The sequence below is a fragment of the Schistocerca gregaria genome, chromosome 2 (assembly GCF_023897955.1).
Source record: "Schistocerca gregaria isolate iqSchGreg1 chromosome 2, iqSchGreg1.2, whole genome shotgun sequence".
Classification (NCBI taxonomy): domain Eukaryota; kingdom Metazoa; phylum Arthropoda; class Insecta; order Orthoptera; family Acrididae; genus Schistocerca; species Schistocerca gregaria.
In genome coordinates, this window is record NC_064921.1 from 114,630,929 (window position 1) to 114,752,824 (window position 121,896).

At 42.6% G+C, this 121,896-nt stretch overlaps 1 protein-coding gene across 1 annotated transcript; it reads right to left on the minus strand.

Moving 5' to 3' along the window:
- Positions 1–35,511: 35,511 nt before the first annotated feature.
- LOC126336464 (uncharacterized) lies at positions 35,512–118,910 on the minus strand. The gene is made up of 2 exons (XM_050000203.1): positions 118,866–118,910; positions 35,512–36,273 (listed from the first exon to the last, which is right to left on the minus strand). The coding sequence occupies exons 1-2, from the start codon at positions 118,875–118,877 to the stop codon at positions 35,605–35,607; spliced, it is 681 nt and encodes a 226-aa protein (XP_049856160.1). The 5' UTR covers positions 118,878–118,910; the 3' UTR covers positions 35,512–35,604.
- Between the last annotated feature and the right edge of the window lie 2,986 nt (positions 118,911–121,896).

A 121,896-nucleotide genomic window follows, 5' to 3' on the forward strand; every position in this document is an offset into this window, starting at 1 on the left:
ATCTTACAACTAGCGTTGCACAAACATGCCTTCAGTAGTCTTGAGTTTCTCAAAAAAATAATTCAATAATATTAGTTCCTCTTATGATAATAGTTAGCTGATGTCTCTGTACATCCGTTTATAATCTCTTGTAAATCATAGCTGGTGGCTGGCCCTTTTTAAAATTATATCAATGTGCGGTCTATCCTGCCAACAATACTTTGCTGCAGACATTCCCTGCTACCACAATTGTTTCCAACATGATAAATATAAATTATTCCTACTTAATCCAATTAATAAAATATAAACATCTTTCATAAACTGTGGTTTGACAATAGACAATAGAAATATACACGTCTTACAAAGGTACTTTCCAAATCAGACAATTAACAACGCCACAAGTTAAAGCAGAAGAGATTGAAAAGCGTGAAGTGAGAAATTACGCACATATAATCAGCCAACTTACCAATACGAAACACATGACTTTCTAAGTAGGCAAGAAGTAAATCATTGGCCAAAGGGAAGGCGGAACCAAACCAAATTCCACTGGATGCAAATGCTCAAGAAGGCGCTATGACAACACTACGATGAGCCTGGGCACATAACACTACAGCCAAACAAATGCCAAATCCAACAGGCCGGCCGTACGGAGAAACCGTCTGTTTCACTACCCCGCATCCACTTTCTCACTCGTCGCCCATACTCGCAACACTCCTGCCGCCACCGCGCTCCACCTAGCCGACTCGAACCGCCGGAAGCCAAAGAGCGCGAGTCCTATCGAAAACAAAGACGATAGGAGCCCCCACGCGTCCGCGGTTTCACCATAATCGATGCGAGCCCCCACGGCTCCGCGGTTTCACCATAATCGATACGAACCCCCACGGCTCCGCGGTTTCACCATAATTGATATGAGCCCCCACGGTTCAGTGGAGCTGACCACTAGGTGTCACGAGTGGAGCAGCCTGTGTAAAAGGAGGCGCGGAGTATTGTGTCATCATCAGAAAAGCGTTAACAGCTCAGTGAGTTCGGATATGGACTAGTCATTGGGTATCACCTGAATAACATACCCATCAAAGACATTTAAACCCTTCGAAATCCAATAGTTGATTGTTATTGATGTGATTGTGCAGTGCAAGCACGGAGGAACTACCATAGCTAAGCAGAGACCATGAAGACTACACTTCCTGACAGGCAGGGGCCGTCGAGCGGAGGATGACTGTAAAGAATGCATAAAATTAGCGGAAGGAATCTACTCTTCATGTCCGAGGTACTGCCAAAAATCCAGGATTGCACAACGACTGTGTATGGGGTGTTAAAAAGAACGGTGCACAATGGTCGAACAGCTGCTCACAAGGCACGCATTTCTGTAGACAGAGCTAAGGGATACTTGAGGCGGTGTAAAGAGCGACGCCACTGCACAGTGCACGACGGGAAACGAGGGATTTGAGGTGGTAATTTTAAACTGTGCCCTACGAGAATCCAGTGAAACAACTTGGAGTTGATAAATGCCTGGAAATTAATGCCTGCCATTTAGTGTTCTTCTAACATTGAAGTGCGGGGTACATTGTGTTATGGTATGAGAATGTTCTTCATGATTAGGGTGTTGGCTCGTTATTGCGCCTAAGGAAACGCTAAATGTGAAAGAATATGAATACATTTTATAGCACTGTTTACTTTGTACAGCACAGGAACGACTAGGATACGAAAATTGCTTGTATTACTATGCCAATGCAGTCTGCCATAAAACAGCATATTTGAGCTCATGTTTTGTGGATAATATTCTTGAAATGGAATGCGCTGTCTAGAGTCCCAACATTAACATAATGGAACACCTTTGGGATGAGTCAGAAAGTCGACTCCGCTCAATACCCTGGCATCAACATTACTATCTCCTCTGGTTTGTGTTCTCGATGAAAATGGGTTGTAGTTCCTCCACAGACGTTCAGAAAACTTGTTGAAAGTGTTACCAGCAGAGTTAAAGACTCTCTAAAACAGAAGAGTTTATACATCCCATATTAATCTCTACTAATAGATATTTGGATAGTTTCGAGCAGATAGTGTACGTTAATTTTAACTGCTGAAATAGAAGATGAATATGAAACTTCCTAGCAGATTAAAACTGTGTGCCCGACCGAGACTCGAACTCGGGACCTTTGCCTTTCCGTGGAAGTGCTCTACCATCTTTTTTTTTTTTTAACTTCATTTTGTTCGATTTCGTTCGTTCCATATGCTCGGGGCGGACGTCGTAAGACATCTGTTTAAGTTCGTTGTTGATCGATTAGCTCAGTTTTTTTTTTTTTTTTTTATTACAGAGGGGTGGTAACCCTCTGACCGAACACGCTGAGCTACCGTGCCAGCTCCATCTGAGCTACCGAGGCATGACTCACGCCCGTCCCTCACAGCTTTACTTCTGCCGGTATCTCGTCTCCTACCTTCCAAACTTTACAGAAGCTCTCCTGCGAACCTTGCAGAACTAGCACTCCTGAAAGAAAGGACACTGCAGAGACACGGCTTAGCCACAGCCTGTGGGATATTTCCAGAATGAGATTTTCACTCTGTAGCGGAGTGTGCGCTGATATGAAACTTTCTAGCAGATTAAAACTGTGTACCCGACCGAGACTCGAACTCGGGACCTTTGCCTTTCGGGGGCAAGTGCTCTACCATCTGAGCTACCGAAGCACGACTCACGCCCGGTACTCACAGCTTTACTTCTGCCAGTATCTCGTGTCCTACCTTCCAAACTTTACAGAAGCTCTCAGGAGGAAGTAAAGCTGTGAGTACCGGGCGTGAGTCGTGCTTCGGTGGCTCAGATGGTAGGGCACTTGCCCGCGAAAGGCAAAGGTACCGAGTTCGAGTCTCAGTCGGGCACACAGTTTTAATCTGCCAGGAAGTTTCATTTCCGCGCACACTCCACAGGAGAGTGAAAATCTCATCTATAAGATGAATGATTGGCAGAACGACTGGACCAACAGTGACACGGGCAGAAGAATTCACAGACTTTTCCCGTACATTCACAAGTACCTAGTCCTTGGTCATATTTGCCCCAGCCACACCATAGTATATTAGTTAATAAGAGACGGCCCATAGCCACTGTATCAATCCTTTCGACTATTTACATTCTCCCATAAAAATTGTTCCCTTAAACATGAGTAGATATCGAATTTGTTTTCTTATGCTAAAATTCAGAACATGGTTCCACTTACAACACTCGCAGGCAATCCTAATCTGTGATGTGCAAAGTAGGGCCCTGAGCACCGTAGACCAATGTACATGTCCAGTAACATTACGTGAGCACCTCTGACATTCGATGTCAACGTGCAATAACCCACCACAGTCCGCAGGTGGCAGCACTAGCAGTGGAGGCAATATGACAGCATGCCAGGGGACATAGATAACAGTGCAGTCATTGTAATGTGGAGACGGAGCCATTTCTCTGACGTCCAAACGGACAAGATCATTGGCTTTCGGGCGTAGGGCTGAACCTTTCTGAAACGGCAAAGTTTGTAAACTGTTCGCTTGTTGCCATGGTTAAAGCATACCATGCATGACAAAATGGCGCTATCCAAAACCGGCCAGAGGTAACTGGTGGTGCACCATCGGCCATAGGTGACAGGGGCGAACGACAGCTGCGGAGATCTATACAACTGAACAGGTGTTGAGCAGTTAACCTCTCAGATGAATCAAGGGGCTACCAACAGTGTCTCCTCAACGACAACTCACCCACATTGTTGCACAATGGTGGCCGCAGCAGCTCGTGGCTCATGCACCCATGCTGACTGCTGTTCATCGGTGACGTAGGATGAATTTAGCACACTAGTACCGCAGCTGGAAATCCATTGAGTGGGCGATATGTGGGTTTTTCAGATGAATCACTTTCACGCTCCACCAGACAGATCGTATATGCCAAATGAAACCCTGCGACAATCGTCAGAAGTGTCCAGGCTGGAGGGGGGAGGGTTGTGATCTGAGGAATGCTTTCGTGGCATTCCCTGAGTGATTTCGGCATTCTAGAAGGCAGAATGGATCAAAAGAAGTCTCCATCTGTCATTGGGGATCATGTTCACCCCTTTTAGCTGAGTGATCAGCGCGACGCAGTGTCATACCTAACGGCCCGGGTTCGATTCCCGGCTGGGTCGGAGATTTTCTCCGCTTATGGACTGGGTGTTGTCTTGTCCTTATCATCATCATTTCGTCCCCATCGACACGTAGGTCACCGAAGTGGCGTCAACTCGAAAGACTTGCACCAGATGAAAGGTCTACCCTCCGGGAGGCCCTAGCCACACGGCATTTTCATTGGGGATCATGTCCAAACTTGTGTGCGGTTTGTTTTTCCTTGGCATGGTTTTCATCTACCAGCAGGACAATGCAACATGTTACACAGCTCGCAGTTTGAGGTATACGGCTTTCTGGAATAATGTCGTTGCACGTCATGAGACATGGATCGAAGAAGAAAGAGTGGACGACATTTATACTGTACAAGGATCGTATTGGTCCTGAGCACTGGCAGAGTGAACATGAGTAATCCACCCGCCAACATCATAAGATAAGAACCGTCATTTATTTAGATTATATATTGTAATAAGTGAAGGCAAGTGTTTTTAAATAGTTTATCTCAATACAGGGTGTTTGCACTGACTGCAAAACCACGTTCGTGATGAACACTAACCTGTTGATGCTACGTACTGATGTGCTTGATGCTAGTACTGTAGAGCAATGAGTCGCATGTCAACACAAGCACCGAAGTCAACATTACCTTCGTTGAATTCTGCCAACTGGCGGTAAATCGAGGAAGTACAGTACATACTGACGAAACTAAAATGAGCTCTAAGATGGAAATTAAGCGTTTCCGGGCACATGTCCACATAACATCTTTTCTTTATTTGTGTGTGAGGAATGTTTCCTGAAAGTTTGGCCGTACCTTTTTGTAACATCCTGTATATCTCGTTAAATGTATCACCGTGATTCACTGACTTAGAACGGCCATGAATCCAGTTATTTACTGTATATCATGTTATGCGTGGATGATCTTCCTTGAGACACATGCTAAATTCACAGGAATTCTAAAGACACAATTATCAGTACTGCTTCACAGCTTTGATGTTTTGAGAGTAATGGTGAAATAGCAACTTTCATAAAATTTATTGTCAACCTGTGATTTTTAAGGTCTAGAGCTATGAATTGCTGTTACTGCATATTTAGAGTTACGTACAACTAATGACTCAGTTTCGATGAAGGGGAGAGATTGTACCCAGAGGGCAGTGTAACTAGGAAAACATGATGTTTTCGGTCGGTACTTCAGTCGAGTGGCTATTTTTAGAATCATATGAAGGAATTCGCACTAAAGATTGGCATTAGCAATTTCTGCCATTTTCTAATTTTTAATTGTCATTAGATAGAAGTTGTGTTCTGTGCAGCATTTTTAAATGTTTCTCGTTCTGCGCATTTAAGTGATGTATAAGACTATTTATATCGACGACAAAGCTTTCAAACCTCAGTGGAATATTTGTACCTGGGTAGATGACCATACTGTAGCTTGAAACCACATTTGGAGGAAATAAATTTTCGAGCTTGATTTTCACAATTTGAAAAAAGACTGAAGCATATATAAGGTAAATGCCATCAATTAAAAATGTAATTGGAAACTATATTAAACTTCTATTACAGGGCAGGATAGAGACTGAAGTCATAGTGCACCAAGGTACCCCCCTCTTCCCTGTACCGTTACCTTAATACAGCAACTACGTATCTTAAGATAACTGTTATTGAAAGAAACGAGTTGAAATTTTTTTCGTAATTTTAAAGCTTCACTATATGCAACATGTTTGAAATAATTCTGATGTGATGTGCTTATTTAGTTTGAAAAAGTCAGCACTTTTTTGTTTTGATTTCTTTGGGTTAATAAAGTGGTTTCTACTTGTTAGACTGGTTCAGATGGCGAGTTACCTACTAGTAATTTCCCGAATAAACCAACTATTAACAATCATAAGCATATTTATTTGCAAAGAAATACGCAATAAGTTGAAATATGCAAGAATTATTTTCATCATACGCTACCATGGTGAATTTTCAGAAATGGACTGTTATTAATGCACTTCTTCACTTTCAAAAATACTGCAAAATTTCAGAAACAATAGTCACTATCAGAAGTTATTCACTGCATCCTCAGATGATAATTTATATCTTTCTGAATGTCCTTGATGTGGTAGGTTTTCGTAAATTGGCCGATATCCCGATTCTAATCGGAGAAGCACTTACTTGACTAGGGACCCAAATCACTGTATTTTTTCTTTGTTATAAACAGCATGGATATGTACAAAGATTTGATGTCTGATAAAGAGATCTGGTTGATTCAGCTTGCTTTCTTGTTAGAGTCTAAAGACTCCAAACTTCTCATCAAAGTGTTTTTCAAGATGCATACAATTGGACGCTGTTTTGTGCAGTTCAGCGAGTACATCCTGTGCTATGAAGTTGCCTTTTCATTCACATCTTCTTTCCTAATTGTCACCTGGAGATTCAAAGGATAATTCCAGTCGATAACCTTCTCATGGGTTATTTCATGAACAACATAAGTTGTGTCAGCCTTTCTTCTTGCACTTCTGGCAGTAAACTTCCAGTCAGCGGGCCAGTTCATTTATCCTATTCTTTTTTTTGGCAGTGATTGCGATTACATTGAGTCACATTCTATTTCACTATCACCAACGACCTTGAATTTTAAATCAACGGCCGCCCGCGATTAGCCGAGCGGTCTAGTGCGCTGCAGCCATGGACTGTGCGGCTGGTCCCGGCGGAGGTGCGAGTCCTCCCTCGGGCATGGGTGTGTGTCTTTGTCCTTAGGATAATTTAGGTTACTTAATGTGTGAGCTTAGGGAATGATGACCTTAGCAGTTATGTCTCATAAGCACATTGGAGCAACAAATTTGTTTAGAACTCCACAACGATAGCTAAAACCATTACAGAGAGAGATTTTAAACATTCACGCAAACAATTTACTGCCTCACAATTTCCTCTTTTTCCCTGTAGCTGACACCAGAGACAGTTTTCACGGCTACTGCAAAGAGACTTTTAGTAGCGCTCTGATTATGCTGAAATTCTTATTGTATGACCAGGTATCTACAGTAAGTAATCCGATGATGCTATGTGTTATAGAGATCAGAATAATTTACGGTTGGAACGGAAATTGCCAATAAAATGAAAACTGCAACTCACCACATTTATTTTACTTTTTTTATTGTCGAACTGTTGTGACCAACTTGGGAAATACGAACATATTTACTTATTTGTAGTGCTTCTTGCCGTAAACCCTTTTCAGAGGCGTTTGCTCAACCCGAAACTGTTGCAGCAGTGTTCCAGAAAATTTTATGTCTGTAACAATACGATTTGTCATTGTTCTTGTTAATAAACTTAAGTTCAGAGCATTTACTTAGCCGACGCACAAAACTGTAACACTCTCTCTTACGAAGCTGAAGTCTCTTGCTCTCTCTGTCTCTCTATCAAGTAGGTGCGCCAAATGGATCTAACACTGCTGCGCTGTTTTTCATCCTCTGCTGACTATTCTTTTTCTATGCAGTCACTTCATGTTTCAGTTACAAACTTTATGGATTTATAAATCAATAGATTCTTGTAACAAATTACTATATCAGCTACAAGTAAACGCGAGGAAAAGCTGTTACGTGGAGTATAAGCTGAAGCAAAGCACGAAATCTTTGGTACTCATGTATGTTAGCATTCCAGAGCAGCATGAATCTATAAAGAAGAGCAGTGAAACAAGACAAGTGTGGAAATTAACTATGAAATACTTGTAAAGCAATTTTGGATCTAATGTTACGCAAGAACGCCTCTACTTGACAAAGTAAAACACAGAATTTTTTAGAAGAATTGTCTCGTAAGAAGTAGATTATTTCTTAAAGCGCTCTGCAGAATCCTGGGAGTAATGATGCTGGGATAAAGTAAGACTTACCTCCAGTATATCGGTTGTGTAAGACGACATAGACAGATGAATGTTATTTAGCCTCAGGTGTGTCTTCATTTTAAATTTAATAACATCCAGCTCACTGGACGTTTTTGTCCTTTAGGAGGGTAAAGTTTCTTGTCACAATATACTGTCAGTCCCTAATGAAATACGCTTTGAAATGGATTTTCGTGAAAGTTTAATAATGTTTGCTGATGCAGATGATTAAGACATTTATAAAGGCACGCATAGAGCCGCGTAAATAATCATTCGTCTGACGCTGCACGTGTGACTGGAACGGAAAACATCCGAATATATGTGGGACTATAAAAAGTATATGCACATTACTGTGACTCGCAGGCTTCTGATATACGAGGCACTACACGTAGATTAGGGTTCAAGTTGATGTGTGGCACGCACTTTCCATTATCTCTAGGGCTTTGAATTTTCTCCGAGAAAAGGTTACAATATGTTATTTCTATGAAATTATCAGTTTATATCACTGATAAATTCTTAAGAAACAGAAAGGTTTACGCCAGTATGATCATGGCGGCATGATAGCTCCAAAGCCTTTTTGTGTTTAGATTAAGGATAAAAGACGTCAGATATCAAACGTTTCATTTATGCAAACGGTACGACTTTGACTAAGAGTGATTAGGGTATGAGGTCGGTGGAGTGCATACTAAAGGCATATTTGCAGGTGGGGACATTCGGCCACCAAATAATTGTTAAAATTCATGACGATACCTTCAGCTGTCATTTGCGAATGTAGCCCAGAATGTAATGCACCGTATTTTTTTCTTCGACAACTCTTTATTGAACGTAATGAAAATAAAACACGCGAAATAATGGTGTTTTATCTACACACCCTATCTTTCCTAGTAATCTCCATCCCTTTCTATGGCCTTCCTCCAGCGCGAATCAAGGGCGAGTATGCCCTGTCGGTACCAATCCTCGTCTTGCTGGCTGTGTGAATCACCTCCTCATCGTCCTCAAAATGTCTCCCACGAATGCGTTTGTTGTCGCGAATGACATCAGCTCTCTGCAACATGTCAGGTATGACAACCTTGTCATGGACTATGCGGCTGATCCCGGCGGAGGTTCGAGTCCTCCCTCGGGCATGGGTGTGTGTGTTTGTCCTTAGGATAATTTAGGTTAAGTAGTGTGTAAGCTTAGGGACTGATGACTTTAGCAGTTAATTCGTATAAGATTTCACGTACATTTGAACATTTTTTGTGACAGCCGTGGATGGTCTCTCCTACCGCTGCAAATAGTGGAGCTCCGCCGAACCGCCTTCTGATGACCTCACTCTCCGTGCCCAGTGACTAACTGTACTTATGTGCACAGCAGATGCTCCACAGACTTGGTTTGTGAATATTCCCCACAGTTTCTTTCACTGCAGTCAGAAATTCAATGACGGCACGTTGCATGTAACGTACATCACCTACAGACGCCATTTAGAAACTCCTGCAGCTACGGTATCTGTCGGAAATGACGTAAACTTGGCGTGCTCTCTCAGGAGACTTCAAATAGTACATATTATACGTAACGTTTCGCGTTCTTAGCATTGTTTTCGGCCGAGAAAAAAAATGCTGTGTCTTACTTTTTTGGGGAACCTCCGTATTTTGCGCAATTCACTACTAGTTTCGGTCAATGACCATTATCAAATTTCCTGGCACAAACAACAGGAAAGTTAAAACATGATTGAACAAAAATAATTTGCTCTTTGAAGCCCACCACAGTACGTAAAAAATTTCTCACAATAATAACTGTGTACGATAAGTTTCGTCAAGAAGCAAGTCCGCAATGAGAGCTAATAACACACTGACCCAGTGTGTTACTATGAAAGCTGAAAGTTTCACCATGAAATTTAACATTATTAAAAGTGTTGTCCTCTCGCTCGTCTCATCAGTGTTTTTGCAATAACTGGCAGGGATCGTGATCTCCATTCTCATTTCGCTTTGGGTTTCTGAATTAAATATCTTAAGGTTCTAGGTTGTAGCTGGTAAAAAAAACTTCTAGTCGCCATTACAATTTGGGTTTCTTGTCAGTGATATGATCTTTTTCTAGGCATGACGGAAATTGGTGTGCGCGCTCACTGGTTTTGTATTAAGGCGCTGTAATACGCCGTTCTAATTACTATGCGACAAAGTTTAATATCAAGCAAAGTAAGTGCATGTGATGTATAAATATTCACCATTCTTGCAGTTCTAATCATTGGGAGGAAATAATTACAAACAAAATACATTCCGCTGATCTTTATGTCTTACTTCGTGCAAGCTGCTTAAGATCATGTTTGTTATAGGATGATGGAAACATATTTCTTCGCTTTTTTCATCATTTATTAACATCAGATCGGCTGTCCACGACGCAACAGACAAGAGACAAGTGATAAACATCTTCAGATGAGAGGCATAGCAACTTTCAAATAGTAAGTTATTTATGTATGACTGGTATACTAACGGTTTCAGTCCTTAAGGATCATCTTCAGACTCAAAAATAACATAGTACAGATGGAGGGATTCTTACAGTAACGTATATACACTGAAATAAGATTGCAAGCTACATTCCTCCAGAACGGCAGGTGGACTTCTGTGGAGCGGGCTGCTCCGATCCACGACGCTCAACTGACTGGTAAATGGATAGGCAGGGAGTGGTCTTAAATAGCACTAGTCCCACCCAACGTCCTGTGTATGACATCAGTCTTAACCAATCAGAAGTACAGAGTGTACTTTTAGCATAAAATGTATTCCAATAGTCTATATTACTAAGATTTGAAGAAGAGTTATAGGTAAAATAGCTCGTAAAATTGCTATGTAACAGTTACTCGTCAAAAAATATAAACTGTAGTAAATAATTAGCTTCAAATAAAGTAGTCTAGGCTCCCCTCTGTTATCCGTTCCGTAACATAGTGCTGTTGGCAAACATATATGGAACAGCTGTCAAAGGTTGCTATAACGATAGAGAGAAGCTACTAGCAAAGATAATCTATATGGACGTTGAGGGTTGCCTTAAAAACGGCGTCCAATATTGATGCGACATTCTGAAAAGCTCCCACAGAGTGCTGTAACGACAGCAACGACGATCTGTGTAAACGTTAAGGATTGGCGTAAAGACGGCGTCCTCCATCGATGTGACACTTCAAAATAAATAGAAAATATAGTAGCGGATATAGCGCTCGTTAAAGATTATTCATAGTGTAACATGGAGCGATAGTTAGCAAGCAATCTTGCTCAGTATGAAGGAAGGAAACATAGACCAAAGGGCAGCATAAGGTTTTAGATATACAGAGCTCCATTACATCTCGTGTTAGACACGAAATGGTTATAAATTCATATAATAGATAATATTGTGTAAAGTAATGGTGATGCGGAAATAACGGATACAAAATCCATTAAAAGAGACTGTTAGTGAAAAATAAATTTTGTGCAGAGAAAGAGGGGGGGGGGGGGAGGAGGATTGAGAATAGAGCATTAAGAAATATTAAAAAAGGTAGGAAGATTTTTCTGTTTAGCAAAAGTGACAAAAAGCCGATTACAGAGTACCTGACGGCTCAACACAAAAGTTTTGTCTCAAGTACAGATAGTGTTGAGGATCAGTGGACAAAGTTCAAACCCATCGTACAGTATGCGTTAGATGAGTATGTACCAAGCAAGATCGTAAGAGATGGGAAAGAGCCACCGTGGTACAACAACCGAGTTAGAAAACTGCTGCGGAAGCGAAGGGAACTTCACAGCAAACATAAACATAGCCAAAGCCTTGCAGACAAACAAAAATTACGCGAAGCGAAATGCAGTGTGAGGAGGGCTATGCGAGAGGCTTTCAATGAATTCGAAAGTAAAGTTCTATGTACTGACTTGGCAGAAAATCCTAAGAAATTTTGGTCCTATGTCAAAGCGGTAGGTGGATCAAAACAAAATGTCCAGACACTCTGTGACCAAAATGGTTCTGAAACAGAGGATGACAGACTAAAGGCCGAAATACTAAATGTCTTCTTCCAAAGCTGTTTCACAGAGGAAGACTGCACTGTGCTTCCTTCTCTAGATTGTCGCACAGTTGACAAAATGGTAGATATCGAAATAGACGACAGAGGGATAGAGAAACAATTAAAATCGCTCAAAAGAGGAAAGGCCGCTGGTCCTGATGGGATACCAGTACACGAAGGAACTTGCCCCCCTTCTTGCAGCGGTGTACCGTAGGTCTCTAGAAGAGCGAAGCGTTCCAAAGGATTTGAAAAGGGCACAGGTCATCCCCGTTTTCAAGAAGGGACGTCGAACAGATGTGCAGAACTATAGACTTATATCTCTAACGTCGATCAGTTGTAGAATTTTCGAACACGTATTATGTTCGAGTATAATGTCTTTTCTGGAGACTAGAAATCTACTCTGTAGGAATCAGTATGGGTTTCGAAAAAGACGGTCGTGTGAAACCCAGCTCGCGAAATTCGTCCACGAGACTCAGAGGGCCTTAGACACGGGTTCACAGGTAGATGCCGTGTTTCTTGACTTCCGCAAGGCGTTTGACACAGTTCCCCACAGTCGTTTAATGAACAAAGTAAGAGCATATGGACTATCAGATCAATTGTGTGATTGGATTGAGGAGTTCCTAGATAACAGAACGCAGCATGTCATTCTCAATGGAGAGAAGTCTTCCGAAGTAAGAGTGATTTCAGGTGTGCCGCAGGGGAGTGTCATAGGACCGTTGCTATTCACAATATACATAAATGACCTGGTGGATGACATCGGAAGTTCACTGAGGCTTTTTGCAGATGATGCTGTGGTGTATCGAGAGGTTGCAACAATGGTAAATTGTACTGAAATGCAGGAGGATCTGCAGCGAATTGACGCATGGTGCACGGAATGGCAATTGAATCTCGATGTAGACAAGTGTAATGTGATGCGAATACATAGAAAGATAGGTCCCTTATCATTTAGCTACAAAATAGCAGGTCAGCAACTGGAAGCAGTTAATTCCATAAATTATCTGGGAGTACGCATTAGGAGTGATTTAAAATGGAATGATCATATAAAGTTGATCGTCGGTAAAGCAGATGCCAGACTGAGATTCATTGGAAGAATCCTAAGGAAATGCAATCCGACTACAAAGGGAGTAGGTTACAGTACGCTTGTTCGCCCACTGCTTGAACACTGCTCAGCAGTGTGGGATCCGCACCAGATAGGGTTGATAGAAGAGATAGAGAAGATCCAACGGAGAGCAGCGCGCTTCGTTACAGGATCATTTAGTAATCGCGAAAGCGTTACGGAGATGATAGATAAACTCCAGTGGAAGACTGCAGGAGAGACGCTCAGTAGCTCGGTACGGGCTTTTGTTAAAGTTTCGAGAACATACCTTCACCGAAGAGTCAAGCAGTATATTGCTCCCTCCTACGTATATCTCGCGAAGAGACCATGAGGATAAAATCAGAGAGATTAGAGCCCACACAGAAGCATACCGACAATCCTTCTTTCGACGTACAATACGAGACTGGAATAGAAGGGAGAACCGATAGAGGTACTCAGTGTACCTTCCGCCACACACCGTCAGGTGGCTTGCGGAGTATAGATGTAGATGTAGATGTAGAAGAATACTAACATAACAGTAGTTTTAAATATAAAAACACTATAAGTCATTAATCATAGAATAATGTTAATGACAAAATTACGAGTTGGCATTATTTGTATAGAAAGAAGGTAAACTGAATAGATTGGAGAAAAACCGAAAGAGCAGTCAAAAGTATAACAAGTCTCCAAAAAGATCAAAGAAATATTTTCTCTTAAAATCAAGCTGCTCGATCATTAAAGCTAGAGGTTCGTTTTTATGATGTGCGTAAATTTCTATTTCTTCTAGTGAATTTAATAAAGGTCCTTTAAGGGCAGTGTGGAGAATTTTTATGTTATTTTTGATTGACCCTTCAGAGTGATCACAGTCTTCTAAATGTTGGCCCAATAAAGATTTACCTCGACTACAAGAGCTCACTAGTCTGCTCTTCGAATACTAGTGAATCGGCAATGTTATTAAGACGCTATGTGATGTGTACTTATAGAGTCTAATTGTTTTTTTAAGAAGACTTATCAACGATATTTTTCGTTATTACTGCCTTCTTTTTTATAAAGCTTTATTATTGCAACTGTTGTCTGGGAATGTGGTGTTTACTCAGTTTTTTAATAAATGTTCACTGTTTCCAATAAGTGTAGTTGTGGCAGTGGTGTTGCATATTCTACTGATTTGTTAAATCGAGCTTAACGATTTGTAATCAGTTTCGAGACAACCTACACCAGCCATCACCTGAAATGACGAGCAACTATCATTCCAAATAACGGTAATTCAAGCGAGGGTAAAAAATCTCCAAAACTTGTTACTTTACACTACCCATTTAGCGAAAACAAGTTAGTCAGTTTCGGAGTGTACACGGCCCAATTAGCTAGGGATCTAACAATGCGATGTCATTATTATGTTATTCAGATAACATTTCAAAGTCAAAAGCATAACGCTTATTGTTGCTTAAATTAATAGACTAAAATTTTATTAAACTTTACCTTCACATATTGTATAGGATTAACATAATACATTTAAAGACATGTGAGTGGACAGTGCTGTAGCTTTGAGAGATAAAATAGTGACGGCAGTAGAGTATCAAACACGCTGACAGATAAAGCAAACAACACACGAATTACTAATTTCGTTGACCGAAGGAGAAAATATAAAAATGCAGCAGTTTAAGCGGGGAAAGGGGAATACAGATGACTAAAAAATGAGAATGACAGAAAGTTCTAAATGTTTAAGCGGGAGTGTCTAGAAGACAAATGAAAGGGTTTAGAAGCACTCATGACAAGTGTAAAGGTAGGTGCCATATGTAGGAAAATTGAAGAGACTTATGGACCAAATAGAAGCATCTGTATTCGTATCGACTGCTCAGATGGCGAGTTAATACTAAGCGGAGGAGGGAAAGGTGAAAGCAGAAGGACTGTATAGAAGGGATATAGAAAGGAAATGAACTGAAAATTATAAAAAACGACGAGAAAGACGAAATGAGACGTATGATATTGCGAGGAGAATTTTATGGAGCACTGAAGACCTAAGTCGAAATAAGGCACTTGGAGTAGATGACATTCTATCAGAATTATTGAGATCCTTGGGGAAACTATTCCATGCGGCGTGCAAGGCATATGAGACGGGTAAATACCGTGAGCGTTCAAGAAGAATGCAATAGTTTCAGTTACAATCGTGGCAGGTGCTGACAGGTGTGAGTTTATCAAACTTTCAATTTAATAAATTATGGTCAAGATGATACACTAATTATTTTCAGAAAAATGGAAAAACTGGTGGAAGCCGACCACAGGTACGATAGATCTGGATTCCGGAGATATGTAGGACCACTCAAAGCAGTACTGACACTACGACTTACAGTAGAATTTAGGCCAAAACGTGGCAAACATGTTTACCTTGCTTTTGGAAAGCTTTTGACAGTGTTAACTGAAATACAGTTTTTGAAATTGTGAAGATTGCAAGAATAAAATGAAGGTAGCGAAGGGATATCTACACTTTGTACAAAAACCAAACTGTAGTTGTAGCACTCGAAGAACAAAAATGGGATGTGGTAGTTGAGAAGGAGGAGAGACTAGATCTCGATATGTTCATTCAATAAACTCAGAAGGAAACCCCGGAGAAATTTGGTAATGAATTAAAATTCAGGGAGAAGAATTAAAAATTGGGAGTTTCGTAGATGGCATTCAAATTCTGTCAGACATGGAACAACATTTGGAATAGCAGTTGAACAGAATGTATTGTGTTTTGAAAAGCGATTTTACATCAACAAAAGCAAAACAAGGGTAATGGAAGGTAGTTCAATTAAAACGGGCGATGCTGAGGGAAGTAGGCAAGGAAATGAGACACTAAAAATAGTAAATTAGTTTTGCTAGTTGAGCAGCAAAACAATTGATGAAGGCCAAGATATAAAAAATGCAGACTGCTATTAGCAAGAAAAATGTTTAAAAAAAAAGAAAAATTTGTTAACATCCAATATAAATAAAAGTGGAAGGTATTTGTGTGGAAAGCAGTCATGTACAGAAATAAATATAGATGATAAATAATTCCGACAAGAAAAGAGTAGAAGCTTTAGAATTTTTGTGCAACAGAAGAATACTGACGATTAGATGGCTTGGTCAGACCATGAATGGAGAGGTACTGATTCGTACTCAGAAGAAATGAAATGTGTGGCACAAGCGAACTAAAAGAAGCGTTCGGTTGGTAGGACAACTCACACATACACACGCACACGCACTCCCCTGCACACACACATTACTGAATGGCATGCCACCTCGGAAAAAAGACGATTGTGGTTTAAAGGTTTGTTATTGTTTATTGCAGTTAAATGCTCCATATTTTAAACGGGGGACATGGCTATATGGAAATGTGATTGGAATGCTGTCTCAAGTACAAGCAGTTCTACGCCGAAAGTTTGCGCAATTACAAAGCAGTATAATGTGCCACATAGTATAAGACTCCACAGCTTTGTACTACTGTGTAGAAGCGAACTAAAAGTGTTATATCATAAACTCTGTGTTCATATGCGTTGTAGAAGAGATTGGAGATCCAGTTTCGGAATCAGTATTTCAAAGAGCTTTGGAGGACTTAAGATCAAATAGGGCAGAGGAGAAAGATAACATTGCATAAGGATTTCTAAAATCACTAGGAAAATAGCAACAAAACGACTATTCACGTTGGTGTGTAGAATGTATGAGTCTGTCGACATACTATCTCGCTTCCGGAAAAATATCATCCACACAATTCCGAAGACTGCGAGAGGTGACAAGTGCTGAATTATTGAGGATGTGCTAGATGACGATCAGTTTGGTTTTAGGAGAGGTAAAGGCACGAGAGAGGCAATTCTGACGTTGAGGTTGATAATGGAAGCAAGAATAAAGAAAAGTCAAGACACATTCATAGAATTTGTCGAACAGGAAAAAGCGTTCGACAGCATAAAATGGTGCAAGATGTTAGAAATTCTGAGTAAAATAGGTGTGACCTATAGAGAGAGACGGGTAATATACAATATGTACAAGAATTAAGAGAGAATAATAAGAGTGGACGACCAAGAAAGAAATGCTAGGATTAAAAATTGTGTAAGGCACGAATGTGGTCTTTTGCCCCTACTCTTCAATCTGTACATCGAAGATGCAATGATAGAAATAAAAGAAAGATTCAGGAGTGGAATTAAAATTCAAGGAGAAAGGATATCAATGATACAATTCCCTGATGACATTCCTATCCTGCGTGAAAGTGAACTGCTGAGAGGAATGGACAGCGTAATGGGTACAGAATATGGACTGAGAGTAAATGGAAGAAAGACGAAAGTAATGAGACGCAGCAGCAACGTGAACAGCAAGAAACTTAACATCTCGACTGATAGTCACGAGGTAGATGAAATTAAGGAAGTCCTTTACCTAGGCAGTAAAATAGCCAATAAAGGACGGAGTAAGGAGGGCATCCAAAGCAAACGTGGAATGGCAAAAAGGGCATTACTGGCCAAGAGAAGTCTACTAGTATTAAACGTAGGCCTTAACTTGAGGAAGACATTTTTGAGAATGTACGTCTGGAGTACAGCATTTTATGGTGAAACATGGACTGTGGGTAAACCGGAACAGAAGAGATTCGAGGCATTTTAGACATGATGCTACAGACGAATGTTGAAAATTAGGTGGACTGATAAGGTAAGGAATGAGGACGTTCTGCCCAGTATCGGAGAGGAAATGAACATGTGGAAAACACTGATAATGAGAAGGGACGGGATGATAGGACATCTGTTAAGGCATGAGGGAATGACTTCCATGTTACTAGAGGGACCTGTAGAGGGCAAAAACTGCAGAGGACGACAGAGATTGGAATACATCCAGCAAATAATGAGCGACGGAGGTGCAAGCGCTACTCTGAGATGGAGAGGTTAGCACAGGAGAGAAATTCGTGGCGGGACACATCAAACCAGTCAGTAGACTGATGACTTGAAAACAAAAAAAGAAACAAAACCATGAGGGAGGAGCTGATTGTATATTCGTTCTTTATGGAAGACAGGCTTGACCACTATAAATGGTTTGCTGTGAGGTCTTGGACTGCGTTTTTTGCACTGACTTGTATTAGGATTGGTACAGCCTGCACTAATTATATTGGGTTTGAATGGCTTGCGAATACAAACTTTTTGGTCATCATTCCTCAACCACACAATTTTTCCGGTTCATTTTGACAATGAAGTTTCTGCGTTACGTGAAAGCACATTATCAAATTTTCTCGTAGTAACTTTTGACCGTCGTAGCATTTGCTGTTTATTATTAATCGCTATCCGCCACAGTGAATGTTTTATGGAATGAAGAGTCTAATGAGTATAGAATGTGGAATGAGAAGCAACCGAGGAAAAACGAAAGTAACGAGAAGTAGCAGAAATGGGAATACTGAGAAACTTAGTACCAATATGATCACAAAGTAACGGAATTCTGTTCTCTTGGAAACAAAATAGCCCATGACGGAAGAAGTATGGCGGACATGAAAAGCAGATTTGCACAGAGAAAGAGGGCTTGACTGGCCTAGAGATGTCTCCTGGCACTAAAAATAGCCCTTGATTTGAGAAAGAAATTTCTGGAAATGTACTTTTGGAGCACAGCATTGTGTGACAGTGAATCATCGACAGTGGAAAAACTGTAACAGAAGAGAATCGAAGCGTTTCAGATGTGGTGCTACACAAAAATGTCCAAAATGTGGTACACTGATAAGATAAGGAATGAGGAGGTTCTCCGTAGAATCGGCAAAGAAAGGAAGCAATAGAATGCGCTAAGAAGAAGAAGGGACAGAACAACACGACATGTGCGTCAGGAAATGGCCTGCATGGTACTAGAGGGAAGGGTAGAGGGTAAAAGCTATTGGCGAAGACAGAGATTGTATACTTAAGTGTATAGGCGTAGGAAAATTTCCTCCAGTAAAGATTACCTGTAGCCAGACACAAACTTTTTTAAGGTCGCTAGCTTAGGCGGAGGATCTACGTTGATGGCCAATCATGAAAGATCTACCCGTCATTTAAAAAATCATATCAGGAAGATCAGTTTGGATTCTGTAGAAAAGTTGGAACACTGGAGGCAATACTGATTCTACGACTTATCTTAGAAGATAGATTAAGGAAAGGCAAACCTACGTTACTACCATTTGTAGACTAAGAGAGAGCTTTTGACAATATTGACTGGAATGCTCTCTTTCAAATTTTGAAGGTGGCAGGGGTCAAAACAGGGATCGAAAGGCTATTTACCATTTGTACAGAAACTAGATGGCAGTTATAAGAGTCAAGGGGCATGAAAGGGAAGCAGTGGTTGGGAAGGGAGTGAGACAAGGTTGTAGCCTTTCCCCGATGTTATTCGATCTGTGTATCGAGCAAGCAGTAAAGGAAAATAAAAAGAATTCGGAGTAGGAATTAAAATTCATGGAGAAGAAATAAAAACTTTGAGTTTCGCCGATGACATTGTAATTCTGTCAGAGACAGCAAAGGACTTGGAAGAGCAGTTGAACTATCTTGAAAGGAGGTTATGGGATGAACATCAACAAAAACAAAATGAGGATAATGGAATGTAGTCGAAATAAATCAGGTGATGCTGAGGGAATTAGATTAGGAAATGAGACGCTTAAAGTAGTAAATGAGTTTTGCTATTTGGGGAGCAAAATCACTGATGATGGTCGAAGTAGAGAGGATATAAAATGTACGCTGGCAATGGCAAGGAAAGCGTTTCTGAAGAATAGAAATTTGTTAACATCGAGTATAGATTTAAGTGTCAGGAAGTCGTTTCTGAAAGTATTTGTATGGAGTGTAGCCATGTATGCAAGTGAAACGTGGACGATAAATACTTTAGAGAAGAAGAGAATAGAAGCTTTCAAAAGGTGGTGCTACAGAAGAATGCTGAAGATTAGATGGGTAGATCACATAACTAATGAGGAGGTATTGAACAGAACTGGGGAGAAGAGAAATTTGTGGTACAACTTGATTAGAAGAATGGATCGGTTGGTAGGACATGTTCTGAGTCATCAACGAATCACCAATTTAGCATTGGAATGCAGCGTGAAGGGTGAAAATTGTAGAGTGAGACGAAGAGATGAATACACTAAGCAGATTCAGAAGGATGTAGATTGCAGTAGGTACTGGAAGATGAAGAAGCTTGCACAGGATAGAGTAGCATGGAGAGATGCATCAAACCAGTCTCTGGACTGAAGACCACAACAACAACATCAGGATGATACAAGCTCTTGGTTTCTGTGGTTTCGTCCAGTGAACAAAATCATAAATCTTGAACTACTAACAAACCAGTGAAGTTACATTATTTTATGCTGCTATAGTGCAAATTGGTGATATAATGCGAACCCTAATGTAACGGTGTACTGTAAGCCGAGCGACTTAGTTCTTCAATTGTCATATATTAATAGATCAACTGTTGCAGTATTTTCTATTTTAGCTGAGATCAGCATTCTTGTGCACTTTTACTTTGCGACCTTCCATACTACCTACATTCATGATGATTTACTGTATGGCGATCTATAGTACCATGTTAGGGATACTGTGGTCCAGTGAACATATGTGAACTCAATATTCCAGAAACAGAAGTAACTAATTAGCAAAGTGCGAACCACACGAAATTATAGTAACTCGGTTTGATCCACGCAGCTGTTGAATACATCAAATGGAGATGGTTAGTAACAGTACAAAACTCCTTTTGTGAAGTTTAACGCCTCTTAATAATCAGTTAATTTGGTTTTCAACTAACAAAAGCATTTTTATGTGTATTCAGATCCACCACAAAGCTACTAATTTCTACGGTACGTTGTGTTTGGACTGCGCCACGTGATGCCATTCTCTAGGTCCGCCAGAAGGTGTGATGCTCTCGGTACTAGTTGTAGAACAATACAGATGTTAGCAGGTTTTTGGTGGTCGCACACAAAAATGTCTCTTACGACAGCTGTGGGATAAACGCATATCTCATCCGTTCTGAAGTGTTAACATAGGCGTTTCAAGACTCGTTCTGTGCAGTACATTATTTTTATCAAAAATTATTGCTTTTTGACAGAGCGTTATAGCTCGCGTCATGTTCGAAGGCGGCCCTATTTTCAGCCCTCATGCGTACCCCCTACCATTAACTGCTAGTAGCCAATAAGATTCATTCTCTTCCCGAGCGGCTAGCCGGGAGTTACAAACTGGAGAGAAACTCTCTCCAAGGGTTCTGCGCTGTTGCCGTATTTTGCGACACTGCACTTTCATTCACGGAGCGGCCGAATTATTCATTCAGATGTCGATGCTATTTTCTTGTAGCAGTGTAGCTGTGACTGTGTATCTGTAAACGCTTTAGTGTGATTTTCAAATGAAAATGTCATGTGACGGCATTAAATGCGAAGTTCCTCACATGCAACTTTAATTATGTTACTCTCCTACAGAATTAGTCATAGCGAGAACGTGCTCTTGTAGGTGAAAGGCAAACGTTGTCGGAGACATTTAGCTACAATGAGTAATTTCTCAGCTAAGAATCCCTTTTGAGTTATAAGCTATTCTCTTTTATCTGTATTTTATCGCAAAATGGATGGAGGGGGTTCTGTTTCAGGAACACGGGCGAAAGACTTTTTTTTTCTTATGTCACTCTTTTAAGAGGGAGGCAAAAAAGAAAACTTTCTAATCTCTCGACATCAAACGAAGGAGGTCACACCCTTTCGTCGAGTCGATAGAACGAGCTGTTCTCCACTGTTCATCCGCGGACCACGGTTCCACCTAGACGCTCACCCCTTCTCGCGGCTTCCCAGCTCACAGATTTCTTTTTTCCTCCCAGTTTTCGTTTCTACTTTTCTCTCCTCTCAGCCTTCTTCACGAGCCCGGCCGGCTCCGAACTACGTCATTTCCGCGATCTTTTTTTTTTCCGCTTCCTCCCTCGCGCCTCCGATTCGGCCGCAACGCCCATCTGTTCGTCGCCCCGGCTGCCTCCTTCACCCCCCCCCTCCTCCCCCACACCACCATAGCTCGCGTAAAGGGCCCCTAATGAAACAACGTGCGGAGACGTCGCATTGTCGCTGGCCCACCGGCGGAATTAGATTGGGTGTCGTAATGAGCCGTCGGGCGGATCAACAGCCCAGGCTGTCTGCCGATTCCGTTCCGAGGCTCGGAATCGCCGATTGCAAGAGGGGGGGGGGGGGGGGCTCTTCTGTTTTCAGTAAGGACGTTCTAACGTTCCAACAGTGACAAAACAAATGCAACAATTCGCCGTTCAGTGAGAAGGGAAATGGGGTTAGAATGTAAAATCTCACGGCGATACGATTTAGCAGAGATATTTCTGAGTAGATGCAGCTCCACAGGTTTCCGCCTCAATGTTCCCCGCCCATTGACAAGCAATTACACAGACTGCTGTCGTCGTACTTTGTTTCGACACGGATGGCTGAAAGTGGGCTCATTTTCGCTTAACATCCCTATGTGGACTGTGCGCTTTCATCATTTAGCTCTTTTGACACATCATGGAGCTGAAATTAAGTTCGTAGTACATCTACATCTACATCGATACTCTGCAAAACACATTTAAGTGCCTGGCAAAGGCTTCATCGAACCACCTTCACAATTCTCTATTATTCCGATCTCCCCTATTTTATCTTGGTGATCGTTCCTCCCTATGTAAGTCAGTGTCAACATAATGTTTTGGCATTCGCAGGAGAAAGTTGGTGATTGGAATTTCGCGAGGAGATTCCGTCGAAACGAAAAACGCCTTTCTTTTAATGATGTTCGTCCCAAATCCTGTATCATTTATGTGACACTCTCCCTCATATTTCGCGATAACGCAAAACGTGATGCCTTTCTCTGAACTTTTTCGATGTACTCAGTCCTATCTGGTAAGGATCCCACACCGTGCAACAGTATTCTAAAGGCGGACGGACAAGAGTAGTGTAGGCAGTCTCCTTAGTAGGTCTGTTACATTTTCTAAGTGTCCTGCCAAAAAATACGCACTCGTTGGTTAGCCTTCCCCGCAACATTTTCTGTGTGTTCCTTCCAACTTAAATTGCTCGTAATTGTAATACCTAGGTATTTAGTTGAATTTACGGCTTTTAGATTAGACTGATTTATCGTGTAACCGAAGTTTAACGAGTTCCTTTTAGCACTCTTATGGATGACTTCACACTATCCGTTATTTAAGGTCAACTGCCACTTTTCGCATCATTCCGATATTTCTTCTAAATCGTTTTGCAGTTTGTTTTGATCTTCTGATGACTTTATTAGTCGATAAACGACAGCGTCATCTGCAAACACCCGAAGACTGCTGCATAGATTGTTTCCCAAATCGTTTGTATAGATAAGGAACAGCAAAGGGCCTAAACATTACCTTGGGGAACGCCAGAAATCACTTCTGTTTTACTTGATGACTTTCCGTCATGTTACAACGAATTGTGACCTCTCTGACAGGAAATCACAGATCCAGTCACATAACTGAGACGATATTCCATAAGCACGCAATTTCACCACGAGCCGCTTTTGTGGTACCGTGTCAAAAGCCTCCTGGAAATCCAAAAATACGGAATAGATATGAAATCGCTTGTCAATAGTACTCAACACTTCATGTGAATAAAGAGTTAGTTGTGTTTCATAGGTACGGTGTTTTCTAAACCCATGTTGACTGTGTGTCAATAGATCGTTTTCTTTGTGGTAAATCACAATGTTCGAACACAATATATGTTCTAAAATCCTGCTGCATATCGACGTTAACGATATGGGCCTGTAATTTAGTGGATTATTCCTAGTACCTTTCTTGAATATTGGTGTGATCTGTGCAACTTTTCAGTCTTTGGGTACGGATCTTCCGTCGAGCGAACGGTTGTATATGATTGATATGATGTAGCAATAACGGTTGTTCATGTTCTGCCTCGTAATTCAAAATGATTGTGTCTAGGGTCATAACTTTATAAAGGCTTACTTAATATCATTTTGATTCACCTTCAAAACCCAAAGCAGCTGAGGTTATGTGCGACGAAGTGACTATAAGTCCTTGATAGCTTTCCAGAGTTATGTGACGGCAGATGTCTACGGACAGGCCACTCATCTGCAAGTTACCTGATGGTGTCTGACGGAAGGTACTTTTGGAACCACTAACTGAGCCCCCCTTCCCTGCTCCACTTGTGAATGGCGCGTGGGGAAAATGATTGCCTTTTAACCTCTCTCTCAGACTCAATCTGTTTTTTTTTGTTTTTTTTCCGAGGCATCAGTCATATGACAGGTTTGATGCGGCCCGCCACGAATTCCGCTGCTGTGCTATCCACTTCATCTCAGAGCAGCGATTTCAACCTACGTCCTTAATTATTTTCTAGGTGTATACCAATCTCTGTCTTCCTTTACAGGTTTTGTCCTCAACAGTTTCCTCTAGTACCGTGGTAGTCATTACCTAATGTCTTAACAGATGTCCTATCATCCTGTCCCTTCTCTTTGTCAGTGTTTTCCACATTTTCCTTTCCTCTCCGATTCAGAGCAGAACCACCTCATTCCTTAATTTGTCAGTAGATCAAATTTCCAACATTCACCTATAGCAACACATCTCAAATGCTTTCGTTTTTTGCTTTACCGGTTTTCCCACAGCCCATGTTTCACTATCATACAATGCTGTGCTTCAGAAGTATATTCTCAGAAATTTCTTCCTCAAATTAAGGTCTGTGTTTGATACTAGTAGACTTCTCTTTGCTAGAAATGCCTTTTTGCCAGGGCTAGTCTGCTTTTGATGTCCTCCATGCTCCATCTGTCACTGGTTATTTTGCTGCCCAGGATGCAGAATTCCATAACTTCATCTACTTTGTGACCATCAATCCTGATGCAAAGTTTTTCGCTGTCTCATTTATGCTACTTCTAATTACTTTCGTGTTTCTTCGATTTACTCTCAATCGATATTCTGTACTCATTAGGCTATTCATTCCATTATAAGCAGATTCTATAATTCTTCTTCACCTGCACTGAGGATAGCTATGTCATCAGCGAATCGTATCATTGATATTCTTTCACCATGAATTTAATTTCCATTCTTGAACCTTTGTTTTGTTTCCGCCATTATTTTGTCAACCTATAGACTGAACATTAGAGGAAAAGGACTTCATGACTGTCTTACATTCTTTTTAATCCGTGCTCTTCGTTCTTGAGGTTCCTTTCTTATTCTTCTCTGTTTGTTATTGAACATATTGTGTTACCCATCTTTATGTATAGCTTACCCCTATTCTTCTACGGATTTTGGACATCTTCGACAGTTTTACATTGTCGAACTCTTTTTTCAGGTCGACAAATCATATGAACGTGTTTTAATTTTTCTTGCTTCCATTATCAACCGCGACGTCATAACTGGCTCTCTGGTGCCTTTCCATTTCCTAAAGCCAAACTGATCTTCATCTGACAGATCCTCAATTTTCTTTTCCATTCTTTTGTATTACATTCTGTCAGCAACTTGGATGCATGAACAGATAAGCCGATGGTGTGATAATTCTCACACTTGTCGGCTCTTGCTATCTTGGGAAATGCGTGGATGGTGTTTTTCCAAAAATCTGATAGTTATGTTATGTTCACCAGGAACCAGAAACGACGGAGAGGCTCCGTCTCCACCACAGCCGCAGTGGTCCACAAACCCACGACGACTACCGCAGACCACTTCAACCCTCCGCCGCCCCACACCGAACCCAGGGTTATTGTGCAGATCGGCCCCCGGTGGACCTCCCTCCCCCCTCCCAGGGAACGTGTCGCACCAGACGAGTGTAACCCCTATGTTTGCGTGATAGAGTAATGATGGTGCACGCGTACGTGGAGAACTTAATTGCGCAGCAATCGCCGACATAGTGTAGCTGGGGCGGAATAAGGGGAATCAGACCGCATTTGCCGAGAAAGAAAATCTGATAGTACATCGCCAATCTCTTTCATTCTACTCACCATTATGAATAGTCGTTTTGTTGCCACTTCAACCAATGATTTTTGTAATTCTGATGGAATGTTATCTATACCTTCTGCTGTATTTGATTTTAAGTCTTCCAGAGCACTTTCAAATCCCGGTCCTAATACTGGATCCCACATCTATTGTGCATCGATTCCTGTTTCTTCTTCTGTCGCGTCATCAGCTAAGTCCTCCCCCTCATAGGCGCCCTCGATAAACTATTCCCACCTGACTGCTCTCTCCTGTGTATACAACAGTGAAATTCCCATTGCAATCTTTATGTTACCATTCTTGCTTTTTATTTCGCCGAAGTTTGTTTTGACTTTTCTATACCCCGGGCGAGTCCTTGTGACACACAATTTAAAATAATTGTATCTGGCTCCAAAACATAATAACCACATACTTAATAGCGTGTTGCTTCTTCTCTCCAACGCAATGCAAAAGCGATTATAAGGGGCACGGTTTCGATAAATTCTTGATAGGTTTACTGGAGGTAAGTGACACGGGATGTCTACGGACAGGTCGCGCATCTACGTACATTTACATCTGCATCAGCACCCTGGAAGTCACCTGACGATGTGTGATGGAGTGTACTTTTTCTGCCACTAATTTCCCCCCCCCCCCCGCCCCCTTCCTTGCCCTATTAGAGATTCACGCTTGAGAAGAATGACTCTCCGTAAGCCCTTGCGTTACCTCTAATTTGTCGAATTTTCCCGTCATGGTCATTTGGCAGGATGCATGTGGGAGAAAGTAATATGTTGTTCGAGTAAACCTCTCCGTGATGCACAACCCATCTCTTAAAGCTCCTGCCACTGGAGTTTGTTGAGCATATCTGTAACGCCCTCGCAACGACTAAACTATCCCAAAGGCGAATCACGCCGCTCTTCGTTCGATCACTATCGTTTCTATCAGTCCTATCTGGTGCAGGTCCCGGACTGATGAATAATACTCAAGAATCGGAAGAACAAGCGTCTTGTAAGCCACTTCTTTCCTGCGTGAGTTGCATATCGTTGAGATTCTTCCTAAGAATCTCGGTCTGGCATCTTCTGTTTATTTTATGTGGTCGTTGCAGTTAAGGTCACTCTGGATGGTTACTCCTAGTTATTTTACAGTAGATTCTGTTTCCAGCAATAGTCATAAATAGTGTAGTTGTACAGTAGTGGATTTCTTTTCCTATGCGTTTGCATTATGTTACATTAATTATGGTCAAGGTCATCTGTCAGAGCCTGAGTATTTCTCTCCTGGTCATTCTGCAAATCGGTACTGTCTTCTGACGTTGGACAACGATGTTATCGATGAACGGTCTTAAAAATTTTTCGAAGCGTTCTATTAGATCATTTATATACCCGTACATTGCGAACAGTAGAGGTTCTACTACTCTTCCTTGGAGTACTCCGGAAATATCCTTTACATCTGTCGATGTTGTTCCGTTACGAGCGATGTGTTGAGTTCAGTCTACAAGGAAATCTTGGATTAACTCGCAACTATTGTACGATTATCGGTAGGCTCGTGTATTTTACACTAAACAGCAATGCGGGACGATGTCAAATGCCTTCCTGAAGTCAAGGAATAAGGCATCAAACTGAGAGCCGTTGTTTACAGCGCCACTGATCTCATGGAGGAATAGATCGAGCTTCGGTTCGCATGATACCTGTTTGCGGAATCCATGTTGATTTCTATAGAGCAAATTTTCGTTCTCCAAAAGCGTCGTAATTCTTTTGCGTAAAACGTATCGTAATTCTACAACAGTTTGACGTCAACGACTTAGCCCGTATATTATGTGCCACTGGTTTGTTAGCGCGGAGCCGGAACGCGGTAGTGTCCCAGATGTGCCCCTTCGGGTTCAGATCGGGTGTCTTTGTGACTTTGGTGGCCAAGATTCAGCATGAACTCATTATCATGCTTCTCAAACCACTGTTGCACCATTCTTGCTTTTTGACACAACCAGGTATCTTGCCATCGTTCTAAGGACAAATATCTACACCTAAATCCACATGGGTACTATGAAATCACACTTGAATACCTGGCGAAGGGTTAATCGAATCTCCTTCACAATAATTCCCTATTTTATGAATTTTATCCATAGTGGATGCTGATGAACTCCGTGACTGTTCCTTTATAGCGAGTAGAAAAATTTCTGCTGTCAGTCACAATAAAAGGTTATTTATTTGTCACACGACCGGCTTCGAGCTTACACCCATCTTCAGGTGTTTATACAGTCATGTACATGTTTATATGTTGGAGATCGATAAAGCTGAAGCATCACACGTTCATCACAGAGTAACTATAATAATGATGCTTCAGCTCTATTTGTCTCCAGCATATAAACATGTACATGAATGTATAAACACCTGAAGATGGGCGCAAGCCCGAAACCGGTCGTGTGACAAATAAATAACCTTTTATTGTGGCTGGTAGTGGAAATTTTTCTATACCCTATTCTCTATTAAACCGCTCTCGAACAACGTGCGGAAAAAACGAACACCTGTATTTTTCATGCGAACTATGCTTTCCCTTTCTTTATCGTTTCTCCCTAAGTTCGTTTGTTGTCAAGAAAATATTTTTGCATTCGGGGGAGAAAGGTGGTGATTGAAATTTCGTGAGAGGATGCCGCCCCAATGAGAAACGCCGTTGTTTTAATTATATCTACCCCAAATCCTGTATCATTTCCGTAACACTCTCTCCCCTATTCCTCGCTAATACAAAACGTGTTGTTCTTCTTTGAACTTTCTCGATGTACGCCGTTAATCCTATTTGGCAAGGATCGCACACCTCGTAGCCATACTCTAAATGAGGACGGACAAGAACAATGTTTAGTAGATCTGTTGCGTATTTTAAGTGTTCTGTCAGTAAAACGCAGTCTTTGATTCGCCTTCCTCACAACATTTTCTGTGTGTTATTTCCAATTTAGGTTTTTCGTAATTATTATTCCTAGGTATTTAGTTGAATTTACAGTGCTTGAATTTGATTGATTTTATCGTATAACTGAGGTTTAGAGGGTTTCTTTTAGCTCTCATGTTGATGAGCTAACACTTTTCATTATTTAGGGTCAATAGCCAATTTTCGCACACTTTAGGTATCTTTTCTAAATCGTATTGTAATTTGTTTTGATATTCTGATGACTTTACTAGAAGATGAACGACAGCGACATCTGCAAACTACCTAAGACTGCTGTTCATCTTATCTCCTCAATCGTTTATATACACTCATGCTCATAAATTAAGGATAATGGCAGAATGTTATGCCACACAACGTGGCACTACACAAAACTGTCGCTAATAGCATAGGCACATAAGGAACACACACGACACAGATCTGTAAGTTCACGGTATTGGTGATAAGTTGAGAAAACCGTCCCGAAACACATGTGCTACAAAACGCCACTGTTTCCTGCGCTTGTACCCCGACATCAATATGGGATATGATCACCATGCATACATACACCGGCCGCACAACGGGTTGGCATACTCTGGATCAGGTGGTCGAGCAGCTGCTGTGGTGTAGCCTTCCATTCTTGCAGCAGTCCCTGTCGAAGCTCCTGAAGTGTCGTAGGGGTTTCAAGACGTGAAGCGATACGTCGACCGAGAGCGTCCCAGACGTACTCGATGGGGTTTTGGCCTGGAGGACAGGCAGGCCACTCCATTCGCCTAATATCTTCTGTTTCAAGTTACTCCTCCACGATAGCGGCTCGGTAGGGCCGTGCGTTATCATCCATGAGGTGGAAGGTGGGACCCACAGCACCTCTGGAAAGGCGGACATACTGGTGCAAAATGATGTCCCGATACACCTGACCTGTTACAGTTTCTCTGGCAAAGACATGCAGGGGTGTGTGTGCACCAATCATAATCCCACTCCACACCATCAGACCATGACCTCCATACAGGTCCCTTTCAAGGGTTCACGCCAGATGTAAACCTGGCCTGAATTGACCATGTACTGTGCCCTTGACACCAGGCTTTACGGGCTCTCCGTTGACAAGGGGTCAGTGGAATGGACCTTGCACGTCTCCGGGCTAATAAACCATGTCTGTTCAGTCGTCTGTAGACTGTGTGTCTGGAGACAACTGTTCCAGTGATTGCGCTAAGGTCTCGAGCAAGTCTTCCTGCAGTATTCCGTGGCCGTTTGCGGGCACTGATGGTGAGATATCGGTCTTCTTGTGGTGTTGTACACTATGGACGTCCTGTACTGTGGCGCCTGGACACGTTTCCTGTCTGCTGGAATCATTGCCATAATCTTGGGATGACACTTCGTGGCACACGGTGGGCCCGTGCTCCAACCAGCTGTGTTTGACCAGCCTCCAGTCGCCCTTGTATTCTATCCCTCATAACGTCATCAATATATGTTCTTTGGGCCATTTTTAACTACAATCACCATTAGCACGTCTGCACACTTACTTGCTGCACCGTACTCTGACATGCACCAACACACCTTTGTGTATGTGGACTGCTGCCCGCGTCACTGTGCTACGACCGCTGGTCAAATGCACCGCATGGTCATACCCTGAGGTTATTTAAACCCGCAAACCGCCCACCAGAGCGTTGTTTCACCATGTATCAGCATTATCCTTATGAGTATGAGTGTATTTTCCGTATGTTCGCCAGCCTTGCAGGGGTTACAGCAGAATCGGCTTAGGGATGGTTGCGGCAGAGGGCCTGTAGCAATACCTTGTGGAACAGCAGAATTCACGCCTGTTTTACTCGATGACTTTCTGTCAGTCACTACGAACTGCCACCTCGCTGACAGGAAATCAAGAATACACCACGTACTGAGACGATATACCATAAGCACTCTGACAAGAAATCAAGAACACAGTCTCGTAACTAGGACGATATTCCATTAGCACTGTATTTGATAACAAGCAGCTTGTGAGGTGTATGACGTATGAAAGGATGCAGGTGGTACGCAATAATGTCTATCATAACTGTCATGGTGCCTTCTACTACTGCCACACGCCCCATGGAAGCCCATGTGAATGTCCTCCATAACATAATATTTCCTCACTGGCCTACATCGTTGGCTCGGAGCATGATTCGAGCAGCCGCTCGCCTGTACGATGGCGTATTCGAACACGACCATCGGCCTGTTGCATCAAGAAACTAGGTTCCTCTGACCAGGTGACACGTTTTCACTGAACTTGGGTCCAGTCTCGATTGTCCTGTTCCCATTGCAGTCGTAACCGGCTGTGTCGCTGTATCGTCTCCTGTGATGTCCCTTGAGCGCTGATCGGTGTGCTCCGTAATACTTGTGCTCTGTCGTCAGGCCTGTCATACATTGCGAGCTATCCTGCTGTACAGAGCGAGAAAGCGCCCGAATTCCACATGTTGTGAGGAAGCATGGACGCCTACCATGTAGATATCCAGCTAGAAATGATTTTAGGGGTACCACATGCTCTCAGCCAAAATGACAAAAATCAGCGAGCGGCCATATGTGCACTCTGCTTGCTCGTCATCAGTTGCCGGCATATGTGGCCGAGTGGTTCTAGGCGCTACAGTCTGGAAGCGCGCGACAGCTACGGTCGCAGGTTCGAATCCTGCCTCGGGTATGGATGTGTGTGATGTCCTTAGTTAGCTTAAGTAGTTGTAAGTTCTAGGGGACTGATGACCTCAGCAGTTAAGTCCCATAGTGCTCAGAGCCATTTTTTTTTCGTCATCAGTTGGCTCGTGAACAACGCCGGCCATTCCTATTCTGTATCATTGTTAGTGACTTGAGGTGGCGTCCTCATGCTAACATAAGGAAAAGAAAGAAACAGTTGAGCCCAAATAAAGCAGCGTCTCCCCGTACAAAGACCTGCGCGCATCCACAATAGTTAATGTTACGCACTTCGTGGAACAGCGACGGTGTGGTATAAAAGAATGTCGTGTGACTACGGCTTCCCGTCGGGTAGACCGTTCGCCTGGTGCAAGTCTTTCGAGTTGACGGCACTTCGGCGACTTGCGCGTCGATGGGGATGAAATGATGATGATTAGGACAACACAACACCCAGTCCAAGAGCGGAGAAAATCTCTGACCCAGCAGGGAATCGAGCCCGGGCCCTTAGTATTATACAAGGAGTTGCTTCCTTGAGGTGTAACCACCATTTCTGACATTTATTGTCAACAAATTAGAAGACGTGCGGACACAGTCCAAGAACAACGTCCAGGAAGACTGCATGAAGGCATGCTACTCCACGATAACGCCTGCCCGCATTCTGCTACAGTAACAAAAACACTACACTGGAGTTGGGTTGGGAAGTCATTCCACACCCACGTTGTTCGCCTGGTCTTGTACCTGAGATTTTCATATTCTCCGCCCTCTATCGAACAATCTTCAAGGAACTTACTTACCAGATGCAAATGCTCTACTATTGTAAATAGTGAAGGAGAATGTACTCGTGTTACTGATGTCTGAAGTCTCTGTTATGTGTATCTCTTCTGTTTATTAAACTTACTGAGAAACATTACGAACTTTTGCACCAAACCAATACTTTTTTTAACAAAATTTTATTTAATGAACTATATTCACACAATTACAGCACCTTAATAGGAAACAAAACTCAATTTATAATTAGCTGAGAAGGTTGTAACACATTCACACTTTATAGTGGAAACTGTTGAGGTACTCTAGCAATTATTATGCTACTTGTTTGAGTTTGAACTAAGGGCTTTAGGCATTTCTAGGAGACAATCTACAGCTTTATTTCTCGGCACCTTGTTTTATAACCTCATTACAAATAACGTCCAGGTGTATTTTGAATTTGATTTTGCAGTTTCACTATTGTCAACATAGTATTTTAAGTTTCTCTTTGATATACGTCGGGAAGTGTGTGTCGATTATTCTTTTTATTTTCTCCTTTTTTGGTGCTAAAATGTTCCAAATATGGTTTTTGCAAGTTTAGTACATTAGTTTTGGGCTAGGTTGAAATCTGCCTACGAGTTTGAACAGCGCCTTATTTATGCATGTTGGGTGGGTTTGTTCACTGCATTATCCATGACTTACTTTGAGTGCATAAACACTAACTTGTGAGCTAGGCTATCTGCCAAGTTACAATTTTAGTATTGTTTACTGGGTGTCAGCAGTATTTTGTTTAGCCTTAGCTTTGTTACTGTTATCTTGTTGATAACTTCCTACTAGGAGGTTTTCACACCATTGGTGAGGAATTTTAGGTGTTGATTATTCCAGATGATATCCTATTGAAGATTCGGACTCGTTTTGGTCTTACTCCCTTTATTAGGTGACTGTAAATCTTTTTTTTTCTTTTTGCTTAGTATCTCGAAATTTTTTATTGTAAACGTAACTTACCCCTTGAGTGAAAGCTTAAATGTAGTTTAGTGAAAGTCGTATAACATAATTGGTGCCTAGATATTTGATAGTAACGAGACTCGCAGAAGTTTGTTCAGGCTACTTGGGAAGTCCTCTTTTAATTTTCGTATCTTATTTGTTTACACTGCGTTTGCTTTATGTATTAAGTTAATTAAATCTTGCCTTCCTCTTTCTATGAGTAAATACTGCGGCTTGCTTTTACTCTGATTACGTACCTTTTCTGGAAAAACCACCTGAAAACTGCAATGGTAATTTTAGTTGTGGATTCTATTACTGGAAATATCTGAGTAATGTATCAAACTGTTGAAAGAGTGGAAGGCTCTGTAAGTTACGTTTTTCGACGGTAATTAATAGTGCACCAACCGGTTGATGTTGTTTGCGGGAAAGAATGATAACATTCAGTTCTCAATATCGTTATCATTTCTGCTCACTGGATGGTAGGTAGATCCGCGTACTATGCAAGCAACTGTTGTCTACAAATGTCCAAACATGTTACAGCACCTTTGTGCCATCCTAAGAATGTACTTTTATTCACATCCGTAAAATGCAAACATGTCTTATGTTATAATAAGAAGCACCTTTGAGCTATTATCATAGGGTACTCTCATTCATGTTCGTAAAATAAAAACATGTTTTAAGTAATAATTATACTTAAGAAATTCGGCCTAATACAGTTTATGTTTGTTACGGTTATTACCTTAATTTTTCTACACTGTTAGGTTCTGTAGGACTCTTTACGTCGCTATATGCTGGTATTTCGTCATCTGTAGCTGTATGATGTTACTGGAAGTTCGTTTGCGACTGTATATTGCGATTAGGTTGAGTTAGTTTCGCAATGTTCGTTGGCATCTGCATTCTCATCTGTCGTGAAAATGCAGACACAAACACGAACCTGTTTTTAAGGAAGTCTACTTGCAAGCTACACTTCTTCACGTCAGAGAACGCTGTTAATGCTAGTGCTGTGTGTCCAGTCCTGTTGATGTTCACTTTTTTCATATCATTTTGCTGCCAAATCCGAACTTTGTTTACTTTCTCTGCTCCTCTGCATCGCACGGTCGTCTCTCTCTCTCTGTCTCTCTTTTGTGTGTGCTCGTGTAATTTTATCTGTTTGTGTTATCTTTCCTCTGCAGTTCCTTTGGTATGTCAAATAGTACGCCATTGTATAGTGCAATGTAATAGTTTATAATCCTTTTCTTTCCGCTAGTGCCTTATGTATTTCGATGTTTTCTTCTATTATAAATTTATGGTACAGGCTGTCGTTGGATTTCAGTATTTTGAAATATGTTTTACTTCAGTTGGCTGACTGTTGTGGGCTATAAAATGATCAGTAAATGTGCTATGGAAACTGTTTCGTTTTAGGACTCTAAAGTGTTCTGAATATGTTGTTTTAAAGTTCCTGCATGTTTGCCCTTCGTATCTTGACTGAAAAAGTTGCATTATGTCTGTAGATGCCTGATCTATTGAAAATGTCTCTGGGTCTTTCCTGTATTCTGTGTTTCTTTTTGTGTTTTGTTGTTTGCTCTATATCCTATTTCAAGTCCTTGTTTCTTTAAAATGTTGCTTCTCCTTTAAACTATTTTAATACTGTAGCTGATTATAAGCCGTTTTGTTTTGTGCACGGTATCCGACTCTGTTGTCTCCTGTGTGAGGTCATTGTGTTGAGTGTTCTGTGTTGTTGTGCAAGGTCTTGTGTGCGGATAGCTTGTTCATTCCCCTTCTTTTTGAATATTTTTTGGTTTCATTTCTCTGTCATATGGGTATCATAACCATTGTCCACTCCTGTGGAGATTTACAGTAAACGTTTGGGCTGATATAGCCAATGATCGGTTAATAGACGTGTTACCTGCTTCCTACCCACTTAATTGCACTGGTGTATACTTCCTGAGAGAGATACTCTCCATGTTAGTCAAAAGTGTACCAGCTGAGCTGTTTGCATGTTTTTGGATCCAAAACTATGTAGCTGCGATTCACTTTACACATATTGGTTGTCAACATTTCCGCTGGATGTTCCTTGCGACAAAGAAAGAAAGAAAAACTTTCTCGTCACTATTACAGAAGAATGGGTTCTTAATGTCATTACTTATTAAAAACTCTCACACTCACCGTCTTAATTTTCAACTCAGCCGTTTTCTGGAACAAGATTCTCCGACCTCAAATTGCCACATTAACTCTTCTTCACTATCCCTGAAAGTCTATATCATCATCGTCAAAACCTCTTGTATGGTGATTATTGTAGGCAGGTTTCAGATGAATATAATGTTAGAAGTAGTTCGACAGAAAGAGGGACTTGCTCGGAAGAATGACATCTTCTGTGGGTAGGTCATAAATGATAACCGTGAGAACTCTGATGCATCAGTTTTTATTTATAATTTTTTGTATATATAATACGAATCTGATGGCATGTACAGGTCAAGATATTATAACTAAGGCGGATTTCTAGTGGCCATATTTCCCGTAGCCACCGAGTCCTCCAAAGCCACCGCCGTATCCACCACCGAAGCCGCCGCCGTAGCCTCCGCCGAACTTTCCTCCGAAGCCCCCTCCGAGGCCTCCTCCGAGACCACCGCCCAGGCCTCCTCCGAGACCACCGCCGAGTCCTCCTCCGAGACCACCGTGGCCAGCGCTGACGACGTAGGGCACTGGACGCTTAACGACGTAGGGCTGAGGTACTGGGACGGACACTGGGGTGGGGACCTTGACGGGGACGGGCACAGGGTTGTCCACAGGGACAGGGTACGGCTGCGGTACGTGGACGGGAACAGGCCGCTCCACGGGGACTGTCACTGGAACCCTCACTGGAACTGGGACGGTATTCTCCACAGGCACTGGGACAGGGACGGGGACTCTGTTGACAGTCACCTGAGGGGCCCCGCCACCGATGCCAGCTCCAATGCCGCCTCCAAGTCCGCCCCCGAGTCCACCAGCATAGCCGCCTCCATAGCCACCTCCGTAGCCGCCTCCAAAGCCACCACCGTAGCCGCCTCCGTAGCCGCCACCGAAGCCACCTCCGTAGCCTCCCAGGGAGCCGGTGAGTCCTCGCTTCTCCTTCACCTGCTGCTCCTCAGCCAGGACTGACAGGGCCAGACCGCACAGGTACATGCACACCTTATGGCCAGATGCAAATCAGATTACAACAGTGCAGATATAGCTCTACAGACTTTCCTCTAAACTGCAACTAAATTTAAGGTAGCAGAATGTGTATTAGGTCGCTAAAACATTTTGTATAAAATTCTCATGACAGCTGTATGACTCAAGAAGATAGTGGAATAACTATAAAAATGTGATGGCCACACATTTAAAGTAATTCAAATCAAGATGCACAAGAAGTTTGACTTAAATGAGTCACTAATCGTATTGCTGGCTACTGTTCACTTTTCATCATGTATGTCTTTACTATCAAAAACAGCCTTGATCAGAATTTATTTACTACGGTGACTGGTTTCAACCACTACTGTGGTGATCTTCAGACCAAGGAGTAAGAACCTCCTTCTGCTGGAGAGTAGTCATTCTCCAGGAGACGGAAATTTTTATTGATTGGTCTGAAGATGACCACAGTAGTGGTTGAAACCGGTCACTGTAATAAATAAATTGTGATCAAGACTGTTTTTGACAGTAAATATTTGTAACACATTGAAAACTGTCACACCCATAGTGTATTCAAAAGTAATCTATGTCTTTATTTTAGAAATGATACATTATGTTCTCTTTTTATTAGAACTGTGCGCACAGTCAACTTTCACATTTCTAAGAGCAAACTGAAAAAACCTGTTTGAGAAATGATAGAAAGACTAAATCTTCATCGCAAGCCTATTAGAACAAAACACGGTTTTTTGAGTGAGTTGTTTGTACTCTGAAGATTACTGTCAAGTCAGAGTGATCAAAGAAGAACTGACAAAGTAATTCTGTGAATAAGAATGTAGTCTGTTTGGGCCGTTTCAGTACAGTTCTTCAGGGTGTGTGACTGCATCACGAAGTGATAAAAATAACATCATTTTGGCTGCTATTGGATGCTTCCTTCATTAGGGTTACTGTGGAATTTGTGATTCGCGTGATAGACACTTCGAGAATATTGAGACTAAGTAATATTCTGTGTGAGATGACACTAAAAGTATGCTTTTCTCACAGAAATTATTTCGATAATACATAAATCTTCGACGAACCAAGAATGGGTGCATACATATCATACAAGGGTCTTACAGAAGAGAAAAGCTAGATCACATTTCCACTCTGACTGACAACTGCAGTTAGTCTTTTTTCACTGGTATAGTAAGCGAAGGAACATCACTAATTCTCGAGTATTTGCTAGTCAGTGAAATTTGGAGTGTAAATCTGCAAGTACTTAATATATTGTATAACAGCGTTGCTCCAGCAACATACTGAAATTGATTTACACAGTGTAAAATTTTTAAATAGCACTGTCGAAAGTATTTACAGAGTAAACGGCGTGGTGTGTTGCGCCTCTGGAGCAAACCTCTGTGGTGACACGCAGAACAAGGCTAAGAGACAAGGGGGGCAATAACGTGCCTGTAGATCTGTATAGAATCTATCCGCGACAACAGCATTAGTTTGCCAAAGGAAGTACGCTGTTCTTTGATCCTGCCGTCACCAGAGAGACGTAGTCAATCAAAAGCACGCACATTAACATAAGAAATCCTGAAATAAATCTATAGGTAATACTTAATTTGACCTCTGGGAATGTCTATAATGAAACAAATAATGTAAGACCGCAGACACTAAATTACTTCTGTTATTAAATTAGTTCGAATGAAAAACTACAAAACTCACTCTCTACAAGGGGTAATAATGTTAGTCTGTTGAATGAGAAGGGTTTCGACCGCTGAAGACATTACAGTTGTATTCACCGCCAGGTTTTTCTTTGTTTCAGAATAATTGAAACGATCGTGTTCCTTCGGGAAACCAAATACATGAAAGTTAAATAAAGTGAAATCAGCGTTACCGTTAGATGCTGAGGTCGTAAATCCAGACGTGCGGCGTTTGCAGTATTCTGAGTCTCTGACATTGGTGCAGGTCACATTTTGGAATTAATAGGGGGTAAGTGCTACAAAAGAAACGCTTACAAAGAGCTACCAGTGTAGAGCTTCTTTTTGCAATCTGGTGGAAGATTTTCGTGGAAGCTGTTCCATAACCGTCGAGTGTGTGTTACTATCTTAAGTAATCACACGATAATTTATATTACTCAACGGTTGTCCCGATTCATGGCTAATGGTTCAGAAATCTCCGTTGCGGGTTGTCTACCTAAAGGCTTCCAGGGGCAATATAAATTAGATTTTCAGTATTTCGCGTAACTGTTGACCGAATTAAAAAATTTAAAATGCTAACGTAATCTACTCATTAAGAGCTATAATCTTATGTTAAAGGATAACACAATAAAGTTACAATTAGAAACTGTGGATTTGTTTTGGGGCAGCCTAACCCAGAGCCCACAAACAACTAGACTCAATTTTCCCAATATTTAAGAATGAGAGCACTTAGTGACTTGTAGAAAACTTTACTCATAATTTCAAATCTTTACGAGAATTTTTGTCGCTGACGATCCCACAAAGTAATGAAAAGAAAAAATCGCTGACAACATTTTCAGTGTTCATGCTGTAAAACTGACACATCATGACGATTTAATTTATAACTTCTTTACTAATACCTCCATTCACAACTCATCCACATATAACACTGAATAAAAGTTTGTAATTGTACGACACATATTTTACGAAATATGACGTCATTAACATTAAGATGCGTGAAAAATTACCTTTTCCTTAAAACGAAGCGCAAATTACCCAGAATATAGTCATCCAGTGTTTGATAATTTGAGCAATTTGGGGCTTCCAACAAACTTTAATCATAATTTCAAACATTTTCTAACGTCCAGAATGAGATTTTCACTCTGCAGCGGAGTGTGCGCTGATTGAAACTTCCTGGAAGATTAAAACTGTGTGCCCGACCGAGACTCGAACTCGGGACCTTTGCCTTTCGCGGGCAAGTGCTCTACCATCTGAGCTACCGAAGCACGACTCACGGCCGGAACTCACAGCTTTACTTCTGCCAGTATCCGTCTCCTACCTTCCAAACTTTACAGAAGCTCTCCTGCGGAAGGCAAAGGTCCCGAGTTCGAGTCTCGGTCGGGCACACAGTTTTAATCTGCCAGGAAGTTTCATTTTCTAACCTACCTTTCGTTTACTAGTTTAACTTCAAGTATTTAACCCACTAAGTCATTTGTAAAGTAAGCAGCGGTTTGAAGGTGGTTTATACATGGGAATTCCATTCTTTGAGGGAGGCCCAACACTGAAACTTAAATTTTTTTAAAAACGGTTTTAGAACTATTTCAGGTCTTTGGATTGTTTACTGCTATATCTCAAAACGATACGGCTTTATTTGAATTACTGGATGCCTAAGAAATAGTTGAAATATGGACTATAATAACTACCAAAGTGGTTAAGATATACCAGTCTATCAGACACTTTCGTCTGATGCACAGCTGGCAAGGTGCATAAACGGCAAAACACAAACCCCAGGCATGTTGCCTGCGGTTGTGGAATGATCTCACTTTCCTTGTGACATGAAAGCCAGCTCTTCTAGACTTCGAATACGATGCAGTTTAACTTCGAATGCGAATAAAGCTGCTACTTTGCATATCCTCTACATAAAATGCATTACCAGACGTAAGCCTGTCTTGAAGTGTCAAGAAAATCCCTAGATTGTCCCACGATGGAATCACGACGCTATAGACTTGTAGCACGATACATATTACCGACATCACCAAACTATATTCTGTAAAATATAGTTACTGAAGTGACTGAAACCTTGTCTGCTGAGGAAGTAGCTAAGTAGATACATGGAAAAGCATTTCGCTTTCAAATGTGCGAGAAAGCTTAAGGCATTTCTCCCGAGCACGAAAGAAAGTTTGAGTACAATATGCCTACGGCACAAAAGATTTCTGGGTATCGTACCGCGTCATAATGTAACAAAACTGTACTGGAGAAACAAACGTTTCGCCCACGGCTACAGTGGTCTCTTCTGAGTCTATGTTCAGGGCTTAGACACAGAAGAATGCCATTGCAACACCGCGGTCGAAATATTGGTTGCTCCAGTGTAGATTTTTAATCTAATTTTTTTTAATTTTATGACGTGGTACGTTACTTAGAAAACTTTTATGTCAACTGACTCTGGCCACGGAACGCGACACAGTTGTAATACATATATGAATTTATTACACACGAACAACGTCTAGTTACGGTACATAAAGTAGCAAATGATTTGTGGCTGTCCTTACCAGGATCCTCATTGCTGCTGCTGCGGTGTTCTGCTGTAAGCAAGCAATGACTGATGCCTTCCCTGCCACTTCGGGCGGCTTATATACCATTCTGCGTAGGCCCCCACCTTGCACTGCGTCCATTAGCCGCTGCTTCTGCTGCGTCCACTCCTCGGAGCGTAACCGTCTGGCTTCCTGAACACGGCCAGCAGTTGCAGCACGCGCCAGACAATTGTCTCACGTAATACACCTTCACTTCACACCGCTTTTAATCCAAATGCTTACTTGTGCTGTATTTACACGGTAAGAAATGGCTTGCTGCGTACTATCAGTTTCTGCTCAAAAATTTCGCTAGAACTGACATTTTAGCAGGAAGATGCGGCGTTGCTACTTAACATATGGAAAGCGCACTCAGCCTTATTTTTCGTCTGACTAATTCAAATTCTTTCGGAAGTGGTGTGTGTTATGAAGGGGTGTATTATATTTTCATTTTAGTGTTAGTTCCCGAAACGAGTTTACAAGACGACATACTAATAGCTTATATAAATGCATTTCTGAATGGCTTACCAGATTTTCAACATGCTGGAAATTTTTCAGTTTTAGGACTGAAGAAAATACATAATGTGACGAGATCTTTTCTACTTCATACTGGAATTCCTCAGATAATTTTAATACGAAATGTTTTGAATTAAATATGTCACACAATGCTGCACTTTCTCTTGCATTAATTGGGTGGATGCGTTTTCTATTTAATTTCATCACTAGGTATATAAGTAATCTTTTATCACGTTTCCTAATCTACCTCCTTATTTTTAACGCAGCGGAAATTAAACTAAAGTTTATTTTGTCTGTGTACGGAAACGGACGAATTATGTCTTATTTATATTATAAACTGTACGTATCTTATAGGAACTGCGAACCCAGTCTTATAAAGGATGTACAAAGCGCCTGTTTGAAAACGCTGTACAAAGAGAACCACTGCTCAGAATGTCAAATTTTAACTCCATACTATTGACACAAGGGGAAACGTCATAAAAAATAGATTGCGCTGTAAGCGTCAGAATACGCACACAAACAGACGTGCGACACACTGCTGTTCCGCAGTTTACATCCGAGACGCTCAGCATGACCGTCTCCTTGAAAGATAGGGCGCTACTGGTGAAACTCTTTTATGAGAAAGCTGACCGTGCGCCGGCAGGCCTGCAGAAGTTCTGGACACTCAAGGGTATGATAAAAAGACACTGGTCCGATGCCTGCTAAGGGTCTGAAGAAAATGATTACAAAATTATAAAAGACAGGTTCTTTTGAAGTCCAGTGTGGAAGAGAGAGGAAAGTAGCTGAACCGACGTCTGTCAGAGATGCAGCCACAACATTGCAGGAGGGGTCGGACGGTGGTGTGCAAACACACAGTGCACGGGGAACTGCCTGAACGTTGGACATGCCTGCGAGAACGATGCATAAGACCCAGCGAAACATCCTGCATCGTTATACATACAGAATCACATATGTTCAGCAGCTCATTCTTGCTGACAGGTCAGCAAGACAAACGGTCGCTCTGTAATTTCTTGCTCGCATGGAAATGGACAATGAATGGCCATGCAATGTTCTGTGGGAAGAGGAAGCCCATTTCCATTTCCAAGGACATGTCAGTGCACAGAACTGCACAATATGGTAACGGAAAATCCATAATCACGTCAACCAGTACCATTTCATACTGCAAAGATGACTGTGAAATGCGGGGTGGCGGCCCCCTTGTCGTAGGGCCGTATTTTTTCGAAGAGATAAGTACTGCGACTCCGGTTACCTGTACCATCACTGCTAAACAATATGAGAGGCTTTTGCACTGTTCAGATTTGGCGTCATTCTAAGCAGTCGTTCTCTTTCTACAGCGCTTTTGAACTACATTTTTAATTATGGTCTCCTCTGTATACATGGTGTTTATAAATGAATATTCGGTTTTAAAAATTAATAATCAATAGATTTAGTACTTTATACGGGCAAACCTTACAGCGCTGTCCTCCCCTAAAGTTTTTGTCAACCGTCTACGCTTCTTCCTACTACCGTTGAAGTTGTACCCTGATAGTTACTTACTTATAATAGCCACACAAACCGCAGCCGGTCCTTAGCGTCTCTTATTTCAGCCTTCCACACCTTTCTGCATTTTCATCTCCCAGACCCAGTATCTGCATGCCTCCCATGATATTATCCTTCCATCTCGTTCTCGACGGTCCTAGTGGTCTCTTTCCCTTGGATACTCCATCCATCACTGTCTTCATTATAGTGTATTCCCCTCTCGTGCTCACATGTCCGTAACACCTGAGTCTTTCAGTTTCCACACTCGCTATTATGTCAGATACTGCATATAACTGTCAGAGTCTCTGTTTTTCCTTATTCTCCACTGTTCTTTTTCTGACATTGGTCGATATATTTTTCTCAGTACTTTACTATCAAAAGTGACGAGTTAGTTTTTTGACCCGCCAGGTTAGCCGAGGGCGCTAACGCCATGCTTCATGGACTCGGGTAGGCGGGCAGGCGCCGTCCCTGGATCGAATTCGCCAGGCGGACTAACAACGGGGGCCGGTACGCTGGCCAACATGGATATGGTTTTTAGGCGATTTTCCACATCCCCATAGGTGAATACCGGGCTGGTCCCCATGTCCCGCCTCAGTTACACGATTCGCAGACATAAGCAACACGTTCGCACTATTTCATGGACTGCACTTGACGTAGACAGTTGGAGTACACTAATTCCGTCGTGGGGGGTACGGTGTGGCGACAGGAAGAGCATCCGGCCACCCTTTGACACTAACATTGACAAATCCATAGTAACGGACCGACACCGCGTTGAAAGTGGGACAAAGGCCCCAGGAAATGATGATGAGTTACTTTTCTCTGTTTTTTCTTTTATGTAAGGGTCCATGTGTCGCTTGCCTAGCACACTATTGGTTTGATGATGGTCTGATATATTCTTACTTTGGCTGCCTGGAAAATAACTTAGATCTTATGACTCCTAGACTTCTTGTTGCGGCTTGAATTCTCGTTACGATGTCTTGTTCTATAACGTTTTGTTGGTTGATGTTGACACCGAGGTACGTGAATGTGTCCTGATTGTTAGATGGTTTGGTGCTAACTGAACTCTTCTTCCTATCACCATGAACTTCGTTTTATTTTCACTCAGACATACTTCCTTAGCTTCTTCCACCAGTACAGTTCCCATTTTCTTCAGATATTCCATACTCTTCCCTATCACCACAATATCATCTGCGAAAGCCAGAGAATTTATCTTTTTTCCTATGGTAACTCCTGCACATTTTTGTGTTTCTCTCCTCAGGCTCTAGGCGCTTCAGTCCGGAACCGCACTGCTGCTACGGTCGCAGGTTCAAATCCTGCCTCGGGCTTGGATGTGTGTGATGTCCTTGGATTAGTTAAGTTTAAGTAGCTCTAAGTCTAAGGGACTGATGACCTCAGATGTTAAGTCCCATAGTACAGAGAGCCATTTGAACCATTTGAATCTCCTTGAACGGGAGTTGATGACGTGATATCTCCCTATCTCACTCTTCATCTTAACGTTTTTCACACTTTCCTCTCGTCGCCCATTCTGCAGAGAATCTCCTCATTTGTTATCTTATCAGCCTACCTAATTTTCAGCATCCTTCATCTCAAACAGGCCGAGTCTCCCCTTCCGGTTTACTCACAATCCATTTAGCGCACTGCTCGAAACGTACATTCTGATAAACTGATTCCTCAAATTAAGGCCTGTGTTCGATACAAATACACTCTGGTCAAAAGTACCGGAATACCCTATGAAATTTATGAACTGCCCACGACATATCACGAGAGACGGACCCGCTAATATAAAATGAGGCGAGGCGAGGAGTCTCGTGTTGTCAGCAGAGAAGCGGCAACAGAAGAATGCGTCCGTAAGGAGAACTCAGTAATGTCAAACGTGGATTAGTCAGTGAATGCCACCTGAGTAACATATCCATCAGGGACATTTCAGTCCGTCTAAAGCTACCGAAATCGGCTGTTGGTGATACGTCTATGAAGTGAAAACGCGAAGGAACAACTACAGTTAAGCAAAGATCAGGCAGGCCCTGTGAAGTGATAGGGAACGTCGAGCTTTGTGGAGGATGATGGTAAAAAATCGCATGCAATCAGCGGAAGGAGTCACTTGTGAGGTGCAAAGTGCTGCCAGCAGTCCATGTAGCACCAAGCCGGTACTTGAAGTTTAAAAGAGTAGGTTGGAATGGTCTGCCGGCCAGGGTGGCCGAGCAGTTCTAGTCGCTACAGTCTGGAACCACGCGACCGATACGGTCGCAGGTTCGAATCCTGCCTCGGGCATGGATGTGTGTGATGTCCTTAGGTTAGTTAGGTTTAAGTAGTTCTAAGTTCTAGGGGCCTGATGACCTCAGAAGTAAGTCCCATAGTGCTCAGAGCAATTTGAACCATAGAATGGTGTAGCAGATCCTCGTTAGCCACACATTTATGGATGGTGCAAATAGCGACGCAACTGGACAGTGAATGAATGGAAACAAATAATGTGGAGTGATGAATCACTCAATACCCTGTGGCAATACGATGGAAGGGTATGGGTTTGACGAGTGCCTTCATGTGTGGGACCAACAGTGGAGTATAGGGTAGGTGGTACTTTCGGTGGGGGGGGGGGGGGGGTGGTCACTTTATTGTGCTTTCGAAAACGATAAATGCTGAAGGATATGAACGTGTTTTGCAGCATTGTGTATTGCATACGGTGCTGTAACAGTTCGGAGGCAGTGACTGTGTGAGCATGAAATAGCACCCTGTTGTAAAGCTCCGTGTGTGAGGCAATGTTTTTTGGACAATAACATTGCTGAAAGTGATTGGCTGCCGAAAATGGCGACCCGAACTCAACAGAACACCTTTGGGATGAGTTACAGCATTGAATTCGCACTAGGGCCCGACGTCCGACATCACTACCTTCCTTGGTTTCGGTTCTTGAGGGGGAACGTGCTGATATTACTCCGCATTCAGACACGTGATGGAAAGTGTCCCTTTCAGATTTCAAGCCGTTGTAGTGGTGAAGGGTAAATAATCTCATATTGACGTCCACTAAAAGGTGTCTCGGTACTTTCGATCAGATAGTGTAGGTCCACCGTAAGTAGTGTATTTTCAGCTTCGCTTTGCTTAAAAAGCGATGTCAGGAGATTGCAGTCAATGGTTGTAGTTAAGGCTGTTAGTAAATTTGGATAAGTATCTTTGAAAAAACTTTCAAAATACCAAAATGTGAAGCATTTGTGGCGCTACGTGGACGAAATGACTTTGGAGAAATGATATTTTGACAATGGCGTGTTATACAGTAGCAGGCCAAGCCAAAGGCTTCTTCTCGTAGGCTGGGGTATCTCCCTCGATTAATTCGTAACTATCTTTCTTGTTTCTTTCTGAACCGCGGGACTGCTACGGTCGCAGGTTCGAATGCTGCCTCGGGCATGGATGTGTGTGATGTCCTTAGGTTAGTGAGGTTTAAGTAGTTCCCATAGTGCTCAGAGCCATTTGAACTATTTTTTGTTTCTTTCTGATCAGTATTTGCGCCCCCTCTGAGCTGCTACTCTGGAGGGGTCTTATCTCGTCATGTCCTCCGTACGGTCCCAATTCTAACTTAAATTTGAAAAGAATGTTATTGATCCCTTCCCGAGCTGCTCAGTGTCAATGCATTTTTTTCTCGAACGTACAATGAATTCCAGATCAACATTAAACTGCAGTTTCTCCTTCAACTGTCTGGGTAACCATAGTGGTTTGCCTACTGGACGGTGAAAAATATCCCTCTATTACGTTCCCATTGCCGTACAGTTCTCGTTGTGAAGTAATTTTCAAATGTATGCTTCAATACGACTCATGGGAAGGGTCATTCTTAGGTCAGAATTCATCTATTCACACGCGTGATAGCATAATCGCAAGAAGCTGGCTTCATTACCAGACTTGACAGTCAAGGACCTGGCAACGACATAGTGTCTAGTACAGCAGTTGTTCGGCGTACCATGTAGAAACCTCTCAGGGAGAGGTAGAGAAGTTTTCTCCTTGTTAAAAGGTATCTTGCATCAGCTAAGCATGCAGTTTTTGGGCGCCTCCGCCAGCGGCAACGCTCTGTTTCTACTGGAGACGATGGCGTCTCCAGATCTTGACTTCAAGATGTGGACGTTCTGCCTTTCCTGTAAACCTAAAGATTACGTGTGCGTAAATTCGTGCTTAGTGAAGGTTGCCTTCGCAAACCGGGTGGCATGACGCCCTGTAAAATACAAGCAGAATTCGAACTCCACTGATAAAAATTCGGCGGCTGTTGACATTTTTCCCTACTATTCTGCTCTTCGGTGGCTCCTTCTAGAGTAATTTCATTTCGTTTGGCTTCTTATACCATTTATGTTTGTATGAAATTGCAGTTATTCCGAATCACAATGCGCAGTACCTTCAGAAGTACGTGTAAGTTCAAAGGAACGGACACTTCGGCTACTACACCCGTTATGAAATAAATGAAATGTATTCGCAGTTGCGAATATGGAAAACCGTCGGCTGTGTAGTGGAACGACGACAGTGAAAATCTGTGTCGTACTGACACTCGAACCCGAGCGGTCGCCTTACCCTATAGCTATCCTAGCACGACCCACAGCCGCACTCAAAACTTCCGCTTGTCGTCAACCATCTGTCTACAACCTGGATTCGTGCATCCATTATGTATATTCCGATACAGGGGAGACATTTCACTTGAAAGTCGCTTGCCCTGTGTCGGTAAATAAATACGATGTTCCAGTGCTGTGATATCCGAATTACGATGCAACGGCACTGGACAAGCGACTTTCAAGTAAAATGTCTCCCCTGTATGGGCATACACATAACGGACGTACGAGTACGGGTTGTAGATACATGATTGACGACAGATGGAAGGTGCGGCTGGTAGCGAGTCGTACTTCAATAGCTAAATTGTAACTCGGCTTTGGGAAGGCTAGCGGCACGGACGTCTTGTTTACGTCCTCGTCGAGCAGCTCGCTCGCGGAGTTGTTTACGTGATACTGCCGCCTTAGCGCGCATTAATTCCATTGAAAGAAAATGGTTTATGCCCACAGAGAATCGACACTCAAGATTAGCTTTTCACCGGAATGTGCCCGACCAAAAGCATTGAAATAGAATATCGTATCAGAGGTGAAGTCAAGATTGATTGCAACGATCTTGTGGGCACCCACCTGTCTATAGTGAGCAGTGAGGTAGAAGTGAAAATTTTTAACGAAGACATATGTGACACAATTCTAAGTGCAATTCGAAGTGGTCTTAAGTTCCATCACTCTGATGGAAACATCGGTGACGTAACTGAGGAACATGCGGGACTTGGAGTGCAGACGATCCGTGTATTTGAATTCCCTTTCAAGGTGCGTCAGAGGTAGTGGTATCTGCATTCCGCCCATATAAAGATGATTAGTCATACAGCTGAAAAGTGGGTCCGATTAACTACATACCCGGTTCTCGAAGGAGTGCGACAGATCTGCGTAGAGTTAGCTAACAAACATGTGCTGTCATACTTATATACTGGTCGCTGCCATGCTATTATAATTTATGATTGCCGGTTCTAGGCGCGTCAGTCTGGAACCGCGTGACCGCTACTGTCGCAGGTTCGAATCCTGCCTCGGGCATGGATGTGTGTGATGTTTAAGTAGTTCTAAGTTCTAGGGGACTGATGACCTCAGAAGTTAAGTCCCATAGTGCTCAGAGTCATTTGAGCCGTAATTTATGATTGCCAGTTGAATACATGCTTGGAGTCTGGCAAAGAAGGACACCTCCGTTCCAGCTGTCGCAGAATCGCACAGTTACCACCTGGGGTCCTGCAGACCACGACTGCTCCGACGATGTTCCCGCTGACGTCTGTCGAAGTTCTTCATAACGACCCCCAACCGCGATTGCCACTGGTTCCGACTACTGACTCATTGTCGATTCCGGTAATACCTCAGGCTGTTGCGGACTGACCGACGCCCTTGCCTCCTCCTCCCGTCACATGCTGTGGTGAGCAGTCTCTAGTGCAGGGGATGGCCCTTGACTCCATGGTTGCACCTACAGATGGTTTTGTGCCCGACCATCGGGATCCCCAGGCGCCTTCGGACACTGAAAATCACGTGAGCAAGCAACGGTCGCCGAAGAGACGTCGGAAACGGCGGATCGCCCTGTCTGACACCTGCAAGATGCAATCTCAAGACGATGAAGATCACAACTCCCAAGATGTTCCCCCGATGGACGATTGCGTGGTGGAAGCACCAGCCTGCCCCCCCGTCAGAGGTACAACCAACTATGGACGTTGAACAGCAGCTGAGCCAGCACCACTCTTCCACCGCCGACGTGACGCCGCCTTCGGACTCCACTGGTACTCCACTGGACGCACACCATCCACGCACCTTTGCTTGGTCTCACGATGTAGATGACTAAACATCCACCGCTGTGACAGCAGCGAATGATGCTGTTCCAAGCCACCACTGCCAATCGACAAGTTACTGGATGGGGACGTGCAGCCTGGTGGGACAACGTTCCTGTTCGGTGCTGCTCTTCGTGCCTCCATGAGCGTCCCAGTAGCCCCAATTCCGTGAAAAGCTTGAGGAAATGGCTCCATTAGTGTCAACTCCATTGGCACCCCAGTCAAACGACAATTGCTCCGTGACATGTCGAGGGTGTCGGACCTCGTTGTTGCCCTTCTGCCGGAAGTTCGCCTAGTGACGTTTCCTAGTATCTATGGCTATATTTCTTACTTCAGGGGCAGCGGGACGGCTATTCTTTTAACCGTGCAGTAGGTGCATGCTGTATCGTTACAGGGTTGGGAGCGTGGGGGTCTCCTGTCCCCCATTTGTGTTTCTTAATTACTCATTGAAATTATCACATGATCTTTAGTTGCTTTTTGTATGTTTGTATATGTATAGCGATGGAAATAAAACACAAATTTCCAAAAAGATATTTCAATAATTTATTTCAGAGATGAAATAAGCCAAACACATCCACCTTTTACATTTATGACAGCATTTTTTAGCTGACTTGTCTTTCTGCCTTCCACACTCGCAGAAATATCCTTTGGAACCTTCTCTGGGACTGTCTTGTGGTGTAACTGTTGAATTTATGCCCAACAGGAAACATGAAAGCCGCCGTAATTCAATGGGAATTTGAAGGACAGCAGATCGGCACCGAATTTGAGGTTTTATCATTTCCACAGGCCAATCTCTGCAGAAACTCTGTTCTTTTCAATGATTTAGGTTTTCTAGACTTTGCTCGGTATATGTACAGTGCGTTCATGGCAGAAACATTAAGTAAGTTATAGAAAACAACCATAGGCCACCTATGAGTGCTTCGCAACACATGATTTTTTAAAAATTAGTTGATCAAGCAAATCAAGTCCAATCTTTGACATATTGTAAAAAGTTACAGTTTCTGGATTCAGTGAATCTCTTGATCTTTATCAATGGTATCATCATGATGTAATGTAGATATCAAGAGAACAGCTTAAGGACAGTATGAAACTAGCGTACAATTCTCTTGGAAGCCAAACAAAGAAGAGTATTGAGGTCTTTGCTTATTAATTAAAAACTCCTTGGGGATTGCCTTCTTGTTTTCCCTTGTGTTCCAACGTATTACAGTCCCTTTTCTTCTAGTAGCTTTTTAGCCGGTGGTATACTGCTTAACCAGTAGTGTTACGGTGAGTCCTCTAGAGTTATCCCAGAGCATGATAGTGTTTTTTCTAGAACTTTTTAGGGTTCCTGTCAAGTAGAGTATGCTGGAAAGTGCTCTTATTTCAGTATCATCAGTGAGTCTAGCATCTCTATATCTCTGAAATTTGTTACATAAATATTTGTGCAGTTCTTACTATCGTATTCATGTGCAGATTGTTCAGTTTCAGTATCATGATCACTTTCCATTAGTTGATCATTTTCATTTGTATCACATTCTTCAGAATCAAATACTCATTTTCATGACTCTCTGCATCTTCTTCGAGCCACCTCACTCACACTTCAGGGTTCGAAGACAAATCCACTCATCTTTTCTTCGGATCTGACAACACTAAAATAAAAATATCTTTATGAGTATCAGTTTCTGTAAATTATACTACATGTTGAAGACTGGATAAGCATTTACTTTTGTTAACATAGTTATTTTACTCAGATTAATAAAAAATTTAAAATTGTGCTTACAACGAATTTAGTATGAAAAATGTTTAAACAAAAGGAAACATCTATCTTAAGAAATTGTTACGTAGATAGGTGCGTGGTGGACAGTTCTATCCCAACTCACTTCTATGTCCTGCTGCTCTCTGTTTAGCACTCCAACTGACTTTAGCTGTAAACGGATCTTCAACAATCGACCCATTTGAAAGGTACTGAGCGTGGGAAGGCTGCAACTTTAAACGTAACGGAAATAATTACAATGTAAAACCGCTGGGTGACAGGTGTACCCCACGCTCTCACTCCAGAGATAAAGGAAGGCATTACCTATAACCGGCTAGGGGTCTTGCTGTGACTTTCCATGGTGTCCGAATCATCAGTGTTTACGTTCCCTTGGGCATGGCCAAGCGACGGGAACGGTCGCGATTCTATTTAGAACAGGTCGCTCCTGTGTTTGTGGGCCGCTACGACCATGTTGTTCTTGGCGGCGACTTCAATTGTGTGTTATCCCATAAGGACCCACATCCACATTTCACCACGTGCCAGCAACTCAAGCTGCTCGTGCATGAACTGAATCTCACCGACCCTTAGGACCGAGTGCATGGTGATCGACCTGGATATACGTACGTCGCCAGCCATTCAGCAAGTCCTCATGACCATGCCTACATTTCCTAAGGAATTGTATCTGCTACGCTTGACGCTTTATGGTCTACCAACCATATCGCCTACATTTGCACTGTTACAGTCCAGAGGGAGCTGAATGTCGTCCATCTCAAGGATCCGGAATGAAGGCAGGTCGTAGGGACGACGTAGTAAAACGCAGAGTGTTGAACTCGGGTGGTGGCTTGACTGCACCAAGCCTGCTTTACGTCGTTCGATGATGAATCACGGTTTCGACAAAATGCTGTGGCAACGACAATTCTCCACGAATTCTCAAACAATGCCCCCTCTCTTCAACAATAGTTTGAAATTCAACGTATTAAGTCGATGGTAATTTCTCTTATGCGTCACCCCCTTGAAGGTACGATAGTACGCGCAAAATGTCATGACTGTATTTGGAAAATCCCCGACCATGCATCATATTATTCGAGAGAAGCAGCGGTGTTGGAGAAAGCTAGACAACGCCCTCGACATGCCAGATGGTCGCCAACTGACGTCCCAGAATGATATCGTAAACGCCTTTGTGGATCACTACAAACAGCTCTATGCACCACTGAACGAGAACATTACGAAAACGACTGATGTCCTCCATTCCTTGACGCGAAACCTTTCACAGCGGCAATTACTGCTGATGACGTCGCTGATGCTATTCATAAGGGTGCAGCGAACAAAGCCTCAGGTTCCGACGGGTTTCCGCTAGAGTCTTACCGCACATTCCCCGACATCATGGGCTCACGCTGGACTGCGAAGTATGAAGAACTGATGAACCTTGACCTTCCCCAATCACCCGAATTCGTAGAAGGCTTGCTTATCCCGGTCCTTAAGCCATCAGGGGCTCGGGGAGTTGGACGTTATTGGCCGCTGACCAAGTTAAATTGTGACCAAGATTTTTACCCGGATTCCTGCCTCTCGCCTTCGGCGCGTCATTCCTCATGTCATTTCTTCTGGATAAAACGTGCTTCGGTGGTGAGAGTAACATTCAGACGGGACCCAGCGATTACCGTGGCATCATAGCATTGGTCACAATCTGCCGCAGTCGCGGTGCGACAGTGGACTTCGACCACGCCTTTGATAGAGTGAGTCATGACTTTCTAGAAGACGTACTCCGACGGATAGCCTTCCCCCGTAGATTTATACATTTCGTTTTGCGGCTCCTCCGAGGTGCTACGTCACGAGCGCTGGTCAATGGCCGTGTGGCGGGCCCATGCTGTCGGTCCGTCAAAGATGTCCGCCGTAGAAGCTCCTTTTCGCCTTCACCCTTGAGCCACTGTTACACGGTTTGGGGAGCCGGTTGACAGGGATAACAATGAGGGGGCATGCTTTCATTTGCCGCGCCTGTGCATATGACATGGCGTTCTTGGTTATTTCGGAGGATGAAGTGCGAGAGACACTGGCATCGATCAACCAGTACGGGATTGCTGCGGGCAGCCGTGTGAACCTGACGAAATCTAGTGTTATGTTCGTCGGTAGAGTTCTTGTATCAGAGAGTGTGGCTCCATTTCCATTAATGGACAAACTCAGACGCTTGGGGATCACCTCCAAGCGTGATATACAGCGCACGGTCACATTAAACTATAAACGTCTACTTCAAACTATCAGCACGAACGTTCCTGAGAGCACTGGACATGTTACAAAGAGTGGGTTTTGTGAACAGTCATCTAGTGTCGCCACTACCTCATTTGGTACAGATTTTACCAGTGCCAAAGGCAATGGTACACAGACTGCAGGCTGCGTTCGGCTACTTTGTAAGCGTGGGTCTTATCTTCAAAGTCCGTTGTGAGACGCTGGCACTTCCTCCTCGAGATGGCGGTCTCGGCCTCGTCAACTTCCATGCGAGAGCAGCTGCCCATTCTGTAAGTGCGATGGTTGAATTGTGGGCCCGCCGTCGAACCGGATTATCGGGAAGCCTGATTGACCAACTGGCCCCTCCCTGTCAAGTGGCTCCCGTTGGAGTAGCCCATATTTCTTCCTCTCTCTCACATGTCATGACCTTTTTCATCGAATACAGTTATGTCCATGTCGGTTTGCCTAGTAACAGGAACCCTACAGCACGTGATATTTACCGCATAATGATGAGAAATCGTACCCGGAATGTTTTGGAAAACCGATATCAAAAATGGCTCGTAGCACAATGGGTCTTAACATTTGAGGTCATCAGTCCCCTAGAAATAACAACTACTTAAACCTAACTAACCTAAGGACATCACACACATCCATGCCGGAGGCAGGATTCGAACCTGCGACCTTAGCGGTCGCGCGGTTCCAGACTGTAGCTCCTAGAACCGCTCGGCCACATTGGCCGGCAAACCGATATCCTACAATCTCATGGCCCGTGGTTTGGCGTTCTGTGCACCATGCCCTCCTCGACACGAGCGCTCGTGCGACCTGGTATGCGGTCGTTAACGGAAAATACTTGACACAACTTCGTCTACATGCCATAAAAATGACAGATTCGCCGCTGTTCCCTCGTTGTCACATGCTTGATACAGACCAACGTCGACTGATGTGCTGATCTTCTGCAGAGTTGTGGCAGCTGATTCAGAAGATGCTTGCCTTGCTACGTACGGCTCCGCATGCCATTACACCGAAATCACTTCTGTTCCCGCATACGAAGACCAACGCTGTGATCTGGGTATAAGGATTCCCTATTTCTTATTTGTTCCACGAAGGCGAGATGAGTATTCTTTATTTTGGTCGTTCCTGCAAGATCGCTTTACTTTTCTTTTGCACCATCCAAGATACCGTCAGTACTATGTCAACTTTTGGGTAGTGCCTTCTTCGATCCCCTCTCGCAGTTGGGGTGTCCCAGTTGTGAGAAGGTGATTTCAGTGTGCTTGTGTAATACCAGGAGTTGGTCCAGTGTACCGGCAAAACGGAATATTCTTCGCGAAGCCGTGCCTGGAACATACTTGACTGTCTTGGAATTCAGAGTGCGTCTACTCACAAGTTGGCAGGACTCGGATGCCATTTTGTTTGTTCTTTCAGAAGGGCATTTTCTTTAATTACCTTTATGTTTAGTTTGTTGGTTTGTTGGTTGGTTTGTTTGGGGAAGGAGACCAGACAGCGAGGTCATCGGTCTCATTGGTTTAGGGAAGGACGGGGAAGTAAGTCGGCCGTGCCCTTTCAAAGGAACCATCCCGGCATTTGCCTGGAGCGATTTAGGGAAATCACGGAAAACCTAAATCAGGATGGCCGGACCGGGATGGAACCGTCGTCCTCCGGAATGCGAGTCCAGTTTAGTTTGTTATTGATGGTAATTACACATCATTATTTTTCGCCTGGAGGGCGTCCTATGTGATATAAACAAATATCAAAAAAACTGTAAGGCGTTAATCGGGATGTTCGGGTTCGAATCTAGGTCCGGCAAAAATTTTTGTTGTTATAATTCCATTATACATTTCATGCATTTATCTTTGTATCTGTGTGACACATAAAATATCTGCCCTATAGAGCAAATATCGACAGTATGCTCTGTGTATCTTGCTTGGATATAAACTTGTTCCATGCACTCACTGTTTTCCAGTGATAGTATCTACTCTCCTCTTCGCCCTCAAGTTTGTATTAAGTACTGCTCTGATCTGTTTGTTTTGTCGGCAGATTTAGTTGTACGTTAACTGTGGTACGCAGCAGTATGGATAGATTTAAGATTAACAAATTAGTGGATATGCACATCGTGAACGAATTTATTGACTGCAATGCAACAGCGACGCAACGAGACTGTTCTGAGCTGTTCCCACAGCAACGGCAACCACATCACAGTACTTTTGCATCAACTGAGGGTTGTTGCATTACCCTGTATTTTCGAATGTACGTGGTACGCTTCCTGCGGTTTTTCGATTGCCCAAGGGCGGAAGGACTGGACCCAAATGAAAAAAAAAAGTTCAAATGTGTGTGAATTCCTAAGGGACCAAACTGCTGAGGTCATCGGTCCCTATACTTAGTCACTACTTAAAGTAACTTATGCTAAGAACAACACACTTACCCATGCCCGAGGGAGGATTCGAACCTCCGACGGGAGGGGCCGCGCTATCCGTGACATGGTGCCTGAAACCGCGGACCCAAATGCAGGTTAAGCACCATTCGTAAAAGACATAAGACAATTTATTTAAAACTGCATAACAGGATTGAAATACTGTCTTCAGAGAACATTTCAGTTCCCGGAGTGTTTCTTCTTCTAATAATATTCGCCGGTGCAGCCAGATCCCGTCGAAATTCTGCCACGATATTTCGGCCCAGAGACGTCCGGCCATCTTAAGGTGAGCGGATAACTACTGAACCTTGTATGTAAATTGAAGGAGGATCACTGCTGTCAGCTGCAGCGGGACATTACGCTGAATCAGCGGCGACGGGGGAAAATGTTTACCGGGATTCGAACACAGGATCTCGTGCTTACTAAACAGGTCCGTCAACGACTGCGCATCCGGGACACAGGATTATCGTAACTGCACAGACTATCTAGGCAAGCCTCACGGCCGACTCACATTCCCCCGAGCGCTATCCATTCGCAGTAGTTAACGCACCTGCCTAGTAAGCAGAAGATACCGGGTTCGAATCCCGGTCCGGTACACATTTTCGCTCGTCGTCACTCATCGTAATGTCCCGCTGCAGCTGAAAGCAGTTATCCCCTTCGATTTACATATACTGTTTCACAGCTGCGCTTGCGAAATGTGCTGGCGTCTGTCGGCGCCGAGTTATGTGTGATGCCTTCGGTGGTGGAAGTGAGAGATGCTCATTGAGTATTGAATGACCCAGTCTGTTCCGCTGTGAACGAGGGCAGCTCACACAAATCGACGCGTCCCTCGCATTTCGTCACCTGAGGCATGCACCGAAAGATGCCAGCACATTTCGCACGCGCGAGATTCGGCATAAATATCGTGAATGCGCGTGGGCCCTTCAGTGGTTGTCTACTCGCCTGAAGGTGGCTGGACGTGTCTACTCCGAAATATCGTGGTAGAATGTTGACGCAATGTGGCTGCACACCCCAAAATTGTTAGAAGGATTTTAGTATAAATAATTTTTCGGTTAACACATAACAAGAGCCTTTGGGCTTCGTTAGAGTTTTAAATAACAGTTGTGAAATTATTCTGAAGCGCCAATGACTAAACTACGCCCAAACTGAATGTGTTTTAACAAGGTTTATTAATCAGTTTTCAGACTTTACTGGAGTGATAATTAACTTCACTAAAGGGGAAGATCAAGAGCTCCAAGAGCTGTACCAAAGTTCAAATAAAATTTTACCAGCATTTCCAGTTACAGAATAACAGCGGTATGATAAATACAGCAGCATCAGAATTAGTGCGTATCGCCTTTGCCGCCCAGGTGGGAATATACAATCACGTCTGGTGCAGACTGGTCAACCGATTCGCCGCACTGGACTTTGGGCTAAGCACAGGAGCAGAACGTCTCTGCAACACACAAAATACTATCTTAGAGAGACACATAACAATTAAACACCAATTCAGAGATATGACCGCGTTGTCTGTTCTGACTCCAGCTTAGGTGGATGAAGCAAAATCTTCAGGAGAGCGAGCTAAGAACGCAATGAATAATTAGTGTAAAGATGTTATCTGCCTCTCCTTCCCCAGGAGTAATAAACGACTCGCGAGGAGCTCCAGAAGGAGGTCAGGTTAGACTAATGACGAAATTTAACACGGGAGAAGAGAGCATACAAAAGTAGCAGAAAGAGAAAGAAAATTTAAATAGGCCCGCTCACAACGCTTTTAAAATTGAACAAGCACACTCCAGGACGAATGTGTTACTATTCCACCGGGTAATAGGTACTTTAATCTACCCGCGAAAAGGAAGCAAGTTACACGATAGAGCGATTCCTAGTCAAGTACGCCCGCTCGGTTTCGCAGTTTAATATTCACAAATACAACAGTAAAATCAATATCCACAGCACTAAGGACTTACACAGAAAATAAGTAGGAACATTAATGCGACCATAACCCGCAGGTTAACGGCTAGGTAAGCACGGGCATTATAATCTACACTCCTGGAAATTGAAATAAGAACACCGTGAATTCATTGTCCCAGGAAGGGGAAACTTTATTGACACATTCCTGGGGTCAGATACATCACATGATCACACTGACAGAACCACAGGCACATAGACACAGGCAACAGAGCATGCACAATGTCGGCACTAGTACAGTGTATATCCACCTTTCGCAGCAATTCAGGCTGCTATTCTCCCATGGAGACAATCGTAGAAATGCTGGATGTAGTCCTGTGGAACAGCTTGCCATGCCATTTCCACCTGGCGCCTCAGTTGGACCAGCGTTCGTACTGGACGTGCAGACCGCGTGAGACGACGCTTCATCCAGTCCAAAACATGCTCAATGGGGGACACATCCGGAGATCTTGCTGGCCAGGGTAGTTGACTTACACCTTCTAGAGCACGTTGGGTGGCACGGGATACATGCGGACGTGCATTGTCCTTTTGGAACAGCAAGTTCCCTTGCCGGTCTAGGAATGGTAGAACGATGGGTTCGATGACGGTTTGGATGTACCGTGCACTATTCAGTGTCGCCTCGACGATCACCAGAGGTGTACGGCCAGTTTAGGAGATCGCTCCCCACACCATGATGCCAGGTGTTGGCCCTGTGTGCCTCGGTCGTATGCAGTCCTGATTGTGGCGCTCACCTGCACGGCGCCAAACACGCATATGACCATCATTGGCACCAAGGCAGAAGCGTCTCTCATCGCTGAAGACGACACGTCTCCATTCGTCCCTCCATTCACGCCTGTCGCGACACCACTGGAGGCGGGCTGCACGATGTTGGGGCGTGAGCGGAAGACGGCCTAATGGTGTGCGGGACCGTAGCCCAGCTTCATGGAGACGGTTGCGAATGGTCCTCGCCGATACCCCAGGAGCAACAGTGTCCCTAATTTGCTGGGAAGTGGCGGTGCGGTCCCCTACGGCACTGCGTAGGATCCTACGGTCTTGGCGTGCATCCGTGCGTCGCTGCGGTCCGGTCCCAGGTCGACGGGCACGTGCACCTTCCGCCGACCACTGGCGACAACATCGATGTACTGTGGAGACCTCACGCCCCACGTGTTGAGCAATTCGGCGGTACGTCCACCCGGCCTCCCGCATGCCCACTATACGCCCTCGCTCAAAGTCCGTCAACTGCACATACGGTTCACGTCCACGCTGTCGCGGCATGCTACCAGTGTTAAAGACTGCGATGGAGCTCCGTATGCCACGGCAAACTGGCTGACACTGACGGGGGCTGTGCACAAATGCTGCGCAGCTAGCGCCATTCGACGGCCAACACCGCGGTTCCTGGTGTGTCCGCTGTGCCGTGCGTGTGATCATTGCTTGTACAGCCCTCTCGCAGTGTCCGGAGGAAGTATGGTGGGTCTGACACACCGGTGTCAATGTGTTCTTTTTTCCATTTCCAGGAGTGTATCATACGTAGAATACCTCAGAGTGGACACAACTACCGCTAATTCGTGAGCATTGTATACAGCGTGGTCAAATATCGGCTACCGACAGTACAACTAGCGGCCATGAGCTAGCTGTCAAATTAACCAGCATCGACCACCAATTACAGGTAGCACAGAAACGGATCGGTAATTTGAGAAAGTCCACGCCAGTTATGTCCTCACCGTATTTTTAGCTGGCGTTGAAGACAACTGATACAGGTGACGCTCCAGCAGGAAGGTCATCGGACGTAATTCCAACAGGTCACTCCTCCAACAGCCGACCCTACTGCAGACAGACCAGACCTGTCGGACCGCTCTGCTTCGTTCCAACCAGACATCGCAAACAGCGTCACCCTCTCCACACCCTGCGTCTTGTGTCGACCCAGGAACCTTGCAAGCCACGGTCTAACAGCGCACTGCTCCAGTCAGCAACCGACTCTTAACTCCCAACGCTTCGCCTCGTGCCATATTGTCAAGATCCTCCTTCACCAGTACACGCGCGCCCTTTTGCTGACCCGTTCCATGCACCAGGATCCCTGCCTGAAAGATTTGCTGTGATTTTTCGATAGGTCGTGACACGGCTCTGTACGTTTTGTTGATTACGTATCAGGGGATTTTTCACTGCTGTTCAGATATTTTCACAGAAAGCAAGGTAATTTGGGTAACAAACCGAATAAATCATAATTGCGTTTTCTAGTCTTTAGCTGACCATTGGAGTCCTCAGATCCAGTATCCATAAATTCTCAGAAAGTATGACTGAAGAGCTTCCCCATCTTTGTCGGTAAATTGTAGTTCATCTGGTAGTTTACGTTTCTGTCCAGCGTAGTAAGTGCAGCTCCTACGACTGTTCACGACAGTACTGAAAAATTTTCATCAAGGTATGAGGCATGTCAAAAGGCCAAAAGAGTGATGAATTGGTTCGAGATACACAGTGGCGAATTCCGGTCGGTGTGCTGACGCCCGAGCTCGCCAGATCTAAAACCGATCGAACACATCTGGATTGTGATTAAAGATAGCGTCAGAGCTCATCGCCTCCCTGCCCGGAATTTACGGGGATAAGGTGACTTGTGTGTGCAGATGTGGTGCCAACTCCCTCCAGCGGCCTATCAAGGCCTCACTGTTTCGATGTCAGGATGCATCGCCACTGTCACTCATGTCAAAGGTGGACATTCCGGTTATTAGGTAGATGTTCATGATGAATTTCCAAATTGGTTACTGTCAGTGTACTTGGTACTAACCAATTTGGAAATTCTGTTACAAGTGTTACGTAACGGAGAAGGGCAAATAATAATAATGAATATTAAAAATTCATCTTAATACGGTACGGAAATACTGATAGCATTTTGACTTTGCTTAAACCCAACAACCACCATATTTCCAGTTTAATCTTATACGAGTATCTTGTTTTGTTTCACTACTACCGAAATAGGTGAAGGCCCAACCATTAACGGGCAAGGTATAGCTCGCACAAGACTACTTGCCTTTGCACAGAAGAAACGCGTTCTCGATTTCAGCACTGGGTAAGTCTACCCCTCTGCTCCGATGGGGCGGCCGGCTTAGTTTGATGTCACCTACTGAGCTGTTAGCTTCGTCTCTTACCAACAAAACACTCTCACCCAGCCTCGGCTACACTGTGGAGCTGGAGGTGAGTGCAACTCAGCTGCACTGCCATATTTTCCAAATGATTTTAAATAAACTGTTCAGTAAACAAATTTATTCTCTCTCACATCTCATATCCTCATTCATCAGCTACATGATGAACTGCCTATCATTTCGTTTATGGTCATTGTTGTTGTGAGATTTCTATGTTAAGTAAGGACTGATCGAAATTCGAGTAGTTTGCAATGGAAAAATAGCGGTCGGTATGATAGTACATTTGGTGGAAATTAGGTCACATACATTGCTGCACACAAAATATAGATAACATATTGAGACGAGATCTCAAGAAAATGGGTTATATGAAGTACAAACACTTCCGATTCGTGCGCAAATATTAGAGTAAAAATGAAATATTCATGATATTCTTAGTACCTCATAAAGGTAAATGATATTGAAATGAGGTTTTGGCAAATACGAGCACGTAAAACGAAGAGTATTTTTCCATATAGTTAACTTGCGAAACTTTCTCATCTGCTCTGATATAAATACAGATTTTCTTCAATGAAAATATGTTGTTAAGTACCATCGATACCTGGTGAATTGACTGTTAATCTGGGTTTGCAATAACAATAGTGAAGGAGCCACACATATATTTTTTATGCTGAGCATGAGCTTTTCTTAAGCTGTTGATCTGATTTTTCCTCAACTGTTTGTTTAATAAGATTATGTTTCAGCATTCTTTTGAAGCTGCAACTGCATTAGAATATTACAGAGGCTAAAGAAGCTAGTTTTAACATGGCAACAAGAGAAAGAAGAAAAAGTTTACAGGTCGGGCGAAAATAAATCGTTTCTCCTTTTGAGATTTCAGCGTAATCTTGTAACCCATTAAGTTTTTTAATAATAACCGTTTGACTTGTTGAATTACTGTTCGTCCTGGCATAAACTGTCAATACAATTATTCATAGACTCGCTAGATGTACCTTATAAATCTTGTAAGGTAAGCATTTGTTTGGAGGCATAAGATACAGAACTATACCTCCCCCCCACCACGCTCTCGAACCATTATCGTGTCCCCTGTCCTACCACGCCATCCACGAAGATACGGGCCATGGAATACGCACTCTACCAATGTGTCATCTACCGCAGGATATTTTCTTAATAGCTCCTATATGTAGACTTCTTGTCTTTCCAAAAGAGTATTGTTAGACCTAGGGATTGGTAGATTTTATATTATTATATTATGAACTAGTTTTTGTTGAATTCCTAGTGGTTAGTAACCAGAAGGAAGCTACTTAACGCTGTTCCACTCACTGTAGGATGTTTCTCGAAATTCAAGACAATACAGATAACTTCGGAAGTCACCACATTATACCTTCATTCTTAATTAGTTTGAGATACAAGGGACATTGAAAAAAATTTCCGTTTGGGAGCATCGCTGCAACGAGTATGCAATGTAGCGCGACTCCGATGCGGCTATACAAACACCGACATGTTGGCAATGGATTAGTATGGCATTCGTGTCTTTCCGATGGGAGTGTGGTAAATGCGGAAGTATGGATTATGACGATGTTATTTCCAAATGCGTCCAAATAGGTCCAGTATGCTTTTATTCTCTTTCTAGCTACCGAAGGACGAACACGGTGGATATACAACGCAGAATGAAGAATGTGTATGGGGCAGAAAGACTGTAGAAAACCACCTTTGTGGAATGGTGCAGCAAGGGCTGCTGCTGCTTCGTGATAACGCACGTGGCCACATCGAAAATGTCGTGACACAGAAGTTACGCCACCTTAATGGGACTCATTCGAGCGCCAGCCCTGGACACGGGTATCTTCAACCAGAAGCGAGCGTGCGATGATTGCCTCGGTGCCTACGGTGATTTACCCAGATTGCCATACTGATTCTGGACAGTACGGCCTTCGAACGAATACTTTTTGATCGCCCCTAACAGCTTTTCTATTGTTTTTGTTGAAACTAGTTTAAAAAGAAAAACATTCAGTTTCATTGAAGTCATTCCGTGGAAACGGGTGTACTGACGGTGGTCTACGTCTACGTCTTCCCATCACAATATTTCGACGTAGTAACTAAGTGTTCCCGCGAGTAGTAACTTAGTATCTGCGTTATAAGTGTCTTGAAATGTTCCAAGCGTCTTCCCGAAGCCAATTAATATGAAGAAATTATCTTCAAGTAATTTTATATTTCAAAATTCCTCAAATTAATACTGTATCCTTCCCAAGAACATCCGTATCTTCATTGGCCCTGAATCCACAAAATGCTTTAATGAAAATCATTCAGTGTAACAGATGGAAAACACGCACAAATGAGTTCCGTCCTTTTACTAGCATATTTTTCTGCCATTTTCAGTATACACACAGAAAGATTATCAACATTTTAATTTGGGGCTTATAATAATTTTTTACTAATTATTTTGCATATCAGAAAACACTTTGAAGGCTGTTAGTCATTCGTCATGTATTTACTTTTTCTTCCAATGCAAGGGCTTATTACTTCCATCGACTCGTACAGAGGTGAAAGTTGCGCAATAGTGAGTCTTATTGATCGACTAGTGGTTGTAATAATTGTCGTTCAAATAATTAGTAGTCACGAATGAATGAAAATCTTCACCGAAGTTTCTGGAGGCTCTACTACTTTTCCCTACATCACGTAAACATTTGCATAACCTGATGCATTGCCAATGGTAACTACTAATCGAGATGAACACCAAAGATAAATTTTGTATTATCTCACCATAAAGGATAACGACCATTTACTAATCTCTTGCAGTGCTTAATCGTACAGTTATGGATTACATATTAATAAAATTGCGTACTTTCTGTCTCCAGTGCAAGTTCACATCTTCAGAGAACGACCTACAATCTTTGGGTTCAAGACGAATGCGTTCCAAGGATAGTAAATAAGTTTGTTCATACATTACATCTTCCTCTTCCTCAGTTATAATCCGGACAACAGAGTGGAGTCAGAGGTTACAATGCTCGGCTGGCAAATAATACCTCGACCTCAACACAATAACTAACTACTCTGGAATACAAGTACGTAATCTGTGTATGATATACTGTAGGCTACGATATTAGCGCACATCAGTGATTCTAAAATAATTCCGCATCTAGCTATTAGAAACGGAAGTCCTCTTTTCTCTGCCGGCCTGGGTGGCAGAGCGGTTGTAGGCGCTACAGTCTGGAACTGCGCGACCGCTACGGTCGCAGATTCGAATCCTGCCTTGGGCGTGGATGTGTGTGATGTCCTTAGGTTATTTGGGTTTAAGTAGTTCTACGTTCTAGGGGACTGATGACCTCAGTAGTTTACCATAGCGCTCAGAGCCATTTTGAGCCTGTTTTCTCTGTTGACTGTAGGCAATGAATGACATATCTCACATAGTCGTTGAGAATCGTGTGGAGCCGTCAGTGCAGATTAAATAAGAGAATGTTCGTGTTGTTGTTGTTGTCTTCAGTCCAGAGACTGGTTTGATGCAGCTCTCCATGCTACTCTATCCTGTGCAAGCTTCTTCATCTCCCAGTACCTACTGCAACCTACCTCCTTCTGAATCTGTTTAGTGTATTCATGTCTTGGTCGCCCTCTACGATTTCTACCTCCACGCTGCCCTCGGATACTAAATTGGTGATCCCTTGATGTCTCAGAATATGTCCCACCAACCGATCCCTTCTTCTAGTCAAGTTGTGCCACAAATTTCTCTTCTCTCCAATTCTATTTAACACCTCCTCATTAGTTATGTGATCTACCCATCTAATCTTAATATTGAGAAGTAAATCTAATTATATGAATGTTTATACTAGTTCACGGGTTTAATTCCTTGTGTAGTGTTGTTACATAAATTGGTTAATGTTTCTTGTGTATTGTATTTGCCTCATTGAAAGATCGGTGATTTAAGAATTAGATCTCACGAAGCTACGTGTTTCGTTTGAAATGGTAGACAATAACTGACAGCAACGTGAAGTCAATGTACACTTGACAGCAAAAAAAGTGGGTCACTGCTGAATACAACCAACATAACGTAGCTGTGTTGCAGGTCCTCTAAACACCAAAACCCTGTGGGGTTTGACTACACACAATGGGTACCGCAAGAGACTACTAAGAGACCAAAGGTCTTTATGGCAGTCAGTCTAAGCGTCAACTAATATCGTCATACAAAACATATGAAACATATTAGAAAACGCGTTCTTAGCGATGAGACACCCCGTAACACTAATAAACTAACCTTACAACAAGTGACTTCCAAAAGTTCTGAGAAAAGGGATTATTTTACATATATCGTACGGTAATCCTTAGTCAAAATTAAATACTTGAGACAATATATGGAGTTACAAAGCTGTATGGCAATTGGAAAAAAGTTTTTTGCTCTCTAAAAGGTTTTCCATCCATGTGCTGAAGGTCGCTCAACGGCGAGTGGCTCTGGAAACTGGATATTGGACGAACCAGTAGAAAAACGCGATTAACGGCAACAAGCGCTCTAAGGAAATCTCAACATTAACAGCCAATCACCAGTAATATCATTGTTCTCGTAACACATCAACAGCTACATGTACACAAATTTGAACTTTAATTGACATGACCAACGTCGTCGTTCTGGACCTGGATTCAAACCCAGCGCCTATAGCCATTGCTACCTAAGCTAAGCTTTGTTTGTGGCTTATTGAGACCAGATTACTACGCATAAAGAGACGTGAAGTATAGACGTCTGCACCAGTATCAGTTATCAATTCATATACTGAAAATAAATGATGAAAATGTTTATACTGAACTGGGAATCCTGTCATAACAGTTACTGTCCTGGGAAATACCCCCAGCGACGTTTAATATAGTGTCATTCACAAGGAACAAGGTATGCTTATGTTTAAAATTGAATTGCCATCATATAAAGCTTGTGACAGGGATGCGAACCCAGCAACTAACCGGATTGTTAACGAAGTACAGTCATGCTCAAAAGTATCCGAACGACCTGGATTGCATTTCTCCTGATTCCCATGTAATCCACATAACGCAGCTGTCTAGCAGGTCCTCTAATCGCTCCTTGACACAATCGGTTGACTATTGAAAATGGTTCCAACAAGTCACCACTAGAAAACACTGTTCTGTATCACAATATCTCACGATGTAAAGTAATACCACGATACTAAAAATATCAAGGAACACATCATCACAGATAAGACTATCCTTAAGGCTTGTAAGCACGTATTTATTGCAATAACTGACATACATGAAATATTAGCACTCTCATTATTACGTCAGCTACGTAATGGACGTAGAAAATTCGTCGTATTCATGATTTCCTCTTGAAAGTAACATACCATACTTGTTATTTAACACAAAATGCCATTAGAAATTTACGATATTCACGAGCAGCTAGTTGAGAATATGTATGAACTTCAAATAACACGACTAATCGACTCGTTTTGCATATGGATTCCAACCCAGGTCATAAAAACTAAGATTTCGTGACTGACGGAAATTAACAGTCATTCCTGACTAGACATAAAGAGAGTGATATAACTCGATTTTAGACAGTATCAGTTGACAAATATCAACTTTAAATTACATAACTTAAAAATTTTTAACGATCGCGATTTCCTACCCAGCATCTATTGTCCCTGTTAACGAACTACGAAAGATGTTAATAACTGCTTCTTCACAAGTAACTTACTTGAAATGGAGTGAGGTAAAGCTTTGTGTTGGACAGGGATTCGAACCCAGAACCTAATCGGATTGTTATCGAAGCACAATCAACTTTGACTATCGGATTTTCTCGGCAGTAGCTAGATGTATTAACTGAAAAGACGAGACGAAACATTAATTTTTCCTTCCCAGGACTCCAACCCGGCACATATCGCTGTTATATTCTAGAGAAAACGAACGTTAAGTATGGTTTTGTTACACCAGCAGCCATATGTGAGCATGTTTGAACTAGACATAATATGACGAAGTGTTCAGTGCTCCACCAGCAGCTTGGAATAACATCCTTGAACAAACAGTGATCTCGCAAATAGTTCTATGACTCACTGGGAGTCAATAACGTCAGATATCGTTAGTGCTGACAACGAATGAAAATGCATTAAAAATAATATTATCCACCAGCAGATAGGTCTTCTCTTGCTAGAGCTTGATAATACATAGTGAGAAGTATAGTGCTGGGCAAGGATTCCAACCCATTCATGCGCAATATGTGGAGATGTTGAGGAATCTGCGGTTTTGAACAAACAACAAGTTGTAGTCTAGCTGTATTGTCACGAAGGGATGAAATTCCGCATTAAGGGCGGTCTGAGTTGCATTCCCAGTTCAGAACCAATTTTATCAAGATACAGAAGCTCAAGTAAAAGATGGAATAAGTGTCCTGTGACATACACAGGGTTCGTTTCGTCACTACAAATAAATAACTAGTATAAGAAAGGTTACTGGGGATAGAGTTTCTACATGTCGCCACTCCTTACTTTATTGTGGTTCCATCATACGTCTACTTAGTAGAGAAGGAATATCATGTTTAATGTGATTTTCAGACCACAATGTCATTATACCTTCTTCACTTGGCGTAGCCAGAAGGGAATAGAATCTGCCTCACTATATCAAAAAACATCAGCAGAAGTTGGAATCGAACAGACACCAACATCATATGAAACTATCATCAGTCGAACAGACCACCAAACTCTCTTCTCTACAACTCATTTCTCTATCAGAACACCGTTGCGGCACACAAGATTAGAATTCTGACACACAGGCTCCCTGTAGTGGTTTGCAGGATGTTCAGTACATTCATTTACTTGGTTGACCGAACCGCCATGAACTAGCTGCCTTGGCTTCCGAGTGCATACATTCGACTCTATTTTGTAATCACCGAAATAAAATAACGTAACTGCCACCTACACAGAACTGCCAACAGTGTAGGATACAGAAATTTAAATAGGAAGTGTTCCTTTCCATTTGAGCTACTCTATTGCGCTATCTGTTTGTTGAAACCATCGTGCAGTGCAAAAGAAATGCTGTAACTGTCTCGATCCGACCATATGCATTACCTCACAGCACTGTGGAATGCCGAAGTTCTGGAGGAACTCTTGTTCACTTCCGGAGGTGCTGTAGCTATGTCACAGTTAGTAGCGTAACGGTAAGCGTCGCGCACTGTTGATAAGACGTCGCGTGTTCTATTACATTTGCTACTACATTTTTTTAAAACGCAATTCTGCTGAAGTTAACAATTTAATGGAACTTTGAACATAATTCTCTTCAATTCTCAAACCAAAATAGTCACATGTGGAAAAAAGGCTAACTTCTGCGTCCTTTTTTTTTCAGGTTTAATAGACGGCCAGGCAGCAGATGCGTCTCGAAGCTTTTGTATTATGTATGGGGAGAGTGCATCGTGCCAAAATAGTCCGAAAAGTATTTTCTACATTAGCTGTCGTCTGGTAGTGGCATTTTATTCTTCTTCAAACCTTGTTTGACAGCTTTAACTCAGTACAAGTTTTTTACATGCATGTAATCAATAAACTGCATGTGCATTGTCAGACTGTTATAGATAACATCAGAGAATTCGCATATATCATTGATGATTAATTTCTCTCACATGTTTAGTATTGTTTTAACAACACTAAAAGAAACCTTACGAAAACTGTGCACTGTATTGTAAGAAATGAAATAAAACTACCCGCGATAACCTTACGACGAAAGAAGTCTGTTTTAACACAACTGAGTATCTGTACACAAACGTGCCTCTGTCTGCACGAATTGGTAAAATACTACGCACTTAGATTTCGATTGCGTCAGTGTGTAAATGGTATGCTGTGTCATACTCAACAGGTCAGCTGCTTGTCAGCAGCGGTAAGAGGCGTTACCTATTGTGCAGCATTGTAAGTTTTCATTATTGCGCTATGAGCTGAAAGTATTTTCTTACGATCTGCTTGTCGATGTTTGATCTGACTGCTTGCAGCTCTTACACAGAAGGGATAAAAACTCTTCATTCAGCGAGGCTAGAACCGCGAACCATAACAGTCGCGTTTCCACAGGTCAGCACGTCAACACAGAGCTAGCGGATAGATACGGTTTGCGCCTTCCTCTTACGAGGCCAATGGCGGCTAGAACTCGTAAACCGCTATTTACAGTAAGAGCTTAGTTGCGAGTGCCACGTTCAATGACTTTGCTGGGCTGACAACCGTAAATTTGCAATCTTCTGTTACACCTAGGTAATTCAATGGAAATGTCACGAGAAATCAAGTGATATTCGAGGCTTAATCCGTGCATACCAGGAAGTAACTCGTAGATCACAGAGTTGCCAAACATACCTTGCGTTGTTGCCAAATCTCAGTTACATTACCAGAAGGAAGAAGACGTAGCCATGTGATCCTACAGCGGGCTGGGAAGTGGTGCCTCAAAGACGCGGCTGCTACGGCCTGGAATACGTAATGCGTCTGATACGCATTTCTGTAACTAGATTTAGGGACTGGAGCTTAATTGCTAAAAATACTCAGAACTGACTGCTACTAAGCATCATAAATCAGTAACTCTCATAGTTGTTTTTATATTTCTTTCGTAACTGTACTCAAAACTAAGAAACTCATTCACGGACGTTTTCGTGCCTCGCCGATAGTCGAGCACCACAAACAAATAAAAATAAAAAGGGAATGTGTGTGTGTGTGTGTGTGTGTGTGTGTGTGAGAGAGAGAGAGAGAGAGAGAGAGAGAGAGAGAGAGGGTAAAAAATGTTGTAAAGAAATCGAAAACTGGTATGTAAAGAAATCTTTCATTGAAATGACTCGTTTCACATCGTTACGAAATGTCGTATTCATGATCTATGGGACAAGTATTAATCTAATCTAATCTAATCATATAAAATTTCTGACTATCGATGAAGAGTCGTGAAGTACCGAGATTTTTGCCTATATCAGTAACGAAATCTAAACTTGAAAATAAAAGACGACAGTTTTTGTAATAATCCGGGATTCCTATCAAGACCCTTTCATCCCTGTTAACTAACCATGAAAGATGTCTGATATACCTCAGTTCAGAAGTAACGAAGTGCGTATGAATCTAAAGATGAAGTGCATGATGTTAAGTTCTGCGACGGAGATACGAACCCAAGACGTAATCGGATTGTTACCTAAGTAAAATCAAATGTTACGTATCGGTTTTTCTTGCCAGGATCTAGGTGTTAAATCTAAAATAAGGACACAAATTTTTGTGTTGAGCGACAATCGAACCGCACTCCTATCGTTCTTCTTTATTGTCCACGAATATTGCTTATGTATCAATTGCTTACTCACCAAATAAGATGTGTGCGTGTTTGTTCAGAAATTGTTGACAAAATGAACAGACATTAAAAATGCACGTTAATTTTCACTAGCAGGCCGGTGTGCACGTGATAGGCCTTGAAATGAAATTATGAATATTTTTGTACCGGACCAGGATTCGGACCCACATATTTACCTTTGGAGGAGACTCAGAGAAGACTGCAGTCTTGGGAAAAGGAATGAAATGATTGAACTATAATGTTCCGAGAGATTCAGATCCTCCAAAGAGGAGATACGTATTCGAATCACAGTCCAACACCATATTTTTCAACGTCTCTAGTTAAATCAAGTACAAGTAAAATATAAGCCCTGTTCCTTTAGACGGCTATCAGTTCATCAAATAAAATAAAATTTTCTAATGTAGGTAAGTTCACTGGTGACAGTATTTCTCTTTACCGTGAACTCCACCTATGTCATTTTCCAACGTAAACCGGCACTGCCCAGTTTGGAATGAAGGAACGTGATGTTTAATGCGGATTCTGGATTATAACAGCTTTCGCTTGAGGTTACCAGAGGTAAAGGAAATCTGTTTGTGCCTCTTAAAAGTAAATGCATGAACCTACGTATTGCACTAGTGATAGTTCGTTCCACCAGACCATTATGGCCACATTTCCCAGCCCCAGGAGTGTGCTGTAATGGATGATGTGCTTAGCTTACTAGATTAATCACGGTGGAAAAAACGCGAGTCTATTAAATGGTTAAGTAGAAGCAAGCTTCTGACGTGGAGATTATGCTATTCTCATGTCAGCAGGATGTAAAGACTCTTCTAGGCGTCATAGCCTCGATTTGAAGCCATTTTGAAATTTTCACTAATTCAGGAAATTTCTTAGTTCCAGAAAATCCACACTGAAGTGCTAAGTTGCTAAGTTGCCGGATAATTCGATTATCACCGTCATTATTACTATCATTTTCTTCATACCGCTGCTGGAACACATGTGCTTAAAGATCATTTAAGTCATTTTGGTCATTATAGAAGTAGTTACGTAGTTGCCCAAGAAAAATTTCTTTCCCTGTCTAAGGAATCCTTTTCATGTTGATATCAAACATCAGCAATTATTCGTAGATCATATTAAAACTAAAGTAATTGATGAAGACGTTACTTGATAACGAAAACGCGCGGTCTTTCTTCATTTACTTGCGCCTAGAAATGGCTTCCGAATACTGCCAAACCAAAAGCCAAGGGATCTTACTGCCTTCCAGTATACGTAGCTGTCGGTTTCTTCCATATGATTTGGTCGACGTGACCTGTTTCAAGTTGTGTATGACACAGAATGTTTTAGAAAATCAGTTATTTTCCTTTTAAATAAACAGAAAGATTTTTATTCTAAGCTATCCAAGTCCAAAATGTTCGCAGTATTAGTTCAAATTTAATATTCACTTCCATAATGCAAGGAAATTATTTCACAGTTGCAAAACCCACATCCGACTCACTGTACTTACACTTAGTCGCTGGCCATAAATTCTAGCTCAAAGTGACGCCAGTTTTAGTAACCTACTGTAGCGAAGACTGTTTGCCAGTGCTCTTTCTCACCGGAATATATGCAATTTACTCATTGGGCTCCATAAGCACACTGTAACAGTAATTTCTGTGTGTATGCAATGCACACGGATTGTAGTATTTAGTGGTGCTCTCTCTACCACTTCTGTGTACAATATGCCTGACCTAAGCGGGCCCTTTATCATTACAGGCTCTGGGCGGTGCAACATCATATTGATAACAGTAATGTGCCTATACTGCAACCTCATTGTTCGTTTTACCCGATTTTGTAATCATTTAAGTAAAACAACATGACCTTCGAGTGGGAGATATTTCGTCTCCCTTTTCCTTCTGTGAAATTTGTCAGTAAGCTTTTTGCCTTCGAACCAGCGAAATGAGGCAGAGTAGGGCTGGTAAACGATTTACAGACCACGATTTAGTGCCGTTAACATGATTTCTTTAAACATTGGCGTAGCTGAAGGAATTTCGTTTCTTCTTAAATCGTCTTAAGCACGCAACGTTCACAGATATCTCAAATAGGAAAAGCTCTTTATGCAGGTACGAAGGTTGTAAAACAAATTTCCCACAGTTTGTGTCAGGTTGATCTTTTCGTCTGATTCTGATAGCCCTGCGTAGGTATTTTGTGTCAGAGGTATTAAAGTAGTGTTCCTGTAGCTGTGGCAATCATTGGTAGAAAACGAGTTTCACACCAATGGGTACAGTACTGATAAATATTCAAAATGATTATCAGTCTAAGTCTGCGTTCATCCACAAACAGAGACGTATTTATAATATTGAAGCTAGACTAGGTATCCTTGTCTTCTTTGAGTGGGCATTGGAAAGCGTTTACACACAGGTATACGAGGGTAATCCTAAAGGTAAGGTCTCCTAAGTGCCACGCAAGTGCCAACGCAGGCACAAACGAGAGATCCTTAATTTTAATGGCAAGCAGAAACCACAGTGTTGGCTGCATGATGGCAAGGTGATAAAGAGCAAGACTATGGATATGAAGGTCTCAGGTTCGATCCCTCACTACCTCCACGATTTGTATGTGCCGTTTTACACATATTTCCCCTGGGGCAGTGTGTGTTGATGTGAAAAATGCCAAGTTGCACTGTGGTCCGAAAGCCACGTAAAACTGTAGGTTCCCCTACTAACTGGCTAGGTAAGTCAACTCAAAGGTCGGATGAAAGCAACAGCATACCACCTCCAGAAAGTCCGTGCCTATTAAAGCACTGTGGTGTTCAAACCACTCTTGCGGCTGATGACTGCTTTAATTTCTATGGGTTCCAAAACTAATGATCTTCGGGTTATTAACATTTTTGTGTTTTCATGCTGTAGCTTTGATACCAGTAAACGTAAGTAACCGGCCGAGCACTGTCACCGTTCTAGTTGTCAAGGTGGTAGACGACGTTGCTGTCGATCCCAGTTACAATTTTGGTCATGGCTATGTTTCAGTCGAATACCTCTATGGGCCTTTGTGCGTATTTCAGGATATACTTTTGTACGCTTGGTACGCTTCCAAAATGATATCTGATAGAGTTGTATTTAGCAACATGAATCAGATATGTTTTCCGTGCAATATATCGGACAACACGTTAGTGCTGCGAGATTTCATTTATGTGTTGCGCATGGTGCAAGAAATATTTGTGTTTTGCTTGCTTCATAGGTTTCACCCCACTGAATGCGAGCAAGCTCACGAATAGACTGTCAATAACTGGAATTACGCAATAACACACTTAAAAGTTGTATTTTTTAATTATGTATCCCGATGTAAATAACTGTAAACAGGTTATATGCCTAATTGCTTATTATCGCGCTTCTCGATGCTATCCTCAAAAAATAAAAATAAAAATAAAAGGAGAGAGAGAGAGAGAGAGAGAGAGAGAGAGAGAAAGAGAGAGAGAGAGACAGACAGACAGAGAGAGAAAACAGAAATGTGTTTCAAATCTCATCTCACTGACGCCATGTTCGTGATGTAAAGCAAGGATAGGTGAAAGGTAATATCTCGTTGTACTAGCGATATGTATGGCTACAGGGTTCTTTGTTTTCTCTCTGCAAACAACTAGAACAGAATTCAGTAACGAAGTGGTAAGAACATCTACTCGGTGCGCCAATTAAATACTCAGCCATTCTTGGTTATTTTGTTAATCGTCTGTAATGCAGTAATCATCCTTGATTATTGATTTGTAATTACTAGAATTGTTGTTGTTATTCGTCATCCCACAACAGCTTTCCTATCGCTCATTGCTGCCGATGCACGTAACGAATGGATCAGGATGGATGGAATGTGGGATGTTTCGTCACGGAGAATATACACATTTATCTCGGCGTCTTGTATCAGAGTAATATGCAGATCTCAATAAGAAAAGACGGCAATAACACCCAAATATTTCTGTCCACGTAACATCATGACGACAGACAAATTGGCGTCTCACTGTATTTTGATTATAATTCGTTAGCATTTTTGCGACCTCATTTTAATACCTTGTTGGAGCACGCATAATATTTTGCTTTTTGAACACCAAACAATAACACACAAAGAAAGTACACTCCTGGAAACTGAAATAAGAACACCGTGAATTCATATGTCCCAGAGGGGAAACTTTATTGACACATTCCTGGGGTCAGATACATCACATGATCACACTGACAGAACCACAGGCACATAGACACAGGCAACAGAGCATGCACAATGTCGGCACTAGTACAGTGTACATCCACCTTTCGCAGCAATGCTGGCTGCTATTCTCCAATGGAGACGATCGTAGAGATGCTGGATGTAGTCCTGTGGAACGGCTTGCGATGCCATTTCCACCTGGCGCCTCAGTTGGACCAGCGTTCGTGCTGGACGTGCAGACCGCGTGAGACGACGCTTCATCCAGTCCCAAACATGCTCAATGGGGGACAGATCCGGAGATCTTGCTGGCCAGGGTAGTTGACTTACACCTTCTAGAGCACGTTGGGTGGCACGGGATACATGCGGACGTGCATTGTCCTGTTGGAACAGCAAGTTCCCTTGCCGGTCTGGGAATGGTAGAACGATGGGTTCGATGACGGTTTGGATGAACCGTGTACTATTCAGTGTCCCCTCGACGATCACCAGAGGTGTACGGCCAGTTTAGGAGATCGCTCCCCACACCATGATGCCGGGTGTTGGCCCTGTGTGCCTCGGTCGTATGCAGTCCTGATTGTGGCGCTCACCTGCACGGCGCCAAACACGCATACGACCATCATAGGCACCAAGGCAGAAGCGACTCTCATCGCTGAAGACGACACGTCTCCATTCGTCCCTCCATTCACGCCTGTCGCGACACCACTGGAGGCGGGCTGCACGATGTTGGGGCGTGAGCGGAAGACGGCCTAACGGTGTGCGGGACTGTAGCCCGGCTTCATGGAGACGGTTGCGAATGGTCCTCGCCGATACCCCAGGAGCAACAGTGTCCCTAATTTTGCTGGGAAGTGGCGGTACGGTCCCCTACGGCACTGCGTAGGATCCTACGGTCTTGGCGTGCATCCGTGTGTCGCTGCGGTCCGGTCTCAGGTCGACGGGCACGTGCACCTTCCGCCGGCCACTGGCGACAACATCGATGTACTGTGGAGACCTCACGCCCCACGTGTTGAGCAATTCGGCGGTACGTCCACCCGGCCTCCCACATGGCCACTATACACCCTCGCTTAAAGTCCGTCAACTGCACATGCGGTTCACGTCCACGCTGTCGCGGCATGCTACCGGTGTTAAAGACAGCGATGGAGCTCCGTATGCCACGGCAAACTGGCTGACACTGACGGCGGCGGTGCACAAATGCTGCGCAGCTAGCGCCATTCGACGGCCAACACCGCGGTTCCTGGTGTGTCCGCTGTGCCGTGCGTGTGATCATTGCTTGTACAGCCCTCTCGCAGTGTCCGGAGCAAGTATGGTGGGTCAGACACACCGGTGTCAATGTGTTTTTCTTTCCATTTCCAGGAGTGTAGATGAAAGGATATAAAGAAAAAATCAGTTTCATGGGTGTGGATCTAGTTCATCATAAGAAGAATATACAAGAGGGAAACATTACGAAAGCAATGAATACGCTGGTTAGTATACATTATTTGCATAGATCTGATGATGAAAAAGCGCAGATCTGCACAGTGCGCGCATCTGCACTTTAGTTTCTGTCTTAATGGGTGTAATTATGTTCGAGTATAATGTCTTTTCTGGAGACTAGAAATCTACTCTGTAGGAATCAGCATGGGTTTCGAAAAAGACGGTAGTGTGAAACCCAGCTCGCGCTATTCGTCCACGAGACTCAGAGGGCCTTAGACACGGGTTCACAGGTAGATGCCGTGTTTCTTGACGTCCGCAAGGCGTTTGACACAGTTCCCCACAGTCGTTTAATGAACAAAGTAAGGGCATATGGACTATCAGATCAATTGTGTGATTGGATTGAGGAGTTCCTAGATAACAGAACGCAGCATGTCATTCTCAATGGAGAGAAGTCTTCCGAAGTAAGAGTGATTTCAGGTGTGCCGCAGGGGAGTGTCATAGGACCATTGCTATTCACAATATACATAAATGGCCTGGTGGATGACATCGGAAGTTCACTGAGGCTTTTTGCAGATGATGCTGTGGTGTATCGAGAGGTTGCAACAATGGATAGTTGTACTGAAATGCAGGAGGACCTGCAGCGAATTGACGCATGGTGCACGGAATGGCAATTGAATCTCAATGTAGACAAGTGTAATGTGATGCGAATACATAGAAAGATAGGTCCCTTATCATTTAGCTACGAAATAGCAGCTCAGCAACTGGAAGCAGTTAATTCCATAAATTATCTGGGAGTACGCATTAGGAGTGATTTAAAATGGAATGATCATATAAAGTTGATCGTCGGTAAAGCAGATGCCAGACTGAGATTCATTGGAAGAATCCTAAGAAAATGCAATCCGACAACAAAGGAAGTAGGTTACAGTACGCTTGTTCGCCCACTGCTTGAATACTGCTCAGCAGTGTGGGATCCGCACCAGATAGGGTTGATAGAAGAGATAGAGAAGATCCAACTGAGAGCAGCTCGCTTCGTTACAGGATCATTTAGTAATCGCGAAAGCGTTACGGAGATGATAGATAAACTCCGGTGGAAGACTCTGCAGGAGAGACGCTCAGTAGCCCGGTACAGGCTTTTGTTAAAGTTTCGAGAACATACCTTCACCGAAGAGTGAAGCAGTATATTGCTCCTTCCTACGTATATCTCGCGAGGAGACCATGAGGATAAAATCAGAGAGATTAGAGCCCACACAAAAGCATACCGACAATCCTTCTTTCCACGTACAATACGAGACTGGAATAGAAGGGAGAACCGATAGAGGTACTCAGGGTACCCTCCGCCACACACAGTCAGGTGGCTTGCGGAGTATGGATGTAAATGTAGATGTAGAATTTTTGGTTTCTTCTCTTCTGAATTATCAAATGGATTGATTATTACGTGGTACAGAATAATTAGGTAACTGTGTTTCTTACAGCTTCCATTTGCACTAACTTTTTTCTACTTTCTCGCGCAATTCATGAAATTCTACTTGTATGATCACAAGAGTTCACATAGATGCAATCGATTTCGAGGTGCAAAGTGTTTGTTATCTTACGTTTCGTGACAGGTTGGCAAAGTTGATTTCCAAAGACTTTTTATTGTACTGAAATAATCTTTTGTAACAAAGCAACAAGGTAAATGTTTTATTCGTATATATTTTGTGTGGTTTGATGGTCTGTTCGACTGATGATGTTGGTGTCGGTTCGATTCCAACTTCTGCTGATGTTTTTTGATAGGGTGAGGCAGATTCTATTCCCTTCTGGCTACGCCAAGTGAAGAAGGTATAATGGCATTGTTGTCTGAAAATCGCATTAAACATGATATTCCTTCTCTACCAAGTAGACGTATGATGGAACCACAATATAGTAAGGAGTGGCGTCATGTAGAAACTCTGTCACCAGTATCGTTTCTTATACTAGTTATTTATTTCTAGTGACGAAACGAACCCTGTGTATGTCACAGGACACTTATTCCATCTTTTACTTGAGTTTCTGTATGTTGATAAAATTCGTTCTGAACTGCGAATGCAACTTAGATCGCCCTGACGCCCTGAATGCGGAATTTGGGATCCCTTCATGACAATACAGCTAGACTACAACTTGGTGTTTGTTCAAAACCGCAGATTCCTCAACATATTGCGCATGAATGGGTTGGAATCCTTGCCCAGTACTATAGTTTTTACTATGTATTATCAAGCTCTAGCATGAGAAGACCTGTCTGCCGGTGGATAATAATTATAATTTTTAATGCATTCTCATTCGTTGTCAACACTAACGATATCTGACGTTATTGACTCCCAGTGAGACATACAACTATTTTCGAGATCACTGTAAGTTCAGGGATGTTATTCCAAGCTGCTGGTGGAGAAAATCGGTAAGTGTCGTCTCTTTGTGTGTAGTCAACAACGATATGTTTGGGGTTCTATTCTCAGTCAGCACTGAACACTTCGTCATATTATTTCTAGTTCAAACATGCTCACATATGGCTGCTCGTGTAACATAACCATACTTAACGTTCGTTTTCTCTAGAATATAACAGCGGTATGTGCCGGGTTGGAGTCCTGGGAAGGAAAAATTAATGTTTCGTCTCGTCTTTTCAGTTAATACATCTAGCTACTGCTTAGAAAATCTGATATGTCAAAGTTGATTGTGCTTCGATAACAATACGATTAGGTTCTGGGTTCGAATCCCTGTCCAGCACAAAGCTTTACCTTACTCCATTTCAAGTATGTTACTTGTGAAGTAGGAACATTTAATATCACTCGCAGTTCGTTAACAGGGCAATAGATTCTGGGTAGGAATTAGAGTCCGTTAAAAATGTTACATTATGTAATTTAAAGTTGATATTTGCTAACTGATACTGTCCAAAAACGAGGTATATCACTCTCTTTATGCCTACTCAGGAATGACTGCTAATTTCCGCCAACCACGAAATCTTAGCCTGCATGATTGGTTCAACTGGCTCTGAGCACTATGGAACTCAACATCTGAGGTCATCAGTCCCCTAGAACCTAGAACTACTTAAACCTAACTAACCTAGGGAGATCATACACATCCATGCCCGAGGCATGATTCGAACCTGCGACTCTAGCAGTCACGCGGTTCCGGACTGAAGAGCCTAGAACTGCGCGGCCACGACGGCCTAGCTTGCATGACCTGGGTTTGATTCTATATGCTGAACGAGGCGGGTCGTCGTGTCATTTGAAGTTCATCCATATCCTCAATCTCCTTCTCGTGAATAACGTAAATTTTTAATGACATTTTGTGTTAAATAACAAGTATGTTATGTTACTTTCAAGAGGAAATCATGAACACGACGAACTTACTACGTGCATTACGTATCTGACGTAATAATGAGAGTGCTAACATTTCACATATGTCATTTATTGCAATAAATGTGAGCTTACAAGCCTTAAGGACAGTCTTATATGTGATGAGGTCTTCCCTGATATTGTTAGTATCGTGGTATTGATTTACATCTTGAGTTATTGCGATACATAGCAGTGTTTTCTAGTGGTGATTTGTTGGAACCATTTTCAGTACTCAAACGACTGTACCAAGGAGCGACTAGAGGACCTACTAGACAGCTGCGTTATGTAGGGCGCATGGGAATCAGGTGAAATGCAGTTAAGGTCGTTCGGATACTTTTGAGCACGACTGTACGTAAAATCTGAAGTTAAATATCATATGTTTTCACCAATAGCGAAATGCTGGAACTTTAATTGACTATAGAATTGTTTTGGCCTGACTGGGATTCGAACCCAGCATCTAACACCGTCGTTTTCTAGCCAGGAACAGACGATAAATAGCTACTGTTGTTTCACCAGTAGTGAGATGGGCGCATGTTTAGCTAGACATCAGACGACGAAAAGTTATGTGCTGAATGGAATTCAAACCCCTCACACGTGGTCAAGAAGAAACTTTAACTATCAAATTCTTTTCCATTATCAGCTAGGAATGGCATCTTTGGGACTTTCAGTGATGTGATGGAAAATAAATACTCTTCTGATTAGAAGTTGAATCCACAACAAGTCGTCGTTAGTGATCACAACGAACACAACGTCAAACTCAAATCTGTTTTCACCAGTGGGATGGACAGGAAAGTTTGAACTTGAAAAGATGTAAGGAAACGTTTGATTTTATAATGTTGTGATAAAAAGCTCATCATGTGGCTGTGGGTTGAAACGAACACGTTACAGCTGACAACCAATGAAGTGACTTTGACAATGCAACTACTTTTCGCCAGTAGTTCGGAGTGCTCACGCTAGGGCTTGAAATGAAATAATGAATATCTTCTGCTGATCAGGATTCGAAACCAGAAAGGTGTCTTTCGAGGACGCCTAGAAGAGTTAGCAATCTTCGGGAACACAGTGAAATCGAATTCTAATCCCAGTCCAGCCCCACAATTTTCAACGTCACATTTTCAAAAAATGTGAAGTTACATGGCCATTGGTTCATTAAATGAAATACGTTTTCTAGTTTACGACAGCTTGCTGGTGACATAGTCTCTGCCTTACGGGGTTTCTCCAGCTGTCACAGCTCAAACGAATGCCCAGTCGGCAGCGAAGGGATGTTATCTTTACTGCGGATATTGAACTACGGAGCTTACTGGCGTTCTGCACTTGCGGTTACTAGGGGTGAAGGAGAGTTACTTGTGCGTGTTAAAAATCTACGACTGACGTGAGATGTGAACCTACACGTTTTACAAATCAATACAAGATTAATCCACCAGACCACAGAACCCCCTGTCAATCACATAATTATGAATTGCATTGTATTCATTTAGATGTAGATGCAGATGTCAAGGGACGCGTAACAGGAAGGAGGGCGGGATCTGGGAATGGATAGAAGTGCAGAAGTGCAAAATATAAGCGTGAAATGCTTGCAAAGTATTGCTTACTTAGATGTGTGTCACAGTTTGTTTTATCTTAGGACAGAGAGATAAGGAAGCACTGTTCTTAGAACGAAGAATGGGTTATAGGAAAGGGTAGATCAAATAATACGGTTTCATAGGTGGTGAGAGGAATGATAGAGAGTAAAGACAGCAGCAATTGAAAGAGAAAAATGTTGCGTTATTGGAAACCGCTAGATGTGTTTACAAAGTTTTGGGAGAGTGTAATAGATGGGCACTTGCGGCGATAGTGCCAGAGAGAGAGAGAGAGAGAGAGAGGTGGAATAGAAGAGATATTAACAACGAGTAAACATAAATGTTCAAATGTGTGTGAAATATTATGGGACTTAACTGCTAAGGTCATACAGTCCCTAATCTTACACACTACTTAACCTAAATTATTCTAAGGACAAACATACACACCCATGCCCGAGGGAGGTCTCGAACTTCCGCCGAGACCAGCCTCACAGTCCATGACTGCAGCGCCCTTGGCCGCTCGGCTAATCCCGCGCGGCGAGTAAACATAATATGAAATCGTTGGCTTATTGTGTGGAGGACGGAGGGTGTATTCATGGATGGAGGGGAAGAGAGAGACGTATTTGAAATAACAAAAACTACTGTGACAGAGTCCATCTACGCTGATTAGTTTGTAAGTGTGTAGACAGGGTACAAATGAAATCACAATACTTAACAAACTGTATATTTAAAAGAAACCTACTTAAATTAAAAGGGCAACTCAAAGGAAAGCTAACCCACATTGTATTTTTTCTTTTGCCACGCGATCTTCCACTAGCTCCCAATGCGGAAAAATGACGAAAAAGAAGACATAATAAAACATTTTAAGAACTCTAACATTTTATCCAGAATCCTTCACTATTTGGTACTTGTATCACGCGTCTTGGCATAGAATGTATAAGCCGTCGGACGTAACAGCCTGAAGAAGCAACTTACTCCCGGGTTTCCAGGACGCAGTCTCAAAGAGCGTCCGCAGTAGTTGGTTGGTTTCGTGACCAGTTCTCTGTTAACGTTCTGGCGAACTCAGCCCACATGTTTTCCATGGAGTTCATATCAGTCGCCCGTGGCGGCCAGTCCATGACGTTGACGCCAATCCTGGACAGCCGCTGCTGAACAAATGCAGACTTGTGAATGGGAGAATGGTCCTCTTCCAATGTGACGCCCCATTCTGCGTACAGAATTCGCACTGACGGAAGCATCACATTTTCCAATATGTGGGCATACTGCGCGCTGTCCAGACTTCCTTCTATCCTGTGAAGAATTCCCGTCCCTCTCGTATAATTCCAACCCCAGCAGGTAACAGATAGTCGCCACTTCTTCTCTTCGTGGTTACATATTCGCGTTGATGGCGAGTCCCTTGCGGCCTGTAAACGATTCGTGGACCGTCGTTACTGGTGGAAAACACCTTCTCATCAGTGAAAATGACGTTGTACCACGACGCCCTCAGATGGAGCTCCGCAAATGCTAGCCGGTATGAAACGTTGTCTTCGCTGAGTTCTTGTTTCAAGGCGGATCGTCGTGCATGCAGTCCAGCATCCCTCAGCCTTCGGCGAATCGTGTCACTGGAGCCGGGGAAGTTGGTCTCCCGCTGCAACTGCTTCGCATTCAAAAAGGGATTTTCTCTGCTCCTAGACACTAGGTCCCTGTCTTCCTGCTGTGAGATCACTGTCTTCCTGCCTGAGCCAGGAGCCCTGTTGGTGGTGCCTCTTTCAAGGCAGATCCCCCACCATCTCTTTGCAGTGGTATGTGGTACGCCATACCGTCTGCTTCTCTGATGGAACATCCTCCTTCCTCAATGAGAGTGTCGACTCTACCTCGGCCGGCCAGAGTGGCCGAGCGGTTCTAGGCGCTTCAGTCTGGAACCGCGCGACCGTTACGGTTGTAGGTTAGAATCCTGCCTCGGGCATGGATGTGTGTGATGTCCTTAGGTTAGCTAGGTTTAAGTAGTTCTAAGTTCTAGGGGACTGATGACCTCAGATGTTAAGTCCCTTAGTGCTCAGAGCCATTTGAACCATTTTTTGACTCTACCTCGAATAGACCTCTCCCAGTGAGCCATTACGGCAGACAGCCTTATGTGTATTTCTGCTTGCCGCTCTTATACTGATTCCAGGAGATGATGTAAACATATTTACGTCAAACGGAGCGACAGAGACAGAGGCATGCGGTGCAGCCGTGCTGGCTCGTCCCGGGCTGTTGTCCCACCAACGCCACCGCCAGCTCGCTCACTTGCGTCTCGCCTCGGCCAGCCTGGCTGGCCCTTTGGCTCGCGAGCCGCGGCTAGTACAGACTCACAAGATCACCCCTTGAAGAATCAAAAGTTACACCTAACCTACCCAAGTCTGTAGTACAAATTAACGCAGCTGCAGCTATTATGCTGTAACATGTGCAGGCACACCTACAGTTGACGATTGATTCAAATATTTGACGAACAATACTTTCAAAAATACATTCATTTTAAACATAGCTACCACAAAATATTTCACCTAACTAGCAATAGCATGATGCAGGAAATTATACTTTCTTGTAATCGCTGTGCATTAGATGTAGCCTTAAGGAAACCTGTATTTAACGAAGACAGCTAAGCGGAATGTAAAAGTAAACAGGTTTGGCTGCAGCTTCTCCAAATAATAGTATATTCTTAATATATAACACACGTTTTGTGCACTTAAAACATGTACTCAGTGTCTCTGAAACAATACGCGCTGCACGACGGAAATTACTTTCCACTGAGGCACTTCATTTACATCTCAATGATACACGAGTACTAGAGAACATTGCTCTTTACGGTAGTCAATCCACATATAAATTAACGTCATGATATCGCAGATATTTGGCATCACGTTACTAGGGATGAGTAAGGCCTTAAGGTTTCCAACTAAACATGCTACTCCTAGCTGCTACTGAATATAAAGTTGATTATTAACGCGTCTTCATAACCATGTGTGCAGCGTTCGACTCTCAGTCAGCATAGACGTTTTCATTACCTTATTCTAGTTAAACGTGTGCACATCTCGCTGATGGTGGACCAACATTGGACATTTCTCGTCTGTTCCTGGTTAGTCAACGACGGCGGTAGGCGCCGGGTTCGAAACCCGGTCAGGCAATAACACTTCAGTCGTCATTTAAGGTTCCAACCCCACTACTGGTGACAAACTGTGATATATACATTCTGATTTTACGTACTTATTTACAATCCGATTAGGTGCTGGGTTCGCATCCTTGTCCCCAGAATTACATGATGGCATTTCAATTTTAAACATGTGCATTCTTTGCTCCTTCACAATGCAACACTATACAACGTCTTTCGAGGTTAATTACCAAGAAGGTAATTGTTATGTTAGGGTTCCTGCTTTTGTACCAACATTTACGTTCAAGTTGAGAACTGATAACTGATACTGGTGCAAACGTCAATATTTGACATCTCTTTCTGCCTAGTGATCGAGTCTCGATAAGTCACAAAGCTTTGCTTGGGTAACAATGGCTTTATGTTCTGGGTTTGCATCCGGATCCAGAACGAAGACGTTGGCCATGTCATTTAAAGTACAATTTCGTGTACAAGTAACTGTTGATGAGTAATGTGAACAATGATATTACTTGTGATACGCTGTTAATGTTGGGATTTGCGTAGAGTGGTAGCCGCCGTTAATCACGTTTTCTTTTAACTGCTTAGTATTACATAAAGTTGTTGTGATACCACTCCCTGTTGAACGTTGAACGACGTTCAGCATGTGTTGGGTAAACCTTTTAGACAGCAAAGAACTTGTTTCCAATTGCCATACAACTTTATAAATCCATATGCTGTCACAAATATTTAATTGTGCCTAAGGATTACTGAACGATTTATGTGACAAAACTAGTTGTCCCATAACATTTGAAATGTCACTTATTGTAATTAAGTTTAGTTTACAAACGTTAAGGAATGTCTGATCCCTTTTGTACTATCTTGGTGTTACTTTACATCTGGACGGACTGTCATAAAGACTGGTGTTCTCTAGTAGTCTCCAGTGGTACCCGTTGTGTATCTTACAACGACTGTACTGTGGAGGGTTGCGACTATGTGCAACACAGATATGCTATGTTGGTTGCATACATTCATGTGCAGCCTACACGTTGGAATTCAGGGATGACCCACTTTTTTTGCTGTCGAGTGTACAAGTCTGGAACGTCGACATACGAAAACAAAAGGAAACAACCATTTGTCGAAATATCGCGCAAAATGAAAACGTATAATAATCTATTTTTGTGGGTTATCTCTTCTTACTTAACGTGTTTGGTACGAAAGATTGAAGAGAAGTAACTCCTTATGCAAGGCACTATACAACGCGATTTCATGAACCGATGCATGGCCAACATTTTTGTGATTTAAATGATATACGTTCGTTATCGTCACAGTCTACCAAAATATGCTTGGATGAATTAGAAATGTCAGCGGTAATTAAACTGCTGGAAGGGGTGGGAGAGGAACGAAAACGCTTATACATAATTACCGGTAATTGAGTTTTACATTTGTGGTACTGCTTTTAAATTGCGCGAGACCTCAGCTAATTGTTTCTGTACACAACAAATAATGTGGTCGATGCTGCTGGTCGCCCGGCGTTCTCTTCCCTGACCGCAACCATTTCATCTGCAGCTGTGCGTTGCTTAAGTGTTGAGTGGTCATGTATCAGCTGTTGTCATGCGCAGAAATGATTGATTTATACAGTTCGTACAACAGTATATGTCTTCGGTGGTGGAATCAGCAACAACATTTTTCAGCTTAGATTACCGTATCGTGATGCACCAAGTGATACAAAATTAACAGAAAAAGTTAAAAAAATAATAATTAGAATAGTGTTCTCAGCAGTGTGAGCGGATTTTAAAAAATTATATACTACGACACACGTTTCCGCTACAGTAGCTACATTTTTCACCAACAGGTTGGGCTTCTGTGATCAAGGAACTGGCATACGTATTTACATATGTTTGAATGTGTTCTGGCTTTATAATTGAAAGATAAAGAAGATTTGCTCTGAACTGCCCTGTAGATGTCGAATTCGTCTTTCCACGAAATGGAACTCAAATGCAGGCAACTGTTCTTCTGCATTACACTAATTCTGGCTCATCAGAAATACCAATTATGAGCGACATCTGGAAGCCTTTAACAGTTTTTTTCGTTGCCTTATTAAATAAAATTCCCATAGCATTTTGAGCATTCCTATGAGTATCACATTGCGCTAACAGGCATATTTCAAGAATTTGTGTTTCCATTTCATACTATTTTTTGCGGCAGACAGTATAATAAAAGGGCTGAAGATTAGAGCTTGTCTACTTCGAGATCGTTAGAAACGAGTAACAAGAGCAAAGGCTAGGGACACATACAACGTTACCAGGAATGTAGGCGCTATCATAGATTAATTATGAATTACCACGATAATAAGTACCACATCTTTACTGCACAGAATTCACATTCCACAATAGTAACTAACTGGATCATCTGTTTATACCAGAACATACGAGGTCATTACTGATTTTCGTTTTATGAGCATTAGACTGTCGTCCAAGAACAAGTTTCTGTGCCTAAAGTGGAGGTTTTAGTTTCAAATGTAAACAAGTTGAGCAAGCCAATTAGTTTATACGAGTGTGAGTTAATGAAAACCTTAAATTTGTAACAACAAATCGAAATTTCGAGCCGTTATCCTGTAAGTTGGTATGCGTGCTACAAAAAGCGTGCATAATGGCCTGTAGGTGGCAGCATAGTGCAGATGCACACATACCGTCGCAGTATCAGTATAAAGAAGGCCGCCGACTTGCACCTGGGAAGAACAGCATTCTGTTATTCGGTTTTTGCGAAGTGAAGGTGTGATATCTATTGAAACTCATCGAAGAATGAAGATTCAGTACGGTGATGCATGTTTGTCACAGCGGTAAGTCTACGAATGGAGTAGGAAGTTCGCAAATGGCGCAACTTCAGTCGAAGATGCATCTCTTTCAGGTCAGGCACGACGAGTTGTGACTCCACAGAACATTGTAGCAGTTGAAGCCATAGTGAAGGAAAACCGCCGAGTGACACTGAATGACATTGCAGCATGTTTACAGATTAGTCGTGGGTCAGCACACCACATTGTGCCTGATGTGCTCCAGTTTCACAAAGAGTCTGCAAGATAGGTGCAACGGCAGCTGACTCCTGAAATGAGAGAACGACATGTTGATGCTTGTGAAAAACTTCTTCGGCTCTTTGAACGAGAAGATGATGGCTTCCTTGCAAGAATCTTTACTTGGGACGAAACCTGGATTCACTTCCACGAACCGGAAACGAGGAGAGCGAACAAGGAATGGCACCAATCCTCATCACCAAAACCAAAGAAGTTTCGAACAGAACCATGAGCAGGGAAGGTTATGCTGACTCTCTTTTGGGACGTAGCCTCGAGGGACTACTGTCACCAGTGCATCATACACAGACCAGCTGAAAAATAATCTGCAACCTGCAATCAAATCAAAGCGACGTGGGCTGCTGTCAGCAGGTGTCCTTTTGCAACATGACAATGCAAGACCCAACACTGCCCGTACAACAGTTGCAACAATCATAGACCTGCATTTTGAGTGTCTTCCTCATACACCATACTCACCAGACCTTGCCCCAAGCGATTTCCATATTTCTGGACCACTCAGAGACGCACTGGGAGGAAAGAAATTCCGTTCTGATGAAGAGGTACGCCACGCGGTGCATGAGTAGTTGCGGGACTACCAAAAGAATTTTTTTCTAAAGGAATTTATGCACTTTGTAAGCGCTGGAGGACTTGCTTTGAGCGCGGGGGATATTATGTTGAAAAGTGATACAGCTCTGTACCACTTCTGCACAATAAATAGTATTTAAAAATATATTTAAGGTTTTCATTTGACTCATCCTCGTGCGTATGTGCACAACGGTCACATCGTGACGTTCAGCAGAAAACGTTGGTGGACCGCGCTAAAAGAATCTACCTGGAAGCAGAGCTCAGTTGTTTAAGGATTACTTTTGGAAGAGATAACTACTCTGACAAAGGGACAAATATTGCACTACCTCCTAAAATAGCAGGAACTTCTAGGCAAAAGGAACTGATTGAAGGGGAAGTTTTCTTTCCGTTCACAAAAACAGTCACATGTCGTATCAACAAAATACCAAGAAGACAGGGTATTGACACAGTTTTTAAACCAACGAGTAAAGTACGAGAGTATTTGAACACTGAAAAGCACCTACGACCGCGATTTGCAACAGCAGAGTTACATTAAATTCCTTACAGGTACCCTCAATTGCACCGAAGAAATACAAAGAAGCGGTAAGACTCGTCTTGAAAAACACAAAAGCAATTGTCGTCCTGGAAACTCGGATAAATCTGCAGTAGAAAATCATGTCCCACGACCAATGAACCACCAAATTTACTTCTCCGATACTACATTTTTATCAAAGTCCACACTTTGTTATGTAGAGAGAGGCCATAGGCGTTCAAAAGTTCAAAATAGACGAAATAAAATTCAGATAAACAATCTTTGGACGATGGCCTAATGCTCGAAAATAAAAAAAAATTGAACGATGCAATTACCAGCCTTGGAAGCATCTATTGTATTATTATACTAGGTCCTTCTCAAGAGAACGGAGTCTGCATTTACTGTGTCGTATTAGAATGTGACTGTTTCTCGACCTCGAAATTACTCCTTACATCAAAATTTAATAAACTGGATCAATTCATTGGCAATGGTCGAGCAGTTTCACACAGACTTGCTTTTACGCTCCGCTACATGACTAAACCGGGGAATCTTCCACGTCCTCCTGAAAAATGCCATTCAGAGGCTTCTTGAACAGTGAAAGGTTCAAATGCAAACGTATAGGTACCTAACAGTGCCCTACTTTAAAATCGACCACTACTAGTTTATCATATTTGGTAACTTGAGTCCAAAAATTTGTAGGATCAGGCACATTTCTTTTATATCAGATCTCGCACACGTTTTGGTGAGGAAAATTATTTGCGACACTTTCCCAATGAAATTTCAATTGCTTTTCCCCTCCCACAATCATTTCTAAAACCTACACTTCTTCCTAACCGTAACACATTCTACACATTCAAAATGAATACTGTTTTTCAATTCACCCTATTCTTACCCCACTCATTTCCTAGCACCCACTTCCAACCCATCAGCCCCATCCCACATAAACATTCCACATCATATTTATAGTCGTGTCTTAATGTCATAACACATATCATATCTTCCAGTACCTACTTCTTGTCAATATTTCCAACGTGTTCCTCTTACCATGTAAGCATCCGATATCCTAATAACAGTTTCTTCACGTGTGCTATATCACCACGTTTCGTCTTCTTGTCAATGTTTCCCATTTGTTCCTCCTTTTGTCGAGCCTGTAGAAAAGATCCTCAATTTGTATCCCATCATGTCATATAATTTTCAAAATGCTTCTACAGCATCGCGTCTCAAAGATTTCGATCTCTTCCTTCCCAGTATTTCCTACAGTTCATAACTCACTTCCACAGATTGCTGCCCTCCAAACGCTCCTTCTCAGAAGGTACTCCTTAAATTACTGCCGATATTCGATATTAGTAGATTTTTTTTTGGCCAGGGATTCCGTTTTTATCTGTGCTAGTTTTTTATGTCCTCCTTGCTTCGTGTACATTTATAAGTTTTCTTCCAAAGAACGGAGTTCCTTCGCTTCTTCTGCTTCGATATTCCCAACTTAGATGTTACGTTGATCGATAATGTCATTTACGCTACTCCTCTTCATTTTCTATGCCGTGCACGACCTCATATCAATATACAGGTTATTGAAAAAACTGTGGATACTTATCGAAACAAGGAAACTAAGCCGGATAAACACGGGTCAGGAAACGCGTACTTTTCGAGGTAAACGCTTGTTCATGGGAAGGATTGTACGACCCTTGATTGTGGATATTAGCACAGTCGTTGCGTTGGCACTGAGGTAAATGTATCGGCAAGGTACTGTGATGTAGTACACACAGTACTCTACCTATCAGTAGGTGGTTTCCAGTCAATTGTGTGGCTCGAGTCGTGTTGTAGGCGACGGTAGTTTTCGTCGTGTTTGTGTGCCTTATTGTACAGTACTATCAACCCTGGATACGTATCATGGTGTTTTACCATCTTCCAAGTCTGCGCCGGTAGATGAGTGGTAGCCGGCACGGTAGCTCAGCGTGTTCGGTCAGAGGGATTAGCTACTCTCTGTAATAAAAAAAATTCAGTGAATGGATCAACGAACAACCTGAACAGGTGTCAAAAAAGTGGTCAGTGCGACAGAATGTCAATCCTAAGGGCCCGGGTTCAATTCCCGGTTGGGTCGGAGATTTTCTCCGCTCAGGGATTGGGTGTCATGTGGTCCTAATCAACATCATTTCATTCCCATCGACACACAAGTCGCCGAAGTGGCGTCAAATCCAGAGACTTGCACTCGGCGAACTGTCTACCCGACGGGAGGCCCTAGTCACAGGACATTTACATTTACCTTCTTCCAAACGCGGATTCACTTAAATGTTTACTGTTATTACCCTGTTTGTACCTACAAATTATGTAGGACATTTATGCTTTTTGTCTTGGGCACCACTCGTCAGCAATAGACGACTACTATTCGACAAGTGAAATGGCGGATTTGTTATTCTGCTATGGTTTAGCAAGTGGACGTAGCCTGCGAGCCCGTGCCTTCTACACTGAAAAGTATACACAGGACAGACTGCCCTGTGATAAGCTCGTTGGAAGCGTCTGAGGGCACAGGTACCCTTGCATCTCGGAAGACTGACGGTGGAAGGCCATTTACAGTCCGCACGCGTGACTTGGAGAAGCGTGGGCTATGTTCGGTGGAAGAAACCCCTGGGAGCAGTGTGCGGCTATTAGCAGCAGCAGAAGGCGTGTCTCACACTTTTCCTGTCAATGTCTTTTGCATAAGTGTGCCGCAGATCCACTGTTCACATCAAAGATTTTATTTGCCGATGAGACAGGGTTCACAAGATATGGTGTTGTGAATGTCCATTACCAGCATGTATGGACAGATGTAAAGCTCCAAGCAATTCAGGAAAGGGGACACCAATTCCGATTCTCAATCAAAGTATGGACAGGCCTACTAGGGGATAGGTTAATAGGGCCATACGTGCTACCACACAGGTCAAATATGGCGTGTTATCTGTACAATCTCGTTAATGTATTGCCTACCTTGCTGGAGGCTGTGCCATTGCAACAAAGAATACAATAGGGTTCACGCACAATGGCGCGCCAGCACTCTTTCGTCACAGTGTGTTCAAACATCTGACACAGGCATTCCAGGACCGATGGATTGGTCGGGGAAGCCCCACACACTGACTTGATCGTTTCCCAGACCACAATCCCCTAGAATTTCGGTTATGGGGACACTTGAAGGAATTGATCTACGTCACGCCAATCAACGATGTGCGGACACTACAGGATCACATCTTCAGTGCGTGCCAGCAGGTACAATAACAACAACCGAGTATACTTCAAAGCGTGCGTTATTCTTTACGCTGGAGGGCAGAGGGGCCATTGTCAATACAAGCCACGCTGAACATCTCCTATAAACATGTGTTTATCGCAGAAAGTGTGCATTTCCCGACCGACGTTTACTGGACTTATTTTTCTTGATTCGGTGAGTACTACCACCTCTCAGAGCATTCGACACTTATTTTTTAACACGCTGTATATACTTGAAGAACCTCTTTGGGGTTCGTTACCTAACTATGGTTTCTCTTGAGTGCCATGAGGTAGCGGCTTTGCAGCTTCTCGAGCGGCATATACGTGCGCGCACAGCTCACGCTAGTGTGGGCAACAGCCCTAATGGCAACTGCCGGAAGTGCCCAAAGACGGTCCAGACCAGAAGACCATATTCATCACTTGCATGGGAGCAAAACAACTTATGCTGCGAATTTCACCACCTTCGGAGGGCCAAGACCTTCCGTGAAGTTGCAGTAGCGACACTAGTGTAGGTCTGATGGGGGACTGAATGACTCGGAAGGAGCCTTTCTGCATGGCGGTCTGGGCTTGTTAGCTTGCTGCTTGCCGAACTTTCTTAGTGTGTTTATTTTGAACAGAGTAGGCGGTTCCCTCTGTACAGCGCCCAACCATACTCTGCAGTTTGACTGTTGCCTGCTTCCTTGCGTGGTGGCCGCGGCCACATACACTGTAGATTATACAGGCCAACGATGGAAAAACTTGTTTGCTGAAAATACCTTATTCCTATGTTTTTTTAGGATAGGAAGTATAAATATGATACTTAAAAAGCTGTATCACTCACCAGTTCTTCTCATTTTATAGTTACATTTATCAAATTAAGCCACTTTTAAAGAATTTAACAGCTTTTATATAGTTTAAATAATTTAAAAAGGAGATGTAATGAATGTAGATGACGTTGGTAGCACTGCTCAAAAACATTTGCTGGCAAAAAATGTCGATCTATTTTTGTGTTAACAGATGTTTTGTTTACTGTTGAAACGTCCCCTTATAAAAATTTATACACGACTGTGCTTAAACTGACACACAATATTTTTAGCGCAACGCAATCTGACTTCCAAAAATCCCTACGAAAGAATGGCCCTGACTAACATTAACCTATACGTTTCACAAATCACTTACCTCACAAAAATCTTCGTTACTCAAGCTACTGCAATACAGCGAGCGCCACTACTGCCAGCTAAATAAAAGATTCAAACTACGGAAGGCACTAACTACTGATAGGCACAGTTAGCAAATGAAAGATTTTAATAGAGAACAAAAAATGTATTTACCTTTATAGTCATAATATATATATCAGTTCGTGACACCAATTCTTACAAATTTCAAAACTCCGCCATCTCTCTCCCCACGTCCACCACTGCTGGCGGCTCACCTCCAACTGCGCAACGCTACGCGCTGTTAGCATCCAGCTGCCGCTGCTCAACACTACAATGGCAGACAACAATGCAAACTAAACACAGACTGCGCACGGCACAGCCAGTGATTTTTATACAGAGCGCTACGTGGCGGCGGCGTTACCAATAAAAAAACCTAAATAGCTTACTTACACTGTCAACCTAACCTCACTTTCCTGTTTCCTACAGGAAACAGTACAATGTTTAATCGTGGTAGTAAAAACACTGCTGACTGTTTCTTGTTACAGTTGTTGTGAATTTGTGATTACAAAACACCAAAATAGGTTTATCTATCATACTTTGGATCTAAACTTGGTGATCAAGATAATTCTTGGGCACCTTATAAGGTATGTTATGTGTGTTTTGTAGATCTGAGAAAATGGTCCAAAAAGGAGAAAAAACCTCTAGATTTGCTGTTCCTATGATAGTTGCAGGGGCAACAGTCTGGATGATTGACTGATCTGGCCTTGTAACAATAACCAAAACGGCTTTGCTGTGCTGGTACTGCGAACGACTGAAAGCAAGGGGAAACTACAGCCGTAATTTTTCCCGAGAGCATGCAGCTTTACTGTATGATTAAATGATGATGGCATCCTCTTGGGTAAAATATTCCAGAGGTAAAATAGTCCCCCATTCGGATGTCCAGGCGGGGAATACTCAAGAGGATGTCGATATCAGGAGAAAGAAAACTGGCGTTCTATTGATCGGAGCGTGGAATGTCAGATCACTTAATCGGACAGGTAGGTTAGAAAATTTAAAAAGGGAAATAGATACGTTAAAGTTAGATATAGTGGGAATCAGTGAAGTTCGGTGGCAGGAGGAACAAGACTTCTGGTCAGGTGACTACAGGGTTATAAACACAAAATCAAATAGGGGTAATGCAGGAGTAGGTTTAATAATGAATAGAAAAATAGGAATGCGGATAAGCTAGTACAAACAGCATAGTGAACGTATTATTGTGGCCAGGAGAGATACGAAGTCCACACCTACTACAGTAGTACAAGTTTATATGCCAACTAGCTCTGCAGATGACGAAGAAATTGAAGAAATTTATGATGAAATAAAAGAAATTATTCAGATAGTGAAGGGTGTGATAATTTAATAATAATGGGTTACTGGAATTCGGTAGTAGGAAAAGGCAGAGAAGGAAACATAGTAGGTGAATATGGTTGGGCAAAAGAAATGAAAGAGGAAGCCTCCTTGTAGAATTTTGCACAGAGCACAACTTAATCATAGGTAACACTTGGTTCAAGAATCATAAAAGAAGGTTGTATACATGGAAGCAGCCTGGAGATACTGACAGGTTTCAGATAGATTATACAATGGTAAGACAGAGATTTAGGAACCAGGTTTTAAATTGTAAGACATTTCCAGGGGCAGATGTGGACTCTGACCTCAATCTATTGGTTATGAACTGTAGATTAAAACTGAAGAAACTGCAAAAAGGTGGGAATTTAAGGAGATGGGACCTGGATAAACTGACTAAGCCAGAGGTTGTACAGAGTTACAGGGAGAGCATAAGGGAACAATTGACAGGAATGGGGGAGAGAAATACAGTAGAAGAAGAATGGGTAGCTTTGAGGGATGAAGTAGTGAAGGTAGCAGAGGATCAAGTAGGTAAAAAGACGAGGGCTAGAAGATATCCTTGCGTAACAGAAGAAATTTTGAATTTAATTGATGAAAGGGGAAAATATAAAAATGCAGTAAATTAAGCAGGCAAAAAGGAATACAAACGTCTCAAAAATGAGATCGACAGGAAATGCAAAATGGCTAAGCAGGGATGGCTAGAGGACAAATGTAAGGATGTAGAGGCTTATCTCTCTAGGGGTAAAATAGATACTGCCTACAGGAAAATTAAAGAGACCTTTGGAGAAAAGAGAGCCACTTGTATGAACATCAAGAGCTCAGATGGAAACCCAGTTCTAAGCAAAGAAGGGAAAGCAGAAAGGTGGAAGGAGTATATAGAGGGTCTATACAAGGGCAATGTACTTGATGACAATATTATGGAAATGGAAGAGGATGTAGGTGAAGACGAAATGGGAGATACGATACTGCGTGAAGAGTTTGACAGAGCACTGAAAGACCTGAGTCGAAACAAGGGCCTGGGCGTAGACAACATTCCATTGGAACTACTGATGGCCTTGGGAGAACCAGTCCTGACAAAACTCTAACATCTGGTGAGCAAGATGTATGAGACAGGCGAAATTCCCTCAGACCTCAAGAAGAATATAATAATTCCAATCCCAAAGAAAGCAGGTGTTAACAGATGTGAAAATTACCGAACTATCAGTTTAATAATTCACAGCTGCAAAATACTAACGCGAATTCTTTACAGACGAATGGAAAAACTAGTAGAAGCCGATCTCGGGGAATATCAGTTTGGATTCCGTAGAAATGTTGGAACACGTGAGGCAATACTGACCCTATGACTTCTCTTAGAAGCTAGATTAAGTAAGGGCAAACCTATGTTTCTAGCATTTGTAGACTTAGAGAAAGCTTTTGAAAATGTCGACTGAAATACTCTCTCTCAAATTCTGAAGGTGGCAGGGGTAAAATACAGGGAGCGAAAGGCTATTTACAATTCGTACAGAAACCAGATGGCAGTTATAAGAGTCGAGGGACACGAAAGGGAAGCAGTGGTTGGGAAGGGAGTGAGACAGGGTTGTAGTCTCTCCCCGATGTTGATCAATCTGTATACTGAGCAAGCAGTGAAGGAAACAAAAGAAAAAATCGGAGTAGGTATTAAAATCCATGGAGAAGAAATAAAAACTTTGAGGTTCGCCGATGACATTGTAATTCTCTCAGAGACAGCAAAGGACTTGGAAGAGCAGTTGAACGGAATGGACAGTGTCTTGAAAAGAGGGTATAAGATGAACATCAACAAAAGCAAAACAAGGATGATGGAATGGAGTCGAATTAAGTCGGGTGATGCTGAGGGTATTAGATTAGGAAATGAGACACTTAAAGTAGTAAAGGAGTTTTGCTATTTGGGGAGCAAAATAACTGATGATGGTCGAAGTAGAGAGGATATAAAAGGTAGACTGGCAATGGCAAGGAAAGCGTTTCTGAAGAAGAGAAATTTGTTAACATCGAGCATAGATTTAAGTGTCAGGAAGTCGTTTCTGAAAGTATTTGTTTGGAGTGTAGCCATGTATGGAAGTGAAATATGGACGATAAATAGTTTGGACAAGAAGAGAATAGAAGCTTTAGAAATGTGGTGCTACAGAACAATGCTAAAGATTAGATAGGTGGATCACATAACTAATGAGGAAGTATTGAACAGGATTGAGGAGAAGAGAAGTTTGTGGCACAACTTGACCAGAAGAAGGGATCGGTTGGTAGGACATGATCTGAGGCATCAAGGGATCACGAATTTTGCGTTGGAGGGTAAAAATCGTAGAGGGACACCAAGAGATGAATAGAATAAGCAGATTCAGAAGGATGTAGGTTGCAGTAGGTACTGGGAGATGAAGAAGCTTGCACAGGACTGAGTAGCATGGAGAGCTGTATCAAACCAGTCTCAGGACTGAAGACCAGAACAACAGCTTGATATCGAGGGAGCCAAGAAATCATTCCTATGATTGCCACTTTTGCAGTGTTGATATTACTGGTCATAATTCGAGAAACAAGAAGGTAATAAGCCACCTTAACCTTCCATGCGCCATCTGACCAGTAGGGCATGGTGTAGATTTGCCGATTCCTAAACCACCAGACGATTTAAATTCTGTTCCAACAAAAGTATTCCCTCATGTGCAATGTGATTTAGATGAACGAGATGATGATGAATTCCATTGTAATACAGAAATCTAGAGCCCAAATTGTTTATTCAGAACGAGCTTAACAATTTGGTTAAGATCTTGACTTAAGGAAAGAAAAAGCTGAATTGCTTGGCTCTAGATTAAAAGAAAAGAACTTATTGGTAGTTGGAACCAGCATGTACAAGTATAGAAAGAGACAGTAGCAATTTTACAAGTTTTTTCAACAAAAAGGTGATAGTGTACTGCCCAGACGTTTACGGTCTGATGAATGAGTTTGGTATTAAATACAAAAAGGAACACAAAACAACTTTTAAAGCTTTTTTTATTACACAATGGTAACATGTATGCATCTATACCAGTTGGACATTCTGTACATATAAAAGAAAGCTATGAAAACCTAGAAATAGTGCTGAATAAAATAGGCTATTCTGCTCATGGTTGGATGATCTAAAAGTAACATGCATGCTCCCTGGGCAGCAAGATGGCTTTACTAAATTTCCATGTTTCTTGTGTGAATGAGACAGTACGGCTAGGGATCAACAGTGATGCAGAAAGAACTGGCCTGTGAAGGTGTCTTTAAAGCTGGTGAGAAGAAAATTCTACGCAAACATCTTGTAGACCCAAAAAAGGAACCCGTACCACCTCTGTATATACACTCCTGGAAATGGAAAAAAGAACACATTGACACGGGTGTGTCAGACCCACCATACTTGCTCCGGACACTGCGAGAGGGCTGTACAAGCAATGATCACACGCACGGCACAGCGGACACACCAGGAACCGCGGTGTTGGCCGTCGAATGGCGCTAGCTGCGCAGCATTTGTGCACCGCCGCCGTCAGTGTCAGCCAGTTTGCCGTGGCATACGGAGCTCCATCGCAGTCTTTAACACTGGTAGCATGCCGCGACAGCGTGGACGTGAACCGTATGTGCAGTTGACGGACTTTGAGCGAGGGCGTATAGTGGGCATGCGGGAGGCCGGGTGGACGTACCGCCGAATTGCTCAACACGTGGGGCGTGAGGTCTCCACAGTACATCGATGTTGTCGCCAGTGGTCGGCGGAAGGTGCACGTGCCCGTCGACCTGGGACCGGACCGCAGCGACGCACGGATGCACGCCAAGACCGTAGGATCCTACGCAGTGCCGTAGGGGACCGCACCGCCACTTCCCAGCAAATTAGGGACAGTGTTGCTCCTGGGGTATCGGCGAGGTCCATTCGCAACCGTCTCCATGAAGCTGGGCTACGGTCCCGCACACCGTTAGGCCGTCTTCCGCTCACGCCCCAACATCGTGCAGCCCACCTTCAGTGGTGTCGCGACAGGCGTGAATGGTGGGACGAATGGAGACATGTCGTCTTCAGCGATGAGAGTCGCTTCTGCCTTGGTGCCAATGATGGTCGTATGCGTGTTTGGCGCCGTGCAGGTGAGCGCCACAATCAGGACTGAATACGACCAAGGCGCACAGGGCCAACACCCGGCATCATGGTGTGGGGAGCGATCTCCTACACTGGCTGTGATCGTCGAGGGGACACTGAATAGTGCACGGTACATCCAAACCGTCATCGAACCCATCGTTCTACCATTCCTAGACCGGCAAGGGAACTTGCTGTTCCAACAGGACAATGCACGTATGCATGTATCCTGTGCCACCCAACGTGCTCTAGAAGGTGTAAGTCAACTACCCTGGCCAGCAAGATCTCCGGATCTGTCCCCCACTGAGCATGTTTGGGACTGGATGAAGCGTCGTCTCACGCGGTTTGCACGTCCAGCACGAACGCTGGTCCAACTGAGGCGCCAGGTGGAAATGGCATGGCAAGCCGTTCCACAGGACTACATCCAGCATCTCTACGATCGTCTCCATGGGAGAATAGCAGCCTGCATGCTACGAAAGGTGGATATACACTGTACTAGTGCCGACATTGTGCATGCTCTGTTGCCTGTGTCTATGTGCCTGTGGTTCTGTCAGTGTGATCATGTGATGTATCTGACCCCAGGAATGTGTCAATAAAGTTTCCCCTTCCTGGGACAATGAATTCACGGTGTTCTTATTTCAATTTCGAGGAGTGTATATTTAGGCCTAATGAAACAGTTTGTAAAGGCTTTGCCTAAATATAGACTATTTTTAAGTATCTCTGCCAAAAGTTTCCACACCTTTCGGAAGGTAAACTAAAAGAAGGCGTCTTTGTCGGACCTGATATCAGAAAACTGATGTTTGATGTTAAGTTTGAATCCACAATGACCTTAAATGAGAAAGAAGCATGGGTATCATTCAAGCAAGTCGTTACAAAATTCTTAGGACATGAAAAAGACCAAGAATATGTTTCTATTATAGCCACAATGTTAAAGAAGTTCAATGAGCCTGAAAAAGTTCACTTTTTGAACAGTCACCTTGATTACTTTCCGGACAATATGGGAGATGTTAGTGAGGAGCAAGGAGAGCGTTTTTACCAGGACATTAAAGTGAGATTAAAGCTACCACGGCCGCTGGAACACCAACATGATGGAGGACTACTGTCGGGTACTTCACCGAGAAGTTCAGCAAGCGACTCATCGCAGAAAAGATACACAAGAAACTTCAAAAGAAAAGAGAAAGAAAATACAAACCAATTCCAGCTGAAAAGTGAAATCTCTATTAACACATATCACTGTTTTAAGCAGCTTACTGTAAATACAAACCATGCTTATGTTTTAACAAAGCGTTTCGTTAATTTCCACGTTTACCGTATACTAAAGGATTTTTATACTATATGGTAAAAAACACATTGCTCGAATACCATGGATGGTAGAAAAAAACTAATGATAGATTTGGATTCAGCTCTTAAAAATCTATAAAGATCAGCTATCAAAGTTAAAAAGTTTTTCAAAAAATTCTTTCGTTGGTCAGCGTTATTCCTCTGGACCCGACACAAGAACAACGGTGAGCACCATGCCGTTAAATGTACCTATGTGCTTTGCTACTGAATTTCGTTTCATGTTCTTGCTGTATGGTGATATGTCTTGCACTGCTTGCCCTTGTTTAGTCGAAATTCTTTATGTGGATCAACATCCCGGTAGTAAGAACGAGCCCAAGTTAAGTATTTGCTCGAGAGTAAGTGAGCTTACATTTTAAACTTCACCAAGAGCGCAATTGTTTACTAGCTTTAAGTCTTTAAAAATTTTCTGTTGCTTCTTAAACTTTATCTTTAGCTGGACTACCGGTGAGTGAATTTTTCCGAATTTCTTGATATTTTTTCGTTATCACATAACTTTTAAAAGATCCATGTCTGCGTTGGAATTTATGTGGCTATGTAAATTCTGCTGTGCTAAGCACAAGTACCTGTAGGTGAAACAGACTCAGGTTCCTATCCTCATCTCCTCTGTCATGGTTGGGCTCTTGTGTTGTTTTCCAGTTAAGCAATGTATATTTAAATGTAGTTTTCTGTGTGTATTTTAGAATAAGTACTTAATCGGGCACCTGTCTGGGGCGACAGCTAAAACTGATCTGGTTGCCATGTGTTGCCTAATTTATGTGCTTCAGCCCCTTTGCTTGCCTTGAATTTCGTTGCTCGTGGAAAGTAATTGATAAAGATTGATGATTTGTCAACGCTCCTTTCCGTAATTATAGAATTTATATAATCGTTTGTCTTGAGCTCTTTGACGTTTTATATTTATTGTAAAACCGCTGTTTAATTTAGTAAGTACCTCTGTGGTGATTTTATAATGTTTGTAGATTCTGAAGAGTTCGTTCAGGCTTGATTAAAAAAAAGAGGAATCCTGTTCTAGCACAGAAACGCATTTTTAAATTTTTTTGTACTTACGTGAAGCATTCACCTAAAGTTAGTGATTAGAACTTATTGTATTTAACTTTTCCTCTGCAGGCAATAAGTATTGCTTGATTTTGTAAACAAAAATCTGACCTCTGTGTCAAATAGTTCTGTTTAAAGATTATTTTCTTTATGTTCAGACCCTTACCAGTCCAATATGCTAGCTCCATACTATTTCACTTTCGTCTGTTTTTGGTTTGCTGTCAATTAACATTCTTTAATCATTAGACGGTTCGTTCCATTCAACAATCCCTGCAAATGGTACCCAATTTCACTGAGGATAACAATGTCATCAGCTAACCTAATAACTGGTACTTTTTCACCCCAAATGTTAATCTCATACCTGAAGTTTTATTTCCGCCATCACTTCTTAGATACATAGATTGTACAGTAGAGGTTGAAGGCTGCATCCCTGTGTTACACCCTTTTTAAGCCGAGCACTTCGTTCTTGGGCTTCTGTTTATAATTTTCCCTCTTGACTCCGCTACATAATGTATATTACCCGTCATTCCTTATAGCTTACTCCTATTTTGCTGCTAATTTCAGTCATCTTCTACCATTGTACAATGTCAGTATTTTTTTCTAAGTCTAAAAACCAATCGTATCATAATGAGAGTGTTACATTGCGTCACCATAATCGTGCCACAAACCTCACTTCTCATTACTCCTTACAGTGTAAATTATATAATAAATGGCTGAGGAGCGGAAATATGGTCACTGCCAGCCTAAACACGATAGGAGAGTAGGGGGATGGAAATCACTACTAACAAAAAAAAAAAAAATATTTCGATCAAACCTGTCACAACGTAAGCACGGTACAAGCCAGAAAACCAGCCTCCCGCAAATTCGCATTGATATTGGTTCCTTAGTAACAAGAGCAGTCTCGTTTCTTTTGTGGTACCTTGTATAGTAGAACTGTGTTCACATTAAAATTTACTTTTTTCGGCCATCAGTAACACACTATTGTTTTAGATTCTTTCCTACAGCTACAGTCAAAGTTGTTGTTGTGGTCTTCAGTCCAAAGACTGGTTTGATGCAGGTCTCCATGCTACTCTGTCCTGTGCAAGCTTCTTCATCTCCCAGTACTTACTGCAACCTACATCCTTCTGAATCTGTTTAGTGTATTCATCTCTTGGTCTTCCTCTACGATTTTTACCCTCCACGCTGCCCTCCAGTACTAAATTGGTGATCCCGTGATGCCTCAGAATATGCCCTACAAAGTGATCTCTTCTTCTAGTCACGTTGTGCCACAAATTTCTCTTCTCTCCAGTTGTATTCAATACCTCCTCATTAGTTATGTGATTCACCCATCTAATCTTCAGCATTCTTCTGTAGCACCACATTTCGAAAGCTTCTATTGTCTTCTTGTCTAAGCTATTTATCGTTCACGTTTCACTTCCATACATGGCTACACTCCAAACAAATACTTTCAGAAACGACTTCCTGACACTTAAATCTATGCTCGACGTTAACAAATTTCTCTTCTTCAGAAACGCTTTCCTTGCCATTGCCAGTCCACCTTTTATATCCTCTCTACTTCGACCATCATCAGTTATTTTGCTCCCCAAATAGCAAAACTCCTTTACTACTTTAAGTGTCTCATTTCCTAATCTAATTCCCTCAGCATCATCCGACTTAATTCGACTACATTCCATGATCCTCGTTTTACTTTTGTTGATGTTCATCTTATACCCTCCTTTCAAGGCACTGTCCATTCCGTTCAACTGCTCTTCCAACTCCTTTGCTGTCTATGACAGAATTACAATGTCATCGGCTTAACTCAAATCTCTTAATTAAAAAATAAAAATAAAAATAAAAATAAAAATAAAAATAAAAATAAAAATTCGTCAAACCTCTCACAACGTAATCGTGGTATACAAGCCAGAAAGCCAGCCGCCCACAGACATGTGCGGATATTGGTTCCTTGGTAACAGGAGCAGTCTCGTTTCTTTTGTTATAATTTACTTTTTTCGGCTATCAGTAGCACTATTGTTCTCGATTTGGTCCTACAACTACAGTCAAAGTATGAATAATATTTTTCCTACCGGAAGTTCTGGTCGAACCCTCTGCTGGTAGACTACACCAAGGATACGTGACTTTCTTTAGGAAAAGAACTGTGCGTGTATTCTGTCTGAAATTCGTCACCTGCTATATAATATTGCAAGCAGGCTGTTTAAGTTTTTATATTGGTAACGCCACGTAGCGCTCTGTATGTAAATCACTGGCTGTGCTGTGTGCAGTCTGTAGCTGGGTGTCATGGTTGGAATTTGCTATTGTAGTGTTGGGCAGTTGGCTGTTAACAGAGCGTAGCGTTGCGCAGTTGGAGGTGAACCGCCAGCAGTGGCGGATGTGGGGAGAGAGATGGCGGAATTTTGAGAGCTAATGATCTGGACGTGTGTCCACCAGAGACGGTAAATTTGTAAGACTGGATGTCATGAACTGATATATATTATTACTTTTGAACACTATCAAGGTAAATACATTGTTTGTTCTTTATCAAAATTTTTCATTTCCTAACTATGCCTATCAGTAGTTAGTGCCTTCAGTAGTTTGAATCTTTTATTTAGCTGGCAGTAGTGGCGCTCGCTGTACTGCAGTAGTTCGAGTAACGAAGATTTTTGTGAGGTAAGTGATTTGTGAAAGGTATAGTTTAATGTTAATCAGGGCCATTCTTTTGTAGGGATTATTGAAAGTCAGATTGCGTTGCGCAAAAAATATTGTGTGTCAGTTTTGTGTTGATCAGAAAAGGGAAAAAGCGAAATGTCTGAGTATGTTCAGTTCTGCTCAGCTACTTGAAAAGAAAATAATGTAAGAGGTTTATTAGCAAGGTAATTCATTAATTTTTCTAAGAGGACGTTTCAATATTATCCGCGTTACTATTCATTGTGCAATTTTCCTACGTCTACAAGGACAAAACGAAAAAAATAGTGTGCTATCAAAATATTACTTTTGTACAGTGTTTTGCAAATTCTGAAATGTGTCACGGCAGACCTTACATTTGGTAGTACCATGGAAGTGGGACCATGACCAAATTACCCCCATTTACAAATAAGGGAACAGGTACCATAATTAGCAACACCATCAAAAAAATTTAAACGTAGGCTGCTGCGACCGTTGTCACCGTCAATAAAATCCTTCTGGGTTTGATAGCGTATTGTTAATTATAAAATTCCGACGTTTCGGCGACTGTTGCAAGGCGCCTTCCTCGGGATATATTGCTAACTGCTGAATGAGCACTAGTTTGGTTACTTATATACTGTGGAGGAGTGCTGTCATTAGATACGAGGGTGAGGAGGGAGAGTATTAGTCCATTTTATTCGTCTTTGCATTGCGTGTTGCCATTGGCGGGAATTGGCGTTTTCCATTGGAATTTCCTTTACTGCTTTCCATTGGTGGCAATCGGCGAATTGGAAACTGAGCGGCAACTGCAGCGTAGCGTTGTTTACTAACGGCTCTAGTATCGACTCAGCCGCGTCAGCGCTCTGTGTACCCTCCAATGCTGTGGCCTACCTCGCGCCTGTTGCTTTGCGAGAGCTGTCCTTCCGCAGAGCTGTTACTGCTGGCAGCCAAGACGCTGGAAGTCGGTACCCGTCTTCTCTATTCCTATTGTCGGGTCGCTTGGCTCTTTGTATAGCCTCTCTAATATTCTTCCTTAAACTAAACGGCTGTTTCGCCAGTACGTGGGCCTCTCGAAATTCGATCTTCTTCCTGCACTTTTCCTGGTGTTCTGCCACCGCTGATCTGTTGCATACTTTGAGCCGGATATATCTACCATGTTCAGTTAACCTTGTGCTTATTGGACGCCCAGTCTCACCTACATTCACCAGTCCACACTCGCACCCGATTACATAACTCCAGAGGCATGAAACTTGTCAATTGTATTTTTCGTCGAGCCCACAACGTCTTTTGGTGGACGCTCTGCAGTGGTGTGGGGCGTGTGCAGTTGGAGTGATATGGGACCCCTGATACCTCTAGATGCGACTCTGACAGGTGACACGTACGTAAGAATCCTGCCTGATCACTTGTATCAATTCATGTCCATTGTGAATTCCGACGCACTTGGGCAATTCCAGCAGGACAATGCGACACCCCACACGTCCAGGATTGCTACAGAGAGGCTCCAGGAACACTGTTCTGAGTTTAAACGTCTCCACTGGCCACCAAACTCCCTAGACATGAACATTACTGAGCATTTCTGGGATGACTTGCAACGTGCTGTTCAGAAGAGATCTCCACTCCCTCGTACTGTTTCGGATTTATGGACAGCCCTGCAGGATTCATGGTGTCGGTTTCCTCCAGCAGTACTTCATACATTAGCCGAATCCATTGCATGTCGTGTTGTAGCACTTCTGTGTGCTCGCGGGGACCCTACACGATATTAGGTACATGTACCAGTTTGCCTGGCTCTTATTCGTACATCTTATTTGCCGTATTGCAATATCGGAAAAGGAGACTTAAGAATTGGGGGAATGGGTTCTTGTGCCGGGGGGGGGGGGGGGAGGAGACCAGACAGCGAGGTCATCGGTCTCATCCGATTACGGAAGGACAGGGAAGGAAGTCGGCCGTGCCCTTTCAAAGGAACCATCCTGGCATTTGCCTGGGGTGATTTAGGGAAGTCACGGAAAACCTAAATCAGGATGGCCGGACGCGGGATTGAACCGTCGTCGTCCCGAATGCTTGTCTAGTGGGAGAGGTAAGACTAAGAGCCGAAAGATAACACTGTAAATATTTATTTTGACAGTGTCAGATGCAAATTGTACACATGATAATGGTTTCGATTATTTAATGATCAGACACATAAAGAAAAATAAAACGTAAGTAATTATCTGTTCGGCTAGGCAACATAGAGTTAAAGTGTTTAAATTTTTTAATTTATAACTGATTTATCACTAGTTCTGAAAAGTAAAAAAAAAAAATTCTTGAAGAGCTCAGTCATAAACTGTTAAATAAGAGGAAGAAAGCTATTCCAGGCTGGTAACAGCATATAGTGGTGTCCAACTTATTGCTAATCCCATTCCGCGTCGTTCAGATCCATCTGTCAAGATTGACTAGCAGTGAGAGGCTTATGGGACTAACGTAGAGGGTAGGCGGAACTTCGTAGGCAGAGTGATTAAACAGCCGATAATGTTCGTAAATGAAAAAAAAAGACGTTATGTGAATCATTCACTAACATCTGTTTAAAAATAGTAAGCTACTTCGATAGATGCACCTAACATTCAATATTTTTCAAGGTAGCACCACCATAGTCGGCACAGAAACAACTGACGACACACTAGTACCTCACATGCATTGCTTTCTCTTGGTCTCATACTGCACCAAGTATGCGTTTTCAACAGTGGGCTCCTTACCTAAAAGCAGCTCAAGATCCTCTGATATCTGTATCAGTTTGATTCTACAGACTGGGACACCCTCTGTAGGGCTTTGTTTATATAAGCTGAAGAGTGACATAATTCCCAGAGTCCTGAATGAAAATGAAGGTACCAGTCATCGTAATTTAAGTGCAGCTACTCACGGCGTTCCAGTGTGGCGTATAACTTGTTAGATATGCTAATGCGTTAATGCGGAACTGATTTACGCTGGGAAAAAAATTAGTTCCAATTTTGGCCACCAGGTGCAAATCTGGCGTTTTACAGCATCTCGTCGACGTCTCCAGCGTTCATATTAGACAAACTGTGTAAGTGGCTTTTCTCGTTTGTTTGGCCCTTCTTCTTCATCATCAGTTCCTAATCCATTACATGAGGAAACACTTTTATACATTTTTCTTGCATTTACAGCGCCAGATTTGCACCTGGTAGCCAAAATTAGAACGTAATATTTCCAGCGTAAATCGATTCCTTATTATCGCATTATAATATCTACCACGTTTTGCTGACATACGCTAATTACCACCCACACTGGACCTCGGTGATTACCTGATCTTTAATTATAACCATCTGGTACTACTCTAAAATGAATAATTTGAGGGTGAAGCTATCGCACATTCTTTTTGGGTTCACCATTTTCTAGTCACAAGTACTGCCTGTCCATTTTCGCTGCATGCGACCAGCTAGGTGGCGTAACCTTTCAATTATGAGAATGAAACAAATCACTGATCACGTAAAGAAATTCTCCATTACATGAACATAGCAATTTGTTTTAAAAATTTTCAAGGCGAATTTGTAACAATAACTGGTCAGCAAACATGGGAGTTTCTTAAAATTTTTAAAGAATCTGATGTGGAAATTATAATGTTGTTTATATACAACTTTTCGTTTCCCATATTTACATTGATTAGCACAGATATTTGTAGAAGCAGGAAAATATATGATCCCTGCCTGCAGGGAGACTAAATACCGCCTGAAAACGTTGCAAGCCGGCCGCGGTAGCCGTGCGGTTCTGGCGCTGCAGTCCGGAACCGCGGGGCTGCTACGGTCGCAGGTTCGAAACCTGCCTCGGGTATGGGTTTGTGTGATGTCCTTAGGTTAGTTAGGTTTAAGTAGTTCTAAGTTCTGGGGGACTTATGATCTAAGATGTTGAGTCCCATAGTTCTCAGAGCCATTTGAACCATTTGACAACGTTGCGGCTACGTGATCTGGTAAAAAATATAAGCGAATCTGAGACGAGTGGCCAATTCATCTACAACTGATATGGGACGCAGATCGGGAAAGCGTATACGAGTATAAGCGTCTTTCAAAATGGCAGATCGTTAAGGCCCGCCTGTTAGCGGGTCACCTGTTAGCATTTTCGGTGTCTTGAGAATCTGTGTAAAATGGTTGGAGGAAGCTGAAGTCACGAGTAGACTACAAGGTGTTATATGTCCACGCGTCACCTCAAAACATGGAGGTCGGACGCTTAGCCACTATGTCAAGCAGAACAGCGGGAAATCTGTGTCAGATCCGACGACATAAAGTACAGTGATGGTGTAACCATAACTGTTATATTGCATACTGTTTAGCCCACCGCACATTGTTGAACAACTCCGCAAGCAATCGACCGCTACGTTCTCCCATGTTGACTCAACGACTTCATAAATTACGACTGCAGTGAGCACGGGACCATCGAGATCGGACTGTGTATCATTGTAAACGTGCTAAGTGGTCAGATGAGTCACGTGTCTTCATATACCAGGTCGATTATCGTGTCCACATACACCTTTAGTCATTAGAACAGCTGTCATCGTAGCCGGCGATTAGGGACAATTTTATGCTACGGAGAAATTCACTTCGGCCCCTGTGGGACTTGTAATAATCGAAGTCAACATCACTGTTATAAATTACTTAAAAATTGTTGTAGACCACCTAGATTCCTTCATGCTTGACGTCTTATGCGATGGCTCACGGAATCTTCCAGGAGGGTAACTCTCCGAATGACAAGGTCCAAATAGTGCTACAATGTTTTGCGGAGCATGTTAGTGAACAGACGTTTCTGTATTTACACCGGTAGTTGAACTCAATGCAACATATCTGGTACCCTATCAGCGCCCACAAACCATCGGCCCATAATTTATAGGAATCACATAACCTGTGCGAGGACATATGGCATCACATACCTGTGGACACCTATCAAGAATGTGTCGAATGCATGCCATGCAGAATCTCTGCTGTATTGTCTTCCAAAATGGGATAAGACTGTATTGAGCAAGTGATCATTATGTTTTGTCTCGTAAGGGAGTACGGAAACCATTTTGTTGCGATGACGCTTTTGTCTCGTCAGCAGTTTAGATCGCCGTGACATGTAGCTATGATACAGGGAGATGTTGTAATGATCATACGAACCAGTAGCGCTGAGGACAGCAAGAATAAGCTAACTAAAAATCGTAGCACCAAAAAACAATTAAGGTAGAGTAATGAAAATTCGGGAATACATTTGTCTAGTTAACAAATTTAAGCGGTTAACATTGCAAGGTTAATGTCAGAGCGAGATAAGCTATTGCAAATGTGAAATTCTGGTACATTGATAACCGGTGTAACTGCCAAAATGTTGAATGCAAGCATGAATCGTGTTGTGTAGGTGTCGGATGTAAGTTTGTGGGATGGAGTTCCATGCCCGTTGCACTTGGTGAGTACAGGGATGATTAATGCTGTTTGCGGATGACTCTGGAATTGTCATCCGATGATGTCCCATACGTGCTCGTATGGAGACAGATCTGGTGTTCGAGAAGGCCAAGGCAACAAGAGGGCACTCTGTATAAAATTCTGCTTTACAACAGCGGTATGTGGACAAGGAATGAAAGAGGGGAAAGACTAATTGAGTTCTGTAACAAGTTTCAGCTAGTAATAGCGAGTACCCTGTTCAAGAATCACAAGAGGAGGAGGTATACTTGGAAAATGCCAGGAGATACGGGAAGATTTCGATTAGATTACATCATGGTCAGACTGAGATTCCGAAAGCAGATTCTGGATTGTAAGGCGTACCCAGGAGCAGATATAGACTCAGATCACAATATAGTAGTGATGAAGAGTAGGCTGAAGTTCAAGACATTAGTCAGGAAGAATCAATACGCAAAGAAGTGGGATACGGAAGTTCTAAGGAATGTCGAGATACGTTTGAAGTTCTCTAACGCTATAGGTACAGCAATAAGGAATAGCGCAGTCGGCAGCACAGTTGAAGAGTAATGGACATCTCTAAAAAGGGCCATCACAGAAGTTGGGAAGGAAAACATAGGTACAAAGAAGGTAGCGGCGAAGAAATCATGGGTAACAGAAGAAATACTTCAGTTGATTGATGAAAGGAGGAAGTACAAACATGTTCCGGGAAAATCAGGAATACAGAAATACAAGTCGCTGAGGAATGAAATAAAAAGGAAGTGCAGGGAAGCTAAGACGAAATGGCTGCAGGAAAAATGTGAAGACATCGAAAAAGATATGATTGTCGGAAGGAGAGACTCAGCATACAGGAAAGTCAAAACAACCTTTGGTGACATTAAAAGCAACGGTGGTAACAAGTAAGAGTGCAACGGGAATTCCACTGTTAAATGCAGAGGAAAGAGCAGATAGGTGGAAAGAATACATTGAAAGTCTCTATGAGGGGGAAGATTTGTCTGATGTGATAGAAGAAGAAACAGGAGTCGATTTAGAAGAGATAGGGGATCCAGTATTAGAATCGGAATTTAAAAGAGCTTTGGAGGACTTAAGGTCAAATAAGGCAGAAGAGATAGATAACATTCCATCAGAATTTCTAAAATCATTAGGGGAAGTGGCAACAAAACGACTATTCACGTTGGTGTGTAGAATATATGAGTCTGGCGACATACCATCTGACTTTCGGAAAAGCAACATCCACACAATTCCGAAGACGGCAAGAGCTGACAAGTGCTAGAATTATCGCACAATCAGCTTAACAGCTCATGCATCGAAGCTGCTTACAAGAATAATGTACAGAAGAATGGAAAAGAAAATTGAGAATGCGCTAGGTGACGACCAGTTTGGCTTTAGGAAAAGTAAAGGCACGAGAGAGGCAATTCTAACGTTACGGCTAATAATGGAAGCAAGGCTAAAGAAAAATCAAGACACCTTCATAGGATTTGTCGACCTGGAAAAAGAGTTCGACAATATAAAATTGTGCAAGCTCTTCAAGATTCTGAAAAAAGTAGGGGTAAGCTGTAGGGAGAGACGGGTCATATACAATATGTAAAACAACCAAGAGGGAATAATAAGAGTGGACGATCAAGAACTAAGTGCCCGTATTAAGAATTGTGTAAGACAAGGCTGTAGCCTTTCGCCCCTACTCTTCAATCTGTACATCGAGGAAGCAATGATGGAAATAAAGAAAGGTTTAGGAGTGGAATTAAAATACAAGGTGAAAGGATATCAATGATACGATTTGCTGATGACATTGCTATCCTGAGTGAAAGTGAAGAAGAATTAAATGATCTGCTGAACGGAATGAACAGTCTAATGAGTACACAGTATGGTTTGAGAGTAAATCGGAGAAAGACGAAGGTAATGAGAAATAGTAGAAATGAGAACAGCGAGAAACTTATCAAGATTGATGGTCACGAAGTCAATGAAGTTAAGGAATTCTGCTACCTAGGCAGTAAAATAACCAATGACGGACGGAGCAAGGAGGACATCAAAAGCAGACTCGCTATGGCAAAAAAGGCATTTCTGGCCAAGAGAAGTCTACTAATATCAAATACCGGCCTTAATTTGAGGAAGAAATTTCTGAGGATGTACGTCTGGAGTACAGCATTGTATGGTAGTGAAACATGGACTGTGGGAAAACCGGAACAGAAGAGAATCGAAGCATTTGAGATGTGGTGCTATAGACGAAGGTTGAAAATTAGGTGGACTGATAAGGTAAGGAATGAGGAGGTTCTACGCAGAATCGGAGAGGAAAGGAATATGTGGAAAACACTGATAAGGAGAAGGGACAGGATGATAGGACATCTGCTAAGACATGAGGGAATGACTTCCACGATACTAGAGGGAGCTGTAGAGGGCAAAAAATGTAGAGGAAGACAGAGATTGGAATACGTCAAGCAAATAATTGAGGACGTAGGTTGCAAGTGCTACTCTGAGATGAAGAGGTTAGCACAGGAAAGGAATTCGTGGCGGGCAGCATCAAACCAGTCAGTAGACTGATGACAAAAAAAAAAAAAAGTGGACGAGCGTTATCCTGTTGGGAAAGGCAGCACAGCTGGTCGAATCACCAGACTGACGTACAAATTTGCAATCAGTGTGTGTGGGATAACCACGAGAGAGCTCCTGCTGTCATATGAAATTGCACCATACATCATAGCTCCAGGTGTAGGTCCAGTGAGTCTAGCAAGCAGACAGGTTGTTTGCGGGTTCTCAGCTGCCATCCTCAACAAGGTCATCACTGGCACCAAGGCAGAAGCAGTTTTCCAGAACAAAAACCGTCTCAGTTGCGAAATTATTTAGTGTCAATGAGACGTTTCACCCTGTTGGGGTATCACCAGACTGTCTACAAAAAGAAGAAATTGAAGAAAAGTTTATTAATTCAAAATGGATTCGCTACGAATGTACTCCAAATTTCAGCTGTCCTACTCCTTTGCAATAACATACTTCGATTAGTTTTTCGTATAAACATTTTACCTATTCTTTATATGGGGGTACTTCTATTTTATTCTTGGGTTTTATCTTTCTGCATTGGTCTCCTTATACGCATTTTAATTTACTAGTTCAAGCAAGTACATTTTTCGAAAATGTGCCTTAAGCCGATCTTGCGCGCCACCTGTGTACTTCTTGCTGCACTATACGCACCACCTGTATCTCGGCTTGCATACTAATGTTTGTGTGCTCGACAATACAGATATTGTGCCATGTGCGGCTTCTACCGCGGTTTTGTAAGCGTCGCCCTATCTTATACTACCACTGCGGGGCCAGCTGGTGTGCTCAAGGTAATATGCCACAAACGTGATAAATTTTTCCGTTACATGTTTCTACTTCCTCGGTATTATTCTGGCTATTTCTCTCTTTTCACTAGGTCCACTTCATGGTTTAGGTGTTTCATGACGGATGGATTATGTATCCGCTTACCTTGGTGTTTATCTCACATAATATGCCGTTTTATGAGTGATGGGTCACGTATGCAGCTAATTTCAGGTAAGTTTTTATTACTTGTGACGCCCCACTAAACCCGCAGGACAGGACAGGCAGTTAAATTGTGGAAAGGGGCCACAATAAGGGGCTGTCAGTTATACTCCAACTTTATCATTTGATTAGACATTACAAGACGCGGAAAAAAAAGAAAAGAAAAAAGAAGAGAAAACAAGCACGCACATAGCTTTAACCTTTGAGACTTAATTACCGGCTGAAAGTCACTTTAATTTAAAAACGGCTGAATGCGAGTAACTTAAAACGCATGCATAATCAGAAATTTAAAACGAAAGCCTCATCTTAAAACAGTTCTTTATTTAGGCTGAAGGCCCAAAGAACCTGAGATTTTCAGAGCAAACAATTTGAATTCAAAATTGGCTGAAAGCCTAACACTTAAAACTCCATTACATTATTTTTTTTAAATACCAAAGGCCTTGCGTGAAACAGTTCTTTAAATAGGCTGAAGCCCTTAAGAGCAAAACAACTCAAACACAAAATCGGCTGAAAGCCCGACACTTATAATGTAACAGCATTATATTTTTTTTAAAATACCAACGGCCTTTCGTAAAACAGTTACTTAAATTAGGCTGAAGTCCTACATAATCTTACCCCTAAAGGGCAAAACAACCTTAATTTAAAAATGGGCTAGAAGCCATACAAGTACGACAACAAGGAAAAAAAGCAAAAGGCAGTACACCCAAGCCACACAAGTACAAACAACAAGAACAAACAAGAAAAGGCAATACACCCAAGGGCGCTCAGATGTTTGAGGGTCGGCCTGGAAATCAAACACTAACGCTCGCTAAGGTGAGACAGGCAGTTGGGCTAATCATTCACGATCCGGCGACAACGGAACCGACTTCCTCGCTGTTCCACGCCAACCGACCAACTGCCCACGGCTGGAAACGGTGAAAGGACCAAATATACGTCGGCCGATGAGACGACCAACCGAACGACCAACCAACGGTCGTCCCGCTCCAATCTCCCTCCAGTTGTTGGCGGGCATTGGGCTGTCGACGCCTCACCGGCGCCCCTTCCCTTCACTGCTGCTGCGTCTCGACTGAACTGTTGGTCCGTCTCCAACTCACTCGCAGACTTGCGACGACCCGGAAATATTATCGATCGCTCCTGAGATGGTACGACAGTGCACTTATCGATACGGGCTGCTGCTGTCGCTCACCGGCAAGTAAGGAAGGAAGTTAGTGACGCCAGTAAATGAAATAAGAAAACGAGCAGGCAGTACCGTAATAGATTATGACAAACAATAATTGGGATAAAGGCGAGCCCTGCACGGTTCATTACTTTTAGTTCACGCTGTCTACGTAACCGCGCAAGATAGCACCATGCCCCTTTTCTTCATTTGTATCTAATTCATTTGTTTCTTCTTGTTGTGAACAATCTGATGATGCCTCAAAAGGGGGAAAGGTGTCACTGACACTAAATAATTTTTTTGTTCTGAAACACTTCTAAACCAGTTGCTGTAACAGCCTGCTTCAATGGTATGGGACAATTTTCACAGAAACAGCTTTCATCAGAAAACGCAACAGAGCTTCACTCTGCTCTCGAGTGAGCTCTTGCCCGAGATCAGTCAAGTCGCAAATGGAGGTGGTTTGCGGTCAGCGGAATCCAGCTACATGGCGTCTGGTTCGGAGCTATTCTTGAAGTAACCTATTTGAAACAGTCCGTTGTGTCACTGTGGTGGCAACTGGTGTTCAAATCGCTGTTGCAATAAGATTCGCGAGAATCATACGCCGGATACGATAGCCTTCCCCCTCGGTAGTGCCGCATGGCCGTCCGGAGTCTAATCTTCTTGCTATCGTATATTCTCATGACCACTGCAGTCATGTACAGTGGCTACATTCCTACCAATTTTTTCTGAAACATCGCTGAAGGAACTTTCAACTTCTCGTAGCCTTATTCCACGACCTCTTTAAAACTCAGTGAGGTGCTGACAATGGCGTCTTTGTCTCCTTAGGCGCTAGCGCCCGCGATCGCCCGCGACCAGCGCCCCGGGCGAATTCGTATGTTGCTGCAGTGGCCGAGCCGTGGCACTTAGCTGGTCGTGCGGACCTCCCGAAATCCAGCCGATAGATTATTTGTTCGCCCGTTTTCCCTTCGTGTAGAGGACGTCTCACAAGTGCTTCAACTAGAGCTGATTGACCTACAGTGCCACATCCGCCTGAAGGACCGCTTTCTTATGTGTAACTTCCTAAAACTAAGAACCGTTCATTCCTTGGCGATAAGAGATGTCAGTGTATGTTTCCGAGCTCCTCATCCAGGCCTTGAAGGCTCAAGAGATGTCGTCTGGCTGCAGTCTGACACTCTGCCTTCAGGTGTTATGCTGTTGTGGTATAAAGAATCACGTGGTCAACACACAGCTCTCCCGGCCGCTTTACAGATTTTCCGGACTGTGGGTCCGCTACCACTGGGTCAAGTAGCTCCTAAAGCTCCTAAATTGGCATCACGAGGCTGAGTGTTCCCTATACAAGAATCCCTATGAGGGAAAAATCTTTAATGGTACCAGAAATCCAACTCAAGTCCTCCGCATGGCAGGCATCTACGTTGGACACTCAGCTATGGAGGCGGACACCTGTGTATGTACATGACTTAAAACGAGTCTTGAGCTATTTTGTAACAACATCTTTGGCAGCGAAGAGAGCAAAAACTGATAACATATTTGTGTAAAATAGCTGTACATGCCACAGGTCCAAATGTTGTCCTTATGTAACTTAGTTTCTGTTGAATCTATAAGATAAGTGTACGATGTACAGAGGATGTCAAAAATTTTATTAGTTTTAGACAGTCTTTAGGCTACAGAACTGTACACACTCGTTTAACCCTAATATTCCTTCGTTTTAAAAACATTTGTGCTACTGCTTGTTTCTGTCAACAAGACAGCTCCAGTTGCACTCCTACGTCATGGCAACTTTCGTGGAACCTGTAGTTTTATCCCAGAAACAGACTCCAGCTTTCACAGTTTTGAAGAATTAGTAGAAAGTCTAGCTGCAATTGCTATAACACTTTCATACTCCTATGTCAGCTGTGAAAGTCAGTCTTGTGCTATTGAGATAAGAAAATGAACTGGAAAAAAGGAGTGACTTAAACTATATTTCATGAGGAGTTCGAACCATTGTCATACGACATAAAACATTCTTGATATGGTACATGTGCACTTACTCACTTGCGGTGCTTTTGAGAGATTTGTCGTCTGTTTCATTCATTAATCATCTGTGGATCAATGGCTCAGGTGGTTAAGTGTCAAGTCGATCCTTGGATTGCTTGGAATTCGAGTTACAGTGTTTTGCATGTCATTCTGTGCGACTTCAACTCTTAATATTTCGTGTATGCAATATGTAGCAAATTATGCTTCAGACGCTACATTTTAGATCCTCAAAAACTGGCCAGATGAGAAGGTTACTAGATCAAAGGAAGCAACGACTTGGATCGTAGATGGTGGTGCACTATTATTTATAATCTTTCATCCTGCAATTGATTTACTTGTTACATGCTTTGTTAGGTATTTTCATATCATATTCACTCATTTTTGAAGTTGGAAAGAAAAAAAGCGATCTTTATAGAAATCAGTTTATTTCTGTTTTACATTTCATGTATGCAGGACACGTCCTGGTAGCGTGTACAGGTCAAGGTGTTGGGCTCAGCCATAGATTTTAGTGGCCATATTTTCCGTAGCCCCCGAGTCCTCCAAATCCACCTCCGTAGCCTCCGCCGAAACCGCCGCCGTAGCCTCCACCGAATTTGCCTCCGAGGCCTCCTCCGAGACCACCGCCCAGGCCTCCTCCGAGACCACCGCCGAGACCTCCGCCGAGACCGCCGTGGCCGGCGCTGACGACGTAGGGCACTGGACGCTTAACGACGTAGGGCTGAGGTACTGGGACGGACACTGGGGTGGGGACCTTGACGGGGACGGGCACAGGGTTGTCCACAGGGACAGGGTACGGCTGCGGTACGTGGACGGGAACAGGCCGCTCCACGGGGACTGTCACTGGAACCCTCACTGGAACTGGGATGGTATTCTCCACAGGCACTGGGACAGGGACGGGGACTCTGTTGACAGTCACCTGAGGGGCCCCGCCACTGATGCCAGCTCCAATGCCGCCTCCAAGTCCGCCCCCGAGTCCACCAGCATAGCCGCCTCCATAGCCACCTCCGTAGCCGCCTCCAAAGCCACCACCGTAGCCACCTCCGTAGCCACCACCGAAGCCACCTCCGTAGCCTCCCAGGGAGCCGGTGAGTCCTCGCTTCTCCTTCACCTGCTGCTCCTCAGCCAGGACTGACAGGGCCAGACCGCACAGGTACACGCACACCTGTTGAGGAAAACACCATGGTCTATACAACTGTGTGTACTGGCTGTGCAAGAGTCTTGCGTTAACTCTGAAACATCGCAAGGTGTCATTACAGGTCAAACAATGGCTGTTTTGAAAAACAATAGGAACAGTACATTCTTCAAGCAGTAATTTTTTTTGCTGCAATAAAACAGCGGATTTGATGGTTATTGACAATCAGATTATGCATGGTCGACAGATGTGTGCTACACAGGAAAGAAATAATTACTAATTTTTTTTTGTATTACTGCTTTTTGGATGTCTGAATTCCACTTTTATATGAAAAAGTTGCGTAATCTCCTTGTGATATGGAAATGAGATGTGTTACTGCCTTTTTGGATGCCTGACCTCCACTTTCCAATGAACAGGTTGCGTGATTTCCTTGTGATATGGAAATGAAATGTAGTTGATTCGGGAAGCTTGTAAACCTCATTGTGAGTACACAAGTGTACAATGGAAACAGATTTAAAAAAGGGAATTGTAATTAGAAAGTTTCTCAGCATGAAACAAAAAGTTAACTAACTCACTACGAATAGTGAAAACTATAGCCGTGTCATAGGGCTACACTAAAACAAAAAGACCGGTGGCAAAGGAACTCAAATACGTGCAGGTAATGCATGTGGCTATCGGCGTCAGTTCTATGTCGTCAAACAAGCACTACGTCAGTATTACGGCGTGTTTTATGAATCAAATTATTTTTCTTATATAGTTTTCTGTTACGCCAGAAACTAACCTTCCATATGACTTATTAAATCAATATAGTATCCAGAGATGGTCACAGACAGCCGGTTCTGTTTGCAAGCAAAACATGTTTCGAAGATGTTGATTGAACCTGACTGAAAGTGGCTGGAAAAGCTAAAAACATACAAAAATAATAATCACAAGGAAAATACCAACGTAAAAATGAAAATGAACGTTATTGTGGTGTGTACCAAACGTTTCGTTTCAGCAGATGATTTATGAAACTACTTTTTCTTGGCAAATAATGACTAGGGTTAGCGCAGTTTCTTGGATTACGTAATTAATTACAGGAGAATAGAAAAGGAAATTATGTATCTGTTAGATGACAGTTAGGTAAGGGTGCCGAGAAGCACTTCTGACGTTGAGCTTGATAATGGAAGCCAGACTGAAGAAAAATCAAGGCACGCTCATAGGATCTGCGACGCACAAAAAAAATTGAACAATGTAAAATAGTACAAACTGCTCGGAATTCTGAGGAAAAATATGAGTGAGCTATAGTGAAAGTCAGAAGTACAAAATCCAAGACAGAACAGTAAGACTGCAAGACCAAGAACCAAGAACCAAGTGCCCGGATTAAACAGGATGTAAGGCCGGGATGCAGTCTTTTACCCCCACCGTTAAATCAAACAAGAATGAACGTTCAAGTTTAGAATGAAAATTCAGTATGAAAGGCTATCAATGATAAGACTGATCACATGGCTGTCCTCAGGGAAAGTGAAGAAGATTTGTTATGGTTGTTGAATGGAATGAACAATCTAATGAGTACAGGATATGGTTTGAGAAGAAATCGAAAAAAGACAAACGTAATGAGAAACAACAGAAAAGAGAATAGTGACAAACATTAGAATTGTTGATCACGAAGTAGCCGAAGTTAAGAAATTCTGCTACGTTGGAAGCAAAATAACTCGTGAGGGACGAAGCAAGGAGGCAAAGATGGCATTCGTAGTCACGAGAAGCTGCTGATATCAAACATAAGCATTAATTTGAGGAAGAAATTTCTAGGAACTTGTGTTTGGAACACAGTTTTATATGACGTGTATCGTGGACAGGTGCCATAGGAGAACGTTGAAAATGAGGTGGGCTGGTAAGGTAATACGAGGTTTTCGGAAGAATCGGAGAAGAAAGGAACATATGGGAAACACTGACAAGAAGAAGGTACTGGATCATGGCACATGTTTTAAGAAGTCAGGGAATAAGCTCCGTAGTGCTAGAGGGAGCTGCAGAGCATAAAAACTGCAGAGAAAGACAGAGAGTGAAGTTCGTCCGACAAATAACTGAGGACCTTAGGGAGCAAGTGGTACTGTGAGATGAAGAGGGTAGCGCACAAGAGGAATTCATGGTGGAAGGCATCAAACCAGTCAGAAGACTGACAACTCAAAAGAAGAAGAAAATAACTAGTTACCAGAATGGAACGATTTTGATCTCTCACGTCGAATGAAGTACTTCAAAAGGGTTTTTAATAATTTGCCAATATTATGATGAACTGTGGTATTGTATCAGGCTTTGCACAATTCCCTCGTGGAAGCCATCCAGCACAAAATCGGTTATGACACTGCGAATAAGAGGTGGTTCTGACTTCCAGTAAATGAAAGTAAACCTGGGGACAGTTTCTAAAAGAGAAACCAAGTAAGAAAACTTGAATCACGCGAACGACGCTGGTAAAGTAAATACAAGTGAAAGATAGATACGGAAAGGGATGGATAATCTCTGGCAATTCTATATAGTGGCCGAAAGTATCTGTCGCTTTACATCAGAACCAAATTTTATTATGTGGAATTGTATTTCATAGTTTCGAAAGGAGTCTGAAATAAACTGAGTTGTCGCGCTCGATCTCTTATGCAAAGAATGCAGAGTTCGATAGAATCACAGTATTTTAGAACAATATACGTGAACGGTTACAGGAATATGTGGTTGCCACAACAGCCCCAGACAGAAACGCGGGAGGTTAAGCAACTGAGATAAAGTAAATGCAAATCAGTATTGTATGAGACGCAAGAAGAAAGAGTTTCACCTCTGAAATGAGTATCCATTTACTCTGGAGTGTAATACAGTTGGATAGAAATCCCACTAAATATACAATCTATGACTGAAATACACATCAGCGCTATATAACAGCTGGTCGGCGGGCACGATAATGTTTTGAATGTCAAATCAAACACCTTCCAGCCGTCTCAATTTCCTAATTTTTATTTTATTGGGTTACCAATTTCAGCGATATATTACACCATTTTCAGGTCCCCTGACCGATGTGCATAAAGATTCCAATCCAGTTCCGGTCAAAATAGGGGCCAGCATTCAAAGGCTGGTGTCTGGAGATTTCTGAGACAGCAATCTCTTAAAACATCACCTACCGACTGTTCAGTGTTGTGTTCAGTGTTCTAACAGTCGGCAGGTGATGTCTGAAGTGACCACTGTGTCAAAATTCTACAGGCACCAGTCTTTGAATGCTGGTCCCTATTTTGAGCGGAACCGAGTTTGGAAGGGGACTGAAAATGGCGCACAACATCGCTGAATCTGGTAGCCCAATAAAATAACACTTTGGAAATTTAGACTGCTGGAAGGTGTTTGATTTGACTTTCTGCACTCAACATCCGAGGTCCCGAACAATCTCTGAATTGATGGGCATACAGAGTAAAATGTCCTGTCGGGCAAGTGTGATAACCACTACTGTGTCTACTTGGGGGAACTGATATGAGGAGTAATCTGTTTCTTTCCGTCCCGATAATTTTATAGTGTGATTAATAAGTTACTCAGTGTACTCACCAGGATCCTCATTGCTGCTTGTGTGTCCTGCTGGGAGCGAGCAATGACTGATGCTGCTGCCAGGCGCTGGGGAGCTCTTTATACAGGGCTCTCCCACCTTCACTCTGCCCAATTACCATCTCCTGTCTCTCGTTGGAGCTCCAGCGCAGCGCAACCGTTTCGCTACGCGAGTAAGCTGTACCTGCTTAATGGGACTCCGAAAGTATTTCTGAGAAAGACGAGTGGAATAACTGGTGTGTTGCAAATCCCGTGGTTGCTGAGTCATCTGTTACACCACGCATGTTGAAGAAACCATCTCTTGTTGATCCCCTTTCTCCTTTGTCAAAATCTGAGTTACATCATTCGTAGAAAATTATCACCTGATAGGGATAGTTCCCACTCTACAATCTATTGCTTCAGTTTGTGAAAAAACGACTTTCTGTCAACAGGAAAGAGGGACTGACGAATTATACACGTCTTTTCATTTTAGACACAAACGTATTTATAATATGAAAACAATTATTACTGGCGGTTTTTTTTTTACGAAAAAATTTCCTTAGTATTTGTTACTTTTGTTATGTCGAATACAACATAAGATTTTTTAAGAAGTACTGCAACGTAATTTATTTATATCACTTTGAAATTCTATTACGATTTTTACATTCATATGTAAGGAACGGCTAGTTTTAAGTTACGTGAAAATGTCTGATGACAGATAGACAAGCAACCATAATTGAATGAAATCTAATTTTTTTCCACAAACTTTATTAACTGTAACTATTTATATATTTTGAAGTTTATTTCTTTGTTCTCCGTGTTATTTAGATTTATATGACAACGCATCGTTCAGGGAACACCATTTATGATCTATAGAAGTTTATTGGATGTATTTCCTTTACATTAATTACGAAAAGAACTAGCAAGAAAGCTTTCACATTTTAAGTTTGTAACATCGATTTTTTTGTTGTCCTATAGTAGGAGTTGGTGACGGATAATGTATGACAGCAACTTTTAATAATTGTTATCATATCATAAATATTATTGTATCTGAAATAGAAAGTTGTGTATGGTGTTAATTTGTTTTTAACCCTTTAAGTATAAAGCGCTTTGATAATGTCAGTTAATGTAAACGAACAACCATTTGGGTGTTAAGGTGGTCAGTGATTTTGTTCAAATCGCATCCGAAATTCAGACGCTCTGTATACACAGTTCATCCGTAAGTATCTTGCAAACTGTCGTGCAACGTTACCTATGTGCTGACGATTTGTTGTAATGAAATATGTTGTCCTGTAACTATTACGTAAATCTTTGTGCTGAAATGAGACACTGGCGTAACATCTAACTGATAGTAGATGCATATTCCTTATCGCGAAACAACAGAACTGATAGTTGTTCTTATTAAGGGCCAAACAAAAAATTGTGACACTGAAGTACCATTTTTTCTCGTGGTGGAGAGTCAATAACCATGAAAGGCACAAGAAAGTAACTGACAATCCCAAAATAAATGTTTTGTATCGACCATTATTATAACAAATTATTGTACGGAGGTCGTTCCTAAAGTAATGCTTCCTGTTTTTATTCATGGAATCTACAGGAGATACATAAATAACCACAGCATAGCTAAATAAAGCAATATTTCCACTTAGTCACCACCATTCGTTATGCGCTCTTGCTAACGGTGAACCAGCGCCTGCATGCCACGCATGTAACAATCGGAACCAGCTGAGGTTGACCACTTCCTTACAGTTTGACAACACCTTCCGAGTCTTGAAAATGTTCGCCACGTAGTGCATCTGTCACAGGCTCAAAGAGATGGAAGTCTGAAGGCGCTAAATCGGGACTGTACGGTTGATTTGCTAAGACAGTGCAGCTGAATTTTACAATGAATTGTGTGATCGCAAAACTGGTGTGGGGCTTGGCGTTATCATGTTGCAGGTGATAGTTGGTGTTCTGCTCCGGCCTTACCCAGGAAATTCGGTCTTAAAGCATAGTCAGTGGCGTCTTGTAGTGTGCTGAACAGAAAGTTCCTCCAGCCTCCAGGACATGCAAAAGAACCGTACCCTGGCTATCACACAGGACTGTGCACATCACTCTGCCCGCAGACGGCTGTGTCTTGAATTTATTGTTTGACGGAGAATTCGCATATCGCCATTCCGTGGACTGTCTTTTGGCGGAGGTAAGGGCTTATGGGACCAAACTGCTGAGGTCATCGGTCCCTAAGCTTGCACACTACTTAACCTAATGTAAACTAACTTACTCTAAGGACGGCACACATACTCAGGCCCGACGGACGGAGGACTCGAACCTCCAACGGGTGGGGGGGGGGGGGGGGAGGGGGGGGACTTCGCGGACTATGACAAGCCGCCTAAGACCGCAGGGCTACCAAACGCCGCAACTGTCTTTTGTATTCCGACTCGTAGTGTCACACAGCGTCTCATCTCCAGTGATGGTGCTACTCAGACAACTGTCACCGACATCTTCATATTGGTTCAGCAGGTCCCGACAAATTTCCATTCTGTGAATTTTTTTGTTCATCTTTAAGCACTCGTGGGGTCCGCCTCGCACCGAATTTACGATAACCGAGATTATCCAACATTGTTTCCAAGGCGTTAGAGCTGACTTTGCTTTGCACACAATTCTCTGGTCGTTATCTGCCGGTCAGCTCGGATGAGCTGATCAAGACGCTCTTCATTGCGAGGGATGACAGCTGTGCAGGGTCGATCCAGCCGTGGCTCGTCGTGCACACCCTTTTCTCCACCTTGAAAATGTCGTTCCAATCACCTCACATTGCTCACCTCTATTGTACCGCCTCCATATACCTTTAGCAAGCGTCGATACATTTCAATCGGTGCAATTTCTTCAGTAGTGAGGAATTCAATCACACATAGCTGTTTTATACGCGCGTCCATATCAGACTCCATTGCGAAACACAATCCTCTGCTGTAACCAAATACCGCACAACTACGGAACCATCTACAAATGAGAGAGGAAGGTTCAAGCATTAGCACTACACCAACGACATCTGGTGCGGACATCCAAAGTCACCAAAACA